The sequence below is a fragment of the Lissotriton vulgaris genome, chromosome 3_1 (assembly GCF_964263255.1).
Source record: "Lissotriton vulgaris chromosome 3_1, aLisVul1.2, whole genome shotgun sequence".
NCBI lineage: Eukaryota > Metazoa > Chordata > Amphibia > Caudata > Salamandridae > Lissotriton > Lissotriton vulgaris.
In genome coordinates this window covers 138,562,063-138,706,241 of record NC_141689.1, presented here as the reverse complement: position 1 = coordinate 138,706,241, position 144,179 = coordinate 138,562,063, and the positions used below count along the sequence as shown (strand labels likewise).

The 144,179-nt window shown below is 45.0% G+C and overlaps 1 protein-coding gene across 1 annotated transcript; it reads right to left on the bottom strand.

Moving 5' to 3' along the window:
• Nucleotides 1–54,591: 54,591 nt before the first annotated feature.
• Nucleotides 54,592–121,571, bottom strand: LOC147726098 (uncharacterized). The gene is made up of 3 exons (XM_086960206.1): nucleotides 121,477–121,571; nucleotides 65,708–66,193; nucleotides 54,592–59,721 (listed from the first exon to the last, which is right to left on the bottom strand). Exons 1-3 carry the CDS (start codon nucleotides 121,520–121,522, stop codon nucleotides 59,228–59,230), a joined length of 1,026 nt encoding a protein of 341 aa, XP_086816332.1. The 5' UTR covers nucleotides 121,523–121,571; the 3' UTR covers nucleotides 54,592–59,227.
• Nucleotides 121,572–144,179: the final 22,608 nt, after the last annotated feature.

The following is a 144,179-nucleotide window of genomic DNA, read 5'->3' as shown; positions in this document are numbered from 1 at the left end:
CAGACATCACATTCATACTGGCTGAGCAGCAGGCAAGGAGATAACATAAGGCACAACATATCCCCTTTTCTTCAATGGAAATAAAACACAATAATATAATACATAGCAATTTAAAAGGAAGCAAAAGATAAAACTTGCAATATATATATATTTACCAAATAAGACCAGAATATCAAAGATAAGAGAAAGGAAAGGAAGACCAGAATATCAAAGATAAGAGAAAGGAAGACTGAGTAAAAGATAAGCAGCAAGGAAAGAGTGCAAAAGAGAAACCAAGAAAATAGACTAAGCAAATATAGCTAAACACATCCCCTTCCCTTGGGAACATTAAAATTGTAAAATGCAATAATACCAAAATGTATAGAATAACCACTGCAGAGTAGGCACAGCACAATAATGTATAGAATAACTACTGCAGAGTAGGCACAGCACAATAATGTATGGAATAACCACTGCAGCGTAGGCACAGCACAATAATGTATGGAATAACCACTGCAGCGTAGGCACAGCACAATAAAAGTGAGTACGGATAAATAAAAGGTAAAGCTGATGCTAAGCACAATTACGTAGGGTAAAAACAGTGGGAAGGGCGCGCGCACACCCCGCACTGGATATGTAAAGAGACCAGCTCTGAACAACCCTAAGGAAAATAACCTCTAAACCTAAAGTACCAGCAAATACAAGAAGCACCCAATCATGAACCTAAATCTGCACCACTAAATTTGTACCATGTAAGTAACAACAACTAATTAAATCATAAGGGTAATACAGACTTACTGCTGTATAAAGCATTGAAAGTAATACAGTCTTACTCGAATTGCTGTACCAAGCATTGAAAGTAATACAGGCTAGAATCGCTGTATAAAGCATTGAAAGTAACACAGACTTACTTGAATTGCTGTATGAAGCATTAAACGTAAAACAGACAAGTTTGAAAACTGTATGAAGCATTAAACGTAATACAGGCTTATTTGAATAGCTGTATAAATTATTCAAACACCACTGCCTAACTTAAATATCTGTATAAATGTAGAACATTATAAATGTAGAACAGCAGACTTACTAGAAAGCTGTATGAATTACTTTAAGTACAACAGACTTACTAAATTGCTGTATAAATATTTAAACATCACTGCAACCTTATTACTGCATGGATAATTATCATAAGTAGTACAAACTTGTAAAAATTATCATAAGCAGTACAGCCTTTAAATAAGTGCAGTGTTTTAAAACAGTAGAAGCTCCAGGAAACCTTAGGACAGTCAATGAAGAACTAGAAAATAAATACTAAAATAATCCATTAGATGGCAGCATAACCTTGTTTGGTGCATGAAAACTGTTCACTTTTCCAAATGACTCGTTTTCCGTTGAAGAGATAAACAATTCTTTTCCTAAACACTGCTCCGTGAAAACTGCTCATGAAGGTCCCAAGAATGTAGAAATGCCGCGAATGCAGAAATTCTCTTTTCCACAGCTCCAGACAGGCAGTGCCCATGTTTTACAAGGAGTTAAACTCTGACCTCAGATCCAGACGTTATCCACACGCACAAAAATGACGTGCTGACAGGACCAGAAAGAATGACTGACTGTTTCTTGATGACGCACGCAGCACAATCGCCAACTCCCTTAGAGTGCTCTACTGCGTCATCATAATCTCTTGGAGCCAGCACGGTGAGGAGCTCCTAGAGCAACGGACTTCTGTCAGATCCCATCCTCGTCGCCAAAATGTAGTGAATGAAATGATGGATAGTCAGGTAGTTTCTTGAAGCTCTTTATTTCAAGTAAGATGAACAGGAGGAAAACCCCACCAGGAACAGGATGGTCACTGCTCAGCCCTCTCTCATCAACTGTCATTCCACATCCACACCAGGCACACTAACATTCTACTCACTCTGTCATCCAGCATTCAACATTCCACACAGACATCACATTCATACTGGCTGAGCAGCAGGCAAGGAGATAACATAAGGCACAACAGAGTGTCCACCGTAATAACCAGATATATGCTGCGCTTGCAGTTGCAATACAAACTACTGCTACTATTCATGGCAGTATTTGGACAAAATTACAACTTCTTTTCCTTGCATTTCCTACACTGGAACAGACGTGTGGGTGCGGTGTTACATGCTCTTCAAAGTAACACTTAGTTCATCCAGTGACCGTCTACTCTCTCTAGATACACATATGCTATCTAAGAGTCAGATAGTACCATGATCCAGGCATCCATCCATTTAAGTATATGCACACATACAGTTTCTGTTTCACCCACCCAGGCTGTTCTCCTTCCACCCATCCTTTCTTCATCATTCACCCAGCAATGCACCATACCATATTCTTTCCTTCCCAGCCACCTCGGGGACCAAGCAAACACATATCATTCTCCTTTGCCAGTTATCATTAAATTTCTTGTCCTTTCACACTTACTTACACCCTTCTTTCGCTTTTCGTTCATCCCATCCATCAAGTTCATCTCAGATCTGATTGGGATTTTTCTCGCCAAAAACTTCACAGCTAAGTCGAAGTACATTTAGAGGAGGCTACTACCTGGTTGATTTATAATACACCCGTGCAGAAAGCACACTCTGCAGTCTTCAATCTCAAAAAGTAAGGAATATATAGCTTACCTCTGCCCGCCACCACCGTGTGAACCCTCACAGGCACATTGGTGTCGTCCGGCACAGCACCACCACCTCCGTGCTGGCCCCGCCACCAGATGTTCCACCTACAAAGTACATTTAAGAATGTTAGAATACACCACTCACTCACTATTATAGAATATTTGGTCTAGGAATAAAGAAATGTGAAAAAAACAGAAAACAATGTAATAATTTGTGACTGTCTACTCTAAAGTAAAAATGTCCCTTTTTCCAGGGAAGGCTGTTGTCTTGCTGCACTTTTTGGCACAACTGATGAATGCTTCCTTTTTATTTTTAACACGCACCACTTTTTCTCCTAACAGACAGAAGCTTGACTTCTAAGAACACGAGCAAGATCAAGTTCAAACCAGGTGAGAGCACGGCTCGACCACAAGAAATGTGTTCAATTAATCGTCAGCACTAAGCACTTTTCCATTTTCAGTTAAAAGTTTAGTTTTATGACAAACTTGATTTTAATAAATGTGTTTACTTTTAATGAAGCTTTTAAACTTAAATAGACTCTGTTGTTTTTGGTCCTCCAGACTAGAGTGGCTGAGCTAAAGGTTTTGCAATTTTTGCAAGCATGAGTCCGTGCCTCTGACACTTCTTGACTCTGACTCCATACTCTTGTCCTGCATTGGATAATCATCATTGGGTATCAATTATTGGTGACTTTGGGAGCTAAATGACTCTGCCACACTATCTAGTCAGTAAGGAGATCAGGGGTTTAACTACAAAGTCTGTTATCACTGAGGTATGTGGAAAATCTAACAGCGCCTATTATAATTGATAAGCTAAGCAATGCATTATTTAGTGTCCATAGTTCTGTTTGTGCAGATTTGTCCCTGCAACAGTAGTAGAATGGATTGTCCTTCTATCCAAACCAAAAGTAATGTAGTATCCTATTCTTTCTTGGTGGTCATTCACCTTTTTATTTATGGCAATTGTCAAAGCATAAACATTTAGAAGACTTGAAAAGACATTATGGACAATCCCAGAGGACTGCACTCAGTGCATAGAGTTATTGCTGACTAGAATGGGAGTCCAGTGGAATTGCCAAATGTGCAATCTTAGTTAGCTACACAGACACACTAATAAGAATAATCTAGTAATACCACAGGGAGTCATAGTCGAGGCAGGATAAGAATTTAGATACAGTCTACAAGAAGATCCAAGACGATTTAGAAAAAATTGAATGAGGAACGCTAGGAAAAAATAGGTACTCTATATTAAAATTAAAACTTACCTGGGCCAGCAAAGGAGCCCTCGCCTGCCCGATCCTGGCCTGCATCCTGTTGAACAGCAGCCTCCTCCTCCTGTGTCCTCTTGCCCCTGGGGGGAGCTGATGTACAACATGAAAGAAAGAAAGACCAGAAAACATGGATGATATTTGTCAACCAAATCAAACATTTCAAAAGAACAATAACAAAATATTTTGTCAAAATAGCAAATAGACAACTATTCCATGGGATATATTGACTGATCTCATGTGGTCTACTACATTATTAGTATTGCTTGATTTGCACGCGAAGTGACAGACAAAGTCCATAGTGATTGCAGATCAGCGACAACACTAAAAAGTTTCCTACTACATTAACCAGTCATTAAAATAATCAAACTATCAATCCACCACCACTATTTCTGTTTACAAAGGAAGGACTGGACTTGAGTCTGTAGGGGCTGATTTAGAAGCCCCTTGCTGCTTTTTTGCTCCATTGTTGCGTGAATTTTGTGACGCAGCGGCAGAACAAAAGAGACGCCATGGTGCGGCGTATATTAACAACGTGACGCGTATGGGAGATGCATCACGTTGTAAAGCCCTGCGCCCTCAGGGGGTGTTCCGGCGCAAGGGAGGGTGTTCCTGCGCAGGAACGCATCCTAAAAGTGGCTGAGGGAAATCTACAAGATTTCAATCAGTCACTTTGAGGACAATGATGCGTGACTCAAACCCCGCGCCTGCTTGAAGCAGACGTACGGCTTGACGCAGCATTGGGGAGATAGGGCACCCCAGAGCATTGCTGAAGCTGCGCCATTGTTGTGACGCAACTCCAGCAATGCGCCGTCTTTACGGCACAGATGCGTGACGCTTTGGTGACCTTTTGGGCCCATGGTGCGCCGCACTGTAAATACGGCGCACCATGGGTGGTGGTGGCGTGGCGCACAATTACTGGCACATCCCTGCTACTTTGCAGGGACGCGCCGGTAATTAAAAATCTGACCCTTAGTGTCTAGCATTACGCAGTTCTTTAAACTACACTCATACATAATTTCACAGGCCAATGAAATGAACACAACATCAAAAACAAATAAGCATAGTAGCAACGCTACTGAGAAGGAGAGCAGTGCACCTGAAATGTACAGAACATTTTGAAATATAATTTACCTACAATGTAATCAGCAGCATTAATGCTCTTGGTAAAAAAGACAAAAATTTGCAATATAATAACACACAGAGCAGGAGAAAACAGAGTGGTAAAGAAATAGCTACTACTACTTACCAAGCCCGGGGATCTCAAGGCCGAGCAGGTCGAGCAGATCGCGTTCCCGGTCCAGGCGATCCGTCCAACGGTGTGTGGCCTGGTTATAGGTGCGCCGGACCCGAGAGTGTTGGCACATAGCCCGGTACACCGTCTCCCACCGCTTCCGGCGCTCCAGGATCCCATGCCCGCAAGCGATCTTGCCGCCTGCCATGATGGTCTTGGGGAGGAGGCGCTGAACATAAAAAATTAGTGCGGCCACCTCCTCCGGGCTGAAGATCTCCCGGGGTGCGACCTACTCCCCCGGGAGATCTCCCCACGGGAGCCAGGCACGGGGTGCGGGACCCTTCCCCTTCTCGGGATGGTTCCCGGCTCCTTTTACCATGGTCTGGGCAGAAAGGAAGCTAAATAAGGAAGAAAATAGAATAAGGAAGAAGAAAAGAAAAGAGTTTAAAAAAGTAGTTTAAAATTAACCAAAAGTAGCAGAAAACTCAAAAATATAGAGATAGAAAAATAGAGGGATAGATTATAAGTAAAATAGATAAAAAAACTTCAAACAAGCAAAGGATGGCAGAGATTCAGGGAGGATAGAAAAAGCATGCCCAGAACCATAGCAATGAATGAGAAACAAGATGGCCGCGCCCGTTCACGACCGCGTGGGTAAGTTGGCGCGAAATTTTCCTCGCGAACACACGCGAAATTGTACTAGCAAGCTGCATACTTTGCGAGATTACACATCGCGCCCGGAAACGGAAATAGGTCATGCAAACAAGATGGCCGCGCCCGTGAATGACCGTGAGGGTAACTTCGCGCCGTGGCGCTACAAGCGGCTCACTAAAACGCACAAAACCTTGCGAACTAACACGCCGCAAAAAAACAAATCGCATATTCGCACAAATTTGCGGCTTCCGAATTCAATCTCGCACACGTTCGTGCCCGTGAATCCCGCGAAATTGCAGAAAAACGAGTTTTGCAAAACTGAAAGCACTCAGCAGGTGCAAAAGTTCAAACTCATCATTAGTAACCATTCCCTGTAGTGCTTCCTGACTGGGGCCCCTCCAGAGTTCAGTTGCTAGTTGCAACAATTGTATGACCCTGCTCTGACCCTCACAGCAGGCTCATAGAATAGCTACAAGTAGGCCACAAAGGTCCTGGAAAAAAAAATTGCACTGCAACAGAAAGCAAATTACAGATAAGGAAGCAGGTGCCAGACTGGAATTTTAAAACAGTGACACATTAATAAATCAACCCCAAATTAATTCATGTCAGTTGAAGCAGGGCAGGTGTGCTTGCTTCCCCCCCCCCCATAATCTACAGTGATGATGATGAACCAGAGGGTGGCATTGATGTACCAGAGGGTGGCATGTGAGAAACAGAGGGTGGCAGTGTTGAAACAGAGGGTGCTCTGAACCTGTGATGATGAACCAGACGTAGAAACAACATAGTCGCGACCGTTGCGTGCCGACAAGTAAGTTCGCAATTGCAAACTGGTACAAAACCCTCGCGAACTGGCAGAAACCCTTGCGAACACAAAAAAACCCCCAAAAATCTGCAAATTCGCGAGAATTCGCGGATTTTGCGGATTGCGAGTTCGCAAATACGCAAATTCGCGAACGCCAGATTCGCAAAATTCGCCCATACTTAGGTGTGATGCAAGGAAAGAAAGCAATGACAGCGTTCGTCTTCACACTGTTCAAGCATATCAGCGGCCAACAAGATGCCATCAACATACTGTATGAGAGCCACCCCAGTCTGCACAGGTAAAGAATCAAGTTGTCATTTCAACTCTTTGCTGTAAATACTAGGACTCTCTGTATACCCTTGGGGATCTCTTCAGAATCTAATTGATCAATTATTCAAAGTGAAGCCAAACAAATATCAGCTATCAGGATGAATAGGGATTGAGAAGAAAGCATTCTTCAAATCAATCAAGGTGAAGGTAGTAGCAGTCGGAGGAACCAAAGTAAGAAGTGTTATGATGTCAGGGACTACCAGGTATTATGGCACTACATTCTTGTTAACTTCTCGTAAATCAATGATAAACCTGTAGATCTTAGTATCACTATCTTTCTTCAAAATATCAAGGATATGGATATTGCAAATATTGTAAGGACCTTCTTCCAAAAGCCCCACTTCAATCAAATCATGAACAACGCGTACAAGTGGCCTCTACACCTTCTCGAGAAATTTTGTATTGAGGCAATCCTGGCAATGAAGCTCCCTCCTTGACACGAATATGCACTGGTGGAATAACCATTACCCCTACATCAGTGTCCAAAGTAGCCCACAAAGTACCAGGGAGTGAAGCCAATGCAATATCCTCCCTAATGAGACAGGACTTACCAACCAATGGATAGTTATCATTCAAAATAACGCGGACACCTTCTGGGGAACAGCATATCGTAGCCCTAAAATTCTTGAGCATATCAAGACCCACAATATTGTCTGGTGTGTTAGGGGAAAGCAGAAATGGACATTGAGCAGTAAATTTATCAACATGAAATTCAAGTGGTTGTGACAGTGGGCTAAGGGAAGGTGTCCCATCGAAACCTATCGATATAATGGTTAAGCCAGACAGGGGAGCCCTTGGAACCAAGTGTTTAGACAAGGTGCTACGAGTAGCACCTGTATCAACCAGAAAGTAGAACCCAAAACATGTGCTTGGACATAGGAACCCTTCTGATCGACTGGGATTTCAACTGATTTGTTACCCCATCCTGGGTATTCCTATGCATAAGAAGAGTCCTTTGAATCCGAATTCAAATAATCAGATATTTGGTATTGGTTATGCCTATCAAAAGTATTTGAAGAATTCAGAGGACCCTCAACAGTCTCAAATCTAGCACAATCATCCATACCTCCCCTATGTCCTGGATTCCCTGGGCGGTCTCTCATTTGTCACCAACCACACTGATTCTGCGAAGGGCGCGAATGAGGACATTCAGAAGCCTAATGTCCAATCTCCCTGCATTAAGCACACTGATCAGCAGATAAAGTAGTTCGGGAAAAAGAGGGTGTACTAGGGCGATACATTGTACGTGCACCTCGACCACTATTTCCATAAGAGGGACCATAAACCTAAGCAATCATAACCATTGTTTTCAGCTCCTTATTATTCTTATCCTCATTGCCCTTAGCTTTTTATTTCTGACATTCGTAATAGGGCCACGATCAAAAGAGAGACTGGGGAAGACGTAGCCATGAACTTTCCCTGGCTTTTAGGCGACTAGCTATTCCTGGCAACATGTTTGCGACAAATTTATCAACAAACAGATGCCTGCCTGTGTCATCTTTCAATGACTGGCCACTAAAGTCATGGAAGGCCTCCTCAAAACGTGTGAAAACATCAGAGACCGATTCATCTGCCTTGTGCTTGCAGGATACTAACACAGTCCAATCTATATTTTTAGGAGGAATGAGAGTTCTCAATTTAACTAGTATAGCTTTAGGAAGATCTAAAATCAATTGCTGAGGTTTCTGTGCTGGTTTCCATTCCGCATCAACCTGTTCTAATTCCTTCCAAACATCCCCGAAAGTTGTATGATCATCAACTTTACGAATAGATCTCCACATATAAGGGGGAAAAATAAGCCCCAAAAACTTATCAATATCTGATAAAGTCATGGTACAAGAACTAATGGCTCCTTCAACTTATTCATATTAAGCGGACATGTTTTTCTGTGGGTCAGGCAGAGCAGCTTTAAGAGCCATGACATCTGCTCTGCTCCAAGGAGTGTAAACCCAATTATAAATAAAATAACCCTTCCCATCAGTGGAATTTTTATTATCATCTATTCCCGCACCCCTAGGAGGGACATACAAAGGTGCGGCTTCACGCATGGGTTTCCCTTGAACTGCAACAGTCATATCTGTCTCTGAAGCATCAGGCTGCGGCGCGGTGGGCTGAAGTGTTTGTGCAGCTGCAGCATTTGCTTTTTTCTCCTCTGGCAAACGGAATACATCAGCTTGCAGTTTAACCACATGTCTAAATAAGTCAGCCACCTGATGGACAAGAAAAAGACTGTCACGCAATTGCTTATAATCATTTGCTATATCAGCAGGCTCTAACTCTGTGAAATGCTCCCTAAACCGTTAATTTCTTCCATGGCAAACATTTCTGCAAAATATAACTGCTCCCTCTCCTGCCATTGTTGTTTGTCAGTTAAAAAATCAGAGGCAGAAATATTATCACAAGCAGCATTACGAGCAGCAGATCTAAGGGTAGCAGCACGATCAGCGGCCAGCATAGAGCGAGTCTCTCGCAGAGGATATGATCCTAACTTATCCTGATCCAAAGGAGAATCATCATCGTCAGAATCATGGACAGGAGCACGAGGAAAAGTATATGGAGGCGGAGAACGATCTTGCAAAATTAAATCATCCTGTGGTTATTAAGGAGAGGATAGAGGGTGCACCGTACAGGGTATTGGCCATTTACCTGTAATTTATTTATTTATTTACTTTTATTTATTTATTTATTTATTTATTTATTTATTTATTTAAACATTTGTAAAGCGCTACAAAGGCCCTTGGGCATCTGGGCGCTGATATCTGCTAAATTCAGCCCTAAAGGAGGATCTACTTATTGGTCAAATAACCAAGTTTTGAGTTGTTTTTGAAAGGACCACAAAGAGGGACTGTTCTTTATGATTAGCGGCAAGGAGTTCCAGAGCTTGGGTGCGGAAACAAGAAATCTTCTGTCACCCCATGAGACCAGTTTGGTACGGGGTACTTCCAGCTGGAAGAGATCAGAGGACCGAGGGGACCCAGCGGGCCGGTAGGGGATGAGTTGTTGAGTCAGAAAGGCCGGTCCCTGGTTGTGCAGTGCCTTATAGACAATGCACCGAGCCTTAAACTTAGCTCTGTTCCTAATGGAGAGCCAATGCAACTCTCTGATAGTGCTCGAGACTGATTGGAATTTGGGGATGTTACCCAACAGTCGGGCAGCGGCATTTTGAATAGTCTGCAGCTTGTTGAGGACTCTCTCTTGGGCATTCAAGAATAGAGCATTACAATAGTCCAAGGTGGATAAGACCAAGGACGTGATCAAGGTTTTGCCAGCTGAAGTAGGGAGAAAAGGGAGGATTTTTTTGATGATTCGTAGTTTATAAAATGCGGAGGAGGCAATCTGATTTGCATGAGGAAGAAAAGTAAGCCTGTCATCAACCATGACACCCAGGTTCCTCACCTTGCTGACTGGGGTGGGCGGTGAACCCATGGACTGTGGCCACCAGCGGGAAGACCAATCTGGGGATAAGTGTCCAAAGATGACCACCTCGGACTTATCCGAGTTCAATTTGAGGCAGTTGGCGGCCATCCAACTTCCTATAGCCTGCATGCCCAGATTGAAGTTATCAGCCACTTTTTGTCCGTCATTTCTGATGGCCAAGACCAACTGGGTATCGTCAGCATAGGAAGTAAGGCTCATCCCATGAGCTCTGATGGTGTTGGCAAGGTCCGATACGTATATATTAAAAAGTGTCGGACTCAGGGATGAGCCTTGGGGGACTCCGCATGGCAGGGACAGGGTGGTAGATTGAAAAGGCCCTATGGTGACCACCTGAGTCCTTCCGGCAAGGAAGGATGCCAGTAGGGTCTTAGCCTTATGCTTAATCCCCAGATCTTCGACACGGTCGATCAAAATAGCATGATCGACCGTGTCGAATGCTGCTGAAAGGTCCAACAATATCAAGACCGCAGTGCCACCCGCATCACGAATGATTCGGATATCCTCTGTGGCCTTGATCAGGGCCGTCTCCGTCCCATGATGTTGGCGAAAACCAAACTGAGAATCATCCAATAAATGATGGAGTTCTATAAAGGCTGACAGTTGGGCGTTTAAGGCCTTTTCGACAACTTTGGCCAAGATGGGCAAATTGGCAATCGGTCGATAGTTCTTGAGCTCAATCCTGTCTAAATTTGGTTTTTTCAGCAGTGGCTTCAGTAATGTCTTTTTTAGGTCAGCGGGGTAGACTCCTGTGGTAATCAAAGTATTACATATATTAGTGATGGCTGGGAGCAGAACTTCCAAAACTGGTAGCAATACTTTAAAAGGGCATGGGTCAAGGGCAGAGCCTGATTTAATAGGTGACAAAAAATCCCTGACCTGAGTAATAGAGACCTCCTTAAACTGATATAAAGAAGGACCGGTTGTGGAGGGACTCGCCTTCTCAGAAGTAATATTTACAGGCGTTTTTGCGGAGCTAGCAAAGACAGCATAGATATCATTAACTTTGTCATAAAAGTAGTTGGCCAAAGCATCACAGAACAGTTGGGAGGAGGGAGGTTGGAGGTTAGGTAGACAACCAGCCAATTGTTTAGTTGTCTCAAACAATGCTTTATTTGAATTTTTAGAAAGTTCAATTTTTTCCGAGAAGTACTTCTTCTTGGCATCTAGGATCATATTTTTGTATATGATAACCGAGTGCTTGTAAATTATTTTGGCCTCTGTAATTTTGCAGTGGTACCGGCGTAGAGGGTGTTTCCGTAGTCCAGTCGGCTCGTTACCAGAGCGTGGGTGACCGTTTGTAAAAGACGCTCCCTATCATCTCTCTCCTTTCTCTCCTTTATTTCTTTATTTTGTAATTACAGCACTTTCGCATGGATATTTTTGTGCTCTTATCTATCAAAGCTTGCCCTCTTCTCACTCGTTCACACGATTCTTTCTCCCACATTCATACAAAGTCAAACATGTCTTGTCTGATTTTGCTCTTAAACATACCTTTTTCCACATACTGAATCTTTCTAAGATCAAATGACCCATGCATAGGATCCTTGAAAGTATATTTGTTCCATAACGTGCTGTACATTTTAGAAGAAATACAATTTTTAATATACTTTTCCCTATTAGGTGTCCCCTCGGGGGGAGCCAACTGACTGCGCTCAATACTTGCATTGATACCTCCAACGAAGCAACACATTCTATGAAGTTTGCTTGAATCAAGCATGCCCAAGAATATTGTAAGATATACAATACTATACAGCAGTGGCACTTAACACAAAATGTGCCTTTACATATAATTCATAAAGTTAGAGAAAAGTCTCCTCATTACCTGCCTATATAAATTGAAATTTAAATATTTCTATTCATTTCCATATATTGGCCAATTTCCATTTCCATATACATAGTGTCGCATCAAACGACCTTACCAAACAAAAGTCTCAAGATTCCAACTGCCAAGTTCTGAATCGACCAAATGGTCTCTGCACGGCGAACACCAGAAGAGATCTCAATTGAGGACCAGCACCACCTGGAGGGTCAGATCAGAAAGAGAGGAAAAACGCTGTGGGAGCCAAGACCCGGGTCTCCGCGGGCAGCGATTGTCCACAGCGAGATTCCAATCCTTCATTTCGACCACCACTCCTTCGGGCATCCGAGTCGCCGATGAGCCCCACTTGGTTGGGCGCCAATCTGTAGAGGTGGGCCTCAGCCAGGCCTACCAGTGCTAGGGGTTCACCCTTCTCTGCACACAAGTCCTCAGACCAGTACATAGAAGCTGGCACGGAAACTGAAATGACAAAAGAGATATTTATTAAACCTCATGTACTACATTCACACAACACCCTTCAGTAGTGTATGAAGTAGCACACTGAGTTAAAGAACCATGGGTCTTTATACCCACTCAGGAGCTCAAAAGAAGGCTATACAATCACATATAGGAGAGTTACATATGATTCCACCCTCATAGAGGGAGAAACGTGACTACACAGGTATACCCGGTACCAGCTTTACAGAACCCTGGCATGACAAAATGGATGCTGCAACCACAGACACGAGGCTGGCCTCCTGCTGCTGGACGAAACTCTGGCAGGGGAGGCCTGGGCAATAGGTTTCCTGTCACAGGGAGGTTTAACCACCTCCCAGACAGGCTTTAGTGTATTGGGGCTGGGTGGGTGCACTCCAAGAGTGATTTGATGTCTGCACTGGGGGCACATTTGGTATCCCTGTGCATAGTCTAACTCAAACCGGTAGTAGGAGCTACCAGCCCCTGCTCTGGCACAAAACTGGACAGCGGAAATGGGTGTAGCCACCCCTCTTTCCTGACCCTCACACATGTGGGTCCCCAGAGTTTATCTCACCCCCTCCTTGGGTATAAAGTAGGAATCCCTGACTACAAGACTTTAGATTTACCTGGATGAAACTTGATACATAGTCTTGGAACTTCGATGATCTACAAGGCATTAGATAACTGAAGAATCTCCCTTGTAGTAAAGGAGTTACTCCCCTTATTGGCAGGCAACAAAGATGCATCTGACCGGTTTGCATCTCCAAAGCTCCCGCCGGACTCCAAAAAATTTAGCAACACAGGAGGTGGGTTCCATAGTCTCTGATGACAACCTGTGTGCGCAGCAAGTATGAGCCCTGTATCCCTCGTGGAGACAGTGCAACCCGAACCCCTGGGAGTCTCCCTTTCCAGTGCTTGGGGAGTCCCCCTGACCTTGCCGTCTGCACCAAAGCATCTTTTCTCTTCTTGAGTGGGTTGCTGTTGCCAAGGCTTGTTATGTTCAATCCGAGCACTGACACCACAGCAATTGACATCCTTTGTGGTACAGCTTGAATACAGATCCTGGTAATTGTGGACATTGTCTGGTCCCTGGGGCTGCAGAGTCAAGCTTCACCTCTTCGCACCTATAACACCCAACATCAGTGGGCATTCGTATATCATGCCCCTGGTCACTGGCAAGTGACTCAGACCCTGTCCCCTCTGCTTTCAGGTTCTTTACATCTTCGATCTAGGCTTGGATACCTCCGGACACTTTCCTTCTACCCGGCAGCAGCACTTTGCAGCAGGTCGCCATTGATATATATTTTATATGTACCTGCTGTGGTTCTCCTTTCATTTGGTCATTCAGGAGGTTATAATCTGGTAAACCTAACTGCTTTAGACTCCTTCAAGACTTAGCCTAAAGGCTGCTCTCCATAGCTACCACTAGGATAGCTTTCAATAAAGGTTCTCCTATACCTATCATCAGTAAGTGTTGTTTGGACTGGTGCAAGGTGCCCACTAGAACTATTGGACAGCATATGCCAGGTCAACTTTTAACATCGCTTATACCAAGCCTGTAATTATCGGACTCTGAATCTTGATTTCCCTGACTCCTTAGAGATTGTTGAAACTTGCATACAGAGATTTATGCATGCTATGTCAGTTTTTCTTGCCATCTTACTTGTGGTTTACAGAGTGTTACTACAAGGTCAGTGGCGGGTTAATTCATGTAACCGGCACCACTATCATGGGCTCATTGTATTATATTTCTTAATATTTGATAATTTTTTTTGAGCCATTATTATTGTGATCTGGCCAATTGCACAGTTTTAGTGAATCAGGTGCATAGTGTTTTCACCTATTTATAACTTTGAGCCAGTTGGCCTTACATGGGTATGCATGCTTGCACCGAATTATTGTTTGTTTTATTGAACTGGTAATGCACAATGGATTAAGTAATGAGACTGATCCAGCGCTAACCCAATAAATTGATCAGGGATAAATATTCAAGAATCACATACTTTGGCCCATACTCATTCACCCAAATCCCTGGTACGCTGGGGTCAAGTTTGTTAATCTTTGCCTCAATTTTACTCTCGCTAATCAGATTGAAACTTTACACATTCTGTATATTTGTGTTTTCTGAACAAATAATAATGGACTTTTCATCTACTTGGTCAATGGACTAATTAGTTGAAGAGTTGATTGCAAAGGAATTTCTAAAGAAAACTTGATAGTACTTTTATTTTGTACATATTTTAACAATGTTTAGAAACTAATTGGACTGTGTATCTGACAATGAGCATTTGTCAGTAATGAAATTGTACATATTGCATTGTCTTTTTTCTTCTGTGCTTTAATGGTCTTCTGACCGAAATAAAGTCTATTGATTGATTTCTAAAGAAAACATCTAATCAATGAACTGACTAAAATAATCACAGACTGGTGGGGTTTGTAATTTTATCTAGTATTAACAAATGCTCATATTGGTTATTTAATAAATTCAAATACTGGAAAAGTTGTGAGGGAGAGCAAAAAATGTAATCATGACACTAACAGAAATATCATTTCAAATACATGTTGCAAAGAGTAAACAGATGAAGAGACATCAGATGCAAGTAAATTATATCGATTAAACTGTCAATTCGGAGGGATAGATGAAGACACAGAAGATACAGAGACAAGAAATATGACTGCAAAAATAATGTCTGCAATGATAAATTAGATTAAATAAAAACCCAAAGGATCTGTAAGGGAAAATTACCACCCAGGCCTAGGTAGCAGTGGGGGACCACTGGACCAAGAGTCGGTGATAAAATACTCTGAAATCAGGACAGGAACAGCTAGGCCTCTCCGCAACCCAACGATCAGCTGTGCATCCCTCACTCTGACACTTTCAGCCTATGAAACCTGCAACAGCTAAACCGCACACCTAAAGCACCTATTTCTATACTCGAAAATTAGATATCTGTCCCACAATAGTTGCTAGGGTCATTTTTTGTGCTAAGGGATTGGTTGAGTTCTAGGGGTGGGATGTCATCCCACCGTGAGGTCATTTACTTTTGACCAACACATTGTTCTAAATAATCTTTTATACAGTCATCAATACAGCTTCTCTCTCACAGGTGCACGTGTTACAATTTATTGTACATTTAATAAATTCAACAACTATGGCTTCGGTTCCCATGAAGACCCTGGCGTTGGCCGCTTCCCCCAACGTTCTGTCCTTCACCATGTGATGCTTTATCAGCCTTGCACAGTAGTTCAGTTCATGTGATCACATGGTTCCCTTGCACTCCCAGATTCACTCTCCCATAAAGAGGACAACTTTATAAAAATGGAAGATTCTTCCATTACTAAAAGAATAGGAAAAAAACATGTGTTAATTATGTGATAATGGACTGTTTACCACCCACCTCAACTTTACTTCATGTTATCGGTTATCCTAGCAGAGCATTAGCAGGAAAGCACATTATTTAATAGGATAAAGTAACACAAAAAATGCTTTCTTACTACATACACATGTAGCCTTGCCATGCAAACCTTCTAAATTAATGTTATACACAAGATTATTACATTTACGGTTATTTACACATTCATTTTTGGTTATTTCATGCATTTTGCAAAGCCAGCTTCCCACGTGTAATATATTTGCGTGCATGAATCCATCTATCGCTACTGACTGTTAGTACGTGTTATAGTGGTGTTCAATTGAGCAGGTTTCCTTCGTGAAATCCTGCTCCATCAATACTTTGATTAGTCAAAACATGATAGGACTTGTTGTATTTATATTCTTTATGAGCAACGCAGATGCGCACAAGTAAGCTGACACTCACAGCATTCTGGTGGGTGATAATTACGAGCGTGCTCAGAATCGGTTTGGGACACCTGTTTTAATATTAGTAAAGTTGTTTTTACACTCTTGTTTTACTCAGTACCTGAGGCCCCTTCTCCCGCCTATTTTGCCATTACCAATGTAACTCTCTGAGTGATAATATTGAGGCATACAACATTGGTCAGGCCTCCTCTGTGTTTCATCCTTGCAGCAATATATCTCCATGCATTGCCAGCACAAGTGGGGTGCCGTCATCTGTAAACCTTTGCAAAGGATGCAAAGTCTTGCTTTGTAACATCATATCCCTCCTTAAACACACTACGGAGGTGTGGGATCTCCTATCCTCCGACTCACAGAAACCTGGCTCAAGCCTTGCATTACCCTGGCTATTGTGCTAGCTCTTCCAGAAGGGTAAAAAATATTCAGACAGGATATACCAATTAAAATAGGGGGTGGGATAGCCATTATACATGAAGAGGGAATTTAAGTACCTATTCCCGATCAACATTGTAATGTGAACTTAGAAATTCTAATTTTCCACCTGGATTTACACCCTCGTCGGGCTGGAAGGGTGCTCTAGTCTACCGCCCCCCTGGTCGGCTTGGGGATTTTTCCATCCATCTAATGGAACTCATTGCACCCTCAGCTATTTCGAACAATAATTTTTTGCTGTTGGGTGACTTTAACATCCATAGTAAATGTTCGGCTAATACGGAAATATCTTCCTTCCTAGCGGACCTGGCAGCACTAAACTTAGTCAAGCATAATGATGGCCCATCGCATACAGCCTGGCACGCTTGTCATTATTTATTCCGATTCCCCCTGGATTAGATGTGAACAGCCCCTCCCTCTAACTTGGTCAGACCATTCCTTGATTGAATTTCACATACAAGGCTCCAGAGAGGTAGTTTTGCATATCGTTCCCCATCGGGTCAGCAGACAGTGGTGTAAAATCACCCGACATCTTTCAAAATGTTTTTTACGCCCCTTGGGTTATCGAACCAACTAATATAAAGGAGGGGCTAGCTCTGTATAATTCAGCAGTCACACAAGCCATTGACCAACTAGCTCCCCTGAAATCTCTCCCCACCTCAACTAGGCACCCTCAAATGGTCTGGTACTCTTCTGAGCTTCGGGCTGAAAAAAGGAGATGTAAGAATTTAGAGAGACGCTGGTGAAGAAACCATGAAGACGGGGACAAGGATAATTTCAAGACAGCTCTTGCCTTGTAGCACAAAAATAAAAAAGCCACCCAGAAAATGTGCCTAGCCTCTCAGCTAGCACAGGCAGGCAACACATCGAAATCGCTGTTCCAGATCCCGAATATGTTTACTAACCTAAAGGTTTGCGACTCAGTAGAGGTTCAAACTCAAGCCCTATGTAATGACATGAATAGTTTTTTTACTCATAAGATCGATTCCATCTATGACAAAATTAGTCTATCAGGGAGTACTCTGGTTCTCCCTGTCTATGTGTCACAGGGGCCTGATTTTATGCAGGTGCTAGCTAATTTTCTCCCGGTGACTCCCAAATTAGTGGAATCGTTACTAGGCTCGTTCAAATCAGGATCCCCACTTGACATCATCCGGGCAAAAATTGTAGTCTCTCTATATCCTTTCCTGGTACAATATATCACCCTGCTTCTTAATCTTTCTATGAATGATGGCTTTCTCCCGTCAGAATGGAAGGCGGCTCAGTTCATTCCCTTACGCAAAAATACTAAGGTCCCAACGTCATGTCTCTCCAATCTGTGCCCCATCTCAAAGTTTTGGATAAACACATCAATAAGCAGCTGTCTGAGCATGTAGAATTCACTGGTGCTCTAGATTCTTCACAATCTGGATTTAGACCTAATCATAGTCCAGAAACGGCCCTCCTAGCGGTCAGAGATACCATCAGAATTATCCTAGACAGTGGCCATTCAACAATCCTGGTACTCTTAGACCTTTCAGTCATGTTTGATTTGGTTTCGCACCATATCTTGCTCTGAAGCCTGGAGGAGGCAGCTTTGCAGTGGATGTCTAGTTTTCTTTCTTCTAGATCTCAGACAATCAATCTGGGCCCTTTCCACTCTCAGGCCAGGGAATTCATGAGGTTAGTACCCCTGGGCTCATGTTTGAGCCCTACTTTATTTAACATCTATGTAGCCCCCCTAGGCAACCTTCTGAGGTCATTGGGCTTTGTCCCAATATCCTACGCAGATGACACACAACTGCGGTTCTCATTCAGTAAATTCATCCTCTCAGTTCAAGTTTCCTTTTCCTCAGCGATGAGTGCCATCTCTAGCTGGATAAAGAATATCTTCCTCCAGTTTAATGCTGCCAAGATGAGGATTATGCTCTTCGGTGATGCCTCTTCGTGGTGGACACCAGAATGGTGACCGGAAGACCTGGGCGCCCCCCCTTCACCTAGGATCTGTGTAAAAAATCTAGGCATTCATCTTGGCCGAGCCCTGACGCTCAAGGAGCACGCAACACCCACTGTCGGCTCTTGCTTCCATGTACTGGGATTACTTCGGAGAGTCTTTCCTCTACTCCCTGACTCTTTACCTAAAACTCTTATGCAGGCGCTGTTGCTGAGACACTTAGATTACTGCAACGCTCTACTGATCTAACAAGTCATTTATGTGGCACCAACAGGTGGTTCAGAACACCGCTGTGCACCTTGTATTGAAAGCCCCCTCCAAGACTCCCTCCCGGCCGCTGCTGCGCCGGCTGCATTGGCTCCCGGTGCACCAGCACGTATGGTTCAAGATCTGCTGTACTGTTCACAAGACGCTATATAATAAAGGCCCCTCCTACCTGGCTGAAAGACTCATCAGTTACATCCCTAGCAGATCTCTCTGCTCGGGCACTAAATCCCTTCTCAGGGTTCCCCGGAATAGGAGAGCAAGGTTAGGAAGGAAGGCCTCCTCTTACCTTGCCCCGTCATATTAGAATAAGCTCCCCATCCATTTGGGCCTATGCTCTGGCTATCAGCACTTTAGAAAGATACTTAAAACCTTCCTTTTCTAGATACCTGCTCTTCAGCTTTCACCAGCACAGTCCTTGCGCTAAAATACCCCACCGGGGTGAATAAAGCGCATTATAAATCTCATAAATACAAAATAAATAAATATACTTTTGAAATTGTGACTTAGAGATTGTGCATTTACTTTTCATTCACTCAAATGTACAATGCCTGAGGTCTGAAAATTCTGTATTTTCCTTGTTTCTGCCGACTTATTCCTTTTATGATATTTTTCTTGGTTTTTGAAATCCTCTCTGATTGAATAAATTGCCTAATTTTTCATTTGGGGAGCACAGGCGTAGTTTTCATTGTATTTATATGTCTCATTCATTTTTACTTTTGAAAGGGACCATTGTTTCGGCCCAGAGCAAACTTTGTTCCTGGCCACTGAGAGTGTTGGCTTTTAGCCCATGAGGTCAGGTGGTGGAAGGCTGGCTAATACTTGTTAGAGACCACAACAGTGCTTTGAAAGTTTTAGGGGACTCTCTAAAAGTTCTCCTATGTGCATTTATTATTAAATTCAACACTGGCATGAGTGATGATTTATTAAGACAAGATGTTTGGTACCAAGCATTTTAGGGTACAGTGAAGCTATTACAGAGCTAGGAAAATCATAATGACAAGTTTCCAGCCCATGTATGTTCTATGGCTTCCGTGTGCACTTACAATATGCAAGACTGGCTCAAATATTGCAGGGTCATATTCTCATGCAGATATGTTCACAAATGGGATACAGTGCAGCCTGCCTAAGGGATGTAAGGCCTGCATTAAGGGAGATGTACATTGTAATTGTACTTGTAATTGTAATTGTAATTGTATTTGTAATTGTAACTGTTAGCAGAATGTATACAGCGCACTGTAACCCTAACAGGCATTCTGGAGCTAAAAGAGGGAGGCTGTAGAGAGCCAAAGTTAGATTGTAGGAAAGAGCCACGTTTTTATTTGTTTGCGAAATGGTAAGAGATCATGCATCTGTCACAGGTCTGGGGGCAGCTTATTCCAGAGTCTAGCAGCCACTAACACTGAAAGTCTGACCCCCCAGCTTGGCTCTTCTGGTCCGGGGAATTTTCACTAAGAAGGCTGAAGAGGATCGAAGGCAGTGGGAAGGAACATACCAACTAAATTTACTCTGTAATGGTATAGGGCCCAATCCATAAAGCGCCTTAAACATAACGTAGAGTGATTTAAAGTGAATTCTCTGCACTATAGGGAGCCAGTGCAGCTCCACGAGGCCCTGGCAAGAAGAGGAGTGTTGAGGACGCAACATCGCCAACTTAGCTACCATGTTCTGGATTCTCTGTAGTCTGCCAGTCAAGAACGTAGGGGATTCCAACAAAAGGGGGTTACAAAACTCTAATCTACTCAGAATCACGCTCCTGACTACCAGAGGGTGTGCTTGAGCAGGGAGCAAAGGAAGAATCTTCCTCAAAGGCCTGATAAGGGAAAAACAATTCCCCAAGGTTTTATTGATGTGTGTCTCCAGGGTCAACTTTTTGTTAAATAGGACCCCCAAATTGCGTACTGACTAAGATGGTAACAGTTGGGGGTCTGCGTGAAAAGGCCAGAAGTCAGCCGAAAACTGCGGTGGCACTCTCCCATTCTTAATACACAGGATTTCAGTTTTGTCTGCATTGAATTGCAGAAAATGATCTCTTAACCACTGAGTTCCGCATACAGTTGTGAGAGTTCTCCAAAGGGGTAGACTGTTTGCCTTCCAGTGAAAGAATCAGCTGAGTATCATCAGCATAGTTAACTACCCTTAAGCCGAAAGATCTAATAATATCCATCAAAGGACTCATGTAGACATTAAAGAGAATAGGGCTTATCGCAGATCCTGCAGCACACCATGAGGGACCTTAGTGAACTTTGACTGAAAAGGATGGAAAGCTACGGCCTGACTTCTTTCAGATAGGTAGGCATGAAACCATTTTAGTGCCTGACCAACTACCCTAACGTCTTCCAGCCATTTCAAGAGGACCGAATGGTTGACCGTGTCAAAAGTGGCAGACAGATCTAATAGGATCAAGATGGCATGTTGACCCTTGTCTACACGCAGACGAAGAGCATCCAACACGGTCAACAGTGCAGTCTCTGTCCCGTGTCCTGGACGAAAACCATACTGGACCTCATCCAGTAGATTAATAAATCAACCCCAAATTAATTCATGTCAGTTGAAGCAGGCAGGTGGGCTTGCTTTTCCCCCCCATAATCTACAGTGATGATGAACCAGAGGGTGGCATTGATGCACCAGAGGATGGCATGGGTAAAACAGAGGGTGGCAGGGGTGAAACAGAGGGTTCTGGGAACCTGTGATGATGAACCAGACGTAGAAACAACATAATCGTGACCGTTGCGAGCCGACATGTAAGTTCGCAATTGCGAACTTACACAAAACCCTCGCGAACTGGCAGAAATCCTTGCGAACTGGCAGAAATCCTTGCGAACACAAAAAAAAAATCCGCAAATTCGCGAGAATTCGCGGATTTTGCGGATTGCGAGTTCGCAAATTCGTAAAATTCGCGAACGCCAGATTCGCAAAATTTGCCCATGCTTAGTCTTGTTATATGTGCAGGAAGGATTAGCTATATCATTAAATACTTTAAAAATGCTTTTGGAACTATTAGAGGCCTTCAAAATTGCATATATCTCATGGAGTGTCTATGGTCATGGCACACAGGTCTGTGTGCCAGTTCGACTCTTCAGTTTTCTAAACACCAAGACACACAGCCTGCATTGGCAATGTGCATGGTCTTAGGGAGGAATCCCTAGGATAATGGCACTAAATGTCAGGATTATGGGTACTGTCCCAGGCTCTGGGTTGAAATCTGTAGCACTACCGATACGGCGCAAATGAGTGCCATTAGTTCCCCGTGAAGAAGAGATTTCCTAGTGTCCAAGCTTATGTGGAGACTATATTTTAGGGCACTTTGCGATCCTCACCAGCATGGGCGAAAAAAGTCCTGTGACCGCTGTCCAGCAGCAGTGGTCTAGTTCACGAGAGCTCGCGCTTGCAGTACAGCTGAAATTCTGAGTAGAACTAAGGAATGACGCACTTCAACTGAATTCGCACCGTGACGGTTGCGTATTTGTGAAGTCCCCCGTTCCTGTTTCTGGTATCCAGTTACGACCTTCAGCTTCCAAGGATTTACAGACGTCGGAATCTTCTACAAGCAAGTCGCATGCGCTACGTGGGATTTTCAAGCATCGTTTTGCAGTGTTAGAGCTGAGTAAGCAGTATTGAATCAGTTTTGAGGCACAAGACGCTACTGCCATCTACAGGTACTTTTCATGAAAGACTGTTGTCGTAACAGACTAGTATTTAGTCATAATTTTCCTGTATAACAATTCGACCACCGAGTTTTCTGGTTTCAAGACTTCAAGTGACAGACATTAAACGCCAGGACAGTGTAAGGCGTAACTCTTCCAAAATACTCCTAGGAGGGTATTTTATTCAGTTGGGTTTTGGACTTTCTTTCACTACAGTTGAAGTTATCATTACCAGGAATTCACAGCTTCTCCTGGTAACCTTAGAAGCAGCAAAACATATAGAGCTGGTGAGTATAGGTCCTGGGATTGACATTCTGTGGTGGGGAAAAAGTCATAAAACGTGATAGTGAGTTATAGCTAATAAGTATACATATTAATATATGTTTTGCAGACACAGAATCATCTACCAAACATGTTAGCTGGCAGCTATATCATCATATAGAGAGAAGCAAATAGCCAGGTCTTCCAGGTAACGTTAGTAATAAATAGACTTGTATTTTTTCTTTGAAAATTGTAAAAGCTAAAGAAGGTTAAGTGTGTGTCTTACTGCAGGTGCCAGTGTTACCTTTCGACGTTGGCAGAAGACCAGAGAAGAGAACCATCAACCAGGCTGTCTCTCTTTCAATCCACTTCCCCTTCTGCTTCAGCGGCGGCTTTGATAGGTTAAGGCTACTTCTGAGGTGGTGGGGCATTGGGAGCATCGTCGGCTTCGATGGACTTGGAGTGAGCCTTCTGACACTAAAGATGCGGAAGCCCTAGTCTACTCTTTTCAGTTCTAATGCCCTAGGTACCAAGGGTAACATTTACTTGGGACTTACAAGGGACACTGAAGAGGTTCCAATCATGGTATGGTTTGGGGGAAAAGATATAACACTGGGATCATGGTTAGCAGTGCTGCAGTACACTTAAAGTTCTTAATTACATCATGCATCAGGCAAAAAGTAGGGGCTGACCATGTCAAAAGAGGCATTCTCCTACGAAGTGTTATGTAAATGTTACAATACAATTGTGAGCCATACAGTTCCTTTTTTTAATGTTTACTAATATATTTATTAATATCATGCTTAACAAAAAGGACTCACAAACAAATCTCTGCAGTAACGTTTAACCTGCCAAGTGTATAATACATCTTTACTTTAGTGGAGAAGCGTGGCTCAATGGTTAGAGCGGCAGACCCTGATGCAGAGGTCTGGCCCGGGACCAGGGTTCAATTCCCGCCTCCGCGGCTCTTGGACACAATTTTCCCATACCTGATAATTCTCGCCTCGGTGCCTAGTCTAATCATGGGTCTGACTCTGGGCAATAGCTTGCTTAATCTCCACAACAGTCCCAACAGTGCTTGGAAACCTGGCTTCACCTTGCCCAGGAGTGGACATTTCACAGGAAAGCCAGGAAGGGTTCCACAGCGGTATGAATACAGTGCTACGAGACCTCTGGGTAGAAGGCGCTATCTAAATGCAAACACATTCACATTTACTTGAGATTTCAAGTCGACAAATCTAAACACTCTTTTGAACACAAATTATGCACTGATTTAAAAGCACACAGAATGCACTGCAAAGTTTTCATTTGATTCTCTTTCTATGATATTAATGTTATTAATGGAAACCCTTCACTTTGCAATATATTGAGTTATTTTCAGATTGGAAACTACACTGAATGACTTGTCCAAGAGTCAGCGAAAGTGAAAGTAGTTCACCAAATAGACTCTTGTAATTGTAATATTGTGGAATGCAGTAATTTTCAGGGGTCATGTTAGCACATATTATATGATATCCACTATGAGAAATAGAGAATTATTGCAGAAATCATGGTGGCCAATTCACAAAAGAATGCATAAATATCCAAAGGTGTACTATAGGAAATGCATCATGTGTACTCATGCATGGCTTTGAAACTAGACTCTGAAAGGTCACTCTCTACACAGATTGCAAGATGTAATTCAAATATTTTTCTGTGATTTTCTGCAGACAGGTTATTGCACAATGATATGTTTTAAACCAATTCTGGGTGTGGTAATACTTTATGTCTCAAAAGATTAGTTCAGGTAGAAACCTTTTTTTCTACACATTCAGATAAAGCTGTTTAACCCCTTTGCTGCTCGGCTTTCAGTCACCCCACCACCCCTTGCTGAGCCATTTTTTGGGCTCTTTGGGGTAGTTGCCAAAATTGCATCCTTTTCTTCCAACTTCTTGAGGATTCTAAATGCATCAAGGGTTTGTGCATTCCCCTTGAGGGGATCAAGAAATTGGTCAAAATACAGCTATATTTTATTTTTTGTTTTAAGGAAAATGGGGAAAAAGTGCTTCAGAAAAAAACATCTGTTTATTTCCTTGCAAAACATATCAACAAAGGTTTTGAGGTGCTAAAATCACCATTTTCACAGCTTTCAGGAACAGACAGATGTTTGTCAGAAAAACAATTTATTTAACACAGTTTTTTATTTCATTGGTGCATAGCCCATTTTTCGTATTTTTGTACTTTAAACCTCCTTCCAGTTACTGGTAGATATGGGTATGAAAGCAATATTGGATCCCAGAGTACTACACATTTCTGAAAAGTAAACAAAATTCTTGAATTCAGCAAGGGGCATTTGTATAGATGATGCTCTAGAGGACCTTGCAGAGTCCCACTCCTAACCTTTCTACATAAACTGGGCAGGTGACTTTAATACAAGGCTGTGCCGTGGAGCTATGGAGGATCAATGTGGGATGGTAAACTATAATGGAGACCACATTTCCCATCCCCCATTTCTATCATGACGCCACGGGAAAGGCGTTACATAGTATTTTAATGAGGGAGCAACTAAATATACTAAGCGAACGTGGCTCGACACCAAAAACAAATGTAATGCCACTATTGTACCAAAACCAATTCTTGCAAGTTCATGGGGCTTTACTCTAAAATGGGAAAAGGTAGAGGTGGTCTCGCTCTTTACCAGCCTCGTTAGGGCAAACCAGGAAGGTACATCAACCTGCCTGGATCCTTTTGCTAATCAAGTTGAGGCTATAAGACCGTTTGGAAAGCTACAAAATGTCTTGTCCCTACATCTGTTACGACCATTTCATACTAAAGATAGTAACCCATATAGATGGTTTGATCATGAATGTTCTGTAGGCTTGACTAACTTGCGCACAGCCTTTAAAATTCTACCAAGAGATAAGGAGCAGGTCTGTGAACTTAGGAACCTCTATAGACGAGCACAATAACTCAGACTCAGACAACTTAAAGTAGAAGCATGGGATAATTTAAAACCAGCATCAGCCCTATGAGATAGTACTGCCTTCTGGAAGGTAATAAACGCACCGTTCCTGAAGGATAGTGGCGGGCCCTCTTTAGAGACATATATTGATGAGGATACTTGGGTAAAGTATTTCCAGGAAATCTTCAAAAAGACAGGTATTGCCCCTCGTGAACCCGTGAGTGATAATATTAAGGCCCCCTCCCATCTCTCTTTTAACCTTAAGGAAGTCTAATTAGCTCTGCTGAAATCCCTATCCATTAAAGTGCCAGCGCCCGACTGGGTCCCCATAGATATTTTCCTTGCTGATATTGCTTTTTGGTCCCCTCTTCTAACCGTGGTTTTTGATTCAATAGCAGAGCACAGTCCTCCTCCCTCCTGGAAAAACTCTATTTTAATTCAAATTTTTAAAAAAGGCTATGCCTCCTTGCCAGCCAATTATCGGCCTATCTCTTTGATAGACAGTACAGCTAAACTCATGGCCAGGCTTTTACTAAATAAATTGGAATTACAGGCAGAAGAAAATAGCCCAGGAGATCTTCAGCGCGGAGGCGGTGGCTGCACTAGTTTTTTATGTTCAGCGCCGCCTCCCCAGGACCATCATGGCAGGCAGCAAGATCGCTAGCGGGTACGGGATCCAAGAGCGGCGGAAGTGGTGGGAGAAGGTGTGCCGGGCCATGTACCAACACTCTCGGGTCCGGCACACCTACAACCAGGCCACCCACCATTGGACGAATCTCCTGGACCGGGAACGCAACTTGATCGACCTGCTCGGCCTCGAGATCCCCGGGCTTGGTGAGTAGTAGTAGCTATTTCTGCACTACTCTGTTTTCTCCTGCTCTGTGTGTTATTATATTGCAAATGTTTGGTTTTTACCAAGACCAATACTGTTGCTGATTACATTGTAGGTAAATTATATTTCAAAATCTTCTGTGCATTTCAGGTGCACTGCTCTCCTTCTCAGTAGCGTTGCTACTATGCTTATTTGTTTTAGATTTTTTGTTAATTTCATTGGCCTGAGAAATTGTGTATGAGTGTAATTTAAAGAACTGCGTAATGCTAGACACTAAGGGTCAGATTTTTAATTACCGGCGCATCCCTGCAAAGTAGCAGGGATTCGCCAGTAATTGTGCGCCGTTCCACCACCACCCATGGTGCGCCGTATTTTCAATGCGGCGCACCATGGGCCCAAAATGTCACCGAAGCGTTACGCATCTGTACCGGAAAGGCAGCGCATTGCTGGAGCTGCGTCGCAACGATGGCGCAGCTCCAGCAATGCTCTGGGGTGCCCTATCTCCCCAATGATGCCTCAAGCTGTACGTCTGCTTCAAGCAGGCGCAGGGTTTGAGTCACGCATCATTGTCCTAAAAGTGACTGATTGAAATCTTGTAGATTTCCCTCAGCCACTTTTAGTATGCGTTCCTGCGCAGGAACGCCCTCCCTTGCGCTGGAACGCCCCCTGATGGCGCAGGGCTTTACAACGTGATGCATCTCCCATATGCGTCACGTTGTTAATATACGCTGCACCATGGCGCCTCTTTTGTTCTGCCGCTGCGTCACAAAAGTCACGCAACAATGGAGCAAAAGAGCCTCAAGGGGCTTCTAAATCTGCCCCTACAGACTCCAGTCCAGTCCTTCCTTTCTACACCTGGCAATAAGAAGAAATAGTGGTGGAGGATTGATAGTTTGAGTATTTTAATGACTGGTAAATGTAGTAGGAAACTTTTTAGTGTTGTTGCTGATCTGCAATCACGAAGGACTTTGTCTGTCACTTTGCCTGCTGTGGACTGCTGCCTGCCAGTCCTAGGAGAACCTTTTTAGTAGTTTGTTTAGTGAGTTCCATAACTTTCCAAGTCGACGGTCCGCAAATCAAGCAATACTATATCGTAGTAGACCACATGAGATAGGTCAATATATCCCGTGGAATAGTTGTCTATTTGCTATTTTGCCAAAATATTTTGTTATTGTTCTTTTGAAATGTTTGATTTGGTTGACAAATATCATCCATGTTTTCTGGTCTTTCTTTCTTTCATGTTGTACATCAGCTCCCTCCAGGGGCAAGAGGACATTGGAGGAGGCTGCTGCTGCTGCTGAACAAGGCCAGGATCGGTCAGGCAAGGGCTCCTTTGCTGGCCCCGGTAAGTTTTAATTTTAATATAGAGTACCTATTTTTTCCTAGCGTTCCTCATTTGATTTTCTCTAAATCGGCTTTGATCTTCTTGTAGACTGTATCTAAATTCTTATCCTGCCTCGACTATGACTCCCTGTGGTATTACTAGATTATTCTTATTAGTCTGTGTGTGTAGCTAACTAAGATTGCACATTTGGCAAAAGGTGTAAAACGAAACTCCCATTCTAGTCAGCAATAGCTCTATGCACTGAGTGCAGTCCTCTGAGATTGTCCATAATGTCTTTTCAAGTCTTCTAAATGTTATGCTTCTTTGACAATTACCAACAAAAACAAGGTGAATGACCACCAAGAAAGAATAAGATACTAGTACTTTACTTTTGGTTTGGATAGGAGGACACTCCATACTACTACTATTGCAGGGACAAATCTGCACAAATAGAACTATGGACACTAAATAGTGCATTGTTTATCAATTATAATAGGCTCAGGTAGACTTTCCACATACCTCAGTAATATCAGTCTTTGAAGAACCCCCAATCTCCTTACTGACTAGATAGTGTGGCAGAGTCATTTAGCTCCTGAATTTATCGATGATTGATCCCCAATGATGATTATACAACGCAGGAGAAGAGTACGGAGTCGGAGTCCAGAAGTGTCAGAGGCACAGACTCCTGCTTGCAAATTGCAAAACCTTTGGCTCATTCACTCTTGACCAAAAACCACAGAGTCTATTTAAGTTTTAAAGCTTTATTGAAAGTAAAAATATTTATTAAAATCAAGCTTGTCATAAAACATAAAGTATGGTTGATTAAAAATGGAAAAGTGCTTATAGTGAATAGTGATTATTTCACACATTTACTGTGGGCGAGCCGAGCCCTCACCTGGTTTGAACTTCTTTTTGGTGATAAATCGTTGGTCTCTCTGTCCTAGTGGTGATGATGATGATTTCTTCTTAGAAGTGAAGCTTCTGTCTGTTATGAGAAAAATGGTGCGTGTTAAAAAGCAAGCATTCATCAGTTGTGCCAAAAAGTGCAGCAAGACAACAACCTTCCCTGGCCTGGAAAAAGGGACATTTTTACTTTAGAGTAGACAGTCACAAATTATTAGATTGGTTTCTGTATTCACATTTCTTCATTCCTAGACAAAATGCTAGTGAGTGGTGTATGTCTATGACATCTAACATTCTTAAATGTACTTTGTAGGTGGAACATCTGGTGCTGGGCCTAGAGCGGAGGTGGAGGAGGAAAGCTCTGGGGAGGAGGCGGTGCAAGTGCCGGACCAAACTGCTGTGCGGGTTGCCACGGTAGTGGCAGGCAGTGGTAAGCTCTTATATTCCTTACTTATTGAGATTGCAGACTGCATAGTGTGCTCCCCGTGAGAAATCATAAGGTTTGTCCAGATGAGAGACATGAAGAAGAATGATTGACATATAGTTTCAATGGATGGATGCCTGGATCATGGTACTATCTGACTCTTAAATAGCAAATGTGTATCTAGAGAGAGTAGACGTCACTGGATGAACTAAGTGTTACTTTAAAGAGCATGTAACACCGCACCCGCATGTCCGTCCCAGTGTAGGAAAGGCAAGGTAAAGAAGTTGTAATACTAATTTTGTCCGAATACTACCATGAATAGTAGCAGTAGTTTATATTGTAAGCACAGCATATATCCGGCTATTACGATGGCCACTCACTACCTCTGTAAATAAGTTTAGTAGAACTCGGTCATTCATGTGTGGATGTATCACTGTTCACTCAATAAAAAGCTAAGCACCTAAAGTCATCCCATATGTAAGCAAATACATACCATGTGCAGTGATAGATAATCAGAATATTTATCTTCTTCATTTTCCTTTTCTAGTATTCATTGTCACTGTAGGGTGAGAGTTACATTAATTAAGCAGTAGCCCTTGTAACAGAGTATTCTTAGTGCCACCCATAATAGAAAAGTAAGAGCATCACCACCTGCATGTACTTAACTGGTACAGTAACGCAAGTCTGTCTCACTCATCATGGCGGGTGTCTATTTTTTTCCGGTGCAAGTTGACTGCGCTGGCATTATGCCGGCTTGCAGAAGTTAATGTACCAATTTTGCTAAACAAGAGAGAAGAAGAAGAATGAGACTGGTGTACTGTCATAGTCGACTCTAAAGGAGTGAGTCCATAGTGCTCCTAGAATTGATTCCTTAAACTCCCACTAATGTTAGAGCAAGGATGAAGAAGTGGGAGGTTAGATAGATACTGGCCACAATAGTTATGTACTGCACTTGCAAGTTGCTAGTTCTACTGTGACACAACTTTCTGCTGAATCATTTTGTGTTAATCTTAAAGAGCATTGGTTACAGACTATGTCTTTTTCTTTCTTCTTTATATATGTGGAGGCCACTGTCGCCGAATATCGGCAGCTGGTGACCCAGGAGGAGGAGGACACGCAGAGTACATCTACAACATCTACGGCGACACCTGCATCCTCCTCCGCGCTCCCTGGGTCAGCCAGTCAGCACAGCAGGTCTCCAGCGGTACGGAGCCAGGGTACCACAGCTACCCGCCACCGCCGAGCAGCAAAGAAATCAGCTGCACCCCACAGCAGTTACAAAAAAAGTATGCACCGCCTTTCCCTGAGGGTCTCCTACCTTGAGCAGGAGCTCCTCAACACCAAAACCCTGCTCGAGACCCTCCGCAAGGAGCATACCGACCGGGCCCGGAAAGTCAACAGCAGCAGCCAGCAGTAGGAGGAGACTGTCCCTTGCCCCTTTTTTAAAGACATCTGGTGGGTGGGAATTGGGTTTTTTGAACTTTTCACAGACATTTGTTGGGGTTAGGGAGTGGGGGTGGGTTGGGTCTTGCGGGAGATTATTTTTGTTAGGTATATAAATATACTTTAAACTTTATCCTAGCATACGTGTTTTTTTTCTGCTTTTGAGGCTGGTGGGTGGGGGTTTAACAGTAAGTTTGTTTTCCTGAAACTTAAGTGGCATCTTGATTCAAGTTGTGTAATTAATTGCCCAAATGTTTTCAAAATTAAGTGCCTATCACAGAATAAGTGAATTCAATCAATAGTCCTAGGACTTTACTAGTACTAGCGTCAGTCTCTCGTCTCCTAATACTCCATTATACTTCCTCCCCCCAAACGCTTATCTTACCTGTAATTTGTGTTTGGAAATAGGGCTAGGCACAGGGCTGGCTGCACGGCAAATGGTGATTAAGGTTGTCAATCCTGGGCGGATGAAATGTCATCATGGGGGTGGTACTAGAGGTGTTACACAGTGGCAGTTGCAGCATCTGAAAACAAAGAAAATGAAACCTTGTTTGTCCTTACCGTAGCATTAGAACGGTACAATAGAGAATATAGAAGCTGACAGTACACTAGAACAGTGCAACAATGTAGCCTAGCAAATGTTAAAGTATTGAAAATATAACTAGTACTTGCATTGAATTTCATTGACATTGGCTACTACTACAAGAAATAGTACCGAAGGTGAAGGACACAGCAGCATAAAAATTTGCCATGTCTAGTAGGAGGATGTTCTTGATGACCAATCAAGTTGATGGCGCACATGAAAATCTGCTTTCATTTGCCAATAGTGACTGAGTGTCAAGCTGAGTAAGAATATATCCTCGGATTCCTTCACCAGCCTGTTGCTATGACCTTATCCTCCCCAGCAAGTGTGTGGAATTATTGCTGTCATTTAGTCATACTTCAATCAAAACCACACAGCCCAGGGTAAGAGGGTTAGGGTTTGGAAAATGGATGGGAATGGTTTTTTTTGGGGGAAAGTTTAGTTGAGAGAAGAAAAAAAAAGCACAGCATGTACAAACAATAATTGAAGATAAACAAATCTTTGGGTACAAAGCTAACCATAAATCTTTTAAGTGACATAAAGGAAGTGCATGCACTACTGCATGCATGGGTACTGAAAAGTAAGTAGTACTTTCGACAACCGTGACTGAAAGAATGCGACAGTACAGGGCTGCAGCGTTTTCACTTGCCTATCTCTGCACTCAGAGAAACGCTTCTTACATTAAATTAGGTTTAAAAAATAGCAGAAGTAAAACCTATAGAATGGCTGTAGGGATGAATTTAGAAGCAGAGATCAAAGAAATGCAGAGTCAAACTCATAGAAGTTCACAGCAATAACATTACTTAAAAGATAATTAGAAAAGAACGGATACTGTATCTGTATGTTGTTGTAGTTGTCCTGTTGAATTTGGTAAGTTGCATGCATCAAACCATTCCTCTTATTAGCGGGACTCCTCCATTCCAGCAGACGCTCCGTCCATCAATGTTTATGACCAGAAGACACCCTGTCCACTGACTGCTGGCGGATGCTGAATTGCTGCTCGCTAATGTGAAGCCTGACTTCATCCTTTTTTTCCCATTGCACAGTCTGAAACCCGGCCTGTAAATATTGATGGAAAAACAGGAAGTGATATTAGAACACCACTGACAAATAAATATAAGGTATGTACGCTGTGTACTGCAAAAAGTCACACTTTGAGTTTAATATTTTTGAAATTGCGTACTCTGTCTGAGTCTCCTTTTGATGGATAAATTAGTATGGGCAAATTAATTTAGCGGATCTTTCCCCTCAAGCTAGGTGTACTGTAAACTGTGTTTTAGCAAAAAATTAGACCTTCCCAACAGTGCTCCCAGACCCTTACTAAACTCAGTCGCAAAAATGTAGAAGACCTCCATCAGATCTCAAAAAACGAGTCCTAGTAGAAAAATGGTGACCTTTGAGAGTAAAGTAGACCAAAATCCCACCTTACCCACCATGGATTGTATTCAAACCACTTGCAAGCTAGCAAAAGTATCCATACCCAGCATTGCTCCAAGACTTGCAAACCCCCCCACAAACAGCCCCCGCCCAAACAAATGCAATACAATACCGCTAACCCTAACGAGCCCTAAGTTAAGAATAGTGGCAAACGCTTTCTTTAACTAGGCCAAATCCCCCCTTTCCCACCATGGATTTTCTTCAAATCACTTGCAACCAAAATTACACATTCCCACGAGTGCTCTAAGACCACAGAACTCAGTTGCAAAAATCTAGAACACCCCGAAACACATGCAATCCTGCTCCTAGTGCTAACCCTGACGAACCCTAAGTGACAAAAAGTGCCAAAAGGCTTTTCAGCATAGTTTTCTCCAAACCACTTTTATCCGGAATAAGACCTTCCCAGAAATGCCCCAAGACCCGTCAACCCACCCTCAAAAAAGCACAATACCCCCAAACAGGCAAAAAGCTAAATTGGAAAATCTCATACTTACAATATTTTTCAGCCTTCTGTCCAAACACGCTGTGCAGCTAGGCCATAACTCCCCTTTTCCACCATGGATTTCCTTAAAAACAATTGCAATCAAAATTAGACTGTGCCAGCAGTGCTCCCAGACCCCAAAACCCACCCACAAACACCCGGAACCCCCCCAAACAGCACCTCAAAGACAAGCAAGTCAGCAAAAATGCAAAAATAATTTAACCTCCGATTTTGTCCAAATCACTTTTATCCGGTATTAGACCTTCCCAGCAATGGCCCCAGAGCCGTCAACCCAGGCGAAAACAAGTAGAAGACCCACAAACAGCCAAAAAGCAAAACTACAAAAATGGGGACTTAGTCATTTTCAGCCCAATTTCCAAAATCACTCCGCGCGCGCTCTGCAGCTAGGCCCTAACTCCGCTCTGCCACCACGGATTTGCTACAAACCTCTTGCAATCAAAAGTATCCATACCCTGCAGTGCTCCCAGACCCCGAAACCCACCCACAAATACCAGGAAGCCCCCCAAACAGGCCCCTGAAAACGCTAAATTGAGCAAAATGTCAGAAAAAACAAAAACTTTTTCCGCATGGATTTTGTCGAAACCACTTTTATCCAGTTTTAGGCCTTCCCAGCAATGGCCCCAGAGCCGTCAACCCAGGCGAAAACAAGTAGAAGACTCCAAACAGGCAAAAAGCAAAAATGGAAAATATGTCCAAGCGCGCTGTGCAGCTAAGTCATGACTCCACTTTTCCACCATGGATGTCCTAGAAAACAAATGAAATCAACATTGGACTGTGCCAGCAGTGCTCCCAGACCCCAAAACCCACCCCCAAACACCAGGAAGCCCCCCAAACAGGCCCCCAAAAACATGATAGTGAGCAAAATGACAAAAACTTTTTCAAGTCTGATTTTCACTAAACCACTTTTATCCGGTATTAGACCTTCCCAGCAATGGCCCCAGAGCCGTCAACTCACCCGCAAAGAAGTAGAATACCCCCACAAATGCAGAGTCTTTCTTCATTGGGCGTAATCCAGCCCTCTGCTTTGAGGGAAATAGGAGTCTGGAGGAGGAGGATAGAGGAGCAAGTTCTTGTGAACTTGTGAACCTGAGGAATGCAGACTGCGGCACCTTCAAATCAATAAACAAATACGTGAAGACAGTTCTGCTGATGGGCTTATTTTTGTGATTAGGTGATTAAAGTTTTTATTCATATTGACTTTGCAAAACAAAGAAAGACATACACACAGGAATAAAAGTGAATAAGGACGAAAAAGAACGTTATTGATTTATTGGCTAATTTTTAGGGCTCGGTGTCAGGGAAGCAGTGTTCGTCCTCATACTCTGCGAATTCAGGCGGGAGTAGGTCACCTAACAGAGAAGAAATTCCCTCACCCAAGTTGGTGTCCTCCTCGTCACCTTCCGGCGTGTATTCTCGTACTTTGTAATCTGGTGGTATGAGGTGCTGAGTCATCTTGATCATTGTTAACCTCTCCACATTTTTGGGCAAGAGGCGGGTCCTTTTGCAAGTTACAATGCCACCAGCAGCACTGAAAACACATTCAGAAGACATGCTTGCGAGTTGGCAAGACAAGTAGTTTATAGCCAGGTTGGAGATCTCTGGCCACAATTCTTTTTTCCTATGCCAATACGACAATGGGTCATCATGAACATAGACCTCTGTTGACTCATTCAGATAGTCCTGCACCATCGACTCAAGGTTCTCCATGGTTCCTCCACTTTGCTTACTTTTTGCTGGGACCTTTTGAGAAGCAAACCCAAGCTGAGTTAGCCAATCCGCTTCTTCACACAATGTTACTGTTGTGTCTGGTGCAGATGATCCGGTTGCTGGTGTCTTTAACGGCTGAGAGGTCACTTCTGCCACAGCCACAGGTGCAGAAGTGTTTCAAGTTTAAGTTTATTTGTTTGATTAATTAAAATCTTACAAAAATGTGACCTTAGAGAAAATATCAGCATCAATACACATTTAAAACATCGTGCAAATAGTAAATGTCATTAATAAAAAAATAAATTTAAAAAAACTAGGTAAAATTTTCCTTAAGACCTTTGGCAATCACATATAAAATTTTTACAAAAGCAACATTCATTGGTAGGTCATTCGGGCTTAAGCACGCCATTATTGCTTGTCTACAGGTTCTTATATCTCGTGCATTAAACAACCTCCTGAGGATTAGTCTCCTTTCTGAGTCTATGGCAGGGCACAGACATACCAAGTGCACAATGTCTTCTTTTCCCCCCTTGCAAAGTCTACATAACGTAAGGCCCTCGTTTGACTTCCAGGGTGGAAGATGATGCAAACCTGGCCATAAACCAAAGCGTTCTCCTATAAATGTTCGCTTACTTTGGGCTGACCATGCATTATGAAGGTAAGCTTGGACTTGTTTTTTTTTGTAGCCATTTATGATTGGCCATGAGTGCTTACATTTTACTAATAGAGCTTTGTCTTTTAGCAGCGACAGGTGAGTAACCAGCTTATTGATTGTTTTTTTTAAAGCTTTCCTGCGTTATTGTGTTTTCCCAGATTGCTGATATTCCAAATTCTTCTTTTGCGTTGTTTAGGTATTTCCACGCTTGCAGTTTCTGGTTGTTTTTAACCTCTCTCCACAAAGCTATAGACAATTGATTGTCCTGATCATTTTTTACTCTATTCCAAACTTTTATTATTTGGCCTTGCCGGGCATATAGCTGATTGTTCATACCAAATTCCATCCTTATTTGCGCTTGTGAGGCATTACATGGTAGGGTGAATAATATTTTATAGGTTTTTGCCACAGCATTGTTGATAAGCACAGCATCCTTCCCGTTTAGCACTTCAACACAGTATGTTAAGGATGGTAATTGTTTGGCAGCTATGATTTTTAGACAGTGGCCCGTATGACAGTGCAGGTAGATTCTTTTGTAGGGTTCTAAATGCCGCAATCAAGCTATTCGCCTTCCTTACAATATCTTCCCTTTGTGGTACAAAACTTCCGGTCTCATTGAAAAGGACACCGAGATATCGATAACTCTCCACTTGCTCTAGTTGTGTTTATCCCAGCAACCATTTGGTCTTTTGTCTTTTTCTTCCTGTCACAACCATTATTTTTTGTTTTTGTCTCATTTATTGTCATTTGGTTATTCTTTGCATATTTAAGTGTACGATCGATCAGTCTTTGCAGTCCCACTTTTGTGTGGCTCAGCAACACCACGTCATCTGCATATAGCAAGTTAAACATTTGTTTTCCGGCTACCCTAGGTGAATGTGAGTTTACCTCGTTTAATGAGTTGGTAAGATCGGCCACAAATAAGTTGAAAAGTAAAGGTGCAAGCACGCATCCCTGCTTAAGGCCACGAGTCACCAGTATTTTATTGGTCAAAGCTCAGCCGTCACCTATCCTCACCTTGACCCAATTATCAGAGTATAATAGCTTAATAAGAGTCAGTAGTGAGCCTGGGATTTCGTTGCCCTCAAGTTTTATCCATAGGAGTGACCTATTTACTGAATCAAAGGCCGATCTGAAAACGACAAAACAAAAGTAAAGTGACTGTTTAGAAAAAAGTATCCTATCCATTAAAACTGATAAAATTAACAAATTGGTTGTGGAGCCTAAGCCCTTAATGAAGCCGGTTTGGTTTGGGGGTAGTATTGACTTTTCCTTGACCCAATCTGTCAAAATTGATAATAAGAGACCTGCTAATAGCTTGGCGTCCGTATCTTGCAGGGTGATCAGACAGTAATTCCCCGGTAGTTGCCAATTACCCTTTTTGAACACGGGCGATATAAGTGATCCTTTCCAGGATTGTGGTATTTGCCCTGTATGGATAATTTCATTGAAAACCTTTGTCAGATAGGTGGCCCATAATAGGGGGTCCACTTTGTAGAGGGCAAAAGGGATACCGTTGGGACGCGGAGCTCCATCCCTTTGTCTCTTTATTAAGTTTGCTACCTCAGTGATTGTGAAATTTATCACCTGATCCGTTTCAGTTGGTCTTTCAGTGGGCTCTTTGTGGCCCCCACCATTGGTACACAATACTATTTCGACGAATAGGGTTTTTTTAAGAAACCTTACCCAGTCCTCTTCTGTTATTGGCGAGGCTATTACATGCTTGTTTGGTCTGTTTATTTCGTTAATAATTTTCCAAAAATTCAGGTGCAGAAGTGGATTCATTTGACTCCGGATGGCCTGCTGATGCTGATTTACTGCCTTTTCCTTCAATTTCCTGACGTTCTCTTTCAAACCTCATGGCTGACTCAGCTAGCCAACGTTTGTACTTTAAAACTTCTGCGTCACCAAAAGGAAAGAATGCTCTGCCTGCCAGTGCCTTTTTGTAGCGTGGAGCCAGAATAGTAGCACAAATGTAATGCTGTTCTGTGTGGATCTTTTGAAGACGTTCATCGCAAAGTAGGCGCTGTAATAATTTCTCTGCCAAATCAAAAGCTTCTTGCTTTTTTTCATCGCCTTCAGTTGGTGCTCTAGCATGCGCAACAATGGGATAGCTTTTCCCAAATTACAGTCCTCCCTGCTGACTGCATGCGCGAAGACCTCAAAAGGACGAAGCATGTCTGTCAGGCTTTTAACTATCTCCCATTGCTCCGCATGTAACCTCAGGTCCTTCACAGCTGTACCCAGTGTAAGGAAATACTGATCGACTACCGTAAACTGCTCATACAGACGCTCAAGCATGTAGAAGGTTGAGTTCCAACGTGTTGCCACCTCCTGGATGAGCAAACACAACAGGTGATGGACCGAATGTGGATCAATGTCACACACTCATCCCAGTCCGAAGATCTGGGCCCAAATCCATCGTTTTTTTGCACTCCACACCACCCTGGGTTAGACAATGGCGATATGCAAATCAGCTCTGACCCTGTGCCCCATGGGAACAGTCCAGTCCAAACTACAAAAGCCATGTCCTTCCCAGAACGGAATCAAGCATCCGAGGACCGGACCGGTTTCGAGGTAACACCTCTCATCAGCCCGGCTAGCTTGACTCCAGTGGTGTGGAGTGCCTGGGACCCACGTCTGGGCATCCCCAGCGCACTTAGGGCGGAATATGCAAACACAACAGGTGATGGACCGAATGTGGATCAATGTCACACACTCATCCCAGTCCAAAGATCTGGGCCCAAATCCATCGTTTTTTTGCACTCCACACCACCCTGGGTTAGACAATGGCGATATGCAAATCAGCTCTGACCCTGTGCCCCATGGGAACAGTCCAGTCCGAACTACAAAAGCCATGTCCTTCCCAGAACGGAATCAAGCATCCGAGGACCGGACCGGTTTCGAGGTAACACCTCTCATCAGCCCGGCTAGCTTGACTCCAGTGGTGTGGAGTGCCTGGGACCCACGTCTGGGCATCCCCAGCGCACTTAGGGCGGAATATGCAAACACAACAGGTGATGGACGGAATGTGGATCAGTGTCACACACTCATCCCAGTCTGACCCTGTGCCCCATGGGAACAGTCCAGTCCGAACTACAAAAGCCATGTCCTTCCCAGAACGGAATCAAGCATTCCACACCACTGGAGTCAGGCTGGCCGGGCTGATGAGAGGTGTTACCTTGAAACTGGTCCGGTCCCCGGATGCTTGATTCCGTTCTGGGAAGGACATGGCTTTTGTAGTTCGGACTGGACTGTTCCCATGGGGCACAGGGTCAGAGCTGATTTGCATATCGCCATTGTCTAACCCAGGGTGGTGTGGAGTGCAAAAAAAGATGGATTTGGGCCCAGATCTTTGGACTGGGGTGAATGTGTGACATTGATCCACATTCTGTCCATCACCTGTTTTGTTTGCAATTGCCACCATAAGTGCGCTGGGGATGCCCAGACGTGGGTCCCAGGCACTCCACACGACTGGAGTCAGGCTGGCCGGGCTGATGAGAGGTGTTACCTCGAAACCGGTCCGGTCCCCGAATGCTTGATTCCGTTCTGGGAAGGACATGGCTTTTGTAGTTCGGACTGGACCCATGGGGCACAGGGTCAGAGCTGATTTGCATATCGCCATTGTATAACCCAGGGTGGTGTGGAGTGCAAAAAAACGATGGATTTGGGCCCAGATCTTTGGACTGGGGTGAATGTGTGACATTGATCCACATTCTGTCCATCACCTGTTTTGTTTGCAATTGCCGCCATAAGTGCGCTGGGGATGCCCAGACGTGGGTCCCAGGCACTCCACACCACTGGAGTCAGGCTGGCCGGGCTGATGAGAGATGTTACCTCGAAACCGGTCCGGTCCCCGGATGCTTGATTCCGTTCTGGGAAGGATATGGCTTTTGTAGTTCGGACTGGACTGTTCCCATGGGGCACAGGGTCAGAGCTGATTTGCATATCGCCATTGTCTAACCCAGGGTGGTGTGGAGTGCAAAAAAACGATCTATTTGGGCCCAGATCTTTGGACTGGGGTGAATCTGTGACATTGATCCACATTCTGTCCATCACCTGTTTTGTTTGCAATTACCTCCTGGATGAGTGCTTTCACTGGCAGTTGAGGTTCATGTAGCAGGCCCCTCAGATGCTTCCGGGCCTTAAAAGAATGGCTGAAAGGTCTGCACATCCTTCGGCAGGTGGTCAGTAACTCGCACGGTGGACTTTCTTCACTAAAGAATTTTTTAACAACCAGGATTATACAGTGCGCCAAACACAGCACTCTGAAATAGTGACCCAGATCCATGGCCTTAACTACATTGACGCCATTATCCGTGGAAACATAACCAATCTTGCGTTTCATTGGGGACAGCCATTGAAAGACCTGTGTGTTAAACTGCTGAAAAATGTTTTCTGCTGTATGACTTGACTCCATGCCAAACATGGCTAGTGTTGCATGTTTCCGAGCAGCTTTAAAAATGTTGTCCGGGTCAACACGTGCTCTTAGCTTTGCTGCAACTCCTGAAAAAGAGACCCAGTGTGCAGTGATGCACATGTAATCAGTGCCTGCGCCACTGGTCCACATGTCTGTTGTCAGATGTATAGTCTGTACAGCACTCTTCAGCAAAGCTGCCCCAATCACCTTCAGCACATCTTCATGTAGTGCTGGAACCGTAACTCTGAATTCTGGCAAAATAGAACCGGCTAGGAACCTTCCATTTAGGGGAGAGCATTGCCACTAATTCAAGAAAACCAACCCCTTCCACAAAAGAAAAAGGGAGAAGGTCCAGAGCTAGCATTTTAGCCAGCTTAGTGTTATGCAGACGCGTCATTGGGTGGTTGCGTTCAAATGGCGCTTCTGAAAACAACATGCTTCTAATGGTGGGCTAGACCATGATTTTACGGGATGATGATGATGACTTCTTCGACCCAGTTACGCTCGGTGATGATGAACTTTTTTGCATTGGTGTCTCACTCTCTCCCACACTCTTAGTGTGGCTCACAGGGTGTGTGCTGCTGACAGGGGTACTGGGTGTAGTTGAAGAAATGTTTGACACTTCTTCTTCCTCGTCATCATCAGATGAAACATCAACGGATACAGTTTGTTGACCTCCAATTTGGGCTTCCTTGATCTCCTTTAGATGCGCATACCATTGGACAGTGTGCTGTCTCTCAAGATGACCTCTCTGGCCTCCGGTACCATAGTTGGTATCAAGCTTACCACGACTAACTGCAAGCTTACAAATGCTGCAAATGGCTATGTTTTCCCTTCTTGCGCAAACACTAAAGAAGTCCCAAACTGCGGACTTCCAATGTCTGTGAGGGGCGGAGGCGGCAATACTGGTCATGCTGCTAATGCCAGATGAAGTGGAGGATGTGTGTTGCCAAACTTTACTATGTTGTGCACTTGCAGCACCACTAATTGAGGAAATGGAGGTCGAGGTGGATGGAGGTCCCTTCTGGCGAGAAAATATGGAAGCGGTAGGTGGTGGTTTACTAGTTAACTGCAATGGTGGTGGTCCTCCCATTGCCTCGTTGACAACATCACGCTCAGCAGCTTTTCGGGATAGGGTAAAAATGTCTGTTTGCTGGATGCCCGCTGAGCCTGGAGTGACATTTATGATGACTGTGTCGTCGTCGTGAGAGTCTTCATCAGCAGGAGTAGTATACGCCACTTCTTCTTCAGTGTCATGATCACACTCCATAAGTACGAGAGTTTCGGGGACCTTCCTTTTACGCTTAGCTACCTTTGTCAGATCATGGTGTGCCTCACTATCAGACGTAGTGGTGGTTCCCAAGTTGGATCCATATCATCAGAAGAAAGGGGGCTTGAAGAAGATGTAGACACCATCCTTGATCTTTTCCTTGCTAGGGATGTGGAAGACAATTAATGATCAGGAGGAGTGGCTTCCTCAAATGATACCTCAGCTTGAATGTCGATTTCCTGATGTGCTCCTACTTCAGGAAGAACAACTATTGTGGGCACTTGTGCCGCTCCATGCACCTCTGCTTGCGCATCTCCTTGCGCTGCCTCTCCTTCCACATGTACTTGGGCTTGTACTTGCACATGTGGTTGTTGTTGCGGCTGTGGTTTTTGAACACTCGTCAGATCAGTTACAACAACCAGTGTTGATTGAGGGACATTGCTGCTACTTTCTTGCGATGAGCCAACATCACTGGTCGATGGTGATTGAACAACTATACTGGCGGCCTCTAAAGCACTCAAGGGCTTGGACTTAAGTTGGCGTGGTGGTGGTGGCACTGAGCCCAATGGAGCGGGGGTGCTGCTCCCAGCTTGGTCCCCAGCAGATCCCGCTGCTGCTGCAGGCGTACTTTTTTTCCCCAAAAAAATGTGGCGGCCGGCACACCAGTCTCCTTGGTAAGTGGTGCCACTTGCTTCTTCTGCTCCTTACTGGCAACTTTCTTGCTAGAGGAGCTACGGTGAACTTTTTTTGGGGCCATCTTCTTCAGATATCAGAACAGCAGGCCGCAGTTGCACGAGTTGCAGAGTTGTCTTGTCTGTGGCCACACGTGACGTCGCTTGACGTTATGCTGCACACACCGCTGCAGGACTTCTTCCTGGCACTGGTGTTTCTCTTGTGCACCTAAAAGCAATGGAAGACAGAGGAACATCAGTTATGCAGCAAAAAAAATTGAAAAGCACACAAAAATCAGCACAATCCCATGCCATCCATGCCCTCCATGATGTTTAAATTCAAGACACCCCACGGAAAGGCCCATGCACCACTCACTACCCCTGGGCTAAATGGATAAAAGCTAGGCAAAATGGGTGCAGGCCTGAGAACACTGCCTGCATTCAAAATGGCCCCCACCCACATGGACAGTCCCCATCAACACCCCAAAAATCGAAAAACACACACAAATCAGCACAATCCCATGCCATCCATGCCCTCCATGATGTTTACATTAAAGATACCCCACAGAAAGACTAGGCCCATACACCACTTACTACCGCTGGGCATAATGGATGAAAGCTATGCAATATGGGTGCAGGCCTGAGAACACTGCCTGCATTCAAAATGGCCCCCGACCATGGCCAGTCCCCATCAACACCCCAAAAAAATCGAAAAACACACAAAAATCAGCACAATCCCATGCCATCCATTCCCTCCATGATGTTTACATTCAAGAGACACCACAGAAATACTAGGCCCATGCACCACTCACTACCCCTGGGCATAATGGATGAAAGCTAGGCAAAATAGGTGCAGGCCTGAGAACACTGCCTGCATTCAAAATGGCCCCCACCCACATGGCCAGTCCCCATCAACACCCCAAAAAACTGAAAAAACACACAAAAATCAGCACAATCCCATGCCATCCATGCCCTCCATGATGCTTACATTCAACAGACCCCACATAAAGACTAGGCCCATGCACAACTCACTACCTCTGGCCCTGGGCAAAAGGCCCCAATAGCAGCCGAAAAAATCGAAAACACACAAAAATCAGCAGAAACCCATGCCATCCATGCCCTCCATGATGTTTAAATTCAAGACACCCCACAGAAAGACTAGGCCCATGCACCACTCACTACCCCTGGGCATAATGGATGAAAGCTAGCCAAAATGGGTGCAGGTCTGTGAACACTGCCTGCATTCAAAATGGACCCTTGCCCCCCAGCACATGGACAGGCCCTGCCTGTACCGGCACTCAAAATGGCCCCTACCCACATGGCCAGTCCCCATCAACACCCCAAAAAATCAAAAAACACACAAAAATCAGCACAATCCCATGCCATCCATGCCCTCCATGATGTTTCAATTCAAGACACCCCACAGAAAGACTAGGCCCATGCACCACTCACTACCCTTGGGCATAATGGATGAAAGCGAGGTAAAATGGGTGCAGCCTGAGAACACTGCCTGCATTCAAAATGGACCCTTGCCCCCCAACACATGGACAGGGCCTGCCTGTACCAGCACTCAAAATGGCCCCTACCCACATGGCCAGTCCCCATCAACACCCCAAAAAATTGAAAAACACACAAAAATCAGCACAATCCCATGCCCTCCATGATGTTTACATTCAAGAGACCCCACAGAAAGACTAGGCCCATGCACCACTCACTACCCCTGGGCAAAAGGCCCCAATAGCAGCCAATAAAATCGAAAAACACACAAAAATCAGCACAATCCCATGCCATCCATGCCCTCCATAATGTTTACATTCACGAGACCCCACAGAACGACAAGGCCTATGCACCACTCACTACCCCTGGGCAGAAGGCCCAATTAGCAGCCAAAGGAATCGAAAAACACACAAAAATCAGCACAATCCCATGCCATCCAAGCCCTCCATGATGTTTACATTCAAGACACCCCACAGAAAGACTAGGCCCATGCACCACTCACTACCCCTGGGCATAATAGATGAAAGCTAGGCAAAATGGGTGCAGGCCTGAGAACACTGCCTGCATTCAAAATGGCCCCCACCCACATGGCCAGTCCCCATCAACGCCCCCAAAAATCGAAAAACACACAAAAATCAGCACAATCCCATGCCATCTATGCCCTCCATGATGTTTACATTCAAGAGACCCCACAGAAAGACTAGGCCCATGCACCACTCACTACCCCTGGGCAAAAAAATTGAAAAACACAAAAATCAGCACAATCCCATGCCATCCGTGATGTTTACATTAAAGAGACCCCACAGAAAGACTCAGTCCATCCACCACTGAGTACCCCTGGGCAAAAGGCCCCAACAACAACCCAAAAATCGAAAATTCCAAAATTGTAGTTGCAGCAACTGTAATGCCCCTAACAAACTTACTTGTGAAATTTCTAATCCAAAAGTGATCCAAAGAAAGTCAAAAAGGCCTCATATCCAAATATCCAGCAGCATCCACAAAAAGTAATCCTTCCAGGTCAATATCCAAATGAAAGTGACCAGCACATGAAGAAAGTACTGGGAGGAGCCTGCTGGACAGGAACAGGAAGTTGGAGACTGTGGGGCACTTCCTTCCTCCCACCCCCTCCCCCCTAAAATGGACTCCTTGCGAAAAAAAAGTGCAGGCAAATGTCAGAAGTGTATCATACCCAGCGGCTTTCCTGGATGGAAGGGAAAAGATAGCTAATTTCAATTCAGCAAGGCTAAAATCTTCTTCCAATTTTTCCATCGCTTCTGTATCTGTTTCCACTAACCAATTATTTCTAATGTACCTTTGAATAGATTCAATCGAAGGTAAATTCTCTGGGGTATAGAGTTTAGTATAATATTTAACAAATTGCTGCAGAATCTGCTCGGGTAGAGTATAATTAATTCCATCGGCTCCTCTTATGCTCCTAATTAAAGAGGTAGCTCTATCATCTGCAACCTTATAGGCGAGAATTTTGCCAATTCTGTCACCGTTCTCATATTGTGAGAGTTTATACTTGTGCATCTTAGTAATAACTCTATCCCTAAGAAAAGTTTTGGTCTTGCAGCGTAGAGTAATTAGTTTAAGTTCCAGCCTTGCTTTATTCAAATTAGTAGTTAAGCCTGCGTCCTCCTGCTTAGTAATTTCAGCCAAATGCTCTTCCAAGGCCCTGATCTTAGATGTAATGCCCCGTATCTCCTCTTTTTGATTAGCATTCTGCTGAATAATAAATTGCTGGGCAAAACCTCTAATACTTGCTTTGCAAGCATCCCATACAGTAATAGGTAGGGCCGAGTCAGTATTAAACTGCAAAAATTCTTTTATATGTTCTTTCAGCTGATTGATGAATAGTGAGTTGGATAGCAAGTGTCTTGGAAATGAGAATAGCCTAGGTTCCTGTTTTTTAGATAAGATATTAAAACTGAACAGAATGGGATTGTGGTCTGAGGTTACTTTAGGACAGATCTCCATTCTACTGCCTTTAAGTATATTATCCGTAGTCCAAGCCATATCAATGCGAGAGCACATTTTATGCGGAATTGAATAGTAAGTATATCCAGCCAATGTCGGATGGAGATTTCTCCAAACATCTTTTAAATTATGTATGCGTGCAAGTTCTAAAATGGCAGCCCTTGTTTTACGCATACGTTGTGAGGGGGTGCACTTCGTAGTATCTTAATTACACAGTTGAAATCTCCCATTAATATTAGCTTCCCCTCCCAATCTAGTAATTCAATATTAAGTCAGTCAAAGACTGCCGTATCGTCATATTTTGATCCGTACACAGCACATAAGATATATTTACGGTTTGATAACTTTAGTTGTGCAATTGCCCACCTACCGGTTTTATCAGCAGCAGCTCTAAGAACTTCTACCTTAAGTGATTTTTTCTTAAGTATAGCCACTCCCCGGATTGATGCATTTAATGGAGTACATATTATTAGCTCAAACCCCCCTTGTTCTAGCATTTTTCTATCTTGAAAACGAATTTGGGTTTCACTTAACAGTACAAAATGGGGATTGTACATTTTAAGTTCTTCAAATACCAGTTGTCTTTTACTTTTATTGTTGAGACCTGAAACATTCCAGGCTAAACAGCTAGCTTGATACATATCTTAATTCAAATATGTTCTGAGTAACTGTTTAAAAAAAAAAATAATAATAATAAAATAAATAAACAATTTCTTACTCAATCTGTTCCTTAAGTCTTTTCTGCTTGTGTCATCTTTCCCCCCCCCCTGAAAACCCCCTTCCCCTCCAAACTTCATCCCCTAGCCCTATCCTCCAACCCCTAGAGCTCCCTCCCCCCAAGTACCTACCAGGAAGCCTCCCTCTATCAACGGCTGCCGATGAATGGGCAGCCTACCAGCAAGGTCTCCTCAAGGACCCCCCTCCCTCTATATATCACTCATAGACGGAGCAAAGAAAATGAGAAAAGTTATGTAAAAGAGAGCAGAAGAGAAGAAAAAAAAAGAGATCTTTTATAGTAAGATCATGACTACTGAATATCTAACATCTAATTATCCGATGCCATCTTAGAGAGCAGTTGCTCAGCCTCTTTAACTTCAGTAAATAAATGAGTATGCCCAGCTTTCACAACTTTAAGTCGTGCAGGCTCTTGAAGATATACCACTGCTCCCACAAATTTAAAAGAATCAATCAATTTACGTAACCCCCAGCGTTTTTCCATCGTAACCTTACTAAGGTCTGATTTTACGAAGAAAGTTACAACGTCCACCGTCACTGGTTTATTTGGCCTCGCCTTGATAGAGACCGCTTGTCGTAAGAGAAAGTTACCTAAATACATCAATATTGGTCGTGGAAATGTGCTCTCTTTATTTCTGGTAAACATAGGTAGTCTATGGGCTCACTGTATTTGTGTGTCCCAATCCCAATCAGATAAATCGGGGAACGCTTTTGGAAGAAGCTTGACCAGATATGCTCGGACATCCGCACTCTCCGATCCCTCGGGTAATCCAAAGAGTCTCAGGTTCTGGCGCCTTTGCCGATTTTCTAAATCTTCAACTTTATTCTTTAGGATCACAATATCTCTATCATGTTGGTTAGTAGAGGTCACATTAGTAGCTAAAGTTTCCTCAACAGTGACAACCCTCTGCTGGATTTCTTCAATCTCCACTGTAACATTATTCAATTTGCTTGTAACTTCTAGCAAGCAGGTCTGCATTTTGTTATCTTCTCTTAACTGAATAAAATTTTGTTGGACCTCTTGCCGATGTTCCAGCAGTGTCGTCAGAATCAGATCCAATGAGGTTCGTGTCGGGGGTTCCGAGGGGGCAGGAGCACATTGATTATTTATGGCTGGCGTCGTCTCTCCTCTAATGGTAGTAGTGGTGGATGAAAGAGGAGAATCAGTATTCTTATATCCCATAATAGTAGAACCAATAGTAGCCATATCATCACCTCCTGTTCCTTTTGAAAAAATCTGAAGAGGTTCCGGAGAGATAGGGATAGAGATAGTGCTGTTGACGGAAGTGTCTTTAGTGGTCTTTATACCTTCTCCCTCTACAGGGTTATTACCTGATAAACGCAAGGCCACATTTTTAACACCCCCTTTTGCCTGTATCCATTTCCTTAATGGACTTTGATCTTTAATGAACTCCTCCCGGGCACTAGTGGAGGTCAATGTTGTTAATATGTTAAGGTTCGTATTTCTGCCTTTCTTAGTCTTGATCTTGGCTTTCCCCTTCCATTTTTTAAGACCAGAAATTTTGCCGGCTCCCATTGTTGTAGAATCCTCCTCCATTTCCTCAATTTCCAACTCTCCTCCAACAAACAAATCCACCACCTCCTCGTACTCATCCTCGTTAGATTCCGCAGCTGATAAGTCTGTCTTATCTTGCTCATCACCACCCTGAATTACAATACTTGTATTTTCAGGATCCAAGATTGTATCTATCTGGGGTTGTGTAACTTGTGCAACTTGTATATTTGGTAAGTCAGATTTATCACCAGTGATGACCTCCGCCTCCGCGGCACCGCGGCTGTCCAAGTCTAGGTCAGCTCCCGGGTCTGGGCCCTCCCGACCCCCCTCATCGTTCTCATCGTTCTCCAAATCGATCCTCTCTTGGGTTTGAGACGAGCTCCGCAATGTACAAGGCTCTATTGTACAAATATCTACTGGGGCCTCCCCCTCTGCCTCCATACTAGAACTCGGTCAGCGAAGCAAAGATGGCGGATTAAAGCCGCCACAGCGAGGACGCTCTGACGAGGACTCCCCGAGCTCTATGAGAACCCGAGTGCAAAAACACTCCAAGACTTGACATTGAATGCTTTCCAGCTAAGGCGTCTACTTTTGGCAAACGCACGCACAGTATTTTAATTACCTTTTACCTGCGCCCTGTGAAAGGAATTGATCGGAATTGAACGAGAGACAAGAGAAACTATCTCAGACCGCGAGGTAGCTAGCGGCTACTTAACAAGAGAATGCGTGTTGTAGTTTCTGACGGAGATGCCGGGAGGAGAGCAATTCATTTAAAAAACCCAAGACGTTAAAGTTGCACTTACTTACTTTTGCTGTTTTTGCCGCTTGCCGCTTTGCGATCTCTGTGACTCCTGGAATCGGCAAAGCTGCAGTTTGGAAGCTCTGACTCAGCTGCTCAGTCCTAGAGGCTGGTGGAGAGGAACGGAGACGAAACGGAGCGGAGAGTGACTCCGCTGTGGTTTTGGAGGCTGTAGCTCTGTCTTGGCAGCTGGTGGAGCGGAGAGAGGCGGAGAAGGTGCAGAGTGGAGCAGAGAGGTAGTGGGCGGCTTAGCAGAAAGTGCACGCCTGGTAGCTTGTGAAAACGGTGAGAAAGCAGAGTGTTGGTGGTGAGCTGCTCAATCAATCAACAACGATTTGTTAGGTCTGAATAGCAGGTGCTGAGCCAGGTTCGAATTCACGGTGGCGAGAACGAGGAGTAAGAAGAGACACGATAGTTACGGACTGATGGCGCCTAAAAATGATAAAAATGATAAAAGTGGGAGTAAAAATGCGCTGCAACAGAGTAAAACTCCCCAAAACACTTCAGGACACGAAGAAACAGAGGAGCAGACTGCGACCCCTGTAAAACCATCAGCAGCATTTGCAGTGAATAAGACAGCAGCAACTGGTGGTAAGCAGCCCATTATCCGTCCTCCTCTTTTGCTGGCCTCTGGGGAAAAGAGCACATTTAATAATAATCCTACTAAAGATAATATCACAGGCAATAAAGTACTCACTAATCTGAATGTCAGGGCTAATGGGGGTAAAAAAACTTATGCTAAAACTGATCCCCTGATCAACAAAATACCTATTGACAATATAATGGAGGCTCCGCCGGTGTTCCTACACTGGTACCCATCTCTAGGGCCTGTGTCTCAAGTTTCAGCTTTCTAGGTCACTCGGAAGGTTCCGAACTAACTAACTTTGTACTTTTTACGCACCATAGACTTTGCATTGGTGAGTGCGTGTACTTTAAACACTGCACCCGAGTCGCGCGGGCCTTTCCCGACTTAGTCACTGCTAGTCCCGAACAGCTCCAGCGATTCCCAAGGCCCTAGGCCTGTTTCCTTTTAGATTGGTATCTCTTATATCACTTTCTTAGTATATGGTTTAGGTGGCCCCTAGGGTTCATCCATATTGTGCAACTTTTGTGTATTTTAAACTGTCTTGTGTTTAACGCTTGTGCTTCTGTGCTCATAAAGAGTCCAGGGGATACTTTTAGGTAATAAATCTATATATATATTTTCAATATATATCTGGGTGGTGATCTTTCATTTGGTGTTCAAGGGGGTTGTGTATGGTAATATAGCTGGCTTCACATGCCTTTCAGAGTTTAGCCTAAGACTGCTTTGTCCACGTTACCACTAGGATAACTGGTCTATAAGGTTGACTTACAACCAATCATCATAAGGGTTGCTTGGCATGGTACAAAGTGATCACTAGAATTAGTGAGCATTATATACCAGGACAACTTCTCACATTCACTTGCATTAATAATTTCCTACTGTATTGCTCACATACATATATCATTGTTATAATGTTTTCGTTGTTTTGTCATTCTATTCTAATGTGAAATAAAGGGACCCCAGTTGCATATTTGAGTGTTGTTTTTTATGGCAGGATTAACCTTTCTTTTTAACCAGGTTCTGTCGTATAGAAGGATGGGTGATACCCTTCTTACAGGTAACTGAGAAATGAAAGACAGGGTGGTTTTGACAGGAAATAACTCCCAAATAATATAATTAGACAGCTCTTATGTGTACATCTAAATTATGAGTAGTAAATACCGTCGGTACACCGTAGATGCCCCGCCGGACCCCCATAGAATACCCCGCCGGGAGACAACAAGTATGCCATGGGGAAGTGCAGATAATATTGGCCTTAAGAGTTAGGGATAACAGTCGGGAGACTATAAAGATAACAGTCGGGAGACTATAAAGATAACAGTCGGGAGACTATAAAGATATCGTTGGGTGACGTTAAAGAGTATAAAGTGAGGTAACTATAGAATGAGATATGGAATCCATTAGATGTTAGTGGTATGTTTGACTGTACAGGCTTGTAAATAGCTCTTTTTCACCTTCTCAGGTGAGTATTCTAGATATCATGTATATAGTAGCCTGAGAAGAGTGTGGTTACGTGACGACTGGGTTAGCTACGGTTGGTAGGCTGCTTGGTCTGAGAATCCGGTTGTTACAACTACTCTTCAGTGTTTGCCAGTAGAGAAGAGGATTACCAAAAAAGCCATGTTTAACTGTAATCGAATCTCGATAACCAAAGTTCCTTGCTACACGGGATCTATGATAACACCCTACACACTTTTATGTAATCTAAGATATGTAGGGGCTCACCTTGTAAAGGTGCAAAGATTGCAGAGGGCCAGGATGAGAGCCCGGTCTGTTAACTATCTAGCAGCCAAATTGTGGAATGCCTTGTCACCTAATCTGAGATTAGAACCTACAGAAGGGACTTTCCGAAAAGGATTTAAAACCTTGCTTTCTTGTACTCAAGCAGGGACTTTGTAGTGTGCCTTACTCTATTGGCTCGTTTATCTTACTTTCAGGCTTATTTTTCAATTTTTTTTCTCCCTTCTATTGGGGGGTTAGAGTCCTAGCACGGGTACACACTGATGGGTGTATTTATAAATGGTAAATAAATAACTCAGCATTGTGTCAGCAATCAAGCAATATGAATGTGAACCTGGAATTTATAATGCCAGTCGAGGAGGCAAACAAACAATAATCAAAAGAAATAAAAGAGAAGAAAAAACCCTCTTTTTATGCTAAAACCCGTCCTGTAGATAGAATGTATATATTAGATGGAAGTAAAATAAGCGGTACCACTAATTGTGAGTGATTCTGATTTTAATTTTCCTCTCTGTTTTTCTCATGTTTAACCAGCCACATGGGCACTTTATACTGTACATACCATTTTAGTTGAGGTGCATTTTTGTGTCATAGCTTCCATTTGTTTGAATTAAATTTTGTCTCAAAACTGATACTACATTTAGTGAACTAATTTTTTTTGTCAACTCTTTTTATTGGCATTTTGTAATAATCATTTTCAAAGAACTCAATGGATGCTTCTTAGACAGTACTTACAATTACAGTTATAAGCACCCCAGTGCTCCTTATCAGTACACTGGCAACATCAGTCACTACTAAGGCATTAGCTTGTTATGACATATGAAAGGGGCGGCTGAGTACCAGTCTTTCGTGCATGTCCGCAGTACGTGTGAGTCTTTGCGCCTCCTCTCCACCTGAATTGCCCGTTTGTATAAACCCTACTCAGTTGTAACCACAACGTTTGTAGTGAAGAAACAGTAATAACAAGATGCAGTCATAACACCTGTGCACATTACAGATCAGTCCCCCGTTACATTTAGTGAACTAATGGTTGTTACCGTCTATATTAGGTGGCTCCATCAATGTGATTACACGCAGATGTGGGATAGGCAAATGTATTATTTATCAGGCTCTGTTGTGTTCTGCATGTATACAAGTTGATAGTCATTTAAGATTCAGTTATCATTTTATGATGATTCTGAGCACATTATGATCTTGTATTTGTTGTAATATAAGGACACACATAAAAGCACATTTTTCTTTTTAATAGAGTTGATTCGGGACATGAGCACATGTGGTAAGGTGTACATGGTACCCATGTTCTGTACGAATGTTCAGAACATTACCATGGCTAATATTTATAAACGTTAGCCTTTGCCTCAGAATAGTTTTTTGTCTTTCTATGGAAGCAGTTTTTTAACCCTGAGAATACTTCTCTTTGCATAAATACAGGTACCTAAATTCTTCTGAGAAACTATTGTAGACATTTCTCCAAATGTATATGTTCAATCGGTGGTGCTGTGAAGATAATTACAGGTTAAAAGTAAGTTTGATGCAAATAATGGAAAATGTATTAATCTGCTTTTATTTTATTTTTATCAATAAAAAAAGCTGAAGGAAGTATGTTTCTATAATCCCCAAAAAATATATCTTCACTGTTTAGTATGACATTGATGTTGCTCCTGCTGACAGAATGAATGGAATGTAGTGCAGTGACCTTGGAATAAAAAAGGTAGGGTCAGAATTACAAGTCTTCCCTATTCCCTATCAATGTTAGTGGATCTCTTTCAGGGTGGAATCATTACAGATTCTTTATTCTCACAGTTTCATACTGTGCGGACCAGACCTGAGGGCATTGGAACACTTTGCAATAGAACAAAGTGTACATCCATAGGAAGGTTGAGAGACTTGTCGAGATTTGCAGGATGATGAGCAGTGCCAAGATTACATAAGCCTTTGCATTGTCCTTGCGTCAACAAGGCAAAGGCTTAAGTAATATTTTTTAAACCAAGCAGGGGGTAATATGCATGACTTTGTAAATTAATGTAATGCAACACTATACTATATATAGTGTATGTATGTATACTATATACATACATACACTATATACATACACATGTACCTACACTCACAAAGGTAGTCCGTACAATAACCTCGATTCTTAACTACAGAAGTTGTACAAAGACAGTCCAGATCAATTTTTCTTCTTTTTAATTTTTACTTTCAGTTACCGGGACCACAGCAAGATAGTGTTTAGATCTGGAGATTACAAGGCTTATCAAAGCTTGAAGGAGGTCTGCCTCGAATTGAGTGACTTGGACCACTTTCAGGACCCGCATTGAAAATGACCTTGTACTGCAGGAAGATTGCAAAGAGTCCCCCCTCCTGGAGCGAGTTTGGTTTTAGGTCTTGAATGTACAAGTTGATCTCGAAGAGGAGTGCTCCTTTTAGAAGCAAACAAAGGAGTGGAAGACCTTTGTTGCCTATATTTAGTATCCACCAGTGTTTGCGTACACTTCTTTGAATACTGTTTGACAAGGCGCTAAAAGTAGTGACAAATGTAAGCCTGGTAAATTCAGGTTTAGGTCCAGGAAGATCTAGCAGAGCCTCCCTGTTATTGTTGAAGGCCCGTATGAGTGAGCGACGCACTAGTCTTCTGGGATACTTCTAGCCCGTAATTGACAAGAAAATGTAGAGGCATGATTCTCAAATCTCTCCTTAGTGGAACAATTTCTCCGCACTCGAAGAAATTGACCAAAAGGTAAATTATCACGGAGTGATTTTGGGTGATGGCTATCTTACCATAATAATGAATTTCTGGCCATTGGTTTCCTGTACAGTTCAGTCTCTAAATCTGATGATGTAGTCACATTCATTAGGTCTAAAAAGGCTAATTTGTTTTTATCAAACTCAACAGTGAATTTGAAAAAGTCATACCTGCTGTTAAGCCATGTTAGAAATCAGAGCCTATTGGGCAGTTTCTAACATGGCAGGAATGACTTTTTTAAATTCACTGTTGAATGATGCATCGCTCATTCAAACGGGCATTCAACAAGAAGTGTATGTAAACACTGGCGGATACTCAATATCATCCACAAAGGCCTTCCACAGGTCTCCTAAAGCTTGTAGAAATTCCTTTTACCTTTATATCACGAATTACCATTGTTGAGCAATTACCACCGGGTGTCATGCATCACCCTGCATATTTTGAAACTGCTACCCATGTTGGTTTTATTTTTTGATTATTTTCAATCCGCAAAAAACATCTGTTTGTTCCCAGTTTTCATTCTTGATGTTGGGATATATTTTGCGATTAGGAACCGTTCATTAATGTACTTGTAATGATTGGTGTAACTTTTGGGTTATTGCCTAAATTCATGATATGTCAACACTGTCGGTATTTAATTGGAACATTTTCGGTCCTCTTAACACGTAATGAATGTGGAAAGGATATTAAGTTAGTGCCCCAAACGTTACATTTTGTGCCTCATTCTCTTAATTTTATTATTTAAAAATAGAATATTGTTCACCTACTCTGGAGCATCTTTGCCAGAAGTGACGTGAGGTGTTAGTTCTGCGCTGCCTTTTAGGGGCACTGAATGTGTATTGCACACAGAATCTCCGAATAAAAAGAGTGATTCTAAAATTACAGATTCACTAATTATTTTTGGCCACTTGTGTGCCTTTTATAGTTCAGTCTAGAAAAACGTATTAGTTTGCCACCCTTAGCTGCTTATGTACTGGAGAAGCTTTTCTTGCTATAAAAAATAATTTGCTAGAATCTTTGTCCAACGAGTTAAAGCAATTTACACCATAGCTACTCTGCAAACCTAGGGTACTTGAGCTCACAATCGGCTAACCATTACATTTCAAGTGTTGCCCTGGGTTGGTGCTTGTTCTCCCCATCAGCCTTGTTGGGCAAAACTGTGTGAGATGCTATTTTCATTTTTTTCCTATGCTTCTAGCCTCAGGCAACATTTATAGAACATATAAATAAACATCAAAGAGAACATGGTGTGTGTAGTTTTTGTTAACGTCTTTTATTTACTATATGCCTGTCCAACACTTGTAATCTGATTCTGCTTGCTGGTATTGTCTGTTTATGCATAGGCCTTTACTGTATGAAACATAAACAGACCCTAAAGGAGTCATTGTTAAACGTTAATCCAACCCCTGTTAAGCCTGCTCTATTCATGTTATTTTCATTCTGTTCGCTGGGCAGATTAATGTTTGAATGGTTACAAGAGGACATACAGTGTTTAAATTGTTTACAAATGAGATTTATCTACAGTTTTTAAGTAATCTGGTGCCAGTACAGAGCATGCATCAATCTGTTCGCGCTCTAAGAGATGCATAAATGTCTTGTCAGATATAGACCAGTTGCTATGTTACAATACTTGTTTATTTGTACCCTAGTTTCAATTGGTGGACTTGTTCAGGCTAAATTACAAAGCCTGTTACAGAAGTGGTGTTAGTTGGCTTGTTTCTAGGTCATACAACCATAAATGTCCATTCTAGAAATGCTTTCAGCTAAATGCTGGTCCTATATTCCCACCACCCTTTACTGCTGGTTTAGTTAATGCGTTACCAACCTCATTTGGTGCTTCTAAAACAGAGACCAAGCCAACTCTAGTAGCCTTATTGAAAGGTGCAACCATAGTGCATTGCTATCAAGACCATTGAGAAGATGAAGCTGTCCTGAAACGACCTAGATCCATGAGGTGTAAGTTGGTAAGCAATTTGGATTCAGTGCTTATGCTGCCCTGTAAAACAGGTTTCCTGGTATCTGGATCCACACAATATACATTTACTGGTAAAAGGAAGCTTATTTAAGCACTCAAATGTAACAAGTCTGTGTTTTAGGGAAACAGGTGTACGCTGCTCCCTCGGTGACTGGAAAAGTAAGCAAACACTTTGGGCCTCATTAGGATGGAGGATTTTCCGCATACTCCGGGCCGGCGGAAGCCACCGCCGGCCCGGAGGATGCGGACAATCCTCTGCGGACCCACCAAAGACCCACCGCCACATTAGGACGGCTGGTAGATCCTGGTTTCCGTCCGCAGCTTTTCCGCCGCAGTTGGCTTACAACCGCGGCGGAAAAGCACTAATATGGTGACGGTGTCTCTCAGACACCGTCAGCCAGATTAGAATGGGCTCTGAAACATGCTTTTCCGCAGCGGCTTTTCCACCATGGAAAAACATGTGTTACTTCACTGCGGCCCCCCCGTTGCGGGCCCCCTACGTGAAGGGGGGGGTGCACATGGGGGGTACCTATGGTACCCCCCTGCATTTGTATGCATAAAGCGGCAGGCACCGCGCAGTGCCTGCCACTTTCTACATACAAATGCAATGCGTGCATTTTTAACATTGCTTCAAGCTGCACCGGCCGCAATGTTAAGAATAGAGGATGTGACTGCCAGGCTGGCGGTCACATCCTAATTGCACAGGAGGGAATTCCGCAGCCCATGCGGAGGTTTCCTCCTACTCTATGGTGGCGGACAGACTCAGGTCCGTCCGCCATCATAATGTGCCCTTTAGTGTTTTTGGTTTGATTAATAACTGCCCAACTGTCAATGTACTTTGACACAAATGGGCAGGTGGCTAGAAGCAATCCATGTTTCTCTCAGTTTAAAATGGAAATAAAAGGTGCATTGGACTTTATGCCATAAAATCCCATCTGAGTGTAAATCTAACCGCACTGGAATTAGCAGAGAAATGTGTGATGCAAAATTAAAAAGTTCGCAGGCAGGTGCTGAAATCATTATAATTTTTGTATATTTTAGTCTTTGAGGTAATTTGTGAAAATTGACAAAACTAATTTCTTGTTTTAAAGTGGGAACCAAACAATATATTGCGTTGTAAATGATTGAACATTCACAATTTGCCATCATTGCAAAATATGAATTCAGAAACATTTGTTTTCACAGAATTACCGAACATTGGGCATTTGATTACTTATATATATTAGCAAATACATGGATATTGTTTGATTACTATTCTAAGCAATGAGGAGAGAAATGCAATTATTTTTGTAAAGAGCTTGTCAGAATATTTCACCCCCTTCCCTAGTCTCTTTCAGTGGTTACAAGCATACCTTTTAAGCTTGTTAATGCATGTGAAGCAGTATAAAAAGCTCCAAATTAAACATTCACTCCCTTTGAGTCACTGTTTCTTTCAGGCCTTACAATGCTGGTGGTGCAAAGACTGTTATCATCCACATTTTGTTCGACCCACAAAATACTGTATGTCCAAGTACCCGCTAATAACAATTCTGACACAGCAAGCCTTCTACATCAACAGATTGATACACTAAGTAACTACTATGGCCCTTATGTCAGATTCCATATTATATCCCTATCTGTAGGCTTTAAAAGAGAATAATAACATTTCAAACTTAAATGTCTATCGACGTAAAGACATGATTTTTCACATTAAATGTGTCAGGCCTAGTGCCTTTATCATAACATTTATTCATAGACAGTTTTTGTGAGTGTACACTTTGGAATAGAACATAGTGTTTTAGTGGAAGCACACCTATTTGGCCCATTCAAATCCACAAGTTATGAGAACCATGATGTGGGTGGAGCCTTTGCCCCACTCTCAGTAAGACTTCCAAAGCTCTTTTACGATGATCATATAAGTTCAGGTAACAGTTGCACATTCACGCTGGAAAAAGAAGTCCATGTAGATTAGTGAAGCCTGGGCCTCAAACACAAAACTGAAGTCGGGAGCGCAAAGGTAATAATCACACTCCTCTCATCTGTGCTCCTGCCCGAGAAAAACAAACACTGCAAACTATCTTGTTATCTAAGACATTTTTGTGTCTGTCTATGAACGTTTAAGCTCAGGCAACTGGCTTCATAAACAAAATGATCAAACCTTTTTGTAGGGCAAGCAGTTTTTTGTAGAAGCACATATCTTTTACATTATCAAAAGATGTACTGCAGACTATCAACATAAGGACAGAGTCAAAGCCTCTCACCTGTTAGTGCTCCTTAAAGTCTGTTTTTTAGATTGATCATATAACGCCTGGCAACAGCTGCAATTTCAGCCAGATCGCATGAGCTTGCAGATTAATGGTATGTGACTGATGGGCTAAAAGTTGGTGAGGTCATCAGGGTCCAGAGTTACATGCTTCAGGAGTGAGAGTATCTGGCCTGTATTGAGAGCTCCTGAAAAGATACCTTGAGTAAGGAAGGCATTGGCAATGGAGAGTACGGGTAAGAGGGAGATTTCTGAGTGAGCTTTGATTAAGGGTGAGGGTAAGACATTATAGGCTTCATTTACAAGGTCTCTGCACTGCCTGAATGACACTTTAATGGCGCTCCATTGGCACAATCAGCAGTGCCATAGTTACAAGGTCATGTAAATCCCCCCTTCTTGGCTTTTCATGGCATTGTAGATATAGTGTTAGGCAACGTAGCGCAAGTTGCTGAGTTGCCTAGCATTGAGATGAGGAGGCCTGCCATCGGCGTTACTGTGGGTGTTCCCACTTAACACCGATGGCACTTGACACATTCCTAGATTTGCAATGTTCTGTAAACTTGGGAATTCGTCAGAAGCCTACACATGGGGAAGAGTAGGGGAGGCGTAACAAGGAGAAATATCTTTTTTATCTCACCATTTATTTCCTCTGCATTAAGCATATCAGAGGAGGAAATTGCCTCCATGGATTGCTTTTGTGAAGGATGATGTCCTTTCCTGCACAATAACAATTTCCACAACGCAGACATCCTTGCACCATGGCGCGTGGCAGTCACTTTAGCACCAGTGCAGGGAAAGAGGACAGGAATGAGACGTATCTGATCAACAAGGCACATTCCTGCCCTTTTCTTTTGCTGTAAGGCAGTGTAGCAGGAAGACTTGCAGTGTTCTCCTTCGGCAAAATATTGTAAATGCATCCCTATCTTCATAAGAAGTGCCTTTGAGGGATTATGATGGTGAGATAGGAATTTGAAGATGTATTGTTGTTGGATTTGAGGGCAAGGTGCAGTTGTAAGAGATGAAGCAGGGTTGGTGCTGTCGATGTGCTATTGGATGTTCTGTATTCATTAACTGAAGATGAGGTTAATGGTATGGAACTTTTCTGTGTAACAAGAAAAAGGTGGGTCTGGCAGGGGGATGTTGCTGTGCTTAATTTGATGTCTTCTTTAGGCTAGAGGACCTGGTCAGCTAGCAGCACATACTCAATTAAGAAGAGAAACGTAGGAGATGTAGGAGCTCCAACTAAAAGTATTGCAGAGCAAAATATATGAAGAAAAGCAGATTACAGGGATTGACACAAACGGCAGTGCTATAGGGATGCCCTGATTTAGGACGCTGCAGCTTTCTTCAACCTACGGTTAGCCTCTTCCAGCTTCTGTATGGTGGTTGGTAATTTAGCAGAGATTAGGAACGAATACTCTTTACTACTTTCAACTAGGGGGCGTAAAGTCACACCAATTTCACCCAAGACTCCAACCAGACCATCAATCACTCTACTGAGCTCCAGGTACATGTTTGCCTCACTGGTCAGGCCAGCAACAGTGCTCAGTAAACTGGTGCATTTCCTCAACGAGATGAGGAATTTATTCAAATTTTGATGCCGTGCCCTTTCAGAGTTTAGATCCTGTTGGAGGAATTTGATTTTTTCTGTATTAGTTACAATGGTCTGTTCTGTGGAACGGATTGTAGTCTCGAAGGTTTGAAGGTCAAATGTAATCTTCTCCACTGTTTTTCTGTGCGCCCTTCTCTTCAATTGAGCTTCTATTACGTCACTGTATGCCTTTTTTCGAGCGTCTATACCTCTACCCATAAAGACAGCACCTAACAGAAAGGGAAAAAGACTACATGTTTATTGGCACACTGTAACAATGAAGTGTGTTAATACATATAAATGAAGAGATTATTCAGATCATGTGCTTATCATAGGACAAAGCATCTCATTGCAAATGTTTACAATTTGGAAGGATTTCATGTTTTGCTACTAGCATAACATGATAACTATTAATATTCGCTCTGGATGGATCTTTGGGTAATTAGGAGTTGCTCTTATTAGCAAAATTTCTGAAATTATGCAGCTCCACTGGCTGAAATAATTTGCAAGAGTTGGTTTTTAAACTGGGCAGGAAGAAGGAGCAGTCTCTCTATGGTTAAGGACGAAGTTTAATCTGCAATATCTTTTAAACATAGAGGGACTGCCCCTCTTCCAGACTTGTTTAGATGTAACAGTGAATTTTGCATTTAGGAACTAGTGCCAAATGCCCACTCTACCCGTCTGAATTCCACAGAACCTCACAGAATTTTAAAGGAATTCTGCAGAATCAAACTCTACCAATTCTGCCTGCTGTTTGTTATTATATGGAAAAAAAACTATCAATTGCTTGAACACCTATCCATCATTAGTGTTGCCCATGTCTGGTTTTAGCCAGCCTGCCATCACCATGCATGTTTCTGGACCCCTGGGAGGAGAGCTAGAGCTCTCCAGATCCAGAGACAATGGCTGCTTTGGGCAGAGGTGGTGACACCTTCCCCTAAAAGATCTGCCTCTGCAGAAGAGGGAACTTCAAAGGACATGCTACCTTTGATCCCTGCCAGCAGCCCTCTGCTGTTAGAAGTAGATGGTGATTCCCCCAGCCTTGCTCCACTGTTGGTGGGGAGAAATTAGGTAAAGTAGGAGGTTGGTCTACCCTCACCCTGTACAACCCTTCAGGTCGGGCAGGCAAGGTAGACGCTACTTTTCACTATTGGCCATCTTAAGATTGGGATAGTAGTTTATTTGGAGTCGGTGTATGCAGACTCCCTATGTGGATGAGCATAAAGAGGGTGTAGGCACCCTTCATTTAGGCAGCCCATTAGCTACTACCTGGCCTCCCCTAAAAACGGCCCCAAATTCAGTATTCAGATCGCTCCCAGAGAACCATACAAAACATTCAACTGACCTATAAAAGACAATGGAAGACGACTGCTGGCAGAAAAGGAACTGAACCCTACTGAAGGAGAAACCGGCGCAGATCCCTGCCAACTGCGAGCAGACTTGACCACTAGAAATTGCTCTTCTTCCTGAAGCCTGCAAGGCACCGAGAAAACCAGGAACCCCTGCAGACTTTGTAAATTGCCAAGATCCTCCATTTAGGCTAGAGGATCTGGGCCTGGCATCTGCTAGTAAAGAAACCCCCCAGGTTGAGGACTGGCACACTCTGTGTTGATGCAACTCACCGCTGGAAAAGAAACATTGCAGTTTCCAAGGCCTGTTGGTTTACAAGTCCATTGGAATTGACCCCTGTACTACTCCATCATCTTGATTGATCCTCTAAGCAGGATGACCAATGTTGGAAACAGCCCCGTTTCTGAGAGCCTTATCCTCTTGCCAATGACACTAATGGCGTACGTTAGCAACACTGGCAAGACAGCCTACTCCATGATGACCTGCTCTGTACCACTCCTTTGGCCTGTCAGTACTAGTGAACTTTGAAACTCCTCGGTGGAGCTCTCCTTCCAGTGACCGTGATGGCATCTGAGTGGCAGTCCTCTACCATCCAAATCAAACCACCCGAAAACACGACCGCTGAGTTCGCAGAGTTTGGCATCCATAGACCTACAGTCACTTGCTGCCGGCGACCGCAACTGTAACTGTGTTGATTGTCTACTGAACTCCATTCAAGCTATACTCTTCCATTGCTTTTTCTGACAACTGAAATGGTAACCATCTGATGATATCAACCACCAAGTGCCTAGATACTGAAAGTACTGCATATTTTGAACTGCACTGCATTTCTCTCCATAACTAAAAGTCTACAAGTATTTATTCAAATTACTGGTATTGTATAAAACATATTTCCAATTTGAAGTCTTACTTCTCAAAAACATATATAAAGAATCTTGTTATTTATCATTCTGTATGCGTCTCATTTATTGCCTCAGTGACTACAAGAAATGGTTAACAATGTCCTCTGATGAGAATAGCTGCTTGCCCACATTACCACAAAAAGATAGTTAGTATTAACTGCTTGTTTACCATCTTCCTCTGGGAATATCTCACACACTATAAATTGTTAACGTCATTTTAGTAAACTGTACAGACAGGAAGTATCTAACATTGGTGGATCAGCGGTGGGGTGCCCAAATCTTATTTGCTGGACTTCTTTGTCAATGAGTGAACACATGAGTAAATCCAGAAAATGCCTTTAGACAGAAAAACTTGTGAGTGGGTAAAATAAACCGCTAGGGCATTGGTTAAGTCCCTGAAACAAACATTTAGAAATGCAAAAATCTGCACTTTATTTAGGACCAAGTAATTTAGTTATTGTTTTGAAAATCTCCGAAAAGCTCAGAACTATTGTAAAATAATGCCTGAAACCAGTAGTCATGATCATGTCAGGCGTAAAGTTTTCAAGCAATGGCGTCCTAGAACTGGTGCACTAAAATCTTATACACCCACCCTAGATACATTATTCCTAACACAGGTATAATGTAGCGCAGGGGTTTACAAAGGAACGCGCCTACCTAGACTACAAAGGGCATTAAAGTTAAATATGAAAGAGCAATTTGAGTAATTGTAACAATGAGAAGTTACATCAGCATCTGGTAAACCTGGATATACTTTCTCCTCCAGAGTTGGGAAGAAATAAAACCACTGGTTTAAAATTTGCATGACCAAAACTGCCCTTGGTAGGGGAAGACCAAAAGAGGGAGACCAGGAAGCCCTCACCCTGATAAAGAGGGTAATCCTAAAAACAAACAGTCTTAATCAGGCACTAACAACCTGTACAGAAGGGCGGGCCCTGGGACACTTCAAAGCCAAGGGCTGTACCAGGGGAAGAATTGGGATCCTTAGAAGGGTTGGTGTCAGGACTGTTGGTTCTGTGGGCACCAATCCGGACACCCTGGCTGTAAAAACAAGAACAATCCCTCAAGTTCTTCTGCAGTAAATGCAGTGGAGAGCCTCCATATTGGATTTCAGGAGGGCCCTGACCATGTCAGAGAGCTCACTGAGGTGACTCTCATGGGGAATGTGGACTTAGCTGCCTTAGTTGTCTGGCCCAATAACATGCAAAAATACAAACAATATCCTGTTGTTAATGGGGTTAGGGTAGGAGGATTGGGAGACACTGGTGCTCGTGTCACCATCCTGACTTAGAATCTTGTGTCCCCTGATCAGTGCATGCCTGAAAGGTTCTATCCAGTCACAAACATTGACAATGTGACGACAAACCATCACATGGCAATGGTGTCCTTTGACTAGGCGGGGGTGCTGTTAAGTAAGAAATAGCAGTCTCTCTGACACTCCCTGCTGAATGTTGGCTTGGTATTGATTTGGAGACCTTACCATGGGCTGAGGATTTGCTAAGGATCCATGCCAGAATCCTTGGAAGGACACGCTGGGGGTGTGCAAAAACCTGAGCAAAGAGCAGAGCTTAGACTGCAAAATAGGTGCTGGAGTCTGGAAGAATGACCGAGCCCTCCAAGAGGAAATGCAGGAGCACTGGAAAACCAGTTTCCGAACAGACCTCTCTCCAAAGGGAGAAGAAGAGTCAGCCTCAGCACGAACTAAGCCACAGGAGTTTGAGCCTTACCAGCCTGAGCTTTTGAGTCCAGGGGGACCCTCTCAGGAAGATCAGTGTCAGGGGCAGAGGACCTGTCCCACTCTTGACAGCCTGCAGTAGCAAGCTGCTGAACAGGAACATGGTGATATCAGTGGATCCCACAAAACCTTGAAAGAGGAGGGGACACTTTACATTGATGCCGAGACCTAAAGCTTCCACAGCGTTCATCAGTAATGGTGGCATGACTGCCTACTCCATGAGGGTCGGCTCTGCATCACCCTGTGGCCTGTCCGCTGACAGTGAACTTTGAAACTCCTTCGTGGAGCCCTCCTTCCAGTGATCGATTGAGCATCTGAGTCAGTTGTCCTCCGCCATCCAGATCACACCAGCTATCCAGCCACCAACACCACCGGGTTGGCGGTGTTTGGCATCCGTAGACCTAGAGAGACCTGCTGCCAGTGACCACAACAGCAACTGCGTTGGTGGTTGCATTCAAGTTATACATTTCCATTGCTTTCTCTGACCGCAATTGTAAATATCTGATGGTATCGATTGCCAAGTGCCTAGATACTGAAAGTACTGCATATTTTGAACTGCAATGCATTTCTCTCCGTAATTAAAAGTCTACGGAAGAATTTATTCAAGCAGTGTTTGTCTTGTTAAGTAAAACAAATGCCTTACACTGTCCTCTGATAAGCCGAATAGCTCGCCCACACTACCTGAAAAAGACAGTTAGTACTATGTGCTTGTTGCCTCTATCTTTTTCCGAGGATCTCACTCTCTCTATATAGTGTACTTCATTTTAGTTCCCTTTACAGAGGCAGTATTTTAAATTTACCAAGCTTCTACGCAAATCAGGGAAGCAAGCAAAGAGTGAGCAATGAACTGCATTGTGTTAAATGGATAGAGCAGAATTGCTTCATATTTACAAAGATATAGATCATTCATGCTCTCTTCTTAAGCTGGTACACTATGTGCAGCTTAGTGCCAATGCGGTCATCCGTGCAGCATAGTGCATGGGTGCCGGCGTTACAGGCAGGAATGTTTCTGTACAGAAAGTGGAACCTTCTCGCACAAAAAAACAATCTTTAGAGGTGTTTTCTCTTTCTATGTGAGATGTATAATGCAGCACAACTGAAAAGAAGAAATAAAGAGAAATCAAAATATTTCTCTTTGTCACACCTCACTTGGGAAAGTGATATATTCTGATGCAATCACAGTAAATATGGGATAGTATAAAAATTGATAGCTGGATTCATGGAATGCATTCTCAATTCAGAGTAATGAAAGGAAGTAATTAAGGCTAAGCCATGCATAGCCACTCAAGGTGGGTTTGCATAGCTTAGTAAATCCCATTTAAAGGCTTGTGTTGTCTTCTGCCTCCTACAATCTTTTTGTCTTTCTGTAGTTATGCCTAGAGAGTTGGTATTTGTCCTCTATGTGTGTTATCTTTTCATCTGAGTCTCTTTAAATATATGTATGTATGTGTGTGAGCATGGTGAGTTTTTGTGAATATGCCTTCCAGAGTGATGTAACTATCTATGTGAACGTATGTGTGTTAGAAACCAGGGCCAGATTTGAACAGATTTTTTATCGGTTTGTGTTGCTTTTCAAACACAAACCCGGGTCAAAATCCAGGATGGTATTTATAAACTAACACATATGATGAGCGGTGTATCCATAAGACCAAAGGCAATGCTTCTAATGAGTGTTCAATGGAAGGTGCATGGGCATTCCTGTGAATCAACCGATGAATTCTGAAGCAAATTTATATCCATCAAGATTTGTATACATGGATTTACACCACCCAGAGGCTGGCATAATGAGAACCTTTTTTTAGGATACCTCCTTTCTTCCTCTCTACATGTGTGCTGCATTCTGTAGCACCCATAAACAGAGGAAGTAGCATTAAACCATAGTTTTTGTGCAGGAAGAAAAGCCTTTCTGCACAAAACTATCCTGCCAACAGCTTACTTACCCTTGTCCTAGGGTGCAAGGGTACCTGCCTAGTTTAATGGCTGTAGAAAGTGTGCCAGCACACGGAGGGAGCATTACTGTGCCAATCCTTTGTAGCTATGCCACACATTTCAGCTCTTGCCTGTTGAGGCAAAACAGCAATGCAACTTTTTTTGCTGCCCTGTGTTGCGTAAAATCTTTGACATTTTGGCCCTAGGTGTTTATCATGGTTTTGTTTGGGACTAGGTGATATGAATGTGGGTGTGTTTTTTCTTTTATGACATTCAATACAAGTCAAGAGCAATATATACCTATTATTGGTCCAACTATAGGCACAAACATCAAGCCAAGGCCCTTCTTCCATTCTGCGACTCCAGCGTACCATGCTTCCCTTCCTTTCTCTATAGTATCATTTATATTCTTGATCTCTGCCTTTTCTGCTTGCAGTTGTTTGGCAAGGGTCTCCTGTTCTTGAGGTCCACCTTTTAGCTTATCTTGTAGCACCTTCTGTTCATCATTCATACGGTTTATCAGGTTTGAGCGCTCTTCTACATTTGAGCTCAATGATTTCACTTGCTCTACAGATGACTTCTCTGCCTCTGACAGACTTTTGTGTGACGACTCTAGGAGTTGGCGAACATTTTGAATGACTTGCAGAAGGTTGGAACTGGTCACCAAGGTTTCAGCAACGGATGTCAAGGTATTTAAGCCACCCACAAAGGGTGTCAGAACAGCCTGTTCAAAACTCTTTTCTGTAACAGGAATGAGACTCAGAATGTGACCCGGAAAGATTGTACCTAAAAGGGGAGAAGAAAAGAACAAAGTTTAGAAATGTATTCGGACAGAGGCAGTGGTGTTTTTCAATATTTTTAGATAGGGAGGATGTCAGAATACAAATATACAATATAGCTTGACAATATTTTACAACTAACAAGGCTAAGACTTCCTGGGCTTCAAAACAGTGCTTGCAATGCAGGGGGTTCATATGGATCTTGGATCTGGCAGCTATTCAATCAATCATGGGTTTTAAGGTGCAGCTACTCATGCGTTTCAAGGCGCGGGGGGGGGGCTCTGTTGGGTGCTCGTCATCTGAAGAGCCAGGTCTTGAGTGCCTTCCTGAACTGGAGCAGTGTAGGGCTTTGCTATAGGGGGAAGTCATTTCTGTTCTTCTCTGCGAGGTAGGAGAAGGACTTTCCACCTGTTCTGCTCTCATAGTTGTGTGGAATGGTGGGCAGAGAGAGGTCATCCTGGCAGCGTGGAAGGAGAGGCGGTTGTTTAATTATGCTGCTTCGATTTTGTAGAGGGCCTAGTATGTGTGCGTGAGGAGCTTGAAGGTTATTCTTCTTTCAATGGGAAGCCAATGGAGAACATGGAGGGGTTGGGTGATGTGGTTCTGATGGGGGCTGTCTAGGATCAGTCTGGCTGCGGCCTTCTGGCATGTCTGGAGCTTGCAAAGGGATTTTTTGTTGATTTCGGCATAGAGGGCGTTGCCGTAGTCCAGTCTGCTAGTAAGGAGGGTGTGCCTGACCGTTTTTATGGATTTGGAGGGGATCCATCTGAAAGTTTATTGGAGCACGAGGAGGATGGTGAAGCAGGCCAAGGATACGGTATTGATCTGGCAGTTCATAGTGTGTGATGAGTCCAGTATGATGCTGAGGCTTTACGCATGGTCTGTTGGGGTGGGGCTGGGGGTTTCCAAAGGTGAGGGGCTATCAGGTGTAATCCCATGATGGAGGGGTACAGCCAATGATGTGATGAGGACTTCTATTTTCTCTGAGTGGAGTTTCAGGCAGCTCTTCTTCATCCAGGTGGCTAAGGCCTTCATCCCTTCTTGGCAGTTGTGCCTGGTGATGTTGGGTTCCTTGGTGAGGGAGAGGATGAACCGGGTGTCATCGATGTAGGACACTATGTTGAGCCCATGGTTTCTGACAATGTTTGCGAGGGAGGTCATGTAGATGTTCAAGAGGGTGGCGCTGAGGGAGGATCCCTGGGTTACTCCACATATGGCCTATGTTGGTGCTATGAAGTAGGTCAGGAGTCTTATTCAGTGAGTTCTGCCTGTTAGAAATGAGCGTGTCCAGTCGAAGGCCTTTCCTTGGATGCCAGAATCGAGGAGTCTGGTGACCAGTGTGCGGTGGGTGACGGTGTCAAAGGCAGCTGAGAGGTTCAGGAGGTTGACACATTTTTGTTGACCTTGGCTGCAAATAGAAGCAGTGAGATGGGCCTGAAGTTCTTGAGGTCCGTCAGGGCTGCGGAGGGTTCCTTGAGGAGGGGGTTGACTTCGGTGTGATTCCATTCGTCGAGAAATGTGGCGATCTTGCGGAAGCGGTTGATAGTCCGGCATACTTTGGGTGCAATGGACGTGGTAGCCCTGTGGAAGATGTGTGTGGTGGGGCAGGGTTGTGAGGGTGCTCCGGAGAGGATGCTTTTCATGGTCTTTTAGGGTGTCTTCTGTCGTAAGCGGGCTCTAAGTGAGTGGGGTCGGTTGGGTGAGGTTGCTGGGGGTGGGGGCTGAAGTGGTGCAGAAGTCTTGGTTGTTGATGTTGTAAACTGCGTCAATCTTGATGTGAAAGAAGGTACTGAGTCTGTTGCAGAAGTCTTGGGAGGTTAGGACACCTTGTTTTACTGCAGATTTTCTTGGATGATGGAGAAGAGTTCTTTGGAGTTGTGGGTGTTGGTGAGGATTCTGTCTTAGAGGAAGTTCTTCTTTGTGGATTTGTTGAGATGGCGGTGTGCTGTGCTGGCTGTTCTGTAGGTTTTGTGTGTTTTTTAGGATTCCGCTGTTTCTCCGTGTCTTTTCAAGTTGTTGGCAGGACCGCTTGGATTCTTGGAGTGCAGGAGGAAACCAGCTTTCTTTCTTTTTCTGTTGTCCTGTAGCTTATTGAGGGTTCACGGGTGTTGGCGCAGTTAGTGATCCAGCGGCGGAGGTTATTTGCCGTGGTGTTGGTGACTTGCGTCATTGGACGTGTAGTGCTGATGAGGATGGAGATGAGCTGTTCTTCAGTGACTTTGTTCCAGCTTCTGAAGGGGAGGCAGAGCGTGCTATTATACAGTGAGTTTTCCGAAGGAGAAATGGATGCAGTGGTAGTCCATCCAAAGAGGTGCCATAGTGTAGCTGTAGAAAACGCTGTTTCCTCCCGTGAAGAGGGGGTTGAGTGTGTGTCCTGCTGTGTGCATGGGCTGTGACAAGCTGCTTTAGTCCTCTGTTAGCAAAGTTCTCTAGGAGGGCAGTGGGGTTGGGATTGTTGTGGTTGTCCAGGTGGAAGGTTAGGTCTCAGAGTAGTATGCAGTCTATAGAGGGAAGGGCGTGAGATATGATGAAGGCAACAATGGTATTGGTGAAAGGAGAATGGGGCACGGCAGCCTTTAGATGAGGGTTCCACGGAGACTCGTTTTGGGGTTGGTCTGGATCTGGAAGTAAAGATGGTCCAGATGGTCCATGGGGGTCATAGCATTGTCCGGGTCAGTGGTTGTCATTTAGAGGGAGCTATTGTGAACTATGGTGATGCCTCCTGCTGGGTGGTGGGGCCGTCTTTTCTCAAGATTTTGTATCCATCAGGATAGCAGTTGCGATGTCAGGCACAGACTTGGTGTTGATCCAGGTTTCTGAGATGAAGGCAATGTCGAGCGTGCGGTTATTGAGGAGATCCCACATTTTTATGGCGTGCCTGTGTAGGGAGCGCACATTGAGGAGGATGCAGTTTAGTGGTGTTGATAAACAATTGGTAACCAGACACATCAATGGGCGCTCATCAAAATCTGGGAAGTACAATAAATAAAGACTCCAGTGGTGCTCGTAGGGGAAGAGAGGCTGGTTACCATACAACCCCAACACAATCCACAGATGCAGAATACAGAACAGATACAAGGCTTACCCGAGCACTCATAAATTCAGAGTGGATGTCCTTAAAGATCCTTCTTCACAAGAATAGTTCTTCAATCGGTACAGTTCAGTCCATCATTTTTCCAATGATGTTTAATGTTCTAAAGTTCAATTCAAAGAAAAACAGCCAACATGTGTTTTGTTGTGCAAAAATCTAGCAAACTTGACTTCTTCAGGGCAGCAACCCAAAATAACATCACATAAGTGTGCTTCTAATGCATCCAACCTTTCATTTCTATAATGTCTACTCACAGCTTCAGTAGATTATAAAAGTAGTCCAACGCCACCAGCACCCTATGTCTTCAGAAAAAATTTATTTGTACTTCCCAGATTTTGCTGAGCGCCCATTGATGTGTCTGGTTACCATTTGTTAATCAATTGTTTAATTCAGAAAAAAGGTCAGCTGTAGGGGTAACTATAAATAGGGACAAGGAAGTGCAGGAACTATTTAGCAACTTAGTTGCAGGATGTTCAATTGGTGCAGCTGTAGGTACTTCTACGAATGTGAAAAAAGGAGGGCCTTAGGGCCAAGTTTGTTAAACTGGAGTCTCTTAAAAGAACAGAACTTAATAAATGGTGGGATGCTGCAACACTGAAACAATATCTTCCTTCGAATAGAATTCCTTGGGTTCAAAACATCAGGAGAACGCCCCATCTACCAGTGATGTTGATGCATCATCAAGTAATTTGTCTAGCAGTGAGGGTGAGGGTGAAGATTTAGGTGAAACTCTGGGTACTATTGATCCCGAGAATAATTTTTTACAGGAGGTGCGGAGACTGAGGATTGGGAATCGAGATACGGAAGCCAGAAATCGGGAACTAGGCTCAAAAAGACAAGGAGAGACAAGGGATGAAGACTCGATCAGAAAAACTGAACCATTTAGACTGTTTATCAGGAAATTAGATTGAGATTATTAACTTGTCATCAGTAGAGCTGTCAAGACAATGATTACTTTATTGAAGAAGGGACTAGGATTTTGCCCAACGACATCAGCAGACTGGTACATGACGAAAATAGATGTATATAAGTTTGTAAGATTACTGAAATTGAAAAAGTTTTTTTGAGAATGCACCAGAGAAGGCTAAAAAATTGGGAATAAAGGATGTGAGCAATCTAACTATTCAAGAGATTAATCATACACAAATACTAATGTCACTTACTGATAATGAGGAAGATCCAGGTATTGTATCTAAATTACTTGAAGAATTAGAGATTAACCATTTTTTGAGTGAGAGCAGTGGGGTGAAAATGAAATCAAAGTGGACTCCACAGTTAACAACAGGCAATACTATTAATGCCTTTTACAGATCAGTCAACTACGACCTAGATAGAATTATAGACAGATCCCCTAGAAATAGACCTAATAGAAGATTGGATAATCTATCATGGGGAGAGAGGTTGGCATTAAAGGAGCAAAGCAGTAATAAGGATGTGACTATTCGTATGGCAGACGAAGGGGGGAATATTGTTGTAATGGATACAAAGGAGTACAATGAGGAAGTTCTTTTGCAACTTAACAATTAAACTTATTATGAACAGTTAACCAGTAACCCGCTTGGTGAACTGACACATGTAATTAATAAACAACTTAGAGAATGGTATGACCATACACTACTAGATCCTGATGAATACAATTACTTATTAGTGGTTTCTCCCAGAGCACCATGTATGTACACTTTACCGAAAGTACATAAGAGTAGGGACAGACCACCCGGTTGACCGATAATTTCGGGCAAAGGAGGACCAACTGAGAAGCTCTCACAATATGTTGATACTTTTTTAAGACTGTATGTACATAATCCTTCTTCATTTATACAGGATACCAAGCATGTACTAAATATTATGAGTGACATTACATGGGAACCAGGGATGATTAGGTTGACCCTCGATGTGGTGTCACTTTATACTAATATCCACCACCATCTTGGTTTACATGCAATTGAGACTTTCTTGAATAGGAGACCAGCTGAGTATTATGAGCACACAATGATGATTTTAAATATGACAGATTTGGTTTTGAAAAACAATGTTTTCTTTTGATGGTAAGTGGTTCAAGCAACGCCTTGGTACCGCAATGGGATCCAGATTTGCTCCGTCTTTTGCCAACCTCTTCAAGGGGTGGTTTGAGGTGGAGTGGATCTTGGGCAATAGGTGGCGGAAATGGATGGAATATATTTACTACTGGGGTTGTTTTATAGAAAACTGTCTTTTGATCTGGACCGGGTCTGTTGATGAATTGAAAGTTTTCTTTGACTATTTGAATGATAATGAACTGATCCTATGTTTTAATATGCACTATGATGAGGCACACATCACTTTTTTGGATATAGTACTTTTTGTTGAGAATAAAAAAAATTATGTAGTAAGATGTATAGGAAGGCTACTAGCTGCAATTCTTTATTGCATGCTAGCAGCTGCCATCCAAAGAGTCAAATCAATGCGATACCTTACAGTGAGCTGGTTCGGGGTCAGGAGGAACTGTACCAATGAAGGAGATTTTAGGGTGAATTTGGAAGACATGTCACAGAGATTTTTGGCCAGGGGTTATGAACAGAGTGTGATAGATAGAGCGGTGAAAAAAAAACTAAATCTTAAACGTACACAGATTCTAGAGACTATGAGACCTGGCACTAAAAGCAAGGAGGGAGAAAGAATACGATTGGTTACACATTATAGTGTAGAAAGCCATAAATTGTACTCAATTCTCAATAAATACTGGCACTTGCTTAGAGCAAATAAGGATCTATTGCCCTTTATACGTGAGAAACCCAGTTTGACGTTCAGAAGAGGTATGACATTGGCTAATACAGTAAGTCCTAGCTACCATAGTAGATCTGAGCAAACGACATGGATGGAGAATCGGCTCAAGGGTTTCTACAAGTGTGGAAGATGTAGTTCCTGTAGATGGGCTAAGAAAAAAGTTACAGATTTAAACTATAAGGACACAGGGAATCACACGATCAACATGTTAATTAATTGTGACACCACTTAAGTGATATATGTGATAGTATGTTCCTGTGAAATGATATATGTGGGAAGCACAATCAGAAGACTGAGAGACAGGATGATGGAGCACTTTAGAGCACAGAAGAATGGAGATGCGTGTGCAGAAATCTGATTTCTGCACACGCAATACGGAACCATGACAGCAGAAAGGAACATGTTTTTAGCTTTCATGGCAAAGACCATATGAAACAGTTTGCAAGAGCAGGCAATAGACAATTGAAACTAAGACAAAGGGAAGTTCTCTTGCTGATGAAGCTTAGAGCTGTGGAGCAGGGAATGAATATTGATAATGAGCTCCAATACTTTCTTGGCCAGGAGTAACTGAATTACCCCTTGAGTTTTACTCTATTTTCTTTATATGACTTTATTGTTTATATGCAGGAATGTACTCTTTGTATGTAGTTCATGATGTATTTGACAATATATGCTATACGAATCAATGACCCACCTTGCATTTTCTGAAGAGATGATGTCTCATTGGAGGTGTTCAAACTTCCACAAAGTGTATTAATGCAAGTGTATCAATTATGAATTGAAAGGGATACTGAAAAGGTCATAATGGTGTATATCTGGGTGGTACTGTAATATTACTACTATGTTTGATAATATCAAGATGCAAGTAGATAAAATTTATAAAGTTATCATTGTTCTTAGTGGAGATATATGCCCTTCTATCCTTTCTTCCTCCTTTTTCCACTGTCCTTTTCTTTTCCCATTATCTCCATTTTTCAAAGGAGTGTATGTGGAGTTTACTAGTGGACTTGTAGGGTTTATTTTTTTACATTTGGAGTAATGGACACGGCTCTAGTAGAATCTACACTGAAGCAGATTGGCTGCAGCTACTATACTCCGTGCACAACAATGTACTGATATAGGTAATTATGGAAGCAGTATCCTCTATTATGTCTGTTTTTTCTGCACCCTCGGCATGAGTGTAGTGATTACAAATGTACTCGTAACACATAATTTTTCATATTTAAAATACGATTTGGAAGTTTTAGATACTTCAGTTATGATCACACCATTTAAGGAAGTGTTAGTGTACGGTGTGCTGGTATATTACTGAGTTGATATATAAAGATATGGCCTCTTGGTACTTTAAAGATGGCGCTTGTGGGAGTGAGAACTCTGGGCCGAAGCGTGTCACGCATTTGATCGCGGAAAGTAAAAATGTATTGTATCCTGAACATTGATGAATTTATGGCTAAGACAGAATTTATGCCAAGTGACAAGACATTACAAGAGGTTGGTCTCTTTTTATTGACTTGGGTATTTGTTATGAGTTTTGTGAGTTACGATTGATTAGCACTTTCTTTGGGTGAATTTCTGATGGGAATTTGGTTTTGTTCCCCCTCTTTTTTCTGGAGACACAGGGTGCTGGTGGCGTTGGACTACTTTTATAATGTACTGAAGCTGTGAGTAGACATTATAGAAATGAAATGTTGGATGTATTAGAAGCACACTTATGTGATGTTATTTTGGGTTGCAGCCCTGAAGAAGTCAAGTTTGCTAGATTTATGCACGACAAAACACGTGATGCTGCTTTTCTTTGAATTGAACTTTGGAACAATGAACATTATTGGAAAAATTATGGACTGAACAGTACCAATTGAAGAACTATTCTTGTGAAGAAGGATCCCTAAGGATATCCAGTCTGAATATATGAGTGCTCGGAGAAGCCTTGTATCTTTTTAGTTTAGTGGTGTGTTTGCAGTGGCATCCGGTAGGCTGGGGGCTGCTGCTGGGGTCACGAGTTGTTTGAAGGTGCAGTGACCGTGTCGGCAGTAGATCGGACCTTGGGTGTTGCTCGGAGTAGAGAGCTGGCAGTTTTCGCTGCATCCAGGGCTGAGACCACGGTGGGTGCTGGGGTCAGAATGGAGGTGGGTCGGGGGACCAGAATCCCTGGAGCTGGTCATGGTCATGAGCAGATGGGCTTGCCGTTGGCGCCCCAGTAGCGCAACCGCTGTGCCATTATGTAGGGGTCAGGAGGAGGGCAGTCAGCTGGCCAGTGGGAGCGGGAAGGACACACTGTTGGTGGGGGGGCATCAGCAACATGGAGTACTGGAAAAAGAGAAAAAAGGAGCACTGAGGGCACAGAAAAAAGTGGATCAGCAAAAGAGCAGTGTGCTCTACCACAGGACCACGAGGGATGAGGTGCAGGCAGGAGCCTGTGGGTTGAGGAGAGCCTTGAACCTATTGCAGAACGGAGAGCTCAGGGCTCAGAGGGCAGCACTTAACATTAAAGCTGTGTGAGGGAGAACAGTGAGATTGACCAGGTGGTATTCCAAAGCCAATTCCATTTACCTTTAGTAAAATGTACCAACTTTTTGTTGGTGCCGACACCAGGGAACTTTCAGCAGAGTGGAAAGTTGTGTGCTTTAAAATCAGAGCATCAACCTGCAGGGGAGTGAGTAAAGCCTCTTGATTTCAGTTCCAGCTGGGCAGGCTCAGAAAACATTTTTAAGCATTTTGTTTGATTTTAGTTTTTCATCTGTTTACACATTATGTAAAATTGTTGCATGTGAAGACTCTATAAAAAAAATAATAAAGCAGGTATAGGTAAACTGGATGTGCAATAGATTGGCTCAGAATTCTCACTGTCTCAAACTCTTTTAAAAATAAGGCCCAGATTTACCAAAATATTAAATGGGATAACCTCATTTTTTTATGCTGTCCTGACACTGAGGGGCGGATTGCGATACTGGTTGGAAAGGCTCCGACAGACAGTTGCATTCTCCTCAGCCGTGCCGGAACAATTCCAACCGACTCAGTTGGTTTACATTTCGATCGACCGATTACAATGCTCGTGGTTGGAAGGTAAACCGTGCAGTTATTCCGAATCGGTTCTAACCAGCTTTTGGAGTATCCCTGTCAGTTGGATCCGCATTGTACACTCCTACGGACAGCGCTTCCGACCTTGGGATTACAATGTTGATTTCCAACAGCCTTTCTGAGCCGGCCTGTCTGATACAAAACGGCTGTCGGAAACTAAATATGGGGGCCCCTAGCAGGGCCACCTTCATCCTGCTCCTACTGTTGATAGAAGAGGGCGTACCCAAGGGACTCTCTATAAAACCATGCACTGCGAGGTAGACACCATGGGGTGTCTGCAACAGTATGCAGGGTTTTCCGCAAACCTCCCATTTCCCCATTGGAGCCTGTGCTACAGCCATTTGCCAGGTAGAACACGAGCTCCCATAGGAAACAATGGGAATACAACCGAACAGTGTGTGATCGCTTCGTAGTCGGTTGGGCGGAACCGCAGACCACGAGTTGGTTAGCCCCGATTCAGAGATGGTATTGGGTGAAAAGTTTCCAACCTAATTCTTAATTGACCCCGTAGTCATTTTTGGGATGTACAAAGCCACTCAAATGAGATTTGCATGTTTCTGGAATAAAACATAATGGACACCATCACATTATACTGCCTTTCATTACCGTGCATTAGGTAGAAGTTACATGGATAAAACACGGCATTCCGATGTAGTGTGATGCAAATCCATATGTATGAAGAATTGTTAACACAAGGTTGTGCCAAAATGCTACTCCTACCTGTGGCTGGCATAACAAGGATAAATATATTTTACTGCTTGGTACTACATTTGTGCGTGTGCTGTATTCCGCAGCACATATAAAATGATGAAATAGCCTCAAAGTATGTTTTTTTGCACAAAGAGACCCCTAATTACAAAACAAGTATTCTTCCCACAATGCATGTGCCATTGGGCCATGGCACATGAGTGAGCATTTGTGACAGGCATTCCAAAGTGTGTCAGTGCAATGAGAAAGCAGAACTGGTCCATATCTTTGTAGATGTGCCACTGTTAGAACTGGCACTCGTTTGCTAAGGCAGTGCTCTAGCCAGGCAGAAACTTCCACTACCATCAGGGGAGAATGATTACACTCACTATATAACCTACGCTCACCCTGGAATAGATTGGCACTGAACAGTCAGGCTTATCACAGAGGCAATATGTGAAGCATCGGCACAGCCCTCTCAGACACTCTGAGCATCACAAAAGACTTCACACTTGGTGTATGTAAATAAAATCTGTATTCAACACACACATTAACACAACATAAACATCAAGTATTTCTGGGCATAAATCACATTTGGAAGTATTGCTATACGTACTGGTCCCAGACGTGTTTAATAGACATTAGTATATGCATATTTGGGAAAGATTCTACTTTACTACCCAGCATCCTTATGCAGTGCGTAACATTATCAGAACTAGGCCCACCATGGCAAATATTACAATTCAGTTCTACACGATTACAGGGTACACCCCAGATAACAACAACTTCAGGAATGTGTACACACAGATAATTACAGCACTTTTTAACAAGCACCATGGGCCAATGACACACAGGTATAAACCAATGTCAAACGTAGTATGAAATTAGGCAGGAAATCAATGTGTAAAGCAACAACACTTAGAGATGTATACATAACAGGGTGTCCTCACACAGCCACTCCCAAACACTCACTCACTACCAATACGGGGTGCCGCATATATCAGGCAGGTCCATATGGGATACTCTCACACACACAAAAACACACACACACACACATGCACCCACACACACATGCACCCACACACACACATGCACACAGCAGTGGTACAACTAATATCTGTCAGGTCAGTTGAGAGTACAATGCAGAACCCATGGTCCAAACCCTCTTCACCCTTTAAGTTAACCTCCACTACCCACACTCATGGGTTGGAGATTAACAGCCCTCCCTCGATACTAGGCTGACAGCGTACAGAGTCAACCTTTGTCTGAGTTCTAGGGAAGAAGGTGGGGGAAGGTAGCAGGACCAATAAGGATGCAGTCAACAACTGGGGGGTTTGGCCACCACTCTGGAAGTTCACCCACAGGACGCAGAGTAGAAGCAACCTGAGGGCAATAGTAGTTCACTCAATGAATTCTGCAGTATGCCTTCCGGCACTATCCCAGTTCGCCAAAGCACAGGGGTGGAGGTCATGCAGTCACTTGACCCACTTCTAAGCGCTCTCGGAGCGTTCCTTCAGACTAGTCAATCACTCTCACTACCCCGGCTTGAAATGGCAATGCTACCTAGCAACACAAAGTCATCAGGCGTGGTGAGGAGAGGACAGGTGGGCTGCCACACTGAGGACTCAAAAGGAACAATCAATAAATGGGGGAAGAAGCAAGGGAGCCTCTCGGAAGGATGTACCCTCTCAGACACACATCAATTCAAGTAGCAAACAATCAATCTGAGCATCACATCTGGCTAGTGTTGATATGAGTCAAACCAGACAATTCCAGTCACACAATGAAGAGTTGCACTCTCAGTATCGCCCTGGAAATGACGCTCAACATATTGTGCATGACAATGCCGGATGCACAAGACAATTCTGGTCACACACACAAGAGCAAGTTTACAGGGCTGCAAGAGGTAGAATGCGGCACTACTACGAATACGCAGTCACCTCTATGGGTTGCAACTAGTGAATCAGGCACCACACGCAATGATGATGCAGTCAGCGTGTCACATAAGAGAGATGCTGCAGAATAGACAACGCCACTTTAGATCCTGCAAACAGTGCATCCGTTCACCACCAACGAGACCCTTAAGCATGTTATGGTCCCCAAGATGCAGTGGCCACACACCTTAGATTTGGGAAAGGCTTCTGGGGCTCCACACAAGGCAGTTCAGCATCCAGGCACAATTCTTAGCTCCATGTTTATGCTGTGCTACCAGTTGGGATCCAGGAGACAATGTGGGCACTTTAGAACACCTCTCTCCAGGTGTCACAATTAGACACTGTGGAATCCCTGTGAGAGATCTTTGATGTTCCAGAGACCCCACAAGAACAGGGAGCAAGCCAACAAGCCCTCGGAGGGAACACTTCAGGGTGACACACAGCAACAGGTAGCCAGTCTAGGCCAGCAACTCTTTAGGAAGGATACACTATTCAGGAAGGGTACACTTTACCTTCCAATGGCATTAATCCTCCTTGAATGCAACAGAGTCCTCCGGTCCTATGCCCTCACAAGTGCAACTCTGCCCTGCAGAAGTATGGCACCAGTAGTTGTACTGTAGTATGCCTTTCAGTTTGGGGGTAGTTCATGGAGTTTACCTTTGAACCACAGATGTCACCCCATAATTTCAATCCCGTCTGCCATAAGGCTGTGAAATGCAGATCTTGATCACAAGTAGGGGATACTGCTCTGGCTCCCAGAGGCCATTGCCAGAACCTCTGCCTTCACTCTATCCAGCCAGGCCCTCAAATGGCAGATGCTGGAAGTCTTTAAGCTGTCGCTAGGAAAGGCACAGATGACAAATACACCTTTACCACAGGAGAGGGTTGTCACTGAGAATCCAATGATAAGAAACAGTATGACGCTTGAGGTAATTTCAACCATTTTCTTTGTTAGCTTATGGGTAGGAAGTGGAAACAAACATTGGTATTCTTCACTAACTGGGCTGGAAACACGTGTACCTGTCCTTCCAGCCAGAGCATAAGTGCAATGGCGTATGCACCGTCCAGCAATGGCAGGCTTAACACATGTTTAAAAAGACCATAGGTGCAAGTGTGCACACACAGGCCTGCAATGGCAGGCCTGACATATATTTAAAAACACCATGTCAGCACCACTTCCAAACATGTATATGAAGGAAGCGTGCACACACTTTCACACTGCATTTGTTGTGGGAAAATGCCCAGAGCCCTAAAGCCACTAAAAAGGAATCAGCAAAACCCTGTGTTGTCCCATAGGGGGAAGATAACTTTCATGCTAGGGGAAACTCACATAGGGGTTTCTTCACTACCTGGGCATGAAACACTAATGTGTATCTGACCTGCCTTTAGCTTATCACTTGCTCTGCCCCATAGTGGTGATTCAATGGTAGTGGAAGTTAGAAATGCCACCCTGAGCCTAAGCACAACTGCTCACCCACAGACCTGCAACATGGTTAAAAGGAATTCTTGAAGGTGGCACAATCAGTGCTGTGGCCTACTATTAGCCAGTGCAGAACCTACCCTGGATATGTGGTACACCTTTTTGCAAGGTACTCATAGTTAAAGCACCAACTCCAGGTAAGCACCACTTCCTGGTATGTTATGTTTTGTTATAAAGGTCTCTTCTATAGCGCGCGGCTTCTCCAAGGAGTGTCCCAGCGCTTTGGCAAAGAGAACTAAAAAGAAAAATGCACAACACAACACCACCACAGGCCGACAGAAAATTACTGGGAGAAGAGCCAGGTCTTCAGTTCCTTTCTAAAGGAAAGCAGACTATTTGATCTTCTCAGAGAAAAAGGAAGCTCGTTCCAGCATCGAGGTGCCAGGTACCGGAAAGAACGACCTCCGATGCGAGCACATTTGATGGTAGGGACAACGGCTTTAGCCAGCATAGCAGACCTTAAAGTCCTCCTAGGGGCATAGAAGGCCATAAGCTTCCCAAGATATTTTGGGCCAATAGAATGGAGGGCCTTAAAGGCGAGGGTCATGACCTTAAACGTAATTCTCTTAGAGATTGGGAGCCAATGCAGTCTCTTGAGTAATTCCGAAGCTCCTGCTCTTCGTTGTAATCCAAAGATGGCTGTGGCAGCCGAATTCTGCACAACTTGCAGGCGTGCCATCAGGTATTTGAAGAGAACGTTCGCGTAATCGAGACGCAAGCCTATCAAGGCCTGGACAGTAATTTTTTCATGTTGCAGAGACAGCAGTGGAAGAAATTTCCGCAATATTTTCAGGATACCAAAACATTTCCCGGTCAGCCCTAAGATCTGGGGTCTTCCTAGCATGTGTAGGAAGGGCACACACGATTGCACACTGTATTACCATAGGCCACAAAAGGAAGCATCTGCAAAAATGAGGGGGGGAAAAAGCAAAAGGTTTTCAGCAACAATCAACCAAGACAGGCCATGTCGAAAAACCATACTTCTAATATCTCATGGTAACGCAGCACAGAAACATTGCTTACTGTGCTATTTTGCATCAATTCTTTGTAAATATGCCCCTAAATTTGACTCATTTGGATTCAATTTGCTTTATTTCGACAAACAAGGTAATAAAAGCAAGATAGCAACATAAAGTTAAAATTAATAAAAATGTAAAGCATTTTAACACACATCAATATTATCGGAGTGAAATAAAATATAATAGCAAAGTACAAAAATAGGTGGCACATTATACATTACACCACTTAAAAAATCTAAATGAAATATTTTTAATAATATTTACACATTAATATAAACTCATAGCATTTACTTGGTGTTTGTTCGCTGTCTGATGGCCCACATCCATCCCAAGAACAGAACAAGCAATCGAGAAACTGTGATTAGTCATTAAAATTCTCAATTCTGCAATACTACCTTAAGACCCGAAAGGTTTACATATAGGTGAAAGTCATTTCCTTTGGGAATTTAAATAAGCTGGACATACAAACAAGACATGTGAAAGAGATTCCTCAGTAGAGAGGCAATGAAGGCATTTGTAGTCCCTATCAGTATTTCAGTTTTTGGTAAAGGATTTAATTGGAAGGGATCTCACCCTGAATAGGAAATATAGTTTCTTCTCAAGGGGGACTGATTTAACATTCTAATATAGCTCAAAAGAGTAGCATAATTTAAAGTCCTCAGAAATTCCTGACATTCAATCAGTGACACTTATAGAGCGCGCTACATACCCGTAGGGTCTCAAGGCGCTGGGGGGGGGGGGGGGGGGGGGGGGCGGGTGCCGCTACTGCTCGAATAGCCAGGTCTTCAGCTTCTTCCTGAAGGAGAGGTGGTCTTGGGTCAGGCGCAGGTCGGACGGGAGGGAGTTCCAGGTCTTGGCGGCCAGGTAGGAGAAGGACCTTCCTCCTGTAGTCGCTCTTCGGATGCGGGGGACGGCGGCGAGGGCGTGGTTGGCTGATCGGAGGTGGCGTTTGGGAGCATAGAAGTTGATCCGGCTGTTGAGGTAGCTCGGGCCTTGGTCGTGTAGGGCTTTGTGTGCGTGGGTGAGGAGGCGGAAGGTGATTCTTTTGTTGACGGGGAGCCAGTGAAGGTCTCTCAGATGTCCGGTGATGTGGCTGGTTCGTGGGATGTCGAGGATGAGTCTGGCTGAGGCGTTCTGGATCCGCTGGAGTCTCTTCTGGAGCTTGGCGGTGGTACCGGCGTAGAGGGCGTTGCCGTAGTCCAGTCGGCTGGTGACGAGGGCCTGGGTGACGGTCTTCCTGGTCTCGGTGGGGATCCACCAGAAGATCTTCCGTAGCATGCGTAGGATGTTGAAGCACGCCGAGGAGACGTTGTTGACTTGCCTGGTCATGGAGAGGGAGGAGTCCAGGATGAAGCCCAGGTTGCGTGCATGGTCTGTCGGTTTGGGTGCGGTGCCCAGGGCGGGAGGCCACCAGGAGTCGTCCCAGGCGGAGGGTGAAGAGCCCAGGATGAGGACCTCCGTCTTGTCAGAGTTCAGTTTCAGGCGGCTGGTCGTCATCCACTCGGCTACCTCTTTCATCCCTTCGTGCAGGTTGGCTCTGGCGGAGGCGGGGTCGTTGGTCAGGGAGAGGATCAGCTGGGTGTCGTCGGCGTAGGAGATTATGCTGAGGTTGTGTTTGCGTACGATGGCCGCGAGGGGGCTCATGTAGACGTTGAAGAGGGTGGGGCTCAGAGATGATCCTTGAGGGACGCCGCAGATGACTTCGGAGGCCTCTGACTTGTACGGTGGTAGGCGGACTCTCTGTGTTCTTCCGTCGAGGAAGGAGATGATCCATTCCAGCGCCTTGTCCTGGATTCCGATGTTGCTGAGGCGCTGTACTAGGGTGCGGTGGCAGACCGTGTCGAATGCCGCGGAGAGGTCTAGGAGGATGAGGGCCGCTGTTTCTCCATTGTCCATCAGGGCTCGGATGTCATCGGTGGCGGCGATGAGGGCGGTCTCGGTGCTGTGATTGGCTCGGAAGCCGGACTGTGAGGGGTCGAGGGATCCGTTCGTCTCGAGGAAGGCGGCCATCTGCTTGTTGACGGTCTTCTCGATGACTTTGGCTGGAAACGGGAGGAGCGAGATGGGGCGGTAGTTCTTGAGTTCGGTGGGGTCCGCTGTTGGTTTCTTGAGTAGAGCGCTGAGTTTGGCGTGCTTCCAGCTCTCAGGGAAGGTGGCGGTGTTGAAGGATGTGTTGATGATGTCTCGCAGGTGGGGTGCGATGACAGCGTCGGCCTTGTTGAAGACGTGGTGAGGGCAGGGGTCTGTCGGTGATCCGGAGTGGATGGAGTTCATCGTGCGGATGGTGTCTTCGGTGCTGATCGGGGTCCAGGCGTGGAGGGTGGTGAGTGGTGGTTGTTCGGTCATGGTGTGCGTTGGTTGGTTGTTGAAGCTGTTGTGTATGTCCGCGATCTTGTTGTGGAAGTATGAAGCGAGGGAGTTGCAGAGGTCTTGCGATGGGGTGATGTCGTTGTTTCCTGCGCTGGGGTTGGAAAGCTCTTTCACGATGTTGAAGAGTTCCTTGCAGTTGTGTGCGTTGTTGTCCAACCGGTCCTTGAATGCTGTTTTCTTGGCGGCGCGGATCAGCTGGTGGTGCTTCCGGGTGGCAAGCTTGAAGGAGGTCTTGTTGTCTGGTGTAGGTTCCCTTCTCCAGACTTTCTCGAGGGCTCGGCAGTTCTTCTTGGAGCTCTTGAGTTCGTCGGTGAACCACGGGGCTTTCTTGCTGCCGGGTCTGCTGGGCGGGGTCCTCAGCGGGGCGAGCTCGTCCGCGCAGATGCTGATCCACTTCGTGAGGTTGTCGGCGGCCTGGCTGGGGTTCGCTGAGCTGGCAGGAGGGTGCTGGCTCAGGGAGGTGGCGAGCTGGTCTGCTGTGATCTTGTTCCAGCTTCTGCGGGCGGCCTGTTGCTGGTGGTGGGTCGTCGTTCTCTTGAAGGTGAAGTGGACGCAGCTGTGGTCCGTCCATTGAAGCTCTGTGGCGTGGCTGAATTCGATGTCTGTGCTGGAAGAGAAGACTGCGTCGAGTGTGTGTCCGGCGAGGTGGGTGGGGGTGGAAACCAGTTGCTTGAGTCCAAGATTGGCGAGGTTGTCGAGCAGGGTGCTGGTGTTGCGGTCGTTGTTGTTCTCCAGATGGAAGTTGAGGTCCCCCAGGAGGATGTAGTCCGCGGAGGGGAGGGCATGCGGGCTGACAAAGTCGGCGATGTCCTCACTGAATTGTGTACGTGGTCCAGGGGGCCGGTAGATCAGGGTGCCTCTGAGGGTGGTGTTCGGGTTGGTGTGGATCTGGAAATGCAGGTGTTCGGCTCTGGTCAGGGTGTTGTCGGTGCTGGTCGTGAGACGGATGGTGTTCCTGTGGATGATGGCGATGCCTCCTCCCATCTGGTTGGCGTTGCGGTCCCTCCGGACGATCTTGTAGCCCTCTGGGATAGCGATGGCGATGTCGGGAGCTGAAGAGGCGTTCATCCAGGTCTCCGTGAGGAAGGCAACGTCAGGGGCTGTGGCCTCTAGAAGGTTCCAGAGTTCGATGACGTGTCTGTGGACGGAGCGGGTGTTGAGCAGGATGCACTTGAGGTGGGTGCTGCAGGTGTTTGACTTGGCGGGTGCTGGTGCGAGGCAGGTCCGGATGCAGGTGAATTTGCAGGTGTGGCAGCTGAAAGGTCCGTGGGTGCGTCGTGGAGTGGCTTGGTGGCATTCTGGGAGTCGGCCGGTGTTGAGTGCGATGAGGGTGGTGGCGGAGTACGACAGGCGGGTAGGTCGTGGTCTTCGTCGGACAGGGGTCCTGGCGCTGGTCGCGATCCGGTCGCGGACGGGCGCAGACGGGCTTACCTTTGGCGCGCCTTCGGCGCACAATCGGCGCGCCCGCTGCGCGTGACCGCTGCGCGTTCGCACGGTCGCCATTTAAGGCGCAGTGCGCGGGTGGGCGGAGCAGCTGGGAGGCGGGAGCGGGGAGGGTACAGAAGAGAAAAAGGGGCGGGGGAAAGCGGCGTTGGCGGGAAGGGAGAGCGGAGGGCGGCGAGGTAGGCGGACAATCAGGAAGGAAAACGTAACCACAGGCACAACAAAATCAATAAAAACAGGCACAAATGGGGGCAAAAACAGGGCAAAAAGACAACACCTAGCAGCAGTAACAGGAGAGCCGGCAGACATTGATGTACATTCCACTATACGTGTCTTGGCTAAATGTTTTGCTGACCAAAACTGTTCTTTTCAGAAAGCAGCAGTTGTAAATAGAGATACCGAAAGATCATCCAATAGCTCTGTCACACCAATAACAAATAGAGTGTTAGATTTATTGTAGTCAGCCTATTTTTTTTTATCAGTTTGCCCGAAAGAACACCTTTAAGAACCGTTGTATATTCGGCCATTTCTTTGGTGTCCATAATCTATGCCATAGCTTTTCTATCCAGATCCATAAACAGTGATTTAAGGGGGTGCTTTGTGGAGTACGTGTTACTGTCCTCAGAACCTTATTTTCTGCATTAGCAATTGAACTAGTATCAGAAAATACCCAAAGCTCAGCACCATAAACGACTGAAACCAGAACCGTTGCCTAGTAAATTTGGGATCCTGGCTGTTTGCTTTTGTTTAAGAAGTGCTATGTTCCTTTACCCTATACGTAGATTCCAGCAATCTGAAGATACTTAGGGGACATCATTTCTTTTTTCTAGGCTCCAAGATAAAATTTGGGGCCAGGGTTATATACTCAAATATCCAAAAAACTCAGTACACTCCAAAATCTCCTCCCCCCAATAAAGCCCTACCTCTAAATGATTTGTATTGATTCAAAGACATATACATAATGTTACCTGTATTATTTATAAGACCCCCCAGACCACAGAATTTCCTGAAAACACCACAAAGCATGCTGAAGCCCATTCAGGGTTTCAAATAATAATAGCATATCGTCATCAAACATTAAGATCAGTATTTCCATGCCTACTGATGTTGGGGCATCAGTAGGAGAAGAGAAAATAAATTGGACAACACAGTTTAAAAACAATAAAAACAAAGTAGGGATTAAAAAGCACCCTTGACGTACCCTTTCTTGATAGAGAAGCTATCTGTAAAATCACATTGGGATCCTCAGAGAACATTAGCATTGTTATTTTCATGAAGCCGAATAAGCAAAATTAATAGAGTATTGAGTACGCCTAAGTCATACAAAACAATCCACAGTTTGTTTTGTGAGACCAGATCGACGGCGGATTTGAGATCAACAAAGGCAGGATAAAGACTACCTTTGCCGATAGTTATTGTATGTAAAAAAACTTCTGAGCCAGGGTATACGACATCAGAGATATTACCAGTGGCCATTGATTTTTAGGCTGACTTATATGCGCACTGACCAGTGGCTATGGATATTGAGATAGCTGAGTATCTTGATGATGTTGCGCTAGTTTGGCTGTCATCGGGACAAATGGAATTCCTCCTGCAACCGCTAACTGTTGACAAGGTTCAAGAGGTCATAGGAAAACTACCAAATGGAAAGGCAGCGGGTACAGATTACCTGCCCAGTGAATTTTATAAAATGTACACAGACCAGCTGGCCCCAAGACTGGTGGAGGAATGGGAGATTCTTATTGCTGGATCCTCATTTGGGATGATGGACATACTAATCCGCCATGCGGAACGTAAAAGAGAAAAACTACTAAAAGAAATAGAAAAAGTAGAAGGAGATATAAGTGCTCTCAACCAAGGTGACATTGTTGAACACAATTACAAAGTACTGAAAGATGTACTTAGTTCTCACCAAAATTATATAAGGGACAAAAAGATTAGGAAGTTGAAACGGGATGAACTTGACTATAAAAATGGTCGAGTCTTCACGTTTGCAAAGAAATTCGATGAAACCAAACCTAGATCGGGAACATCTACCCTAGCTCAACCTAGAACAGACAACATCGCCTCAGTGAGTGAATCCGAGATATCAAGCATTAACAGCGAATTCACAGAAATTAGTGATAGACGCAGTGACTCCTCCCTACTGACAGGAACATCCAAAAGCCCCATCCCAGGTTCATCTTTTTTAAACGAACTAGAAAGGTACCGGAAGGGAATACAGGCGGGCTTCAACCGCAAACCCCAACAAGGAAAAGAACAAGGAGGGGGGGTAGGAGGAATAGACGAAGACCCTACCCAAAGAGTCACCAGGTCAGTCTCACGACAACAGAGAAAATAAATGTATTGGACAGTACAGAGGATACAGTAACTGTGTCTAGCAACATTGTTGAATGTGGCAATGTAATGAACTCTAAAACAATTGTTGATGATGTATCTGTGATTAATCTCTCTCAAATAGAATTGGATGCGAATGAGGTTGGATTGTTAAGAAAAGGACTGAGCTTCTGTCCTATGAGTAAAGTTGGTTTCACCTCTGTACACATAGACCTGTATAAGTTTGTAAGAAAATTAAAACTAAAAAAGTTCTTTGATCAAAATAAAAAACCTAAAGAAATCAAGGTGTTTGATATATGTGAAAGTGGGAAAAGCATACAGGACATCATGGAGGTACAAATGCTTCTTGAAATGGATGATGACCTGACAGAAACCCCGACTATTAGCACAATCATGTCTGACCTAGGAATAGAGAGCAATATCTACACTGACAGTGGTCTTAGGAATAAATCCACCTTCTCCCCCACCACTTCAACAGAGACACTCATTGATTGTTTCTATAGAATGGTCACAGACAAATTATACAAATTAGAAGACAAAATTGGAAGCCAGCCTTTGGGCAGGAAGGATAACCTAAACAACAATGAGAGGAAGGCTTTAAAACAACTTAAGGACAGAAAGGACTTGGTAATAAAGGAAGCTGACAAAGGGGGGAATATAGTGATGCTTGACAGAGATGACTATATAAAGGAGATCAATCGCCAATTGGAAGATACTAGCTCCTATATCAAACTAACAACTAATCCCATTAATTCTACATCAGCTAACCTAAACAAAATTCTAAAGTACTGGCATAGTGCTGGTCTCCTATCAGACCTTGAACTCAAATATCTAACTGTTTCCAATCCCAAAGCCGCCTACATATATGTGTTACCTAAAATACACAAGAGTATCACCTCCCCCCCTGGAAGACCTATCATCTCGGGAATTGGGGGACCAATAGAGAAAATATCTGAATACATCGATATTACTCTGCAACCAATTGTAAGAAACATCCCCTCATTCCTAGAGGATACCAAGGACCTTCTATGTAAATTAGAGGACCTTGAATGGACACCTACTTTTAAGCTGGTAACACTAGATGTATGCGCGCTATATACCAGCATACCTTTGGAAAAAGGTATGGCTGCTCTCACATATTTCCTATCAAAAAGAGACGCCACACTTTATGAGCACACCACTATGATCATTGAGCTCACCAGATTCGCTCTCAACAACAATTTCTTTAAACATCTAGATGACTGGTACCAACAACACTCTGGTGTTGCTATGGGAGCCAAATTCTCACCCTCCTTTTCAAATATATATATGGGCTTCTACGAAGAACATCATATATGGAAAAAAGGCCCCTCAACACTAACTGAACACATTGTTTATTGGGGCCGTTTCATAGACGATGTGTTTATGATATGGGGGGGTGGAGACACATTACTCAATGATTTTATGACTTACCTTAATGACAATGAGTATAATCTCAAATTTACCCATGAATCCAGTATTAACAGCATCCCTTTTCTAGATGTTACATTATTTATCTCCAACAACAGAATTGAATCCAAACTATTTAGGAAGAGTACCTCCTGTAACTCAGTCTTACATGCCGCCCACCCCATTTCCCAAATTGGGGCAATCCCATACGGTGAAATGACTAGACTGCGACGCAATTGCAGTACAGATGACATATTTGCGGCAGAAATTGAGATCCTTAAGAAAAGATTTTTGATAAGAGGATATGATAGTCAACTACTGAATAAGGCACAGGAAAGGGTACATAAAATCTCTAGAGAGTCCACTCTCAAAAGAAAACCTAAGAGGCCCAGGCATGGCACGGGCAATAAGCTTGCTATTATAACACAATACAGTGCCAATAGTTCCAAAATTTTTAATGTGTTCAGGAAGCACTGGCATTTATTACAATTAGACAAAGATCTGGAGAAACATATTGGGAACAAACCCCGCATTGTCTACAAGGGCAAAACACTCCGAAACTGGCTTAGCCCATCTACCATCAGGAACCCTGTATCTAATAACCATGTTCTGACCAGTACTAAGAAATGGATGCCCATTAAACCCTGTGGCTTTTATAAATGCACCATGTGTAATATATGTCAATTTGCCCTAGACAAAAAGAAGACTTTCTCTTACAACACCAAGCAAACCCACCACATCAGACAATTTATCAACTGCAATTCGAAGTTGGTAGTCTATTGCATCATTTGTCACTGTGGATTGATCTATGTGGGGAGTACCATCCGTCCCCTAAAAGAAAGACTTCAAGAACACATTAGAGCCATCCGTAACAACGATACCAGATACCCACTAGCAGCACACTACAACAAGGAACATTTGGAATTGGAGGTACTGGGCATCCACTTTCATGGCATTGATATGATTAAACCTGATCCGAGAGGAGGGAATAACACTCTTGCCCTCCGTAAACTAGAAGCCCAATGGCTAATCAAACTTCGTGCAGTGGACTTAGGTCTTAACACTGATAGAGATCTACATGTCTTCCTTAAAGATTAGTTTGATTTTCTGTGTTTAATGAGACTCCACTGTATTTCTGTGTCATTTTTTCTATGACTGTATTGTTACTCTGCTAAATTGTTATATGACTTAGATGACACTCTGTTAAGATATATAAGGATAAGTGGATCATTTGTCCTCAATACACAGCCATATTCTTCTCTGTATGACATTTAGGCACCACTGATCGCTTTGTCAATAAGAATTCAGATACCTTATGTAAGAAAGAACATATTACTTTTCCATCTGCTTTTCATGTACTACTTCCCCCATACACTGGTATTCTGAGTATTCTCTGCGTTAGATAATTTCCTTTTTAAGAATGAGATATAGTCATTTCTGTATTCTCTGTCTAGTCAAATAATGGCGAACATGTCCGGATACTGTACATATGCACGTTACAAATTTAGCCTACTAGTCTATTGGGGGTGATTAGCTGTTTCTTTTACTATTGGAACGTTCTTCAACTTTCATTTATATTAAATATACGAATTATGATACACGGCCATCAGATATGTGTTACTATCCCCGCTATGGCTATGTTTCTTCTTACAAAACGGACCCCAAAATGTTCTTTCTTTTCCTCGGATAGGGCTGCTCCTAATTATATTTCCACTGTGAACTTGAGCTGGATTTACATTACGCTTTCTAATTCACCCGGTTTTAACTATTTTGGCATAATATTCGAACGTTACACTGCGAAGGCATATATTTTAATGCACTTCCTACTATTCCAAGATGGCCGCCGCAGTGGTTTCACATTAGCCGTCTCTGATAGGGTCACGGCACTTGTCATTTCTTCCCGCGTTAATTATCTCCCGGCGTCTATTTAAAACAGAACGCGGAAATCCAAATGTCAGTGCCCAGCAGTGGAGATTCGGCGCCGATGAGAACGAACGGAAGGTAAGATTGGGAGTCCAGACATGTGGGATCCACACTTGGCGCTAGCAACTTTTCCTGGGGGATACTAATGCTATTTGCATTCGTCGTTTTTTTTTTATCACATACGTTTTTTTATGTAGCACGTTGTGGGCATGCACTTGGTGCCTTTAATGCATCTGAACCTTGGTGGTGCATTTTGCATTAACTATGGATTAACATTGGCTTTGAATGAGGGAAAGCTCTAGTTTAATGTCCCTATGGACTAATCCTATCCTAATAAACTGTACCTTGACTGCAGGGTCATTTCAGCAATACCTTTCACGGCATGTTTAATACTGCCGATCAATTTAGCACAATGTGTCTACAGGTTTGTTATTATATGGTTACACATTGTTTCAACTATAGGACTGTATGGAATACATTGCTTTCCTTAACTAATTATATTTTGCGAGTGCCGACTTGGCACCCCGCTTACAGGGTTATTTTTTAGCTCTTTTTCTGACAATTTGCCTACTACATGAAGTCTTATGTGTAGACTTATCAAACTTGAGGTGCACTATGTCTACCTACTCTGTTTTTCAGACTTATCAAGGTCTTCAAGAATCTTAACCATAGTAAGATAAGACTCATCTCCACGCAGCGAGTCGTACTACCCTACCAAGTGAGTCATCAGTTAATTTTTCTAATTCCTTTGGCATTAATATGTTATTGCAAGCGTGAGACTACATGGGCTTACTTTTGGTGGTTAACCCCTTAGCTTCAGTCTTTCAATTTGAGCTTGCGCAAGCCTATAACATCTATTGGGAATGTGTCTTGGTACACGCCCCAACACATATATATGTCTGCTTATGTGTTTGACCATTATACCAAAGGATCATGACTAGTATGCACGCGTTCTTCCCAACTTACAGGACATACTTCCACGACTGTCCTTATGTTTTATAATACTCAACGTGGGGCCTAATATCTTGAAGTTACAAAGGTGGAACCTATACCTGGAATAGCTCGCTGTGATCACCACACCGAATAGGTAGGGGTAGTTTCTGGAATTTGGCTGAACTCTTCTTCTTTTTTCTTTTGACGGTCTGTCTTGAATATTTCTATAATATATTTTTCTGTTACATTTTATTTCTATCTCATTAGGATTTTTAATATCGACGCTTCATACCTGTATCCTTTTGAATCATAAGACCCCCCGACGCCAGACCAGTATAGACTGGCTAAGATAGGTATGTCTATGCTTTGTTAAAAGTGAACTCTGTTTTGGAATCATAGATTTGAGGTTACCGTTCTGAGGACTGTGTTATGAAACTGTGTACAAGGTTAGTTTATTAACTAATGGAATCTTTGTACTACTCCTACAGTTGACAATCTCAGGATACTTGAATCACGAAATTCTGATCATGTTGAATCCGTTTGTTTATTGTCATGAGACACAACTTTCATATTTAGCAATTTTATGGACTGTCTGGCCTTTTTCAATGTATTCACAATGAACTCATGTCTAGTATAAAATGTCCGTGTTTTTAGTGTTTTTTCTTAGGACAAACTATTGAATGTTAGTGTAAATATTGTATATATGAAGCCATACAAATAGTTCGATTGTACATACTTAGGGACACTGTATATATTTAGTTTATAATTATTAGATGTACTTATTGTAATTTTTATGTTTCCAGCATTGAAAAAGCCCTGGTGAGGGCGAAACACGTGTCGGCAGTGTAAAGCTGGAAAACTTTTAATATGTTTGACTAATAAAGAACTTGAAGCACAACATTTGTTTTTGGATCCATACTTTGAAGCTCCTATTGAACCTACGGTTGATGTTGGTGTAACAACCTTGGAAAACAACTATTACCTTACAGAAATGTTCTCTGATAACTGACTTTGTAGAGGGTGCTTGTGCAACTTGGTTGTCTCTTGATTACTGGTGGAGGTATATGCGGAGGCATACTACCACCCATATTATGAGAGGCCCCGATAGTTCTGTTATTGAAGCATACTCCTTACAGTGGGCTATATGTCCTCGGCCTTGAGTCGGATGGGGCTCCCCTCATCTTTCATGCAAGAAGTGAGTCTCCTCTACTCCGAGCTGACTGCGAGGGTTTGAGTTAATAAGTCTGTATCACACGCAACTTGAATCTGTAGATGAACTATGCCAGGTTGCCCGCTGTCACAGTGCTTTTCTCTTTCGTGCTAGAACCTTTGGCGTACAAAATTAGGGAGCGGCATATGTGGGCTGGGGTGGGGTTTCAACAGCGGCCATTAGCCATATCCTTATATGCATTCGTCAAATCTAGAACCCTTGCTCAGGGAGTATGTAAAATTCAGAGGGTACTTAGGCCTTAGCATAAACTGTGAAAAATCTATAATATTACCCCTCACACAGTGTACCACATCGTGTGAGCTAGAATTCCCTTTGATGTGGGCTACAGAGCCTGTTAAATATTTAGGTGTTTGGATACATAGGGACCCAGAGGTAGTAGTGCACATGAACTGTGGGCGAGTGCTTGCAACACTTACAGACCAGATGTCTAGATGGATACGCCTCCCACTGTCCCTATCAGATAGCTTTGCAGTAATAAAAATGACGTTACTGCCTAAATTCCTGATTTTTTTGTGAACATTCCCATAGCGTTAAATAAAACACTCTTTAAATATCTCCAGGCATGCACGCGGATCCTGGAATGGGCAGTTAAGAAGCTTTGGGGCACTAGATATGAGACTGCATTTTTTGTGCACTTTTCGCACTATTGGCAGTTTCCGCAACGAATTCTACTGATCTGGCGGTGGAGGTGGACGACGTACGCCCAATCCCAATCTCGGCACTGCTGCTTTATAATCACCCACAGAACCCTAGAGTAAACATAAACACAGTGAGCAGCTGTTCGCGCATTGCCAGAGCTACGGGTAAGGGCAGGCTGGGATTACCTATATGCACTGGCCTTGTTGGTAAATGCACAACCTGGCATTTCAGTGGTTCAGGAACAGGGGTCATTGGACACACTGAGGGAGGCTGGGGTCGCCACACTAGGTGAACTCTACCCCAGTGGGAAATTAGAGCATTAGGAGCCCTCACTGCTAAGATGCCTTACACTGCTGTGTTAGGTTTCGTCTATGTGAAACTGCGTGCAGCAATCAGGGCGATGTACCCGGAGTACCCAAATGAGCTGAGGGTTCTAAATGTCATTCAAATGCTGCTGTCCAAGGAGAATAAGAAGAACCTGATAACTAGATTATATAATACCTCCCTCGTTGAGAATCCAATGGTTACATATGTGGCTTATGAAAAACTGAATGCATTGCTGGACACACCATTGACTGGACGCCTCACGGCGAATTACAACCTCAGAATAATTCACTTTAAGTTTCTTCATCAGATGTACTAAACACCAGAGCGCCTACACCAATATGGGATGCGGGCGATTTGCATTGTGTAAGGTATGGGGTTGAGGGGGCAGACTTAATTCATCTTGCCTGGGACTGCAAGTGTCTGTAGCTATACTGGGTCATAATAACACAACTTTCTCAGGTGATTACGGCAGTGGTTGAATACGCTCTGCAAGTATGTTTTCTGGGATTGCTTAAATTAATTCAACCAAGTAATCGCAAATTGTTAGCTATTGCATTATTTCTGGCAACAAGACTAGTGGCAAAGACTTTGGGTGGTAAGGCTGTACCTACAATGACTGCCTGGTTTAGAGCTGTTGTGTACAGCAGAGAAGAGCTAGACATATATGCTGAGGAATTGCCGGTCTCCTCTAGGCCAAAAGATATTTGGAGCCCTGTAACATTATAGCTAATGGAGCACCCTGATGTGTTAGGATAAGTCAAGAACTAGGCTTGTTTTTGAGGTTAGGAGAGAAGGCGCTAGGCGTTAGTTTGAATGCTGAGATGGTCACTGATACCACAGATGAGCAGTTTAAGGCCCAATCTCAATTTAATGTACTGTAATATGTTTGCGTTATGTACTGTATGATGTTACTCATGTTACCATTGCTGTATTGAGTTTATATACTGAATACATAGGTAACATGCATTGATGGATTGGTGGAACTCAATAATAAAAATGTATAAAAAAACTTCTAGCAGGCTCAGCCCCATCCTGGGTATGGGTAGAGGTCAAATGGAATACTAAGTGTACATTCAAGTCGGGGGCGCTAGAGGGCGCCGAGCAAGATGGCCGCACGTATGTGAGGCTCCGCCGGGACCGTCCATAATTTGCTATAAAATCCTGATTATTCTGCTGCTTTCTCCCCCCGACTCGATGGCAAAACTCACCTGAAGTACCTGGGACTCGATCGAGGTGCTCTCCCTTGGCTGAGAGGATCGTGTAGCCCGAAATATCGGATTCGCCATCGGCTGGTGGTCGGACGTCCGGAGGTGCGCGGGCTGGTGGCGTGGCCTGCCCACCGACTGGGAGCTCGTGATCTGCTCCGATTCTACTTCCTTGTCAGCTGGCTTCCTGTGCTCTGGGTCCCGGGTGTGGAAACTGCTTGTTGACGGCGGACTGGGGCCCGGAGATTGAGCGGCTTTCGTCCCTGCCCTGCTGGTGGTGGTGAGTGGGGCGCTGGCATACACGAGACCGGGGCTGCGGAGGTGGCACTAGGCCTCGCAGGGCCTCGCCGAGCGAGCTCCGCCTAGCTGGGGTACGCAGCGGTGTTGAGATACAGCAGCTGCTAGTTGGAGGTGTGCTCCGGACCTGCGGGCCTGGACGGCCCTATCAGCTGCAGCTCTATACATTTGGAAGTATTGCTAGAACGCCTGCGACTGCCGGAGCGAAGAACGACTAGGCCCGCTACCACGTGGGTGGCTGCCCCTAGACCCGGTGGGCCATTACTGCAGCGACATGGGTAGGCCGGAGCGCAATCAGCCCAAGATCAACTTTGAGGCGAAAAGAACTGCGACCTCCTCTTCGCAATCACAGCCGGACGCTGAATCTTCGGGGGCAGTTGGCGGTGCCCCGAATCTGGAAAGCACGCTGGTGGCGATACAGAAAACGCTGCAATCCATTGAATGCACCATGGAGGCGGTCAATCACAGGCTCGACCATATGGCGACGCAGTTCGACCGGCAGAACGAGCGGATGGGCGAGGTGGAACAGAGGGTGTCCGCTGCGGAGGATGGGCTAGCCACGGTGACCACTAAGGTGTTCAACATGGAGAGGGTGCTGGCGGTTATCCAGGCTAAGAACGAGGACTTGGAAGGGAGGTCCAGGCGCAACAACATCTGCGTCACGGGCCTTCCGGAGTCCACCAATGTGGGTCGGATGGAGGACTTCATGGAAAGGATGTTGGTGGACATCTTTGGCTCAGATAAATTCTCGAAGGTTTTCATTATGGAGCGAGCACACCGAACTCTGGCGAAGTGACCTGTGCCTGGAGCCAACCCGCGCCCTGTTATCGCTCGTATACTCAACTAGAGGGACCGAGATGTTATACTACAGCTTGCCAGGGAGAAGGGCACCATTGAGTACCAGGGAAATAAGCTGGAGTTCTTCCCTCACTTTACTGTAGCGGTACAGACCGCACGCAAGGAATTCGCCCCAGAGAACATTCCATACGCCATGTTGTATCCGGCGCGCCTTCGTATAGGACCTCCGTCGGACAACAAAGTCTTTGCTACCCCTAAAGCTGCTATGGACTACGCGAAAAAGCAGAAGAAACGTAAAAGGGACTCTAATGTGCAGCAGGACGGGGAGGGAGATCTCATGGAGGATGTGGAATAGGAGCTTTTCAACTGGGGAGGCTTGCCCTGCTGGATAGGATACAACTTGGTACAGTGATCTTTCCAACTCTATTGAGAACCTCACCCTTTTTTCTTTGACAAATCCCCACTAATGTGGGTCGTCTGTGGTGCTCCTCCTGATATACTGCTGCGAATTGTTTCTGGGGCGGCTGTGATCTGGCCTGTAAATAATGTGTTTCACTTACCTTTGGATTGTGCCCCACTGGGACTTTGCATGGGGCGTTATATAGCTAGTGTTATGTAACTCGGACGGCCATTGTTGGTGCTGGTTGAGGTTATTTACAATTTCATACGATCCTGCTGAGAGGGTCGATCGCACAGTTGCCATTGCTGGGTGGGCATGATTTGCAGGGATACTTGGAGCTTTGATGTTCGGGGGGGGGGGATGTTTTTATTGCTCGTACGGTCCGCTCCCTCGTCAGATTTCTGGCCGGAGCTGTGCGCCACTACGTCCCCGCGTATGGGAGATCCCCACACACTTTTGAACATACAGTTGGGGTTGTTGAGGGAGGGGGGATGGGGTCAGCTTTGGCAGGTTGGGGATGCTGAAGTGGGTGGTGGGGGATTGGGGGGCTTGTTTTTCTCCTGGGTACGGTCACAGTGTTTCATTGAGAGTGTTGGAAGGTATGTGTGGTCTGGGCCGAGGTGGGGGCTGGCAGGGCCTGGTGTTGTCTAACGAGGAATGCTCTTCTTACTGATCTTTGGGGTCCGTTGGGCTCTATGCGGTGTGCTCCTTATGAACAAAGGGGGTGGTCTTGCGGCTTCAGGGAGGTGTTTCCATTTTGGGTGGATGGCCGGGGGGGGTAAAATTGCTTGTGTTACCTGGAATGTACGGGGGTTGAACCGCCCTCAAAAGACTAGACAAATGCTGGTGTTTCTAAACAGGCATGGAGCGCATATCGCTTTCTTACAAGAGACACATCTATGGGGCAAAGCTGCGGAAACTGTGGGTCGGAGATGGGCGGGAGTTCGTCTGGCATCAAACTACTCCTCATATGCGCGTGGTGTGATGATATTGGTTAAAAAATCTGTGCCATTTATCACAAAACATGAGGAGGTTGACAAGGAAGGGCGCTATATTATTGTGCATGGTACATTATGCGGTTCACCTGTCACGCTTGTTAATGTGTACGGACCTAATGTGGATGATCCCGATTTCTATGTTGCACTCTGGAATAAGGTGTACATGTTGCCACAGTCGGCTGTAATTTGCGGTGGGGATTTTAATGTGATTTTGGATGGGGAGATGGACAGAAAACAGGAAAAGCCCTGGGTGCGGAAGAAAGCGACTGCTGAGGTTCAGGGTGGTATGCAAGGACTGGGATTGGTTGATGTGTGGCGTATGAAGCACCCTGGGAGAAGAGAGGGTACTTGCTATACTTCAGCTCATGACACCTGGTCGCGATTGGATTACTGGCTGGTGACCAGGGATGTGAGTTGATGGGTGTTGGAGGTTGACCACTTGCCGGGCACGCTTTCTGACCATGCGCCGGTTCGCTTCCTGCTGCAAGTGCCGTCGTGTACGCCTGCTCCGTTCACTTGGCGCTTATCGCCGGGAACCTTGACTGATCTGGTGCTCCGCGAGCGACTTAGGACTATTATCGTGGAGTTCTTTGAGAAAAATGTTGGCACGGTTGATAGTATGTGTACGGTGTGGGAGGCCTTCAAAGTGACTATTCGCGGGGCGTGTATTGGCCTTCGCTCCGGAGTCCTTACTTCCCTGAGAGACTCCATGTCTAGGTTGGAGAGGGAGTTGATGGTGTTGGAAAGACAATTGGAGGACTGTCCTGGGGAGGCCCTGTTAGCCGACATTAGATCGAAGGTGACTGAGTATAACGAGCTGGCCGATCAGGAGGTGAAGGTCTTATCCAAACACACCAGGGCGCGCTATTATGGTGAGGGAGGCAGACCGGGAAAGGGGCTAGCGGATCGCATAAGACAGCCGTGGGCCAGGCACTGTTCGGTACAGGAGATTGTGGATGGGGGGGAGGTCGTTACCGACACGCCTGGCATCCTGAACTGCTTTGCAAGATATTACGAGGGTATGTATGAGTATACTGAGACGGCGACGGAGGCAGAGATTGCGGAGTATTTTGATGATATAGCTTTGGTGTGGCTTTCGAGGGGTCAGCAAGAATTTCTAATGCACCACATCACTGAGGAGGAGTTTCGGGAGGCGATCGCGGCTCTTCCTAATGGAAAGGCTGCTGGCACGGACGGCTTGCCGGCTGAATTCTATAAAGAATATATTGATATTCTGCTCCCGCACCTAGCGATGGTTCTGGAGGAGTCTGTGGACAGGGGCCGGTTCCCGACCACGATGAGAGAGGCACTGTTGGTTGCGTTGCCAAAGCCCGGGAAGCCTCCGGACTACTGTGAATCGTATCGCCCCCTCTCACTCATGAACACTGACGTTAAAATTATAGCTAAGGTGTTGGCTACCCGGTTGCGGCTGCTACTTCCGGTGATGGTGTTACCGGACCAGTCGGGGTTCATACCGCTTCGATCTACCACCCACAATCTCAGGGCTCTTTTTGCTGTGTTGCATTTACTCAAACCAGAACTGGCCGCAGTGGCTGTTCTGCTAGATGCTGCTAAAGCATTTGACTCGGTGGCATGGAGGTATATGATAGCTATTTTACATCGTATGGGGGTGCCCTTCTTTTTTACATCGTTGGTGACTCTTCTTTATACTGACCCTGTGGCTAGAGTGTGGGTCAACAGCCATGTCTCGAACTCGTTCCCGGTGCGGAGGGGCACTCGACAGGGTTGCCCTCTCTCCCCTTTATTGTTTGCTATAGTGATGGAGCCTCTGGCCTGTGTTCTGAGGCAAAGGTATGCTGACGCAGCTCTGAAATTCCCCCTTCGCTCGCTGGCCGTGTCTATGTATGCCGACGACATGGTGCTTTATGTGCGCGAGCCCGCCCTCCATCTTGAATCTATACTTCGGGAATTTATTCGGTTTGGTCGACATTCTGGATTGACTATATACTGGGATAAGTCTGTTATGCTGCCCCTCACGGATATCACCGTTCCTTTCCCTCTGGAATTCCCACTGGAATGGGCTGAGGATTCGGTGCGCTACCTCGGGATCCAGATTCACCGGGATAGTCAGGAGGTTATCAGAGCCAATTATGGTGTGGCTATATCCAAACTGGAGGATCAGGTGGCACGTTGGATTAAACTTCCTCTCACCCTGGCTGATCGTGTGTCTTTGATCAAAATGGTTGTTCTCCCGAAATTTCTGTATCTTTTTGTAAACATACCCATTCGACTGACCTCTCACTTTTTTGCGCAGCTGCGCTCTTTGCTGATCTCCTTGACCTGGGCCGGTAAGAAGCCACGGGTGACGTGGGAGGTGCTGACCAAGCCCTATGCCCTGGGTGGTTTCGCTGTGCCGGATATGAAGTTGTATTACTTATGTGCACAGGCGCATTTTGCCGCTTATTGGGTGTCTGCGCCCCCGTATACCCCCCACGTGGCGCTTGAGGCCAGTGCCGTTTTGCCATATCCGCTGAGAGCCATGGTGGGTAATACTCACTCGGTGTTTGACAAGGGTGAGGTGGATACGGTCCGTTCCACGGCGACTGCCTGGCACGAGCTTGGTAGGAGAGCTGACAGGTTACCGCTCTATGCTCCCGCCATGCCGCTGTTGTATCATTCGGATATATCGGTATCGAGTGAAATAGGCGGTTTGCAGGTCCTTCAGTGTGCTGGTCTCCACACTATGGGTGATCTCTTCCCGGGGGCCAAGTTCCTCCCATTGCAAACAATGACGGACCAATCCACGAATGCGGCCATGGCTACCTTCATCTATGTTAGACTTTGTGCGGCCATACACTCCTTATATCCTGCATACCCGGATGAGCCTCTGACACTGAGCGCTTTGCAATTAATCTACACTGTGACTGACAGAGTCAAGATGCTCTCCAGACTATACCGTGCTGCTCAGGAAGACGAAGGGGGAGGGGCACTGCTAGCTAGGGCCAGATGGGATAGGGACTTGCCTGAGCCTTTGACGGATGAGGAATGGACTGAATGCTGCTCCATGACTGGGGGCTATGTGGTTAACGGCAATTTCCGCTTACTTCATTTTAAATTTCTTCATCAATGGTATTACACACCGAAAAAATTGGACCGATATGGCCTTCGGGATGCTTCGAAGTGTGTTCGGTGTGGAGAGGATGATGCTGATTTTGTGCATTTGGCATGGGGTTGCGCCAAGGTGTATGATTTCTGGCTGGCTGTGACTGACACCCTCACTAAGATGACGGCCACGGAGGTGGCGATGGATATACGTTTATGTTTGCTAGGGCTCGCCTCTGGAGTGCCATGTAAGGAGCGGAAATTGATTGTGCTGGCGTTGCAGCTCGCTAAGCGGAGGGTGGTCATGGGGTGGGGTGGCAGGCGGGCGCCAGATGTGCAATTGTGGTTAAAGGACATGGCCTACTGTAGGGATCAGTTGACGTGCTATGCTGAAACTCTACCGGAGAAGTCACGTCCACGGGACATTTGGGCTTCATACACTGCCTACATGCTTGGATTGGAGGGGGATGACAGTTCTGACAGTGGGGGCGGGGATTGATTGCCTGTTGTCGGTATGCCTGAGGGTTTGTCTGTATTAATGGTTAGGATGCGTGGTTGTCGCCCATGGGTTGTTTTTGTCTGTTGTGAATGTGGCTCCTGGGGGGCTGTCCTGGATTTAATTCTCCCTGTACTTGCGCAACGACTGGTGGCACATGCTGCCTTGTATAATTGGGATAACACCGCATGTACGATCGTTGACAATACCTTGCGTACCTTTTACACTGTTTACTACTACTATGCACTTTACTGGGACCTGGGACCGGGTTTGCTGGGATGGGGGGGGGGGGGGTGGGGTTTGTTACTGTTCTGTATAAAACTGCAAAATAAGACCTATAGGTGTTAAGCGGGGAACTCATGTGGAGGTTGTTATATAATTGGACTGTGACCACTTCTTGCCCTCTACGATCTTGGACTGTCCCTGCCTATTATCCTTGATGTATGCTTACAGATACCCACTGTTGAATTGATGGCAGCCGGCCCTGTACAGGGTTGTAAGCACACTGCTGTGTATGTAAGCATATTTACAATAAAGGTCTTGCAAAAAAAAAAAAAAAGTGTACATTCAAGTCAGAAAATGGAGCAAGAGAATTCCCAAAACTGGTGGGTTTGAAGGGAGCAGAAGGAGGAACAGATCGAGGAAATGTTTTATGCGTGTTATTCAGGTGTCAAGATTGTGAACAGTGTTTGTATCTGCTGTGTCTGCTAACTTGAGGCCAAAATAATCGGTGGAAATTTACCCCTTGGGATAATGTGGCCAAAATAATCGGTGGAAATTTACCCCTTGGGAAAAAAATGCAGACACACAATAACCAGAATGCATCTCAGGATCCTATAGTAAGAAATACTCAAAATGGAAAGGGATGTATAGCCTGGAATTATCCATGCAATATACAAAGTGACTCTAGTAATACTCAAATTGCGCTATCTGAAGTAGAGCCTAACACCTCATTAAACGGAGAAAACAACCGCTCAGGTTTAGGGATACGGAGAACAATTTGTCAAGAAAAAATCAACTCACTGAATGATCCTACAAATTCCCTCCAAAGGGAAGATTACCGACCTGGTATTGGAAATCAGCCAGAAGACACTGCAACTGGTGCAGAAACAACAAGCAAAAAGAGGTATATTGGAGATTATCACAGTAACCATGAGGAATTAACAGTTACAAGGACTGGAGAAGGTAAACAAATTATCTGTAAAACATTCCTGCTGGAACAACTAATAATTAATCCGACTGTCAGTATTGTAGCCACAGGGGATTTAATATAAACTTGCTGATTAACATGACACGGAATGATTTCGTTCACTCTCAAAACTATGAATGGTCCATCCCGGAACAATCAATGGATCAAAGTCCAATCCGCAAGGGAAATTCAATTGGGAAAAACCTACTGATGGATTTGGAGGTAATAGGACTACGCGCTCTAAACGGAAGGTTCCCAACGGTTTAACCACCTGGCTGGTCATTTCACAACCACAAATCCAAATCAAGAATTGACTTAACATTAATGTCATTAGACATGTTTGATAAAATTGGTTCCTATCGACTCAATAAGCGAATCGACAGTGATCACAGCCAGCAAATAGTGGAATTGTGTTTTGATTTCTCCAGACACCAAAGTTATTTAACCACACGAGGACAGATTACGTCAATTAATCATAAGAAACTCATCTGGAAACCGGATAAAAAATATGTTGTGGAAAAAAGGGCCCAAAAATTAGCAGTTGAATGTTGTGAGAAGCATGCAACGCAGTTAGCAATACTATGTTGGGAACAATTCACCGAAAAGGCAGTAGAGTTGGATAACGAAAACACAACTAGTAAGAAATCGAAATTTAGGAAAAAATGAATAAAAAGTGATAACAAAATCAATCTTCCCTACACAATTAAAAAAGTGAGGCGGATCCGTAACAAATTGAGGAAACAACTTACCAAGATGCCGGATAACGAAGATGTCAGGATACAACTTAGAAATACGAATAGTAATTTGAGGAAATTAATATGGTCTGAAAAAAACAAAACCCAACAAGAGCTATGGACAAAAATCTTCCACGCTAGTAACCAACCAAATTCCAGAGAATTTTGAAAAATTATTAACAAAATAAACAGACCAAACAAGCATGTAATAGCCTCGCCAATAACAGAAGAGGACTGGGTAAGATTTCTTTAAAAAACCCTATTCGTCGAAATAGAATTGTGTACCAAAGGTGGGGGCCACAAAGAGCCCACTGAAAGACCAACTGAAATGGATCAGGTGATAAATTTCACAATCACTGAGGTAGCAAACTTAATAAAGAGACACAGGGATGGAGCTCCGGGTCCCAACGGTATCCCTTTTGCCCTCTGCAAAGAGGACCCCCTATTATGGGCCACCTATCTGACAAAGGTTTTCAATGAAATTATCCATACAGGGCAAATACCACAATCCTGGAGAGGATCACTTATATCGCCCGTGTTCAAAAAGGGTAATTGCCAACTACCGGAGAATTACCGTCTGATCACCCTGCAAGATACGGACGCCAAGTTATTCGCAGGTCTCCTATTATCAATTTTGACAGATTGTGTCAAAGAAAAGTCAATACTACCCCCAAACCAAACCGGCTTTATTAAGGGCACTTTACTTTTGTTTTGTCGATTTCAGATCGGCCTTTGATTTAGTAAATAGGTCCCTCCTATGGAACGAATATGCTACTTACCAGTATGCATCTGTTCTTGGCATGTAGGGCTGCTGACATTCATATCTGTGCATAGATCCCCGCCTAGTGTTGGGTCCGGATGATTGCACATTGTTGTCCTGGAAGAGTCTTCGAAGTATCACGAGATAGGTGGCTCCTTCCCTGGACTACAGTGCGCATGGGCATCAACTCCATCCTCAGATTGTTTTTAGCCATTGTGGCCAAGATGGAGTGAAACTAAGTGAATGATGACCATGCTAGAAGTATATGTGAATTCTGCAGCTGCTACAGGCGCCGGGGAGGAGGGCGGGTGATATGAATCTCAGCAGCCCTACATGCCAAAACCAGATGCATAATGGTAAGTAGCATATTCGGTTCGAGGCATGTGGGCTGCTGAATTCATATCTGTGCATAGAATACATAGCAGTCCCTCCATTAACGGCGGCCGCCCATGCCAGCTGCAGCAGTTTGGAAAAGTGTTTAGAGAACAGCCTGCCCTACAGCTGCCTGCTGTTTGGAATGCACATCAACAAAATAATGCTTTGTAAATGTGTGTGGTAGACCATGTGGCTGCTCTTCATATGTCTTCCAAAGGAATGTTTCCAAGGAATGCCATAGAGGCCCCCAACTTTCTGGTGGAGTGGGCCCTTGGTGGAATGGTGAGAGTACGTTTGGCTTTCAGATAGCAGATAGGGATACATTTAACGATCCACCTAGCAATACCAGCCTTGGAAATAGGGTGTGGAGCATTCGCTCCGCCAATGACTCTGGATTTTGGAAGAAAACAGGCAATTCAATAGTCTGGTTGATATGGAATTGAGACACAACCTTAGGAAGAAATTTTGGGTTAGTGCGAAACACTACCCTGTTAGAATGAATTTGAATAAATGGCTCTTGGATAGTGAGGGCTTGTAGTTCACTAACTCGCCGTAAGTCAAGTCAAGTCAAGTCATAACATTTATATAGCGCACTACATACCCGGAGGGTTTCAAGGCGCTTATGGAAAGCCACTTTCCTTGTCAAGAATTGAATCTCGGAGGAAAGCAGTGGTTCAAAAGGAGGACCCATCAGTCGGGTGAGGACCACATTGAGGTTCCACTCCGGAGCTGGTGAAGTCCGCGGAGGAATGACTCGTTTGAGTCCTTCTAGAAAGGCCTTAATGGCAAGCACTCTGAAGAGTGAGAGGTGCTGCCTATTCTGGAGGTAAGCGGCAATCGCAGATAGATGTATGCGAATGGAAGCATAGGCCAGATTACATTTGTACAGATGAAAGAGGTAATAGATGATATTCTGGATAGACGCATCTAGCGGGTTAATGTTGTGGTTTGCACAATAAATGACAAACCGCTTCCATTTTGCCGCATAGCATGCTCTGGTGGTGGGCTTCCTTGCCTCCCGAATGATGTCCATACAGTCGGAAGGTAATTGCAGGTAGCCAAACTCTAAGACTTCAGGAGCCAGATCGCCAGGTTGAGCTGTTGCGGATCTGGATGCTGAATGTCGCCATGGCTCTGCGTCAGAAATCTGGGTGTGAGGCGTAGCCTTTGATGCGGTACCACGGACAGTTCTAGAAACGTGGTGTACCATGGTTGGCGAGCCCACTTTGGAGCAACCAGGATGAGAGTCATCGAGTGCTGCCTGAGCTTGCGTGCCACCAGCGGTATCAGACGTGCTGGGGGAAAAGCGTACGCAAATTTGCCTGACCAGTTCATCCATATCGCATTGTCCTGCGACTGTGGGTGTGAGAACCTGGCGGCGAAGCTTTGGCATTTTGCGTTCTCCCTTGTGGCAAACAAGTCTATCTCTGGATGACCCCACATTTGGAAGTACGGTTGGAGTACTGATGGATGTATCTCCCACTCGTGCATTTGGTGGCTGTGCCTGCTGAGCAGGTCCGCCATCTGATTGTCTTTGCCCGGAAGGTGTTCTGCCATGAGGAAGATGTTCCTCTGAATGGCCCACTTCCACATGCTCTGAGCCAGATGAGACAGCTGCGGAGAGTGCGTTCCTCCCTGCTTTTGAATGTAGTACATGGCTGTCATGTTGTCCGTCCGGATCAACATGACCTTGTTGCACAGATGTACTTTGAAGGCTTTGAGTGCCATGAAGATCGCCATCAGTTCGAGAACATTGATGTGCATCTTCTGTTGCTGTTGCGTCCATAGTCCCTGCACTGTGTAATGGAGTACATGAGCTCCCCATCCCTGGAGAGAGGGGTCCGTTGTCAGGATGATCTGTGACTTCCTGCTGCAATAAGTGCAAGTGCTCGGCTGACATAGGACGGTTCAAAAAGTTCAAAAATGTATTTATTATGTTTTGGCTCTCAAAGAGGGCCACATAAACATATACAGACAAAGCAACACACTCATCAGAAGTACAAGAATTATAAAAACATAATATTCGAACCGTAATAGCTACACTGCAGTCCATCAGTCGAACCAGGCCGGGCAGACACAGTTTTCCAGCGAAATTAATAAATAGCTAAAAATCCTTTAAAAAAGTTAAAAACATAAGCACAAAACATTTCATTTGGTGGGCAATAAAGTGCATGAAGAAAATCTTGTAAAGTGACAATGCTGAGGCGGAGACAGATTACTTTAAGCCATCGATCGCGCAAGTTACGTAACATAGGACAAATCAAAAGTACATGCATACAGTCCTGGTTATTCATTTTACATAAATTGCACAAAGGTGAAGTTCCATGGCATTTGGACATTAACACGTTAAGAGGGATTAAGTCATAACGTAATAAAAACCAAAACCTACGTATCCCATGTGGTAAGTTCCATAGGGCATACGGTTGAGGCTGTTTCAACCTATAGGAGGAGATGAGCGGCTCCACATTCCTTTTATCTCCAACTGTTTTTTTGTCGGATAAAAAACAATACTCCCATGAAGCCTCCTTAAGTACCTGCTTTAACTGCGTGGGAGAGTAGGAGAAAAGAGCGCTTTCATCCAGTTTAAGGATTTTCACAGCCCCTCTGAAATTACTAACGAGTTTAGAGAACTCCTTAAAATTGCCCAAAAGTTCATTTTTGAGTAAAACTCGCAGGGGTCCTTCTCTCGCTCTGGCCAGACTGGCTACCCACCTTATTAGGGCGCACAGCCCCTGAACCCAGGCACTCCTGAGTCCAAAATCCAGCCTGCAGGCAGCCAGTGGACAGGCATTGTTAAGAGTCGAGAGGGATCTTAGGAGTTTTCCCTCAGTCTTGTGGCAAAAGTCCCAATATTTTATCTCTATTATTTCTATACCGTACAAGATGGTTGCGGGGATTTTAGCTCTAAATACTTCTAAAAGGCTAGAAAAATGTCTTTTCCCCGTTGCCAGGTATAGGGACTTTAGCCCATTGCCATGGGCAAGAGCTTTGCGAGAGCAGTGCTCTATATGGAGATTCTCGCTCATATTGGCCGAGAATATTTTCCCTAAAAAGGTATAACAAGTTACGACCTCCAATCTATGCCCTCCAATAGCCCAACCAAAATTTGTCGAACGGCATTTCTTCCTACCAGCAATACACATCATTTTACTTTTATTAATATTGATCTTCATATGATGCACCCCGGCAAAGTCCTGAAGGGCCTGAAGCCGATTTGCCAAACCCATGGGAGTTAAATCGAGCAACAACACATCGTCGGCATACATCAGACAGGATATTGGCGCCCCTCCTATCAACGGCGCGATCCCCTCACTGTGAGACACAGCAGCAGGGAGGTCAGTTGTATATAGGGAAAACAGAAGGGGTGCCAATAAGCAGCCTTGTTTAAGGCCATTCTGAGATGGTATTTTGGCCGAAAGCCCCCTTTCACCCCCTGCACCAGGTCTCAGTGTGCAGAGCCCGCACCAATTCCAACAGGGGAGTAGGGACACCCAGCGCCGCCAATTTTCTCCAAAGCGTTCCACGATCTACTTTATCGAACGCTGTGGAGAAATCAATGAAGGCGGCGTATACAACACCCCCCCTCACCTGGACATATTTATCGGTAATCACCTGAAGGGCAGTCAGGTTATCCAGAGTGCCATGCTCCCTTCGGAAACCTGTCTGTTCCAACGGCAGAATGTTGCGCTCCTCGACCCAATCAGAAAGAGAACTAAGGAGACATTTCGCAAAGTCCTTTCCGATGGAGTCGAGGAGCGCAATCAAGCGATAATTACTGGGGCTGTCCCTTGCCCCCTTTTTGAAGATAGGGATCAGAATGCTTCCTCTCCACGAAGCAGGAACACATTTAGAAAGATGGCATGCCCTAAACAGGGGGTACAAGATTTTGCTCCAACTTAAGGGGTCTTGTTTTAGGACCGTCATCGGAAGCTCATCCGGTCCCATGGCCCCAGAGGATCGCATATTTTTTATAGCCGTCTCGATTTCTTTCTCAGAGGGAAAGAAAACCAGGTCATCCGGGGCAGCATACACTAAGTTATCCACACCTGTGGTCCCGTTCCCTGCATATAATTCTCGGATGTGGGAGGACCATAGATCTTCTGGTATAGATATGGGAGTAAGGGAGTGGCGTGTACCACATCCTTTCCCGATTATTGCCCAAAAATCTTTAATGTTGCCATGTGCAGCAGATTCCCTTAATTTAATCCATACTTCATCCTCCCTGTCCCTTTTAATTTTTAGCTTGAGTCTGCTTCTCTTTCTTTTTAACCTAGCGATATCTTTCCCACGTTCTAGTACCCTTTCAACGTACTGTGCACGTATTAGTTTATTTAATTCCCTATTCAGATTACGCAGAGGCAGAGGAACTACCTCTCCTTTTTTCCTAGGGGGGACAGTTTTTTTAGCATTCAATAAAATCTTTAACATAAATTCCTCAAAACAAACTATTTCATTTCCGTTCCACTCTTCTATTTCCCTGAGGGTATCGGCCAATAGATCCTGCACCCCATTGATGGCAGCCTTATTCCAGAAGCATCTTCCAGATGTGGAGTGGAAGGTAACCTCCTTGCCATTTAGTGACCAGGACGCCGTATTCAGCGAGTTTAAAGAAACTGATAGTAACAATATACTATGGTCACTCAGAGTCGTGGGTGTGATCTTTAAGTCAAGAATCTGGGGAAACAGACCATAGCTGGCGATAGCATAGTCCAAAATTGATGACCCAAAGGGGGATTTGTGGGTATAATTTGCGGGGACGTCAGATGGAAATCTTCCATTTAAGATAATACCATCCCCGATCGCTAGTTCTTTTAACAAGATCTTCCCCCTTTTATTTGTCCTTAAGTTTTCCGGGAAAAGTGTCTGGGGGATGCAATGTACTTCCTCCTTAACTTTATCCCTGAAGAGTTTTAGACTAGCGTTTGAAATTTTACAATTCAAATCACCAATAAGCAAAATTACAGGAAAAGGAGGGGAATTTTTTATCTTTTCCATATACTGGAGAACCCGCTGCAATTTATCATTAAAACATTCCTCAGGCGGAATATACACATTAAAAATTACCATGGGGTATTTTACATTATCATGGAACAAATTTTCTAATGTTATTGTGTGGAAAAGTCTACTGGGATCAATATAATGAGCAAATCTCCATTGAAACTTATTTGACAGTAAACAGGCGAGCCCCCCCCCTAGCATGCCCTTTCTTAGAGGGCGCAGCCGGAACTTCCAAAACATAGAAATCTTTTAAAGGCGTTAACCTATCTATGCACCATGTTTCCTGAATGCACAATATATCAGCCTCCAGAGTGGATAAAAAGGCCATTTTCTCCGGGCTGCTGTGGAATCCGGCCGCGTTCCAGGAGATTATGTTTAATGCTGGGTTAAAGATGGTGGAACAATTTGGGGTTATCCTTAGTTTTTGTTGATAATGCACTATGGAGCCAATTCCACCGATTATTGTCATCATTGAGTGTGGAACTCTCAATTAGTGGAAGAGGCTTCACGTGCGATACTGAACGTTTTCCCCTGGAAACCCAAATTTTCAGGTCTCTCAGAGGAGAGGTTACCCCGTTGTGCTCACCACCCCCCAACCCCTGCTTACTGAGAGAGTTTGGCTTGCCTGGGGTAGAGATAGGGAGAATATCAATACCTAAACGTTGAAAATTTTCAGCCTGTTCTAGTATCAAATTTGTTATGATAGGGGAATAGAATTTCACCCGAATACTCAAAACCCGACTTCCACCCAACAGAGACACCAGTTCTATGTCTCTAGACTGAATGTGATAGAGACTTTCAACCTCGCTGAAACGCTTGAGAAGCCAGGCTCTATTTAACAATAGGTCAGTATCGAATAATGGCACAAAATCTAATACACGCACATCCACAGGGGCCTTTGACATATTTACAGGCCGGGCCAGAGGGCAAGAATTTTCAGAATCAATTGTTACCACAAAGGGGGGGGCAAAGGGTTTAGAGACCCCGATGGATAAGAAATTGGTCCTCCTAGTGCACTCCGTGAAGGAGAGCCTGGGAGAGAGCCCCCAATTTGTGGTAAATCTTCCTGGGTAAGCAGGCTACATTGTTCATTTTCCTCCTCCACTGAGGTTGAAGCGGTTAAGTTCACATCCATGTCCACTTTTAAGGAAGTAGATAAGGATTCCCCATTCCTTATTTCATTCTCCCTTGCCTCTGTGCATTTTTGGAAAATGATCCTCCGTTGCTTCTTCTTTCTATATTTTCGAATTGGTTTCCTCTTACTGGCTTTGGTACTTTTTTGTTTGCCATATTTTCTCATTTCTTCATTGACCTCAGGTTTGTCGGCCAGGAGATCTTTTCCGCATTCTGGGACAAAGATAGGGAATAACTCCTGGACCGTTTTGGGGCCAGGCAAGACTTTATCCTCCTCCTCTATCTCCAGAACTATATTTTTGATACAGTTAGATGCTGCAGTATGAGGCACCTCCTTATGAGGGACCATAGAAGGGACTTCATTTTTACTATCTAGTTCGCTTCTAATGACTATGTTTTTCCCCTCTGGTTCGCTTCTAATGTCTGTGTTTTTCCCCTCAGATACAAATTGTTCAGGCTTAGGGGGAACGGCCTTATTCATATCCGGCGCTTTCTGCAGCAATAACTTTAGGATTTGGGTAACTGATTCAAGAATACAGTCCGAGCTGCCTACAAATTTCCCTAGAAGCAGCAAAATTGAAGCAAGAAGTTGTTCCAGCGCGATCATGGACTCAGATATCGGCTTTTCTCGCGCTTCCGCAGTGCAAATATTATCCAGGAGATTAAGGTCGGGGCTCTTGGAGGAGTTTAGCAAGTCAGATATTTCATGTCTATTTAACGACGGGGTGCTACTATACAGCATTAACCCTGATGGGGTGGCTCCCCCCGGAACTTTGAATTGCTCCAGAGATTCCACTTTAGCAGGGCTTACGTAGCGTCCCCATAGTTCCAGATCAATGGATAGTGCAGATAGATCATCCTCCGGCCTGTCACTCATAGGTAACTGAGGAATCGCTGGTATGTGCACTGGCTCACTTCCAATCATCAGCTTCCCGTCTGTAGGGTCCCGAAAGGGAGACCCCCCTACCATAGTTTGGGGGGCCCCCTGCTGGACCTGGGGAGATCGGGGGTCAGTGGTAGTTGGTAAGTGTACTTCCAGGACTTTAGTATCTGGATTATCTATAGTCGGGTTATCTATAGTCGCACATTTAGTTTTTTTTATACCAGATAGATCCCAAAGTTCAGATAACTGACATTGTCCTTTCAAAGGTGGGTTATTTACTGACTTGTTTCTTGTACGGATGGTAGTTGATTTTCGGGCAGGTTTTTCTCCCACTACCCTTCCTGATCGTAATGTTTTAGACATTTTCCACAGTAATAAGTTTAAAAAGAAATGTAGAAATATAAAACGTATAAAAGTCTGGAATAACTTCAGTCCCTGTCGGACCAGGTCGGACCAGGGTGCAGTATAGCTTTCACAGTACTTGCATCAATTTACCCTTCTACTCAAGTGGGCACAAATGCAAACAGGTAATAACAGTGTATAAAATGAAATATAAGGGACCGGGCCCAGCCCGGCCTACCTCGGACACTCAGGGCCACAGAGGGCCCGCCCTTTGCCCGGGCTTAGCCCGGCGTCGCCCGCGCGCGTCCCGCGATGCGCGTTCCTCCTCCTCAATTATCGGCAGGTGAGGGGGGCATGTCAGGGCGGTGCTCCAGGGCCAAGAGGTTTGTGGTTCCTGAAGTTCTTTAGGTGTCGCAGTCCGCCGACCAGGGAATGCGAGTGTTTCCCGCGCAGCGGGAAACGCGAGCTGTGATGGTGCGTGCACTCGAGCCGAAAGAAGAGCACAGCTCAGTGGCGCTTCAGGCGCTCCAGGCGCTTCAGTCAGTAAGCGCTAAACAGCCCTTTCCTCGAACAAGGGCTCAGCCAGCACAAGCAGCAGAACGAAGGACACACAGCAGCGAGTTGTTCTGCATTCAACCCAGTCCAGCGTGCCTCCTCCTCAATTATCGGCAGGTGAGGGGGGCGTGTCAGGGCGGTGCTCCAGGGCCAAGAGCTTTGTGGTTCCTGAAGTTCTTTAGGTGTCGCAGTCCGCCGACCAGGGAATGCGAGTGTTTCCCGCGCAGCGGGAAACGCGAGCTGTGATGGTGCGTGCACTCGAGCCGAAAGAAGAGCACAGCTCAGTGGCGCTTCAGGCGCTCCAGGCGCTTCAGTCAGTAAGCGCTAAACAGCCCTTTCCTCGAACAAGGGCTCAGCCAGCACAAGCAGCAGAACGAAGGACACACAGCAGCGAGTTGTTCTGCATTCAACCCAGTCCAGCGCGCCTCCCCCTCAATTATCGGCAGGTGAGGGGGGCGTGTCAGGGCGGTGCTCCAGGGCCAAGAGGTTTGTGGTTCCTGAAGTTCTTTAGGTGTCGCAGTCCGCCGACCAGGGAATGCGAGTGTTTCCCGCGCAGCGGGAAACGCGAGCTGTGATGGTGCGTGCACTCGAGCCGAAAGAAGAGCACAGCTCAGTGGCGCTTCAGGCGCTCCAGGCGCTTCAGTCAGTAAGCGCTAAACCGCCCTTTCCTCGAACAAGGGCTCAGCCAGCACAAGCAGCAGAACGAAGGACACACAGCAGCGAGTTGTTCTGCATTCAACCCAGTCCAGCGCGCCTCCTCCTCAATTATCGGCAGGTGAGGGGTCGTGTCAGGGCGGTGCTCCAGGGCCAAGAGGTTTGTGGTTCCTGAAGTTCTTTAGGTGTCGCAGTCCGCCGACCAGGGAATGCGAGTGTTTCCCGCGCAGCGGGAAACGCGAGCTGTGATGGTGCGTGCACTCGAGCCGAAAGAAGAGCACAGCTCAGTGGCGCTTCAGGCGCTCCAGGCGCTTCAGTCAGTAAGCGCTAAACAGCCCTTTCCTCGAACAAGGGCTCAGCCAGCACAAGCAGCAGAACGAAGGACACACAGCAGCGAGTTGTTCTGCATTCAACCCATAGGACGGTTCCTTGGGGGCATGTTGGGTGGAGTGGATGTTAACTCCAGACAATAACCGTATTGGATAAGCTGTCTGACCCACCTGTCCGTGGTGATGGACTTTCCAGACGGGCAGGAACTGCTGGAGTCTCCCCCCGACCGGTGTGGTATGGTCGGAGGGCAGTGACAAGGCGTCACTGTTTGCTGGCGGCAGAGGATCTGGAGCTGTTGTTTCCACGTCCTCTGCCCTTGGCGCTGTTACCATGATATCCACCTCGACTCTTGTTGGTGTAAGTGGTCTGAGTGTTGCCCTTGTAGTACTGCGTGGACTGGGAGAGCTGGCCCCTGGAAACGCCTCTAGTGCTGGAGGGACAAAAAGACCCACCCCGAAACTGCTGGGACTGTAAGGCACCCATGGATTTCGCAGTCTCAGTGTCCTTCTTTATTTTTTCCAGGGTGGTGTCAACCTCCGGGCCAAAAAGGTGATCTGGGTTTACTGTTTGGTTAAGGATGATGGTTTGGATTTCTGGCTTAAATCCAGAGATTCTCAGCCAGGCATGTCGCCGCAGCATAACACTTGTGTTTATAGCTCTGGCAGCGGTATCAGCCGCGTCCAGAGCGCACTTAATTGAAGCGTTAGAGATTAGCTTCCCTTCCTGAATCAGCATCTCAGCCCCCTCCTTGTATTCATCAGGCAGGTGCTGCAACAGGGTCTCCAGTGTGTCGTAGTGTGCCCTGTCATAGCGCGCCAGAAGCGCTTGTGTGTTAGAAATGCGCTGGTTGTTGGCTGCCTGTGCTGCTACCCTCTTCCCCGATGCCTCAAAGACCTTGGATTCTTTGTCTGGGGGAGGAGCATCACCCGTAGTCTGAGAATTAGCCCTCTTCCGGGCATTCGAGACAACCAGGGAGTTCAGACGCAACTGTCCTTTGATGTAGGTAGGATCAGTAGGCGCTGACTTGTATTTTTTTGTCAATCCTAGGGTTTATCACCCTTGCCCTGGTAGGTTCTTTAAACATTTCAGCAGCATGCTTTAAAACACCTTTCAGCATATGCAGAGTCTTTACAGTTTTTTCAGAGACTGAAAAGGTATCAAAAAGGAAATCGACATCCACAGGGTCAGCATGCAGCTGGATGTTGTGAGTGTTATCTGCCCGCTCGATGAGGTGAGCTGCAGAGTCTTCTGTAGGAGAGGTTTTCGCAGAAAAAAGCTGAGGGTCTTGGCCTGAATGAGGATCCCCAGGGTCACCACCAGCTGCCCAGGGTTCATTGGTATCCTCAGGGTCTGTATAGACAGGATAACTGTACTCATCCTCATCATCCCCTTCTCCAACGTCCACATCCGAGTAAGTGGGCGAAACATTATGGGTCTGAGGGGAAAGTGGTTCCACCAAGACGGGAGAGCAAGCAGAGTCCTTCTTTTTCTTGAGAGGGATCTTGTAAGACTCCAGTGGTCGTTCTGGGGCGAGTTTCCGCTTGAGAAGGGAAAGCTTGCCCGTTTTGGCATCGATGAAATGCTCCTGATGCCCTTCCCCTGAAGGCCGTCGAGGTCGCGGGCCAGGGACCACCGCTGACGCTTTCGGCGCCGAGGAGATCTTTTCGGGGACGCCGGCCACTGCCTTAGGAACGAAAGCCTTCGGCGCCGTCTTCGGTGACAAGGTGAAATGGATGGGCGTGGACGCCTTGAGTGGCTTTTCCACAGGTTTTGTAGGCGGAGGATCCTTCGGACCGACCAGCGCGGTGCCGTCCCTGATGCGCTGCAGGGAGTCCGTCACCTTCTTGGTGAATGCGGCGGATGGTCGCGCCGGTTCAATGGAATCCCTTGAGGCCACTCCCGGAGTCGACTCTCAGGGCACGGTGCCCTTGGCCTTGTCCTGCTGACGCGGGGTCGGGAGAAACTTCGGGTCATCCAGCCGCTTCTTCGGGTCACCGAGAGTTTTCTTCGGGTCGCCGACAGCCTTTTTCGGGTCACTGAGGCTTTTTCCGTGGTCGACCGTCTTCGGCCGTAGAACCCATAGTGAGATCTTGGGTAAGGCCCGAAGGCGATCCCTCGACCTGAGCCTTATAAATTGGCACGGCCCCAGAGTCAGTTTGAGGAAGCTCCTCATCCGAGCTATCCTCCATGGCCACGGGGGCCCCGTCGTCGTCGTTCCCTACCTCGTCGACGACTTCTTCGGCCTCGAACATCTCAGTATCCGCTTCGTAGTCATAGTCGACGTCCGACACGGGGTTCGACTCAGAAATGTCCTGAATAGCTTTGTCCTCGACATCCCCTGCATCGAAGATGTCCACAGGCGCCGGTGCAGTTTGCTGGACCTCCTGGCGCGCAGCTCTTCGAAGCTTTAGCGTCTTCTTGGACCTGAAGCGTGAATACGCCATACACTTGTTCTCATCGTGGTCCGGCGACAGACACTTGTTGCACATCAGGTGGACATCGATGTGGGGATACTTTGAGTGCAGATGGGACATCTCTTGAATGGACTTCGGTCCATGATGGACGGTCAATAGGTCTGGACGGTCGATAGGTCTGGAGCGTCGACTGGGCCTTCCACGCCGAGAGCACGCTGGAGTAGAGAAACCAGCTCGGGACCGAGCTGGAAGAAGTAATGCCGAACGCAAGACAATACCGAAGTATTAGACTAAAGACCTTTTGGTCTTAAGAAAGTTTTCTATTGATTCCGACAAGAGGGAATTAAAGACATCCGAACCCAATGGCGGAAAAAAACAATCTGAGGATGGAGTCGATGCCCATGCACACTGTAGTCCAGGGAAGGAGCCACCTATCTCGTGATACTTTGAAGACTCTTCCTGGACAACAATGTGCAATCATCTGGACCCAACACTAGGCGGCGATCTATGCACAGATATGAATTCAGAAGCCCACATGCCTCGAACAAAGCTCGAGGGCTACGGAATCCCAGGCTCACTACTGACTCTTATTAAGCTATTATACTCTGATAATTGGGTCAAGGTGAGGATAGGTGACGACCGAGCTTTGACCAATTAATTAATTAATTAATTAATTGTGGGTTTATATAGCGCTAGGATAGACTCCCGGAGGAGTATCTCCGCGCTTCGACCGCTGCGAAACCCTTCCTGGCTTCCCTGGGAGATGGTCCCTTAATGGGTATCTCCAGGGTGAGACCAGGCATCCCCGGCGGTCTGGTGGGGCCGTTAGTGCAGATGAGGCAAGCTTATGCCCAGAGTTGCCGAGTGTGATCGCTGATCAGAGTGGGCACCGAGGCGAGAGAATTATCGAGTCCGCTGACCCTGGTCCAGAAATCTGCCGCGTCGGGAATCGAACCCTGGTCCCGGGCCGTCCTCTGCTCTCGGGTCTGCCGCCTCTAACCAGTGAGCCACACTACTGCACTTAATAAAATACTGGTGACTCGTGGCCTTAAGCAGCCTTTACTTTACAGCCTTTACCTTTACTTTTCAAAATATTTGTGGCCGATCTTACTAATTCATTATACGAGGTAAAACTCATATCCACCTAGGGTAGCCGGAAAACAAATGTCTAACTTGCTATATACAGATGAGGTGGTGTTGCTGAGCCACATAAAAGTGGGACTGCAAAGACTGATCGATCGTACACTTAAATATGCAAAGGATAACCAAATGACAATAAATGAGACAAAAACAAAAATAATGGTTGTGACAGGAAGAAAAAGACAAAAGATGAAATTGTTGCTGGGACAAACACAACTAGAGCAAGTGGAGACTTATCGATATCTCGGTGTCATTTTCAATGAGACCGGAATTTTTGTCTCACAAAGGGAAGATATTGTAAGGAAGGCGAATAGCTTGATTGCGTCATTTAGAACCCTACAAAAGAATCTACCTGCACTGTCATACGGGCCACTGTTAAAAATCATAGCTGCCAAACTATTACCATCCTTAACATACGGTGCTGAAGTGCTAAACGGGAAGGATGCTGTGCTTATCAACAATGCTGTGGCAAAAACCAATAAAATAATATTCACCCTACCATGTAATGCCTCATTAGCGCAAATAAGGATGGAATTTGGTATGAACAATCAGCTATATGCCCGGCAAGGCCAAATATTAAAAGTTTGGAATAGAGTAAAAAATTATCAGGACAATCAATTGTTTATAGCTATGTGGAGAGAGGTTAAAAACAACCAGAAACGGCAAGCGTTGAAATACCTAAACAACGCAAAAGAGGAATTTGGAATATCAGCAATCTGGGAAAACACAATAACGCAGGAAAGCTTTAAAAAACAATCAATAAGCTGGTTACTCACCTATCGCTGCTAAAAGACAAAGCTCTATTATTAAAATGTAAGCACTCATGGCCAATCATAAATGGCTACAAAAAAAAACAAGTCCAAGCTTACCTTCATACTGCATGGTCAGCCCAAAGTAAGCGAACATTTATAGGAGCACGCTTTGGTCTATGGCCAGGTTTGTGTCATCTTCCACCCTGGAAGTCAAACGAGGGCCATACGTTATGTAGACTTTGCAAGGGGGGAAAAGACATTGTGCACTTGGTATGTCTGTGCCCTGCCATAGACTCAGAAAGGAGACTAATCCTCAGGAGGTTGTTTAATGCACGAGATATAAGAACCTGTAGACAAGCAATAATGGCGTGCTTAAGCCCGAATGACCTACCAATGAATGTTGCTTTTGTAAAAATTTTAAATGTGATTGCCAAAGGTCTTAAGGAAAATTTTACCTAGTTCTATTTTATTTTTATTTTTATTAATGACATTTACTATTTGCATGATGTTTTAAATGTGTATTGATGCTGATATTTTCTCTAAGGTCACTTTTTTGTAAGATTTTAATTAATCAAACAAATAAACTTAAACTTGAAACTTGAGGTTGCATGGATAATTGGAAACTGGGAATCTTTAGAACTTTTATCTTTTTATTTTGATATTCTATATAGCACCAGCCATAGTGGAGTGGTGTGGCTCACTGGTTAGAGGCGGCAGACCCGGAAGCAGAGGTCGGCCCTGGACCAGGGTTCGATTCCTGACGCAGCAGGGGCTTGGGCCATGGTCAGTGGACTTGACAAATCTCGCCTCGGTGCCTACTACAACCATGGGTCCCACTCAGCAACTCAGCTTATTCTCTACTAACGGCCCCATCAGCGCCGGGGATGCTTGTCTTCACCTTGGAGATGCCCAGGAGGGACCATCTCACAGGGAAAGCCAGGATGGGTTCCCCAGCGGTATACAGCGCCGGGACGCCCCTTTGCTGGGGCAGCTGTGCGCTTTACAAGTATACAACATTTAACATTTACAACATTTAGCATGTTTGTAACCAACCAAGCACTTTACATGGGCTTTAGTAGAGCATATAAAGAGGCACATATACGCAAAATGTCTGCAGATCTATGAACAGAATGGTCTTTTAATTGTCCCCCTAGGAGGGCGTAAATTAATCTCAGAGGGGGCACAAGTCCACGTCCACCAAGTGAGTTGCAAGAGACCTAGAATGCTCTCACTCACAGCGCCCTTTAGTGTTTTTTCAGCCCATTCCCGTCATTGTGCGTATTTTGCCCTAATTTTAGAGGAAGTTGGCTTCTGCTACAAATGCCTCAGTTCCGAGGTATAGAGGTGCAGCCTCCCCTTGCAGGAATAGCATTGGAAACTCAGTAAAGGAGCATGGGTGAGCTGGGGTGTTGAGCACAGCGCTGAGAAAGTACATTGCACTTCACTTCTCTACAGTCTGCAGACCTTAAAAATGAGAATGTAGATGCAAATGAAGGGCCCCCACATGTATAGACCGAGCATGAACATGTACCCAATCTAGATGACAATAGTGTCTGATGACACCTGTTTTATACAGCTCCACTGGACGCTGACAGTGGACCCAGTATCCAGTTTATATAAAGGGGGGTCACATCAGCCTCATACCCCCATTCATGATTCATACTGAGTGGATATCTCATAAGAACTCTTGCATCTTGAAGGCATTGTTAACAAATTGTTATTCAGAGCACTGTGGGTGGGGGGGGGGGGTGTTCAGATTCATGGGAAAGGGCTGGAGTTACTCTCTATTCAGAGTGGGAACGAGACAAGATCACCCCGAAACGCAAAGGATAGGGGTAAGGAAGGTAGTTGGGAGAAAGCAAAAAGAAAACGGAAAATATGCATTTTTGCATCAGGCTGGATGTCTCCAATGTTTAAAACAACACTGTGTACAATTATACTGTGTGGGAAATGCCAGCCAAGGGAAGGGACACAGCCAATACAACGCGGCCGTTCCCACGCACACCCTAAACCACGCATGCATTACATCGCATGCGTGGTTACCACGCATAACCTTTACCACGCATACCTTTACTACGAGATACATAGTAAAGGCATGTGTGGTAAAGGTACAAGCTCTTGTGACATTTAACAAATGAACGGTGCCAACCAGCACACAATCATTGATTGCCAATAATTATCAGCCCGCCCTCATTTGGAAAGTAACCCCCAACCTTCACTTCCTGAACAACGCTAATGGAAAAACAATGCAGACTTTAATTCACTTCTAAATGATCATTAAAAAGAAATTCAAATACAAAAACACACTCACCAGCATTCTAGTTACATTTTTAAATAATCCATTCTAATCCTATCCTCACAATATGATCATCTCACCTCTTTCCGTTGCCTTCACAGACACAAAACATTGATTGATGAAAGATGTGGAGGTTACCGGTGTCGTTAGAGGAAACAGAAAGACACTTTTACTTCCTCTTTACGACGTACACCGCACCTTGGAAGAGCTTGGAGAGAAGAAGTAATGGAGAGGTAAGGGGATTTTTAGTTTAAAAAAAATAAATTCAGGTCTGAGGGGGTTGTGTCGTGCAGGGGTCTGCTTTTAGGGTTCAGGGAAGGGGAGGGGTATTTTTTAGAAGGGTTTGGAGGTGGGGGAATCGCACAGAGCAAAACGATGTGGGTCAGGAACTCCTTCCCTTAGATGCGTGCACCTTTTCATTGAACCAAAAGTTTCTCCTCTTATTGTTAATCAAATAGCTTTCAAATCAGTCTTTGTTGATTTCTTATCAAGAGTTTTATTCGTCAATGTCTTTCTTGTATAAACAACCTTTTCTTTTCTAGCGTATTATGTTCTCAGATGCGAAAACATTTAAATTGCAGTTTCATTTAAACCCTATGCATTTCGGGTCGTACTTGACGCTTCTTCATGGGTCTGAAAACAAATACATAAATAGCACAGATCAATCATTATGTATGAAAGTCCTTATGTGATTCAAAAGAAATCGAAAAAAACAAAAACGTTACAACGATTTGAACTGTCATTGATTCATCATAGTATAAGCATTCTCTGAATGCGCCCAGTCAGCATTTCTGATTAAGCTAGCAAGTTGCATGATTCTATTGGATCTTATTACATTTCAGAATACTAGTGATGTTTCAACAAGGTAACAATCTTCTAACCGTTGTACAAACTTACTGAATCAAAAACATTGCAGTTCAATTATGTTCGACATGCAGTCTTCTAACATTCTATGATGCACAAACTAAAAGCGGGCTGAGATATCGCGGGGAAAGCGCGAGAGACTTGTCAGAACAATTCCAAATAATGGTTACATTGTTTCGAGAGATCACCGTTGCTTACACAGGGGACGCACGAGGAATCTCAGCGTTCACGGTTACAAAGTTTCATTTCAAGAATGCTGCTTCTCTCACTCGGGATGCACAAGGGACCTTTCTCATACATGGCTGCTCTCATATCTCAGTTACATACTTTCAAAAGTTTAATGAATACACTTACATTAAAGGATTCTGCTTCTTTTGCAGGAGACGCGCAAGGGACCTTTCTCAATAACGGCTGCTCTCGCAGTTCCTCAAATGTTCACGTGATTTACGTCTTCTCAAATCAAATGATTGGTAACGCGTCTGCAACCCTATCTCGTAGTTGGTAACTGGAGAATACTACCTCGACCATAATTCTCTATTCTGATCTACTGGTAATGTATACAATTCCGCCAAATACCCATACACAAAATGTGAACGGTGTGCTCTACTGCAGACATGTGTTTACGGTTCAACAGAAAAGGATTTATAGCACTGATTAACTCAAACTGAGTATATTAATGATTAAAAAAAAATGTTGGGATGCATGCCCACGGGGATATACAATTGTATTATAACACACACAAACAGAGACTTATGTTGTAAACAATATCTAGAATCCTCACTATTAAGTTTTTCAACTGCGTATAAATCCTTTTCTGTTGAAGAACCACAAACACATGTCTGCAATAGAGCATACCGTTCACTTTTTGTGTAGAGGCAGTTGGCGGTTTTGTATACATTACCAGCAGATAAGGAAAGGTTGTTTATACAAGAAAGAAATTGAAGAATAAAACTCTTGATACAAAATCAACAAACACTGAAGTGAAAGTTATTCGATTAACAAAAAGAGGAGGAACTTTTGTTTCAATAAAAAGGTGCACGCATCTAAGAAAAAGGAGTTCCTGACCCACATAGTGTTGGATATTCAAGGGCACTGTCAGACACAGTGCAACAGATGTTGTAGCACAGCACAAACACATTTAAAAAAGTAAGAACAGTCACAAAAAATTAAGTGCACTGATGAAGCTCTCATAATTATACAGAATCGCGCAGACCAACATTTTTAGGGATCCGAGGCATGGGTATTTCTAAGAAGGATTGGGGTTGGGGGTCCCGCAGGGGTACAAGGGAGGGGTATTTAAAATAAATATTTTGAGGGCTGGAGGGCGCAAAGTTACAGTTATAGGAATTGGGGCAGGATAGTAGATAACCTTTGCCATGAATATGCACTTACCATGCATGATTTTACAAAATAACTTGTTGTAAAGGTATGCATGGTAAAGGCATTTTCGTGGTAAAGGTAATGCATGGTAAAGGCATGCGTTGCAACGGAATGTGTTGTAATGTCATACAACCCCCATGGAATATGTTCTATGGATTGCACAGTAATATACCAGGAAATGCGTGTTTGGTACAACTTTCCAGGTGCACTACTAGTTCAAGTGGATAAATACTTCGGTAAAAGTAAGCAGTGTGTTTACCACTTAACATTTTTCAACTCCCTATATGCAACCAAATTTGTTTAATATATTAAATAAATCATTTTACCATAAATAAATGCGGAAAGCAATTTAAAGTGGCTACACATGAGTACAGATATGTAGCAAGATTGATTAAGTGGAGCTTTGCAAGGGTCCATGTTGAATAGGGTTGGAATGTCTATCTCACTTGTCCATTTAACATCATTAATTACCAAGCATTTAATCCCTCTGGTGAGTATTCATAGTGTTCTTATGCACATTTGTGTGACATTGTCATATGAGGTCACTAACCTGTGATCACTGTTAGAAGAAAGGAACAGAGTTTTGTGGACGCCATGGCTTTGATGTGTTTCACTCAGCTAGAGTTATCCCAGCTCCTGAAAAACTAAGAAAATATTTTTTGTTAATTAAGTCAAGGATTCATGCAGTGGCATCTTTGAGTGAAGATATATATCCTATTTCGATTTTTTTTTAATGCTAATTTCTAACTATAACGTCTCCTTGAAACCTGTGATTTTTTCAATGAATATATATATATAGTGAGCAAGGCGGAGGCTTCCGCCGAAACGCGTCTGTGCAGCATGTCGGATTAAATTTTCTTGAGTAAAATTCACGGAGTCAGTGCCTTCCTTCTATCGCATGGGAATCGGATTGGTAAACAATATATATATATATATGTTGGAATCGCGGAACGCGCCCGCTGCCATTGGACATGCACCAGCAGAGGATTGTGATCCGAGATGGTTCTGGCCAGATACTCCGTGTGGGAGACCAATGGGGCCAGGGACCCGCTGCACAGTACCGAGTCAATTCTAACATGTAGAGCATGGAGTGCTGAGAAAAAGGAGTAGTCCCTACCATCCCTGTGTTGTTCCCGCCACACATCCAACAGTCCCCATCTTTCTTGCCAATCCTTCCTATGCATGGCTAGCTTACGTACCGGGGAATCAACGAGGGGAGGGCGAGATCTATCTAAGGCCACATCCGTGATCGAATTGAAGTCCCCCCCCAGTATCACAGGACCCGCTAGGAAAGAAGCCAAGGATCCGGATAAACCATCGAAGAAGTGGGCCTGATCAACATTCGGAGCATATACACAGCTGAGAACCACATCCCGACCATACAACCTCCCCTCTACCGCCACATATCTGCCCTCAGGATCCACCAATTGATTCAGCACCTGAAACGGTATCCCTCTCTCACCCATATCAGTACCCCTCTAGCAAACGCTGAGTAAGTGGTGCCAAAGACCTGACACCGCCATCTCTTCTGTAGTGCGGTGCATTCCTGTTTCGTCAAATGAGTCTCCTGCAACATGGCAACCTGAATATATATATATTGCCAGTGCGAACAGAAGAGGGGAAAGGGAGCACCCCTGTCTCGTCCCCCTACCAACTGGATAAGCCGCAGACACCAGGCTGCCCAGACGTACTCGCGCCGTTGCGGAGGAATACAGCACCTTCGTCCATCTGCGAAACCCTTCACCAATACCGAACCTCACTAGTACTTCATCCAGATAAACCCATTCCAAACTATCAAAAGCTTTCTCAGTGTCTACAGATAACACCGCATGGGTATCGTCCGTATCCACTGCACCATCCAGTATCCCAACCAGGCGACGAATATTTAACGCCGTGCTCCTTGTGGGGATAAACCCCGCCTGGTCCCTGTGCACCAGGCCGGTCATATGTGGGGCCAACCTGGTGGCCAAGATCCGGCTTAATATCTTGTAGTCCACCGTCAGCATGGACAATGGCCTGTAAGACCTCACATCAGTCGCTTCCTTACCGGGTTTTAGCAAGGGCACTATCAGTGCTTCCCTCATTGATCCGGGCAGACCCCCCAACCTGTGAGCCTCCGTGTACACCACCAGCAGTCTGGGTGCCAAACTATCAACGTACTTCTGGTAGAATTCTATCGGTAGGCCATCCACCCCGGGCGTTTTATTCCTCGCCATATGCTTAATGGCCGCCCTGATCTCGGCCAGCGTGATAGGACCACCTAAGTCTTTTGCATCGTCATCGTCAAGTACCGGAAGCTGCATTGACTCCAGATATGCCGCGATTTCGCACGCCTCCACTCCTAACTGACTCTCGTACAACTCCGCATAGTAGGCCCGAAAGCACTCCAGCACCGCCGTTTGGGAATATACCGTCTCCCCTAGTACATTTTTGACGCTCAGGACCGGGCAGCCTATGAGTTCAGGATTAGCGAGCCTAGCCAGGAGTGTGCCCACCTTATCCCGTTCAGCATGCGCTCTAGTGGCGTATTGTCTGTAGTCATAGCTCCGTAACCGTTCCGTTTCCGTGGCCACCACCTCCTTGGCCTCCAGTAACCGGGCCTGCAATTCCGGTTGGTCCGGCCTAAGCCGCTCCAGCTCCCTCAGTTTCTCCTCCGCACTGACAAGCGCATTCAACACCGACAATCGAGCATTCGAAAACCTACCCAAGCATACTCCTCTCACCACCACTTTCATCGCGTCCCATTCAGTGGACCTACACGTGGCTGTACCCTCATTCTCACTAAAATACTGATCAATGCCCTGTTGGACTGCTTCACTGAACACCGAGTCCTCCAGGGTGTCGGGCCGAAGCCGCCATGTTGGAATCGCGGAACGCGCCCGCTGCCATTGGACATGCACCAGCAGAGGATTGTGATCCGAGATGGTTCTGGCCAGATACTCCGTGTGGGAGACCAATGGGGCCAGGGACCCGCTGCACAGTACCGAGTCAATTCTAACATGTAGAGCATGGAGTGCTGAGAAAAAGGAGTAGTCCCTACCATCCCTGTGTTGTTCCCGCCACACATCCAACAGTCCCCATCTTTCTTGCCAATCCTTCCTATGCATGGCTAGCTTACGTACCGGGGAATCAACGAGGGGAGGGCGAGATCTATCTAAGGCCACATCCGTGATCGAATTGAAGTCCCCCCCCAGTATCACAGGACCCGCTAGGAAAGAAGCCAAGGATCCGGATAAACCATCGAAGAAGTGGGCCTGATCAACATTCGGAGCATATACACAGCTGAGAACCACATCCCGACCATACAACCTCCCCTCTACCGCCACATATCTGCCCTCAGGATCCACCAATTGATTCAGCACCTGAAACGGTATCCCTCTCTCACCCATATCAGTACCCCTCTAGCAAACGCTGAGTAAGTGGTGCCAAAGACCTGACACCGCCATCTCTTCTGTAGTGCGGTGCATTCCTGTTTCGTCAAATGAGTCTCCTGCAACATGGCAACCTGAACCCCCCGCCTTACCAAATAAGCATGCACTTTGTGGTGTTTGACCATAGTTCGCAGTCCTCGGACATTCCACGTTAGGCATTTCAAGTTAGGTAACGTCCCCATACCAGCATAGAGCGATCCAGTTCAAGTGCAGCCAGTTAATACCCACACCATAGCAGTTGCCCCCCCCGAAAGAAACTATAGAAAAAGAAACTCCCCAAACCCCACTCCCCAGGACGGAGCCCACAAACCGGGTGTCAGCCCCGATCCAAACCTTTAACCAAACACACATCCGACTAACCTGTGGTCGCCACCACAGAAGGCCTTAAGGGCCCTGGGGGGGTGAGTTATCGCCGACCCCGGCAAGCGGAGCCCGCGCCCCGCGCCTTCCATCCCGCAATGCCGATGCGGCACCCTACCTGGCGGCCCATCTAGTTCCGACAGGATGCCACCCTACCAAAAACAGTGTCCAAGTCCCATGGAAGAGTCAGCCATGAAAAATCTCATCAGACGTCTCGGGGGTGACCACCGGCCCCTTCAAGCTCTCCGCTTCCGAAAGTTCCTCTCCAGTCCTGCCACCGTCTTCGCCAGAGTCCGTCGCCACCAGTTCACTCTCCGGCTGCGATCTTGTGATGGCCGCCGTCGCTGCAAGCGCCTCTCTTTTGTCTGCAGCCATTTGGGCCTCCCGTTTCTCTCGCTGAAGCCTAGTGCGAGAGCGAATCCTTTGAGACTTCCGGACCTGACGCGGTTTAGGCTTATCTCTCCGACTTTTGTTATTCCTGTCCGTGCCAGCTCGATATGATTCCAACCACATCCATGCTTCATCCGGAGTTTGAAAAAAGTGCGTGGTCCCATCCAGGATTATCCGCAGCTTGGCCGGGAAGAGCAAGGAGTACTGGATGCCCTCCTCCCTCAGCTCCTTTTTCACTGCCAGAAAGGATTCCCTATTCTTCTGGACCGCCTGAGTGTAGTCCGGGAAGATCGTGACTCTGCTGTTTTCCACCTCATATGGGCCCGAGGCCCGAGCTTTCTGGATTAGGAGGTCTCGGTCCTTATAATGAAGGAGCTTCACCACCATCGGTCTGGGGGGGCGGCCAAGCGCTGGTGGGCGAGCCGGCACCCTGTGTGCTCGCTCCAATGTAAAGAAGGAAGTGAGTCCCTCCGGTGCCACCACAGTCCGGAACCATTCCTCCATGTAGGCCACCGCATCCTCCCCTTCAATTCGTTCCTGCAGGCCTACGACCCGCACGTTGTTCCGTCTGTTGCGGCTTTCGGCATCCTCCGCTTGTCGTTCCAGCATGTCCAGCCGGGTCAGGATGTCCATTATCTTATGTTCCGCGGTCACCACCGCCGGTTTCAGGTCCAATAAGAGCTGCTCACGGTCCTTCATCTTATCTGCCAACTTAGCATGATCCGCTCTCAGGAGCCCCAGCCCCGTGGCGACCTGCGCAATGTCCTGCTGCAACGCCTCCTTGGTCAAGGTGATGGCATCCAATATAGCATCCAGGCGCCGATGCAGTCTCTGCTCTTGGTCCATCATCGGCGGGGAGGCCTCGCCAACCTGGGATAGTGCGGCCGAGTCCTCCCGGCCCTGCTCCGTGATGGTCGCTCCACCCGCGGCCGCCATCTTAGGTGTCTCCGTCGCCTCTACACGGGCATAGGGCCTCGCCAAGTCCCGAGAACCTCCGCCCAGGGGGACGTGCGCATCAGCTATGATCGCGACAGAGTGCCTCCGCAATGTCCGCAACTCTAAGGATCAGAAGGTCCAGCGCCGTCCACCCCACTGTCGCCAGATCCGGGGGGGAGGGGGGGGGGGGGGAGAAGAAGTTGAGACAAGTGCTCGCCCCCAGTACCCCGATCCAATGCTGGTCACCAAACTCCCCGCTCCTCAGGTCCGCACCTACAGTTCCTACTACTCCGATCTCGCAGAGGCGGGCCACCCCGCCAGCCGATGCCAATTCCACTCAGTTTCGGTTTCAGAGGCCGTCGACCCGTGCCGTCGCCATTTTCTTCACACTCTGGGCGACACCTCGGCCGTCGTCTTATTAGGTCTCCTCGGGGCCAGCAAACCCCAAAGTGCTCTCCGCCGCTCTCCAGTGGTTCCCCAACTCTTCGTAGGCCAGTTACACCGACCGGGGGTCGCTCCGGGTGCAGTTTTCAGGAGAAATAGCGGGACCCTGCGCGGAGCTGCAAGCTCACGCCGCCATCCCGATCGGCGTCCAAGCCATGCCCCCCCTTGCTGGGGCCTGTGCTGACTGTAGTTTTGCACTATTGCCCCACCGGACAGTGGGAAGTTGCACTGTTTGGGCAACTTTCCTTTTAGAGTCCCTGGGAGGATGGAGCTCCCCAGGCGCGGTAGCGCCGAAAGACTAATTTGCAATGTTGGTGGCGTGACATGTTTACCCTACTGCTGATTATTGCCTAATGCTTTTCCCTAGGGAGTGGGGCCTGCAAATATGGCTGTACCCAATGTTATGCAGGATGTAATTCTGGCCAGATTATGCCCCTAGGCTCACATGTGTAGGGCCATGGGGATGTAGCTTCATGGTTTGAGACTCATCTGAATATGGTTGTGCCTGCCCAATATTTTGCTACGGGGTTCTAGTTCCAGGCCTGACTATGTAATTATGTTGGTGCTGATGAGATGCATAATATTGTATGTGCCTATGGCCTGCTCAATCTTTGACTTATGCTGTGGATTTTATGCCTCAGGCTAATGTCTATGCCTGGCCTAATACTTTTATGCTAATACGGTGATGCATAACTTTCTCTTGTCACCCTAAGGAGAAGCTTGAGAGGATACCTTCCTGTCTAATGTTATGATATTATGGCCACAGGTTCCTATGCCGAATACTACTGTCATGCAATGATGTTTCCCTGCATAGTGGTTGATGCTAGTGGAATGACTCATGTTAAGGTATTTACATGCCTGACACTAAGGCGATGATGTGTTATTTGTTGATGCGTTATTTGTATGCCTAATGTTTTTCTTTCACGCTTGCGCCCAATGTGTTTATATGCTGACCTGACGTGTTATTCTGGGGCCATTGTTTATGATTCCTGCTAATGAGGATGCCTTATGTTTAGGTCTGATACTTTTAACAAGGTCGCCCAGGTCATGATCTAACCCGAGGGCCCTGGCTGTCATACATTTAGTGATGGACTTTACCTTGTTTTCTTCACCCTTTCATTTACTCTAACTGTACGAGTGATGGTTCTGGCAGCGGCCCGATTGGCGCTGTCCTGTAAATAGTTCCCGTGTAAATCATTACCTAGTGCCGAATGGCACTAGGACCATTTATTTACAACTGTGATTACGTTCTGATGTGTTTATTTGACAATACACATATTATCAGTGGAACACGAGGCACTAGCCATGAAAAAGCTATCACATTGCAGCTGGGCATCAAGCCTCTATGATCCAAAACCCTACCACACTACGTGTCATCCTCCATGAAGCCATCAGTGAAACACCAGTTAATGAGACTATGATTTGGGCTAATCCCCCTGGTGGCGTACAATTATGGACGGAGGTACAAGGCAGATATGTCCTCCCAGTGCCACTTTTGCAACAACCGGGAAGAAAATTTAAAACACGTTTTGTGGATCTGTAGAACTTTACTCCCCCTTCGAACGTATTGGTTGCACCACATCTGGAGAATACTGAATGTGCGGACATGCCAAGAAGCCTTAGAGGAGTGTATGAACGGGGACTCAGCACAAATGGCTGCCCGTTTCGTAAAATTTATGAAAAGATGAATACAATTCTACCGCAGATACCACCCATGAACCTTTGCTGTGTCTGATATGAATTTTCGTTCCTCTTTCTTTTAAATTGAGAGCAGAAAGTGTTTTTATGTTCTTTTTTGTATGAATTGCAATGATTTTAACTAATTGTGCGAATTGTGCGAATAAATATATCTATCTATCTATCCTCTCTTTCCTGAGGTACTAGTTATTGTTCCTTCATAACAACAAAAGAGCAAAAAAAGAGGGAATTTCAAGGGCAGCATGGGGAGAAACCTCTTGGTTTAAAAAGAACCCTCGCCACCAACCTAGTTGGTAACATGCTTCATCATTGGGTTCCGACCAGAGGGACCCAATGTCCCCCTGGTGTGCTACGACGTCTCAATTACAGCAGAGCGGGTTTTCTCGAGTGAGGATGGTGTCAGTGTAAGGGTAGTGTAGATTAAAAGATAACTGGTTTTATCCCAAAGTAATTTTAATGGTGGAAAACCAGTGATCGTTTAAAACAAGTGAGACGGGCGTGAGCTGGCTGGTTAGGTTAACCAGGATAGTCTGATGTAACAAATGAAGTGAAAATTGGTCAACATGTTCCTGCTTATGGATGCACTTTTAGCTAAGCATTCATCAGGCCAGAAACCCCACAGCGGTATACCCACTCTAAGGCGTATCCTAACCTGTAGGGGTTGGGTGAAAGGCAAAACTCAAGTTTTTGCCAGTGTGGGATTTCCAAAAAGCTGCTGTACTCTGAAAAAGAGAGAACATACATGATAAACACTACTATGTGACAACTGAGATATTCCTCTTCAGATGCAACAGAGGATTAGAGTGCTAAAACACCTCGTGCTAATTATTGTGAAATCTTATTTTAAATTTGATAGACCGATCATACTTCCTCCGAAAGATAAAGTTAACACTGTAATTTGTTCTCCTCTTATGATTAATGTGATAAACATTTAAAACGTACCCGAGTCTGTGATTATTCAATGAGATAATCAGGTAAATGAACCTATGTTATAATAATCAAATCCTATTCAACTAAAATAGATCCATTAGTTATAGAAAGGGCTTAGGATTAGTAATAGATAAGAGAAATTCATAAGCAAATGAACCTAAAATGTTAGCCCTATGAACTTGACCCCCTGCGGAGTTCATCGGCCTATATGAGCGAGTGTGTTTATGGGCCCAGATGAGTATATAGTGATAGATGTCCGCAGGTTGGTAGCCCGCTGGATCACATAGACATAGTAGTAAAAGACTTTCATCATACATTCCCTGCAGGTATTTCAGTCTAATAGAATAATGTTACAATAATTAACAAAGAGCGGAACAAACACTTCGATTTTTTCTTTTTACATTTTCAGCAGCACCCGTGGATCCCACCGAAGACTTTTTTTTTTTCATTGGGGTTCGGCAGGGTCCCTATGGGACCCTTCCTGTTTGGTACAGTTATCTCTGCATGGAAAAATATTGTCTTGGTGGAGAGAAAAACAAGGGAAAAACGTGCATTCAATTGCATTTTTCCACACCTTTAAATCCTTGGATACGAGAAAAATTAGCCCGGGTAGCAACTAATAATTTTTATTGTCACATTAAAATATTTTCAGTTTGTGAAATTACTAAATCTGCGTGAGCTTAGGCATGCGAATGATCAAATTTGTTTTGTAGATCTCCTAAGAACAGCACAGCTAAAACGCTTTCTCTATTTTGAAATAAAAGGTTTATCATGAACAATCAGAAGGAACAGTAAATAAATCACAAGATAAGAGTCAGGTTTGACCCCATTTTGTTTGGTAATGTGGTCGGGGCCAGTCCATTGTCCCAGGTACTGACCTGGGTTAGTACCTGCAGCAGGGGCGCTGGTTTGGATTCCCCAAAATTGCTTGTCCCTTACCCGGTGTCTGAAGAGGTCACTGTAGGTACAGGTGTTTCAGTCTGTGCTCGAAGTATCCCTCTGCACAGTGTACGCCTCTGCACACAGACACTCTTCTTTTAAAGAGCATGGAAAGCAAATGTAGGAGGAACAGGGTCAAGCCTGATTTGCATATGGCTGGTTCTCAACTAGGGTGGCATGGTGGCACGCTTGATGGTGGTGAATGTATGATTCTTGTAGCATTCCGTCCATCATTTGTTTGTGTAACACTTTTTGCCCTAAGTGGAAAAGGCATGCCCAGACGGAGGTCTCTTGCTCACTGTGCAAATGGATTTAAGGTAGCCTGGCTGATGACATATAATACCCCGAAAAACAGGATGCGGTTTCCGGTCCAGGGAGGACCTGGCTTGGCAGTTCGGGATGGACTGGTCCCATGAGGAACACGGCCATGCCTAATTTGCATATGGCTGGGTCTAAACTGGGGTGTCATGATGAGCGAAAGAAAGATGAATTTAACCCAGATCTCTTGACTGGGGGTAAATATGCAATTCTTTCGGCATTCCGTCCATCATTTGTTTGCGTAACGCTTAGTACAAAGAGACCACTCTGGGAAACAACCCATGGATGTGAAATGAGGTTCAAGGACAGATATTACTTCAAACTTCCCTCGAGAGGGGACAATCATGATTAGCAGATGTCAAAGTGTAAAGTGACCACACCTGGGAAACAGCCCAAGGCTTTGAAATGAAACCCCCAAATCACTAACATCTATTAAGAGTCCAACCTTACACAAAGTGAGGCAAGTGCATAATTAGCATGCAGTAACAGGTTTACAAACGTCAACATAAGGGCTCATACACACAGCCACGTTCACAAGCCAGTTTTGAACTACGTAATTGAGGTTTCCCGGAGAGATGGGCCACCCAGTACCACAGGGTGAAAAGCCTGCATCAGTATGGCAGTGCTCAATCTAATGGTGCACACTAGCTGTTTAATGTAAATAAATGGGGGTGGGGGGCTTGTTTTATATTTAGAATGTCTTTTTTATAGGTATTTAAAGCAGGTTTGGGTTGTATTTAATGCACCTAATACTGTAACATATTTCTGGCGGTTTTGGGAGGCACACTAGGCTATACCCATAAGGCGTTTATAGCTCCTAGAAACCATTTTCCAGGGTGTGTGTGTTTTTGTAAGGGGGAACAAAGCATTCGAATAAACTAAGCAATTTTACAAATAAAGCCACTGCTTGCCTGTACTCACCCGAGAGCCTGGGGTTGAGGGTCGAGTCGCTGTAAGAGCAGTGGTGGTCCCCGTTGTCCTGGGCATGGAGATTCAGCCCCAGAGCCCGCTCCAGCCGTGCGGTGCCCTGGGCTGTGCTTCGTTTACTGGGGCTCGCTGCCCCCAGTCAGGCCGATTCCTCCCCAGAGCCTGCCGCAGCTATGCCGGGCTCTGGGGCCGGGGTGCTGCCTGGTTCTGCCCCTGGGGAACGCGGTGCCCGTTTCATAAGCCATGCCCCAGAGACCGCTCCACCAGTGCGGCGCTCTGTCTCTGGGGCCTGGGGTCGGCGCGGTGCTATATGTGGCCCCTTTGTCCCACACATGCCAATCCAGCCCCCCCAGCCAGATTAACCCTTCGGTGCTCGGGGCGGCTGCGGTGCCTGGGAGCCTGTGCTCCAGTGCTGGCCGGTCCTCGAGGGGCCTCTCAGACCCCAGAGACGCTTCATCTGTGCGGTGCTCGGGGGTTTGTTGTTGTTGTCATCGTTGGACCCTCATGGCTCGTGCTGCTGGCCAATAGGGAGCCGTCCTTCCGCATCCTCGAGGAGCCGCGCCCCCGTGACATTGTCGTAGTGAGCCACTGACGGCTTCAGAGGGGCGGGGCTGGCCTTCCTCGAGGACACCGGAGACCGGAAACACCCACCATGACGCCATCCTACGTAGGGGGCTCCCAGAAGGGATTAGTTTATGGCAATGGCAGCCCCCGCACACAGTTTTGCAGCCCCGGTCCACAGCACCAGTCCCAGGGGCTGTACATCCAATGCGGGACTGTCATGCTGTTTCACTAATGCAACTTCAAGGCAAACACTTAAAAAAAATAACAAGTTGACACCGGTGGATTACAGTTTTTTTTCCTTTAGAGAGGTCGGCGTTTTGTCTAGTTGCGATTTTGACCACTCGGAAAATATCACAGAGGCTAATAAGCCTGTTGCAAAGAAATGGCAACGATACAGACCGAAACGTACATATCTTTTATCCTGTAAAGAGGTCAGTGGGTTACTGCTTTGCTAAGAGACCTCTTTTTGTTACATGCCGTTTATAAGTTAAAATCCTCACATAAAACAGTGAATTATATAATGTGATCAAAGAAAAGCATGCACAAAGCTATGTATATATTAATGGTGCAAAAACTTTAATTGGGGTGTAATTCTATTATTATTATTAAAGGAAACCTAAACTACGGTGTTCCATTTTGAATTTCGAGTTTGTGCTAACCCTGAACAGCACTCTTTAACTCAACTGTCTATCATTAGGTATGACGTGGCTCATACATCTTGTAGTACTCTGCGGCTGCCCGAGGCCACCGCAGGAGGCCAATCAGGAGGGCGGCCCTCTAGTACCATCGGGCGCTCCACATCCCTCTCCATTTCCCCTAGGGGAAGGGACTCTCGCGGAGTCACCTCCTGGGCGCGGGAGGGCCGCGTCATGTCCGGTGGGTGGGGTGAGGGGGGTATTTATGCCCCCCTCACCACGCTGGCGACCTCTTTGCTCGCCCGGACACGCACGGCCGCTGCCTCGCGGGAACACACCGTCTTGGAGTTTCGGTGCGGCTGGTCGTGTCAGCCGGCATTGTTGCTAATTCTTCCTCCCCCCCTGGATACGCTGTGTTTGCAGCGTGCCCCGAGCTGCATGTACCCGGGCCAGAGAATCGTCGGAGTGCGCTGTGAGTTTGGGGGCAGGAAACTTCTTTTGGGCCCTTGTTGGCAGGGATTTACCACCGTTTATCGGGCTCGTGATCTCGTCGCTGGCGGTCCGTGCTTTGGTGTTGGTCATGGTTTGGTGATTTTGTGCCGTGGGGTCGGTTATGCCCCCACCCAACACCCTCTGAGTGCAGTTGCTCTATCGCGGGTTACTGTGAGGCCTCGATCCATCTAGGAAAGGGGGGGCACTAATGGCAGAGAGCAGGTGGCCTCGGAGTGTATTGCGGGCGGGTTGGGAGCACTACCGTGGAGGCACGGCCGCCTGCATGTCGTGGGTTCGTAGCCTGATTGCAAGAGGTGCCCCAGTGTGAACAGACAGAGAGAGACGTTCTCTGGACCCCGTGCGGGCGTGTGCGCATGGCACGTGGGCTCTACAGGGTGCTTCTGCATCACGGTGCGAATGGTACAGCATCGCTGCAACTCGCGCCGCCGGTTGAAAGCAAAGACGGGCAAGCGCCTCGCATGGTTCGCTGTGCCACGAACGGGTGTGCGCCACGCATACCTTCTGGTCGGTCGAACTGTGTGCAGCGGGCGCGGGTATGGAGGTGAGGGTGCGCGTGGGACTGCACGCTTCGCACCGCTTGAGGCGAGCGGTGCGCCCCACACCCCCCTTTGTGTCAGGCGAACGTTACGCAGAGTGCGTTTGGGGTGAGGTGTACGAGGGGGCCTCATGGTGTCTGGTGCCCCAATTTCTTGGGGTGACGGCGCGTCCAGGGGGGCACTTGCGGCAAGGCTGGGTGCTGTCCGGGTTCCCCTCCGCCCGAGCCCCCGCCATCTTGGCCAGGCAGGAGGGGGCGGCGGGCACCATTTTAGGTCACACGCACTGCGCGCGCATTATCATTAAAAGCTTATGAGCCCTGCGTGCTGTCCCGTGCCTGCGCGACCACGCTTGCCAGCATCTTATAGTCCACGGGGGTTCGTTCTATCGGTAGTTGACCTGCGCGGTGATCGGCTAGGCTTCCGTCAGCAGGTATGCTGGCATCCTCCCGACTGTCTGGGTGCGTGGTGCTAGCGGAAAGCAGCACGGGCCAGCACCCAATGCACGAGGGCAGAGAATATCAACCTAGACGTCCTTAGCGGGATAGCATTTCTTTGCGTGCTGTTATTCCTTTGACGATTTTCTGAAGTAAAGCCCTGTACAGAGGCTATGTGCACCTTCGGGTTACTCGGCATGTCCGCTACCTCGCTATTTAAAATGCTTCATCAGTCTAGGATGGTAACTAGACATAATATCGACTCCACAATATCGAATGGACAAAATATCGACAATAATAAAATATCGATAACAAAATTATTGTTGGTCAAAATATCGAATAAAATAATGATAAAAAAATATCGAGTACAAAAATATCGACTCAAAAAAATCGACAAGACAAAATATCGATAAATAGTCAAAGTAAAAAATATCGATAATATGTAGAAAAAAGGTTAACATTTATTAATAGTAATATAAATTGTAGTTAATGTTTAGGAGCGGGATGTTGGGTTAATAGGGGATAAGGGTGGGGAGTAATTTAATAATAATTAATTAATTAATATATGTTTGTAAATATTTTTAATTAAAAATTAATTGGTAATTAATTAATATTAATGAGTTAATTAATTAATATAATTTTGTACATATTTTTTATTAGTAATTAATTGGTAATTAATTAAGATTAATTAGTTAATTACATTAATTAGAGTAATTTTTTTATATGTATAATTTTTGTATTGTTAATTAATTAATTGGGAAAAATAATATTAATTATTAAATTAAATTAATTACAGCTAATGTGCTAATATATTTACTTTATTATTATTGTTAATTAATAATTAATTGGTAATTAAATAATATTAATTAAATTTGGGTAAAGGAGTATTTTTAGGGTTCAGGGTCAGTTTTGGGTTTTTGGGTAAAGGGGTATTTTTAGGGTTCAGGGTCAGTTTTGGGTTTTTGGGTAAAGGGGTATTTTTAGGGTTCAGGGTCAGTTTTCAGTTTTTGGGTAAAGGGGTATTTTTAGGGTTCAGGGTCAGTTTTCAGTTTTTGGGTAAAAGGGTATTTTTAGGGTTCAAGGTCAGTTTTCAGTTTTTGGGTAAAGGGGTATTTTTAGGGTTCAGGGTCAGTTTTCAGTTTTTGGGTAAAGGGGTATTTTTAGGGTCCAGGGTCAGTTTTCAGTTTTTGGGTAAAGGGGTATTTTTAGGGTTCAGGGTCAGTTTTCAGTTTTTGGATAAAGGGGTATTTTTAGGGTTCAGGGTCAGTTTTCAGTTCTTGGGTAAAGGGGTATTTTTTGGGTTCAGGGTCAGTTTTCAATTTTTGGGTAAAGGGGTATTTTTAGGGTTCAGGGTCAGTTTTGGGTTTTTGGGTAAAGTGGTATTTTTAGCGTTCAGGGTCAGTTTTCAGTTCTTGGGTAAAGGGGTATTTTTTGGGTTCAGGGTCAGTTTTGTGTTTTTGGGTAAAGGGGTATTTTTAGGGTTCAGGGTCAGTTTTGGGTTTTTGGGTAAAGGGGTATTTTTAGGGTTCAGGGTCAGTTTTGGGTTTTTGGGGTACAGGGATATTTTTAGGGTTCAGGGTCAGTTTTGGGTTTTTGGGGTACAGGCGTACAGGGTAAATATAAAATAAATTTAAATTAAATCAATTAAATGAAATAAAAAAAAAAAAAATTACATTAAATTATTACGTTTTTAATTTATTTTAAATGTATATGTATTAGTTTTAATTTTTTAATTATGTTTTAATGTTTTTATTTAATATTTGTAAAATTATATGTATTTTAAAATTATTTTTATATTATTAATAATACATTAAAAAAACGATATTTTTTATTTCTATATTTTTGTACTACGATATTAAATTTTCGATATTTTTGTAGTGTTAGGGGTAATTTCATGAAAAACGATATATTTGTAGTCGATATTTATTAAGGCGATATTTATGTACTCGATATTCTAAAGAGTCGATATTTTTGACTCAATATTTTTGTAGTTGGTGTAATAAGTATAGAAAGTCGATATTTTTGTTGTCTATAATTTCAACGATATTTTAGCAAGTCGATAATGTGACCGTCGATAATATTTCAGTGATCCGTCTAGGATGCCCGCCTTCCTTCCCCAATCAAACGGTGTGCGTGTCTCAAGGGTAAAGCGACACGCTGTACAGGGTAATGCGATTTATGGTTAATTGAAACACGAGTATTAATTATTGTCGGCCTGGTTGCACCATATGGCGCATGTTTGTCAAGGGCGGCGGATCAAGGGGCACGACTAGAAGGCTCGCCGCTTGCATGAATTAAATAGTAAGTGCCCTTCAGGCAGGTGGATTGTATGCAGTAATGAAGTTTGCTTGGCATGTGCAAGAGAGTTTAAGGGGCTAACAACACCTGCCCGGTCCCCTCGATGGCCGCATCGAATAAATGAATATTATCACCCATGTGGGAGGTTTCGCTCGGAATGTGTAGCGGGGGTCACACCGGACGTGAGCAATTTTGCTGCAGCGCCGGCAGTAGTGAATTCTCAGCGCGAGTGCTGCATCCATGCAAATGGGGCACGTAAGCATTCCGTCATAAGTTATTGATACTGCGTTCATGGGGCATGTCAGGGACATGCCCGAGCAAGTGAGTGACCATGGACCGTCAGTGTGCATGACGTAGGTATGGGTACTCTGGCCATGCCGCATTTGAGGAGCTGGGGGGCTCACCTGGTGCAGAGGATCAAATAGCGGTTAGCTTTACGATGGTGGGCATCGTCTGAGTTGCGGCTGAGAGGGTTGGGGACTCCGAGATGGCCGGGTATCTGCAGCGAGCAGTGCCAAGGAACGAGCGGTCGCCTGTCCCTGAAGCTGGAGTACACTGAGATGTACAAGGATGACGTCCGTTCCACTCATCTGCACATCTTTTGTGGAGATACAAATGGGAAGGGAATACGCGAGAGGGAGGGACTGGAACATATTTCACCCGGCCACAAAAGTCACACTGATACATACTTTGCGTATTCACCTAGGTGTCCATTTAGAGCCTCTTTTTGTTGTAGAACACTGGGGAGTCACTCAGGGACTTTAACCTCATAACTGCTATGGAACGTCCAGCTCCAGTGCTGGACGTTCCATTGCAGCAATGAGCTTCGAACGTTCAATGGCCGACGGCAGCACTCTTGAGGTAGTGGTGCCGTCGGGCGCCGAACGTTCGAAGCACTTAAGAGGTTAGTACTGTACTGCAATGGTCTTCTAATGCTGTAGTCAACATCTAGTTTAGTTAGTTGTATCAAAACCTTTATTCGGTTATCACATAGCAGAACCATAAAAAGTACATAAAAGATTGCAATACATTTTTAAGTCACAATGTTATGATACAGATAAAAACTGTTAGGCATTTTAAAAACATTTAGTAAAAGAAAAAAAAATTGTTAAAATGGTGTACAAGGAAGCATGGAATCATGTAAACAATAGCTCAAAGTTTGCGGCAAATTTTTAAACAAGATTTTAAAAAGCAAGCTACACATTTAGCGGCGTTTTGAGAATCTAGTAACTGCAGGGCCAAATAAGCCAGCCGACAGGTTCTCAAGCCCATTTCACGAAGGAGAGAAATAATCCAGCGCTTGCGGGGTTGCTCGTAATATCGGAAGAACAAGGTTACATGCATTGTGCACTGGGATGATATTCCGTCACAAGGACATTAAATCATGCGACCAGTCTAATTCGTTGGGGAAAGTAACAAGGCGAAAAAAAGAATTAAATCGAAACCTGGTCAAAACATATTTTTCATAATTGGTTAAGAAAAAAGTTAAGTATGGCTGAATACCAGGGGCGGACTGAACCATAAGGATCTGTACATTAGATGGTTTAATTACTTCTTGGGAAAGACGCAAATCTCTGAGATGGTTTAAACAGAGATTTTTCAGGGCCTTCCTGGTGATGTCTGATATTGAGATGGGCTCAGAGAAGTAAGATGTGCAGTTCAAATCCTTGAGGAAATTGGAGACATATAATAGCCAAGGAATTTTGCTCCAATTTGCCAGGGATAAGCAATCGGTTATTAGTGAACGGGTTAAATGGCATTGCGGTTTATTCCAAATACGGTGCCATAAGAGGATCTGCTGGCATATGATGCTATCTGTCAGGTAGTCGATGCCCAGCTCGATGTGGCAACCGTATATTGGGGCACTTTGAGGAAGTGCCAAAATGTATTTTAAAAACCCGTTTTGGACCTTTTGTAAGCTATCTACAGGAGCATAGCCCCAGACACCTGCGCCGTAAGTTGCTACGCTATGGCATTTAGCGTGATAGATTTTAAGCAACTCCGCTGGGGCAGGTTTGCCCAATTTTCTCGAGAAGGAAACAAGAGCTGAAGTTGCTCTCTGATAGAGTAACTTTTTACTTGTCATAGCTTGTTTCCAGGATAATTGGTTGTCCATTAAAATTCCTAAATAGGGATATTCCCTGGTACGTTCCAATCTAACTTGTTCTATAAAGACAGGTTTTGGGTTCTTCGCCTTGGGGCCGATGTGCATAACAAAGGTTTTATTTTTATTTACTTTCAACCCCAAGGAGAGCATAAACTGACAGTATTTGTCCAACTGTCTTTGTAACTGAATTAGTGTTTTTGCAAAGATTACAGAGTCGTCCGCGTAAAGCAGCGTGGGAATAGGGCGGTGATTGATAGATGGAAAGTCCTAGCTCCCTGCTAACATGGCCGATTGCAGACCGTTGGTGTAAAGATTAAATAAGAAAGGGGCCAGGACACAGCCCTGTCTAACTCCTTTGTTTACTGGGAAGGATGGAGATAGTTCGCCGCCGATCCCATATCTCACGCAAGCAGTGGCATCGGAGTAAAGTTCGCGGAGAAATTGGATAAGGGGAGGGTCTACCCCCAATTCTCTGAGAATGGACCACAGCCTAGAGTGTATCACGCAGTCAAATGCTGCACTGAGATCGACATAAACTAGATAGAGGTTACCTCCTTTTGCCCCTACATATTTGCCTATTTGAAGGGTTAGATTCAATGCCTGCTCAACAGTACCAAGTCCCTCCTGGAATCCATACTGGAGATCTGTCAGAATGTTATTCCCAGACGCCCAGTCCTGGAGACGTTCCAAGATCAGTCGGCCAGCAACTTTCCCCAGGGAGTCCAGGAGGGAGATGGGCCTGTAACAGGCTGGGTAAACGCGTTCACCCTTCTTAAATATTGGGAGCAGAATAGAAGAAGACCAAGAATCTATTAGGCCTATCTTTGTGACTGCTGCCATTACCTGGGTGACGAGGGGTGACCAGAGTTCCATATTGCTTACAAAGATATCTAGTGGAACCCCGTCAGGACCGGGGGCCTTACCAGTTTTGGAAGATAATAATGCGTTAGTGACCTCGTTATAGTCAAAACAGAGGTCAATCGGAAATATTTGGTCCCCAATACGTTCGCTTTCCATTTGAGCCACAGTTATGGTGTCTACGGAGGGGCTACCAAATATCCTTGAAAAGTGAGCCACCCACTCATCAGTCGTCATTGCCACATCTAGGTGTTGGGAAGCTGTGGCATCTACCAAAAAGGGTGATTTGACTGTACGCCAAAACAGGGAGCTGTCTTTGCGTAGGCAGCTCTCATGTAATTGGGCCCAAAGATTTTTCTTTATTTCCTTTTTGCGGTTGTGTTGTGCAAATTTGTAAGCCTTTCTAAGTTTGGCTATCTCAGCAGTGTCTCTGTCTTGGCTGTGAAGGGCTCTTTTTGGGGCGGTTAAAGCTTTACAACAGGTTAAGTTAAACCAACCTTTGGATTCCTTTTTCCGGGGTTTCTGGTGACAAAATAATTCTGCTCGTATAATTCTTAAGATCTCCAGGAACCTGGATATGATCAACTGAGGTGAGGAATCTTCTGCCAGACAGTTATTCATCCATGGAAGGGCATTAGATATAACTTTGCCGGTGATTACCTCTGGGTCGACTTTGGACCATTTTACGGAAAAGCCATTTACTTTGTCCATGGACAAGGATTGTTGGTTTAATAAGCTGACCCTAGTAAGGTGAGGTAGAGCAGTGTTAATTGACAGAATAACACTATTTGGAAAGTGGTCACTGGAAATATCAGAACCTGTTTTAAATGATTGCCATTGACCCTTTAGTATTTGGGAGCATAGAATATAGTCAATGAGACTTGACAGACCCCTACCGTGAAATGTAGGATTAAAAACAACGGGTGGATCCACAAGGTCATTTGCGTATTCCAGCTCCAAAGAGAAAAGACACTCATTCAGGGTATTACCTAAATACGAATGTGTGAAATGGGTCAGAGAGCAACCATTTTCATCTTGGAGACCACAGATACCATTCTTGTAATTATTGCACAGATGAACATTAAAATCCCCCCCCCCCCCCCAAAATCACATAGCAGGTAAGAGAGGGGTACTTGTTTCGTTGTTCTTTTATAAAGGATGTGATTTCATTTAGAGTTTTGACACATTCGACGGGCTGGAGGTTGTTATAGAAAATAATAAAAAAGTGCAACGTGCACTTGTTAAATGAGACCATTATAATTTGAAAGTTCACGCTGGTAAGAAGGACAGTTACATTCGATGATGGTAGATTATTAGAGAAGTATACTACTAGGCCTCCCTTGGATCTACCGTGAGTTGTAATACTAGCTGGGACATAGTATGTTTTGTAACCCTGGATGTGTATGGGCTCAGTGGCCCATGTTTCCTGTAAGCATACTATTTGGTGTGCATTTACTGTGTCTAACTATGGTTTGTGGTTTATCATGGAGCGGAGACCTGCTACGTTCCAAAATAGGACAGAAAGCATCCGATTAGGATTTACCGGATTACTTATGTTAGAGGGGGCGTCAGAAGCTAAAATACCTGGCCATGGGGGTAAGAGTGATATTGAGACGGTGGAATGTAATTCAGAGTGGTCATCACAGTTGACAGAATTCTCTTGCAGTAGATCTGGGTCTATTGATCTTGAGAGAACTGCTTGCCTCGTATCACCAGGGGGTTCGATTGATGTTGTTACATCTGAGGACATTAATGATTCATAGTTTATTTCTACAGAAGAGGATGGTGATATTAATCTGGATTCTGCCGTCATAACTAAAATACCGTTTGTAGGAAGTAGTCTCAAGGAGAGGAAAGCTGGTTGTACGGATTTGGACTCAAGGAGGGAAAGATCTGTACTATCCTGACTATTACGGACTGGTAGTCAATCCACCATTTCCAGGCAGTCAAATCTATTTGCTAGTAGAATGCCTCTCCATCCCAAAGATGGAGCAACTTCTCTGCCTCCATAGCCTGGCCAGTCAACCCAGTCTCTTCTTCTGTCCCGATTTCCTTCTTGAGTCCAGTTCCATTCTGGTCCTTCATTATATCGGGGTATTGACGGATAGAAGTAAGAGAGTCTTTTGATATCTATCCCGTCGTTTGTTGCTTGCGTACCCCAGGAGAAAATATGCTCAACTGTAAGTGGGTCATCAAAGTTAACAATGACACAGTCTCCCTGGATTCTTTTCGGCTCTTTACCTATCCAAAGGACCCTGCGGACCATTGAAACTCTACTGGTTGAATACGGCGGAAGAGGTCTGTTGATAAATAACCAGTGCAATATTTTGTTTTTTAAAGACCAGCCTGGTTCTTCCATATTTGTACTCAGCTCAGGAACCCCGGTCATAATCACCACATATGGACTTGCTTCTGGTGGTAAGTGAATGGGATGTCCACCCCCCCCCCTGGTACTAGAGATAATATTTTGTATAGGGGTGGGCGGCCAGCTACGCTCCGTGCACGGAGTGTGCGTAGTGCCGCCTACTCCGCATTTTGCGGAGCGGGCGTAGCCAGGCGGCACTACGCACGCTCCGCAGACGGAGCGTAGCTGGCCGCCACCCGCCTCCCTCCCGCCCTCCCTAAATACTTTCAACGAAGCAAGTAACATAATTAAAACGCACTTACCTTGCCCGCCGCTGCCCGCCGCGTCCCCGGGGCTCGCTATCTGCATTCTTCCGTCTTGTTTAATAATGCGCATGCGCGGGCGGCCGCGCATGCGCATTTTCTCGTGAGAAATGCGCATGCGCGGCCGCCTGCGCATGCGCATTAGTAAACAAGACAGAAGACTGCAGATAGCGAGCCTCGGGGACGTGGCGGGCAAGGTAAGTGCGTTTTTAATTATTTCACTCGTTTCATTGAAAGTATTTAGGGAGGGCGGGAGGGAGGCGGGTGGCGGAGCTGGCGGCCAGTGGTGTTTGCGTAGTGGGGCTACGCGGAGTGCGGAGGTGGGCGTAGTTTCTCGCCCACTTCGCATAGCTCCGCGAAGCCCAACTCCGCCCACTCCGCCCAGGGCTAATTTTGTACCCCTAGTGGCTTAGCTTGTACAGGCGCCTGAGTTTTTTGGGGAGCTGGTATTTTTGTTGTTACAGGACCCTTCTTCGCCGCTGTAGCAGGGGGCTTTTGTTGTGCGGCTGACACTACGGTGGCCGGTTTTGTGGCTGTCGCCCCTTCCTTATTGGTTTTGGGATTAGATTTTTGCACCACAGTTTGACCAGGACCCGTACCTTTTTGGGTTTTTAAAGCTGTACTCAAGGCTGCTATCTGCTTTTCGATCTTTAGGAGGGTCTGTTCAATGGGTTGCACATAAGATTTGATTAGTTCCCCTAATCTAGTCAGCAGTTGATTATTTATACCGCAGATTTTAAACCCTCTTCCCACGTTACTGTTGACACTAAGGTTTGCAGTGTTTGTGGAAAGGTTAATTGTTTCTGCTGGACTAGCCATACAGGACATTGGAGACTGGCGGGGTGGGGGCTGGGTCTGTGCTGGGGGGCTGGTTTTCAGTATTACTGCGGTAGGTGCGCCCTGTAACGAAATCAGCAGGCCCAGCCAACATAATCACCCACTTACCTCCCTCGCTGCCGAATTTCTTGTATATACAGCAGTTTGCAGGCAACAGGAAGAATGTCAAGCGTGATATCATGAGGTTAACCCTCCTGCTGGGGTGAGATCGGAGTTTCGCTTTGGCAGTTATCGCTTGTCTAAAGTAGCGCAGAAGGTTTTATATGCCGGCTGCAGAGAATGTGTGCCATGCAGATCATAGAATGTATCTAAGGATTATAGCCCAGGGGCACTGCCTTGGCACAGAGATCCTTTTGTTACTTGCAGTTCAGAGCTCACAATCATAATCAAGCACCGGGAGCTATGTACACCAGCAAGGAAACTGTATGTAAACTACACGGTACAGGTTCGGATGGTTTTCCCCAGTCTTTCTTTACCATAATGTTGTCATAAGGGGTTTGCTTAAGTACAAATATATCCTCATCAGGAAAGCAAACTCAAGCCTCTGTGTTATATATTCAGATTTACACATATACAACATACATGTGTGAGAGAGGCGCTAGGGAGAGATGAGGGGCACTGTTCGAGGGTGATAGTGAGGGAATCGTTGAAGAGGGCAAATTGGGGCGAATTCCACTCCATGGATATATGGGTATTGACTGGCGCAGCAATTGGTCAGGTGCTGTACCCTCGACTGGGGATCACCCAGGTAGGGGGGCACAGAAGGACTGGTCGCCACAAAAGGATACATACAAACTGGCACAGGGTGCGGTAGGTTTTGTATCACACATGACGGGGGGCTGCAGCGGGCATGCTCACTGGCCGTACACAGTGCCCTGGCTGGTTTGTTTCAATTTTCATAGGGGGGGGATGTGGGTCCATAATTGCTCATGGTATTGGCACATTACGGTGAGCGAAAGCCAGGATGTTAACCACCAAAAGGTTTTATAATAAATACGTTAGGGCACCTGCAGCAGCGTGGGCTGCCTCCTGATTGCCTGGGGTGGGAGGGTTAGTTGCACCCCTCTCCCCTAGACCCACAGGGCTCCCGGCACATTGGCCACTGGAGTAAGCAAGTAATAGGGGTATTTCTGCACAGTGCTTGTAGAAGGTCACATACCAGTAAGGGCAGGTTGTACCCAGAGCTGTCCCAGATATGGTGGTCTGGCGGCAGTAAGGTAGGGCACAATTGGCCACAATACATTAAAGATCACTTGGATTCCCGGTATTTAAGAAGGGGCAGGTAGTGATACATACTGCTCCGCTCAAGTCCCCATTGCCTTGCCTGCCCCCGGGTGGATTAGCAGATGTTTGGTAGAGCAAGACCTCACTTAGGGGGTGACTGGCTTAAGGTGAGTGAATAAACCTATAGGTTTCACAGTTACTGACAGG

Bases quoted from the DNA above. Each gene is read 5' to 3' on its own strand.
- LOC147726098 (XM_086960206.1), bottom strand. From the start codon at position 121,522: ATGGCGTCCACAAAACTCTGTTCCTTTCTTCTAACAGTGATCACAG. The intron at 66,194-121,476 runs GTTAGTGACCTC...CTCCCCTTTTAG, and splicing joins TCTTCTAACAGTGATCACAG to GTACAATCTTTCCGGGTCAC. The intron at 59,722-65,707 runs GTATATATTGCT...CCTTTCTGTTAG, and splicing joins TATAGTTGGACCAATAATAG to GTGCTGTCTTTATGGGTAGA.